Below are 144,179 nucleotides of genomic sequence, written 5' to 3'. Positions count from 1 at the left end.
TGGAGTGGAATGGCTTATATTAAGTATCAATTTAGTTTATAAAACTTGCCTCTTCTCCTTTGATAGTAATGAATGGGTTATACACTAAATGTATAAATAGAAACAAATGTAATTCTGTCTTAAATAAGACTTCAGATTACTAAATAAATCAAAATGCACCATGCTATTGAACATAAAGTATGTGTTAGTGTGAATATTTTATATTTTTCTTTGGAACTTTGTATATCATATTGGGGTACACCAATGACAATGTCATGATAGTTTTAGGTGAACAGTGCAGGGACTCAACCATGCGTATACATGTATCCGTTTTTTTCCCAAACTACCCTCCCATCCAGGCTATCATGGAAGAGTAAGCAGAGTTCCATGCGCTATACGATAGGTCCATGTTGGTTATCCATTTTAAATATACCTGTGCTCAGTTCAGTACCTCAGTCATCTCTGATTCGTTGCAACCCCATGGACTGCAGCATGCCGGGCTTCCCTGCCCATCACCAAATTCTGAAGCTTGCTCAGTCTCATGTCCATCAAGGCGGTGATGCCATGCAACCATCTCATCCTCTGTCATCCCTTTCTCCTCCCAACTTCAGTCTTTCCCAGCATCAGGGTCTTTTCTAAAGAGTCAGTTCTTTGCATCAGATGGCCAAAGTATTGGAGCTTCAGCTTCAGCATCAGTCCTTCTAATGAATATTCAGGACTGATTTCCTTTAGGATGGACTGGTTTGATATCCTTGCAGTCCTGGGACTCTCAAGAGTCTTCTCTAACACCACAGTTCAAAAGCATCAATACTTCACCTATCAGCCTTCTTTATGTTTCAACTCTCACATCCATACCTGACTACTGGAAAAAACATAGCTTTGACTAGATGGACATTTGTTGGCAAAGTAATGTCTCTGCTTATTAATATGCTGTCTTGGTCTGTCGTAGTTTTTCTAAGGAACAAGCGTCTTTTAATTTAATGGCTGCAGTCACCATCTGAAGTGATTTTGGAGCCCAGGAAAATAAAATCTGTCACTGTTTCCATTGTTTCCCCATCTGCTTACCATGAAGCAATGGGACCGTATGTCATGATCTTAGTTTTCTGAATGTTGAGCTTTAAGCCAACTATTTCACTCTCCTCTTTCACTTTCATGAAGAGGTTCTTTAGTTCCTTTTCACTTTCTGCCATAAGGATGGTGTTGTCTGCATATCTGAGGTTACTGATGTTTCCCCCAGCAATCTTGATCCAGCTTGTGCTTCATCCAGCTTGGCATTTCGCATGATCTACTCTGCATATAAGTTAAATAAGCAGGGTGATAATATACAGCCTTGATGTACTTCTTTCCCAATTTAAACCAATCCATTGTTCCATGTCCAGTCTAACTGTTGCCTCTTGACCTGCACACAGGTTTCTCAGGAGGCAGGTAAGTTGGTCTGGTATTCCCATCTCTTTAAGAAATTCTGCAGTTTATTGTGATCCACAGAGTCAAAAGTTTTGGCAAAGTCAATGAAACAAAAGTAGATGTTTTTCTGGAATTCTCTTGCTTTTTCTATGATCCAACGGATGTTGGCAATTTGATCTCTGGTTCCTCTGCCTTTTCTAAATACAGCTCGTACATCTAGAAGTTCTCAGTTCACAAACTGATGAAGCCTAACTTAGAGAATTTTGAGCACTACTCTGCTAGTGTGGGAGATGAATGCAATTTTGCAGTAGCTTGAGCATTCTTTGGCATTGCCTTTCTTTGAGATTGGAATGAAAACTGACCTTTTCCAGTCCTGTGGCCACTACCCAGTTTTCCACATTTGCTGGATATTGAGTGTAGCACTTTAACGGCTTCCTCTTTTAGGATTTGAAATAGCTCAGCTGGAATTCCGTCACCTCCACTAGCGTGGTTTGTAGTGATGCTTCCTAAGGCCCACTTGACTTTGCATTCCAAGATGTCTGGCTCTAGGTGTGTGATCACACCATTACGCTTCTTTGGGTCATTAAGACCTCTTCTGTATAGTTCTACTGTGTATTCTTGCCACCTCTTCTTAATATTTTCTGCTTCTGTTAGGTCCATACCATTCCTGTCCTTTATTGTGCCTATCTTTGCATGTAATGTTCCCTTGGTATCTCTAATTTTCTTGAAGAGATCTCTAGTCTTTCCCATTCTATTGTTTTCCTCTGTTTCCTTCCTTGATCACTTAGGAAGGCTTTATCTTTCTCCTTGCTGTTCTTTGGAACTCTGCATTCAGATGGATGTATCTTTTCTTTTCTCCTTTCCCTTTTGCTTCTCTTGTTTTCTCAGCTATTTGTAATACCTCCTCAGACAACTGTTTTGCCTTTCTGCATTTCTTTCTCTTGGGGATGGCTTTGATCACCATCTCCTATACAATGTTATGAACCCCTGTCCATAGTTCATTAGGCACTCTGTCTATCATATCTAATGCCTTAAATCTGTTGGTCACTTCCACTGTATCATCGTAAGGGATTTGATTTAGGTCTTACCTGAATGGTCTAATGGTTTTCCCTACTTTCTTCAATTTAAATCTGAATTTGGCAATAAGGAGTTCACAATCTGAGCCACAGTCAGCTCCCAGTCTTGTTTTTGCTGACTGTATAGAACTTCTCCATCTTTGGCTGCAAAGAATATAATCAGTCTGGTTTCGGTATTTACCATCTGGCGATGTCCATAAGTAGGGTCTAATGTTGTGTTGTTGACGAGGGTGTTTGCTGTGACCAGCGTGTTCTCTTGGCAAAACTCTTTAGCATATTGCCTGCTTCATTGTGCGCTCCAAGGCCAAACTTGCCTGTTACTCCATCTAGCTCTTGACCTCCTCCTTTTGCCTTCTACCCCCCTGTGATGAAAAGGGCTTTTTTCTTTCTTTCTTTCTTTCTTTTTTGGTGTTAGTTCTAGAAGGTTTTGTAGTTCTTCACAGAACTGTTCAGCTTCTTTGGCATTAGTGGTTGGGGCGTAGACTTGGATTACTGTGATATTGAATGGTTTGCCTTGGAAATGAACTGAGATCATTCTGTCGTTTCTGAGATTGCACCCAAGTACTGCATTGGACTCTTTTGTTCATTATGAGGGCTACTCCATTTCTTCTAAGGGATTCTTGCCCACAGTAGTGGATATAACGGTAATCTGAATTAAATTCACCCATTCCGTTCCATTTTAGTTCACTGATTCCTAAAATGCTGATGTTCACTCTTGCCATTTCCTTTTGACCACATCCAATTTACCTTGATTCCTGGACCTAATATTCCAGGTTCCCATGCAATATTGTTCTTTACAGCATCAGACTTTAGTTTCACCACCAAACATGTCCACAACTGGGCATTGTTTTCGCCTTGGCTCTGTCTCTTCCTTCTTTCTGGAGTTATTTCTTCCTTCTTCCTAAGTAGCATATTGGGCACCTACCAACCTGGGGAGTTCGTCTTTTAGTGTCATATCTTTTTGCCTTTTCATACTGTTCCTTGGGTTCTCAGAGCAAGAATTCTGAAGTGGCTTGCCATTCCCTCTCCAGTGGACCACATTCTGTTGGAACTCTCCACCGTGACCCACCCGTCTTGGGTGGTCTTACACAGTCATGGCTCGTAGTTTGATTGGCAGGGCTGGGATCCATGCGACCAGTTTGGTTAGCTTCCTGTGTTCATGGTGTTCATTCTGTCTGCCCTCTCATAGACAAGGATAAGAAGCTTGTGGAAGATTCCTGATAGGAGGGACTGGCTATGGGGGAATCTGGGTCTTGTTCTGATGGGTGGGGCCATGCACAGTAAATATTTAATCAAATTTTCTGTTGATGGGTGCGGCTGTACTCCCTCCCTGTTTTTTGGCCTCTGGCCAAACTGTGGTAGTTTTAATGGTAGTTACGGCGACCTCATTCAAAAGCACTTATGCCAGCACTGTTGGATTCAGTACCCCTGATCCTGTGGCAGGCCACTGTCGACTCAGGACACCGCCAGGCAAGTCTGCCTCAGTCTCTCGTGGGGTCACCGCTCCTTTCTCCTCGGTCCTGGTGTGTACAAGGTTTTGTCTGTGCCTCCAAAAGTCTGTTTCCCCAGTCCTATGGAAGTTCTGTAATCAAATCCCACTGGCCTCCAAAGTCAGATTCCATGGGGGTTCTCAGTGGCTTTGCCTGATACCCAGGTTGGGAAATCTATTGTGGGTCCTAGAACTTTCTTAACAGTGCGAGAATGTCTTTGGTATAGTTGTTCTCCAATTTGTGGGTCGTTTGCTCTGTGGCTCTATGGTGGGGCTAATGGCGACCTCCTCTACGAGGGCTAAATGCCACATGCTGCGTGTTCCAAGTCTGCTGCAGCCAGAGCCCCGCTCCCCGCGGCAGGCCACTGCTGGCCCGTGCCTCCACAGGAGACACTCAGACACTCAAAGGCAGGTCTGGCTCAGTTTCTGTGGGGTCTCTGGGTGGGTATGGAGTTAGATTCTAAATGAGATTTCACCCCTCCTTCCATCTTGTTGGGATTTCTCCTTTGTGCTTGGACATGGGGTATCTTTTTTTGGTGTGATCTAACATTCTCTTGTCGATGATTATTCAGCAGTGAGTTGCAATTTTGGAGTTCTCACAGGAGATGAGTGCATGTCCTTTTACTCCACCATATCAGTGTAGTACTCTATTTTTATATTTCAGATAGAAATATCAGATATAAAAGTGTGATTTGATTGCATTGCTGCTGTTGCTAAGTCGCTTCAGTCGTGTCCGACCCTGTGCAACCCCATAGACAGCAGCCCACCAGGCTCCCCCATCCCTGGGATTCTCCAGGCAAGAACACTGGAGTGGGTTGCCATTGCCTTCCCCAATGCATGAAAGTGAAAAGTGAAAGTGAAGACACTTAGTCGTGTCCAACTCTTCGTGACCCCATGGACTGCAGCCTAACAGTCTCCTCTCTCCATGGGATTTTCCAGGCAAGATACTAGAGGGATAATGAACCACTAGTCCACTTGAAACACATAGGACTGTATTTTAAAATACGTCTATAACATATTCAAACATTGGGTTTTTTATCGGACAATACTGAAAATGTGGGAAAAAGAAAAATACAGGAAATATTAACACATTTTGAAAGAAAAATTTTTAAAGAAAACTTAGAATTTTCAAAATTGTAAGTTATTTCTTATAATACTGAGAAAGTTCTTACTCCCAGTATTACAAAAGAGAAACCAAATTTCAGCCAATGTAATTAAGGACTTGAAAATCCTTCAATATCAGTATAACTTAGGTGATAGCTGAAAAGTCAGTATGCCATTTTAAGATTCTATAAGCTTAAAAATTGCATACACTCTCCAAAAAGACACAGTCAGCATTTGTTGCATGCCCTAAGAGTGACAGGTTACCTCAAAGTCCTAGAAATAAAGTTCAAATGGTAATGGATACAACATATAAAATGAAACCTAGATAAATTATTTCTTCCATCTTTTAAAAAAGATTCTGTTTGCTCTCTTGCATCCAGGCACTGTGGTAAACATTTGGAGGAGTGCAAAAGTGAATCAGCTACAATTCTTCCCCTCTAGGTGCTAATAATGTCTCACAGAGAAGCTAAAAAATACTAAACCGTAATCTAATAAAGGATGTGGCAAATGTCATCAGAGGGATAAAGGGTAAGTATTAAATTAATTTAGAGCAGGGAGGATTACTTCTGCTTGCAGGAAGTCTTTGTAGATCAGGACTCCTGAGCCAGACCTTTAAGTATGGGTTATGAAAAGTTATATTAGAGGAAAGAAACAACTTGAGCAAAGGAAAAGGAATAAAAGTGGGCAAGTGTGGATGTAGAGACAAAAGAGCAAACACGGCCGTTAACTTAGAGCATAGAATGATTGAAATGCAATAGTAGATAATATTTGGATTTAGAGGACCTTGAATAGCATTGTAAGTCTAGTTCTGTAATTCAGGAACAGTGACTAAAATATGAATCATATAAGAAATTTGACTGAAAGCTACCCTAATGAATGGGCTTCCCAGATGGCTCAGCGGTAAAGAATCTGCCTACAGTGCAGGAGACGTGGGTTCTATCCTGGGTCAGGAAGATCCTCTGGAGTAGGAAATGGCAACCTATTCCAGTATTCTTGCCTGGAGAATCCCATGGACAGAGGAGCCTGACGGGCTACAGTCCATGGGGTAGCAGAGTCGGCCACAACTGGGCATGCACTCAACTACCCTAAAGAGTAGATCAGTATATGGTCCAGTTCTTTTAAATACGTAGCAGTCCTCTTCAGAGGAGTGTCAAAGATGAATGCTTCTCAAGCCAGCATTAGAAAGTGTAAGGAATATTTGCACAATCCTTTATTCTCATTTCCTGTTAATCCTGCAGTACACGAGACCCTGGTTCGATTCCTGGGTCAGGAAGATCTGCTAGAGAAGGGATAAGCTACCCACTCCGGTATTCTTGGGCTTCCCTTGTGGCTCAGCTGGTAAAGAATCCACCTGCAATGTGGGAGACCTGGGTCTGATCCCTGGGTTGGGAAGATCCCCTGGAGAAGGGAAAAACTACCCTCTCCGGTATTTGTGGCCTGGAGAATTCCATGGACTATGTAGTCCATGCGGTTGCAAAGAGTTGAACATGACTGAATGACTTTGACTTCACTCACTTCCTATTTATCTTAGTTTACTAAAAGAAAAATGTATCACCTTCAATTATTTGACATTTCTTCTCTTGTAAGAGAAATTTGTTTACATGCTCATGCCAAATATCTGCTATCAAAAAAGTAATTTCAACTATTAATAATATTACAAAAAGCATGATTCATTGTCTCTAATATCTCAGACACAATTACTAGCCTATTATCATATATCATTTCATTTATTTCTTATAACAAATCTACTACAAGCATGGTATTATTGTAATAATTTTACACATAATGAAACCAAGGATCTGAGAGATAAAATCAGTGTTTCTCTGTCTTAAAACTAACATGTTAAGAAAGATAAGATTTGAACACAGGGTACGCTGACTCCAAAATAAGCATAGTCTATCCACTCTGACAGCGATTGAAAATGCAGTAAATTCAACCTCTGGTTTTTCTTTCATAAAATTTTTTTAGTCTGGAGTGCATCATCCAATCAGTTGTCATTTGAACTTCCATAATAGAGATCTTAGACAAAATTTCTTTCATCTCTACATGTAACATGGATTTTTTAGGAAGATCCATTGCTCCAGACTCAGTACCTTGTATGATATTCCTGATTCCAAGAGGAAATGTTCAAAATACATACTGATATGGCATGGCGGCAGTCAGAACAGACCACTGAGCAATCAGGCTCAGCCATAAACTAACAGAATGGCAGCTCTGATACAGACCAGCTGAAATAAATCTCTTGTCGATATTCCACTAGAATTTATAAACTGTACTGCCATCCAAATTCCCAGTTGAGTGTGTACAATTATACTGAATTGTCATAACAGGTTTTGAATCTTGAAAGATATTTTCAGTGAGTAGTGAGGGACTTTGGAGAGACCTATACTTCTTGCTCTCTGCTCAGAGCTACAAGACCTCAGGTAATCCCTCAGCGCTCATAGTTGCCTCCTGTGGAAGCAGAGATCACAACACCTGCTCCTCGGGTGTTTATAAGGATGAAATTAAAGTCTGTCTCGGGACTCAAAGCTGCTGACACAGAGGCACAGTCCTGGATGCGGTTCTTTACTCCTCATGCTCCCTGTGTTGGCGCTCTTTTCCTGTTGCTCCAGGCTCTACTTCTTTAACGGACTGATCTAGAGAGATGGTCCAAAGTGGGAAAATGTGTTTCACAATAAACAGATGAGCAGCATATTTTCTTTGTAATTCTTTTTTCTTAACTTTATTCTAAATTCTATTTTTTTTTAGTCTCAAATTTATAATCATGGCTGATTTTCATCATGCTTATATATGTAAAACCTTGAGAAAAAAATGGGTTAAAATTTCTGTAGACAATGGCTCAGGATACTGTGTCCTATAAAATTAAGCTTGCAGGGGAATTATCTTGAAGGACCTTTTCTTATAATTCCCAATCCTTAAACGATCATTCCCAAAGGATCTGTTTTTAGCCATTTTTTCTTGCTTAATGATTTTTATGAGGCTCACACTAGACAATCTTGTAAAAATTGTGCAGTACTCTGTTTTGCCTTTCATTGTAGTTTATCATGTATGTGTCTTTTCCCTCCGGATTATAAGTAAAGGAACCGTGTATCATCTCAGGAGAGTGTCTGTGACCTAGTCCATGATTAAGAAATATTTACTGAATTAAAATAGTGAGATGGAATGAATTCTGAAGTGAAAAAAAAATGACCAGATATGATAAATAATCTCCCTTGAGATACACATACACAAATTTTTCACTTCAAGCATGTAAAAGTAAATATGTTATTAATAATCCATTCTGCTGTAATTTTAAGCATCCATGAGTGGGGTAATTCAAGGGTTTAATGTTTCACAGAGCGAAAGTCGAGGAGAATGAGCTGAAATATGCCTTGAATCACCACCTGGCTTCGGAAAGACGGAAATACTTCCTCTCAGTATTCCAACACTTCCCTAACTGGGTTATTTGTAATGGGCCTTCTCCCCTGTGGTAGAAAAGTATCGTAGTCATCAAGCAGCTGAGTGCAAGGCATGACCTCTGTAGATCCCACAATAACAGCCTTCTAGACACATGGCTTCCCAGACAATGGAAAATATCTGCTTTGTCTGTGGTCACAACAGGGAAGCGCTGTTATTTGCCCAAGCATAAGGCTCATGTCTGGCTCCAGGGAAGAATAACTAATGAGATAAAAGAATCACTTCTCCATTCTTTGCACCTGACAGGATATATTATTCTTGTGTTTTAAAATATGAGATATCAGTAAGGACAAAGAGTTGAAATAATGCGGAGGGAAAAAAAAATAATAGATATGTTCTATTTCGGATCACTGCTGATCTGTAAACTCTTCTGTAACCTGCTTATTGCTTTCTGGACTGTTACAAAAATAGTCTGTTCAGTGAACTTTCCCTCCTAAGGATACTGGAGGAGCTCAGTGAGAGTGAAGGGAATAGAATGAGTGATAAAACGTTTACCATGCAAACTTCAGCTCAACAAATAATGTGATGTTTCTTCTCTTCTCTAACTCACATTTTATGGGAGCCATTTTTAAATGTGTTGCCTCCTTTATTGACTTTGCCTATGTTCAAGCGAGTTTGCCACAAACAGAAAGCATCTGTGTTGATATTTCTAACATGAACTTGCTCGTTCATTTCATAGAGTATTTCTGATTCATCCATATATGCTCCCTTGATACGTAGTAATGCTACTTTGATTAGCTATTCATCCACTACTCTTTCTTCTACTACACTTAGAAACTTTACTGCAATTGCTGATTAAGGAGATAATATGCTCATTTGTGCTTCCTCCAAAGAGAAATAGCTTAAGTAAAACTTGTTTTAAAAAACCTGCATAGTGAAATGTGTCAGACATAGCAAGACACATACTGTATGATCTCACACGTGGAATCTTAAATAAACTCAGATACAGAAAACAGGTTAGTGGTTGCCAGAGGCAGAGGCAATGGAAAGGGAGTGTGCACAATGAGTGAAGATGGGCAAAATACATAAACTTGCAGCTATAAGATAAACAAGTCCTGGGGTTGCAATGTGCAGCATGGCTTCTGTAGTCAACAACTGCCATTGCTCTTCAGTTACTTAGTCATGTCCGACTCTTTCTGACCACGTGGACTGTAGCATACCGGGCTGCTCTGTTCTCCACTATCTCCCAGAGTTTGATCAAATTCATGACCATTGAGTCGGTAATGCTATCAAACCGTCTCATCCTCTGCTCCCTGCTTCTCCTTTCACTTTCAGTCTTTCCGAGCACCAGGGTCTTTTCCAATGAGTCAGCTCTTTGCATCAGGTGGCCAGAGTATTGGAGCTTTGGCTTCAGCTTCAGTCTTTCAAATGAATATTCAGGGTTGATTTCCTTTAGGGTTGACTAAAGGAAATCTCCTTGCAGTCCAAGGGACTCTCAAGAGCCTTCTCCAACACCACAGTTCAAAAACATCAATTCTTTGGTGCTTAGCCTTCTTTATGATCCAACTCTCACATCCATACATGACTACTGGAAAAACCATAGCTTTAACAAAATGGACCTTTGTTGGCAAAGTGATGTCTCTGCTTTTTATTTTTATTTTTTTTTTTTGTGTGTGTGTGTCTCTACTTTTTAATATGCTGGTTATAAAGCATATTAAACTGCAGAAGGTTTGTCATAGGTTTCCTTTCAAGGAGCGAGGGTCTTTTAAATTTATGGCTGCAGTCACCGTCCACAGTGATTTTGGAGCCCAAGAAAAGAAAATCTGTTACTGCTTTCATTTTCCCCACTTCTATTTGCCATGAAGTGGTGGAATTAAATGCCATCATCACAGATTTTTTTAATGTTGAGTTTTAAGCCAGATTTTTCACTCTCCTCTTTCACCTTTATCAAGAGGCTCTCTAGTTCCATTTTGTTTTCTGCCATTAGAGTGGTATTTGTGTATCTGGAGTTGTTACTTCCCCCAGCAATCCTGTTCCCAGTTTGTGATTCATTCAGCCCCAGGAGTTCACTTGATGTGCTCTGCATAAAGTTAAATAAGCAGGGTGACAATAAACAGCTTTCCCAATTTTGAACCTATGCATTGTTCCATGTCTGGTTCTAACTGTTGCTTCTTGACCTGCATACAGGCTTCTCAGGAGACAGGTAAGGTGGTCTGGTATTCCCAGCTCATGAAGAATTTTCCACAGTTTGTTGTGATCCACACAGTCAGAGATTTTAATGTAGTCAATGAAGCAGATATTTTTCTGAAATTCCCTTGCTTTCCCCATTATCCCATGAATGCTGGCAATTTGATCTTTGGTTCCTCTGCCTTTTCAAAACCCTGCTTGGACATCTGGAGGTTCTTGGCTCACATACTGTTGAAGCCTTGCTTGAAGTATTTTGAGCATAACCATGCCAGGAAGAGAGTTGGAACATTCTTTGGCATTGCCCTTCTTTGGGCTTGGAATGAAAACTGACCCCTTCCAGTCCTGTGACCACTGGAAGTGGCCACTCCACTGCAGAGTTTTCCAAACCTGCAGGCATATTGAGTGCAGCACTTTAAAGCATCATATTTTAGGATTTGAAATCACTCAGTTGGGATTCCATCACTTCCACTAGCTTTATTTATAGCAGTGCTTCCTAAGGCACCTTGACTTCACACCCCAGGCTGTCTAGCTCAGTGAGTGACCATGTCATCATGGTCATCCAAGTCATTAAGACCCTTCTTGTACGGTTCTCCTGTGTGTTCTTGCCAGCTCTTCTAACCTCTTCGGCTTTTATTAAGTCCTTATTGTTTCTGTCCTTTATTGTACCCAACCTTGCATGAAATGTCCTCTTAATATCGCCAGTTTTCTTGAAGAGATCTCTAGTTTTTCCCATTCTGCTGTCTTCCTCTACTTCTTTGCATGGTTTATTTAAGAAGGACTTATTATCTCTCCTTGCTAGTCTCTAGAACTTTGCATTCATTTGGATTTATCTTTCCCTTTCTCCCTTCTTTTGCTTGTCTTCTTTCCTCAGCTATTTGTAAAGCCTCCTCAGACATTCACTTAGCCTACTTTTGTTTCTTTTTCTTTGGGGTGGTTTTGGTCACTGCCTGCTATAGAGTGTTATGAACCTCTGTCCACAGTTCTTCAGGCACCCTGTCTACTGGGTCTAATCCCTTGAATCTGTCACCTCCACTGGATAATCATGAGGGATTTGATTTAGGTCCTTCCTGAATGACTCAGTGGTTTCCCCTACTTTCTTTAATTTAATTTGCTAAGAGAGTAAACCTTAAAGGTTCTTTAAGAAAAATTAATATGCAATAATATGTAATGAGAATATTATGTAAATATTATATACTTACATGTAACATGTTTATAATTTTTAATATACAAATGATTAGCATGGTGCCTGGCTGATAATCATTACTCAGAGAATGATAGTGGTGATAATGGGAGTCATAATTGAACACATAATCAGTAACAGTAAATATTTAATAACAACAGAAGTTGGGCAGTAAAAAGCCTTTTGGCAACCTGTTGGGCAGTATCTTTCACAGGTGAATATTTGTACAAGCTATCCCTCATTAATCCCATTCCAGAAGACGTGTGTATGTGTATATATGGGTGTATCTCTGAAATGGGTACATATTTCAGCAAATGGCATATACTAAAATGTTCATAATAGTGCTATTTGTAATAGCCCATAACTAGAAATTCCCAAATACCCATCAAGAGTGGAGTGGGTAAATAAATTGTGATGTGTTTATAATTTATGGAATAGCATATAGCAATTAGATTAATGATCTAGAACTACATGTAACAGTATGGATGAATTTCATGAACATAATGTTAAGTTAAAGAAGTCACATATAAAAGAGTATAATATATTATTCCGCTGATGTAAAGTACAACAGTAGGCAAAAATGTGTGTTGCTAGAAGTCAGGGTTCTGGTTACTTTTGGAGTTTAGCAGGCTGAAGTTACTAGAAATGGGCATGGCGGAGCTTCTGATGCTCCTGGTCTGGGTGTTCAATTTGCAAAACCCTATTGGTCTGTACATTTAAGTGCACTTTTCTCTTTGTATATTACACTACAAAAAATGTTAAAAACATAAAAGATACTATGAAGTCATATAAAGGTCATTGCATATATGGAAGCTGTCAGTATCTAGCTATAAAAGCCTGAGCTACTTGACCTCTGAAAGGGAATATATCCATTTACAATACATTACAGGGTTATTATAAAGAGTAAATGAAGTATATGAAAGTATAACAAAAAAAGTATCAGTATTAACCATGGCTACCTTTGTAATAGGCTTCAGACTGCTGAACTGTCAGTATGAATGATGTGGTGGCAAAATGAGTGGTATATTGCTCATTTTCAATTACTTTCTATAGTCTTTATCCAGAGATTGATCATCTCAAGCTCAGTCATCAAGAGAGTTCTGTTTTTATGAGTTTGTGTCACTTGGCATGACTGCCAAGTGGTCATAAAATGAAATAAAATAAAATATGCTTTCTCATGGTGTCAAAGAATGCCAGTACTATTTTGGGCACTGTGTCATGGTGAGAGGATTATTATCACTTTCAACATGACTGTGTTAAGATTGCACCTGAAAACTATTTTTTTCTTTTGGTACCTCAGGAGCCTCCAGAAGTAGAGCAAGTGGTAGTAAGCCTAGGAAATATGAAGTCCCATGTCTGTAAGAAAAAGAAAAAAAGAAAGATGATGAATTAAAATGCATATAGTTTTGCTTTTTCAGTGAGAGTGAACATAGTAGTTCATAAATATGGGAAAGGTATAAATTTTGAAAGATAAAGTAAAATAACGATAAGGGCTTGCCTTGTAGCTCAGTTAGTAAAGAATCTGCCTGCAATGCAGGAGATCTGGGTTCAATTCTTGGGTCGGGAAGCTCCCCTGGAAAAGGAAATGGCAACCCACTCCAGTATTCTTGCCTGGAGAATGCCATGGACAGAGAAACCTGGCAGGCTACAGTCCATGGGGTGGCGAGAGTCGAACACAACTTAGTGACTAAACCACCACCGAGATAAGGATAAATGATTAAACTCAAGGGTAAAAAGTTCTGTCTATGAGTGCATGCTAAGTCACTTCAGTCATGTCCGATTCTTTACGACCCTATGGACTGTAGCCCCCAGGCTCCTCTGTCCATGGGATTCTCCAGGCTCCTCTGTCCATGGGATTTTCCAGGCAAGAATACTGGACTGGGTTGCCATTCCCTCCTCCAGGGGATCTTCCTGACCCAGGGATTGAACCCAAGTCTCTCATGTCATCTGCATTGGTAGGTGGGTTCTTTATTACTGACGCCACCTGGGAAGCCCCCTATCTTTGAGTAGTAGGATATAATATTTTTAAAGAACAGTTTAGGTTTAACATCAGAAAGAAAAGTCTCCTTAGAGTAACAGCAATTCAGTTATGGAACATATATATTTAAGAGAGGAATGTAAGCCCCATTTATCAAGACCGTGCAAACAAAAACATCCTAAGCAGACAGGGGATGTTATGGGAAGTAACTTACTGACAAGAACTTAGTTTGGTCTAGCATCATTTTTTTCCCTTATCAAATGATTATTTATGGAAATATTTATAGAGTGTAGATGATTTTTTAAATGTTAAACAATTATATTGGATATAGTTGATTTAAAATGTTATGTTAATTTCTGCTGGGCAGCAAAGTAAATCAGTTATACATGCACATATATCCATTCTTATTTCCCACATATGTCATTACAGAGTATTAAGACAAGTTCCCTGTGCTATACATTAGTTGTCTATTTTATATATAGTAGTATACATATGTCAATCCCAATCTCCCAATTTGCGCCCTCCCCACCAACTTGGTAACCATAAGTTTGGGTCTGGCATCTAAAATACTGAAATTGGTCTCATTTACACATATACTAAGGAGAAGGAAATGGCAACCCACTCCAGTGTTCTCGCCTGGAGAATCCCAGGGACGGGGAGCCTGGTGGGCTGCCGTCTATGGGGTCACAAAGAGTCGGACACAACTGAGGTGACTTAGCAGCAGCAGCAGCAGCAAACATATACTAAGAGATGCCTGAGTTTGGATATATTTATTTTGCCTTTAATTTGTCTTGTTTCCAGTTATTTGTCTCTGAGTGGGAAGATAAGAAAGATAAAATATCTGTGTTATGGAATATGTTAATGTGTCTCTGTTGTGGCATTAAAACTAATGACATTTTTAAAGTTTGGGGGGAAAAAAAGCATAAGTCTTTCTGTTCTATTCTCAGCTCATAAAACAGTGCCTTGTAGGCAGGCAGTAAATATTTTTTGGATAAATGATGAAAAGATTGAACATAGAAGGTAGTACATATACCTAAATTAGGTTCAGTATTTAAACAGAAAATGGACAAATTATTAGGCCACACCAAATCCAATTTTCCACACCATATTGAATCCTAGATTCTGTTAGGGTATTTAAGTGTCATGGAGTAAGTTCAATCCTTATATTTGGAAACGAATTATTTAGTCTTTTCTTTTACCTTAAATCTCTTTAAGGTCAAAGAGTAGTACAGTATTAGATTTCCTATTTAGAAATAAAAAGATAACAAGAATTTCTGTTTCTACCAAGCTCTACTTACCAAACCTTTTTGTGAATATTATTGTTTACATAAAAGAATAAACAAAACCATGCTAGGTAAAATAGATAAGTTACTATTTTTGCTGGGATACCTCATGAAGGAAACTTGTTTTTCCAGGATTTTTCTAAAGCTCCTTCTGTAAGCAAATGCTTATAATGCATTTGCATTATATATATATAATGCAAAGTATCATGGTAAGACTCTAAGACCAATTAAAACCTTATGGGACAATTAAATTCTTATAAAAGAAGCATTAGTTTACTCTTTTTCTGTCTTCTGATTTATAAATAGGTCAAAACTTGTATGTAAGAAATATCACAATGTGTTTTTATTCATATGCTTTGACTTACATCACTATTTCCAGAGTTTCTAATAACACTCATTATGATGGTGGGCTAGGGAGATATTTTTGTTTTGTCCAAAAATTGTGGTATGAGTTCAAGAGATCATACACAATTCAGAAAAATTGAAAAATCATTTTGTCCTTCATTCATCATCATCCACCCTGAGAAGGTCATTATCCAAATCAACCCTTCCCAACCAAAGGTTTCATAAAAATTATGTCCCAAGTCCTAAATATTAATATTTCATTGTATGTAATGATTTAACTTTTTTCTTTGCTCCAAGAATAGGACTACTTATAATTTATCCCTGGGAGGACGAGAAAATATTCATGTCCTGTTAAGCATAACTGTCTTGTTGAGCCTTGGCTGGGAAAAAGTGGTCTGAATCCATGTGGTCTATTTTAAGCCTATTCCTTGACTACATGTAGCATCCAGTGCTCTCTCAGCCATTGGGACTTTTCAACATTTCCAAGGCCTCTGTACCAGCAATCATATATAACAATTCCATCAGATCTCTTTCCACCTCTCAGGCCCATTAATGAGCATAAGGCCCAGCTTTCATAAGTCAGAAATCACTCCTCCTTTATTCTTCACCTTGGCAAACCCAGTCTTCCCCAGTCTTTCTTCAAGCCTTTCATGGGTTCTCCAGTTCTCCCCACTATCAAAAAAAGCCTCTGACTCTGTTGGAGCAAAGGGAGTCTTAAGATCACTTGGCTCTTTTGAGAGAAGGAATAGAAGTTGCCTCTTATTCTTTCTTGAAGTACCTAAGGAGCAATAGGGCAAGATTATTTCTCAGTTACTCTGAAGAGACATGAATATCTGAACTGGCTTCATGCTCCTAACTATTCCTTCCAGTATTCTTAAGTTTCAAGACCTTCTTCAAGTCATGGCACATAAAGAAAATTATGGAAGATGTATGGCCCGATGGAGGAAAATGAGAGAATTTGGGAACGTCTCTATAGAATTTATATAAAAACTCATTGCATTTCATTTATATGGCTTCAGTTCACTTCAGTCGCTCAGTCGTGTCTGACTCTTTGCAGCCCCATGGACTGCTTATTGTATGGCTTAATTATGATTAAAAACCATTTAAAGTGTTAAGGAAATTTTACATTTTGAATTTATATAAAATTTCTAGATATCTGACCAAAATTTTATGGAAAATAATATTGTACCTTTTTTTTCCCCATGACATGGATACATAATCCCTGATCAAAATTTTACTAAAATTCAATTTCTTGACAAGCAACTTTATTTGGATCAGTTTGGTTCAGTCTCTCAGTTGTGTCTGACTCTTCATGACCCCATGGACCACAGCATGCCAGGCCTCCCTGTCCATCATCAGGTCTCGTACTTTACTCAAACTCATGTCCAATTTTATGTTTTATTTTTATGTGCTTCTAATTTTTATTGAAGTATAGTTGATTTACAATAATACATTAGTTTCAGGTATACAATGTAGTGATTTGTATTTTTACAGATTATAGTCCATATAAAGTTATCATAAAATACTAGCTATATTCCCTATACTATATATCTTTATATCTTATATATTGAAAATATATATGCACCCCAATGTTTACAGCAGCATTATTTATAATAGTCAATATATGGAAGCAACCTAAGTGTTCATCAGTAGATGAATGAAGAAAAATGTTATATGTATGTATTTGTGTATACACACACACACATACACATATATACACACACACAATGCAATATTAGCCCCCTCCATAAAAGAATGAAATTTTGCCATTTGTAACAGGGATAATACTAAGAGGGTATTATGCTTAGTGAAATAAGTCAGAGAAAAATAAATACTGTTTGTTTTCACTTATTTGTAAAATCCAAAAAGTAGAACAAATGAATATAAAAAAATAGAATCAGATTCACAGACACAAAGAACCTACTAGCAGTTATCAGATGGGAAAGGGGTGGCAGGAGGAAAAGTAGGAGAAGGGAATTAAGAAGCATAAACTACTAGATATAAAACAAAAGATAATTTTAAATCATTACTATAAATAATCATAAATGATAACACTTTTAATGTAAAAATTTTAGCATTGATTTCTGTAATTTGCAAGTGTACTTTGGAAATTTCTTACAGTAATGTGAATGCTTCTCAAATTCAAGTAGATTTTTTTATATCAAGTATTTCCTAATAATTATCTGTAATTGTAAAACTGCTTTCAACTGGCTTACATGGCACTAAAAGGGCACAAGTGCCACCAAAGAAATTTTCCAGTAAACATGAACACACTATGACCTAAAACTGCACCTTTCAAAGCTTCCACTTGACCACCATTCCTTTTCCCTGACTGTCACCGGGTAGTATTTCATTGATCCCTAGGTACCTAGAGTAAGGGTTCCCAGGGAATGTGTTTGCACCTGGCCAATCAAATACATGTCCAAAGACAGAGCTCCTCCTTGGCAGTGCCCACTATTACATACCATGCAAGCAAGTACTGGACTTACTGAATATTCTGCTGCTGCGGTGGCTGCAGACTCACCCAGCGACGAGAAGTATCCAGCAGTGGGTATGCAGGTGATGAGTGAACGGAGGAAGGGTTTCTCCCCAGCACCCCACCCTAACAAGCACTCTGAAGACTCAGAAGACAGATATTTCCTGGCACATATGTAAGACATTTACCATACTGCAAAGTGGTAAATTGAAATACCTGGACCAACCTCTGCCTTAGGTGGTTCTGCAAGAGTCACTCTTCCTAACTGTCTCCTCGTTTATTCCTTGGCCTGGTTTCAGTTTCTCAGACCAGCATGATAAAATGACATTGTAGCTGAATGTTCTACTTTAAAAAAAAAAATTCAGATTTCTTTTTGTATTACATTGTCAAAATGTACTTCTCACAGCCTCCAACACTACCTTTCTAGTTTAAGCTTTTATTTACAATTGCATCAGATTCCAGTTGCTTCCATCTCTAGGCCATCTCTCAGTGGTTTGTATCTAGAGTTAGCAGATTAGGAAACTGATTTTATTAAAATATAAATCATATCATGTCACTTCTTGTCTCAATTCCTCAATCTATCCACTTAGAATAAAATGCAGAATATTACACAGTCAGGCAAGCTTAAATAATCTAGTCCCTGGCTATCTCTTCAACTTCGTTTCCAGCCACGTTCCCCCTAACTCACTAGGTGTTAGCCATTCTAATGCTTAATGCCCCTTTCTCCCCTTTGTCTACTGTACTTTTTCTCCAGGTTTTCCTTGAGTTCACATGCTCATTTTATATTTCTGATCATGTGTGACCTTGTGAAGACTATCTAAACTACCCATTTATCGTTTCATTCCCATAGCTTGACTTAATTTATCTGAAATTAATTTTTTACTATCTGAAATTATATAATTATATGTTGATTTTGTTGGTTAAACCCCACACAGAATATAAATAAACTGTTTTAGGGTAGATGTTTCTGTATTATTTATGGGATACCCTCAGTGGCTAAAATAGTGCCTGGTACATGGTAAGCACTCCATAAATATCAGCTATTGTTCATCTTAAGTATTAACTTATGGATCAGTAAGTACCACCCTGTCCTTTTGCTCAGAAAATGTTTCCAGAATCTGAGCCCATACATAGAACCCCAAGTCAAGATCTGATGTGTGGGTGATGGTAAACTAATTAGAAAAATTCAGAATAAAAATTAATCAAACTTTGAAAAATAATGTGTAGTATCTTTCTAACTCAAGGCCCTCAAAATAAAGTTTGACCTACTTCTTCAAACTTTCTTTTGTGATGGACAATGCCAGTGTGATTATCTCACCAGTCAGTAAACCTAAAATGTTTAGTTACTGTTGGCTATGTACAGAGTTCTGAACTAAGAACCATTCCTAAGTTAGCAAGGAAATGCAAAGGCTATTTATTTCCCGAGATTTTTTAAAATGAAGATACAGGAAATAAAATAGTAATTTTATTCAGGTCTAAATGGCCTGAAAAATGAACAGAACTTTCAGTGTTTCCTTATTTATTCCCATGATTGGCATCTTTGCTGAGAGAAGATAGTGTTGACTGATAAGAAGGAGTTTCCTTTGCAATCTCAGAAACTTTATACTTATCCAACCCCTGCAGCTATAGTCTACTACAGTTAGTCTATCACTGGAGGAATAAACACTTCCATATTATTGGATTTTCCATTTTCCCTTATAATCCCTTAAGGGTTGAGCAATACATTTTGTCAAGCTTTAAAATTTCTGATTTTAAAAAAAAAATCTTTTTAAAATTTGTAAATTCCTTCTCCTGGCTTCATAAGCTGGGAATTTTTAACATGACTTCAGTTTCCAAACATTGTCATTATTAACTTAAATTTCTAAGTGAAAGTTTCATAAAATGATGTCCTCTGGAGGTTTTGAGATTCACATTCATTTTCCTACCCATGTTAAGTGACCACAGATTCCTGTGCTTTTTAGTTCCTATTTCTTATTTGTATAGCTTTTCCTGATTAAAAATTAATGCAAGTTTTTGTTCCCAAACTGAAAAGTAAAGAAAGCATAAAGGAGAAAAGCATAACATCTAAAACATTAGAGTACTAATAAAATTCATAAAACTAATAACAAAAGCAGAGACAATACTTTTCCAACAAAGGTCTGTCTAGTCAAAGCTATGGTTTTTCCAGTAGTCATGTATGGATGTGCGAGTTGGACTATAAAGTAAGCTGAGTGCCAAAGAATTGATGCTTTTGAACTGTGGTGTTGGAGAAGACCCTTGAGGGTCCCTTGGGCTGCAAGGAGATCCAACCAGTCCATCCTAAAGGAAATCAGTCCTGAATATTCATTGGAAGGACTGATGCTGAAGCTGAAACTCCAATACTTTGGCCACCTGATGCGAAGAGGTGACTCATTTGAAAAGACCCTGATGCTGGGAAAGATTGAAGGCAGGAGGAGAAGGGGATGACAGAGGATGAGATGGTTGGATGGCATCACCGACTCAATAGACATGAGTTTGAGTAAACTCTGGGAGTTGGTGATGGACAGGGAGTCCTGACGTGCTGCAGTCCATGGGGTCGCAAAGAGTTGGACACAACTGAGCGACTGAACTGAACTAATAAAATTATTGTGTAATTCCTTATAGTGTTCTTTATATTCATATTTTTAAAGAAAATTAGGTTTACTTATATGATTTTAAAGTATACTTCAAATCATTTATAGCTATTTAGTAGGTAATATATGGTTTAATATATAATTTTAATCACTGAATTATTCTCATAACTTTATGATTCTTTATTTCGCTGTTAGTTTTTAATTGAAAGATTAAGCTAATTTTATCTTTTTTCTACAATAATACTGTTGTTAACATTCTTATATGTAAATCTTTTTGATCATCAATGAGTTTTTTCTTAAAGTAAAAATGCAGAGGTTATCACTGAATTAAAGTTTATAAGCATTTCCAATACTCAATATGTTTTATTAAATGCCTTTTCAAAATATTGTATCCATTTATATTTCCATAGTATTTATGAGACTAACCATTTAACTTTACTCCAGTAACATTAATTACTACTTTAAAAGAAATTTTTGCCAGTCTAATAGGAGAATTAATGACCAATTGCACATTTTGTTTGCTATTGAGTCTGAACATTTGTAAAGATGTTAACTAGCCATTTGTGGTATTTCATTTTGGTGTGAAAAGTGCCTGTTCATACACTGTGATCTTTTTAATCAGGTTGTTTTCTTTTTGATTTGAAATCGCTATTTATATGTGAAGACGAAGACTTTATTATAAATGTTTCACATTTTTTCCCAACTAACTATTTTTATTTTATCCTAAATGAATCAGTGAAGGAAGCAAGGAGAGACAGCAGTCACCATGATGATCAGATTATTTTTTTTTATAACTAACTATAAGTAGTTGAAGATGTTGAAGTGGATAGTCTTGGAAAAATAACATTCTATCTCAGTTCTTCATCAATTCTTTATTTTAATTCTCACATATTTGTTAAACAGGTATTTATTAAGTATTTGTTCAGTACGTTTACAAGTTAGTATCAACTCAAAATATAGCAAACAAGCATTGATATAGTAAAAATATACACCCAAATCTGTAGAATTCATAAGATGAGGCACTGGTCGGATACTCTAGTTGTAAGATAGCTGAACTGGACAGGATTCTCTTAAAACCAACATTGTGATTACAACTATAAATTCCTCATTTAGGGGAAAATAAAAAGATTAAAAACTATTAAGTCTTGTGTCTGCTCAGGAACTACTCAGAAAGGCATGTATTTTGAGGAAAATGCGTAAAACTAAAAGAAGGATCATATACATGATGATAAATCAAGTGACAGGAATCTGGAAATACAGAAGCAGAAGCAAGAGACATAAATGAGCAGAGCCTTGTTAAAAATGCCAAAGACAATAAAAATTACATCTTTAGGAATGTTCAGAACAAGAAAAATGAGGCCAGAATCGGCCCATTGCTTGGGGATATGACATACATAATACTAGAAGGAATAACTAATGCATGGGATGACAGAAAGAGGATTCAAAATGATCTCTACAGGAAAGAATAAAGGGCCAGAGCTAACAAGATGAAATTAGATAGTGACAAACAAATCAATCTGTCCTTAGGTTAAAAAAAATCCACTGTACAAGTATAAGATTAGGGAAACAGGAGAGTCTACAGGAAAAATATTCTGGGGTTTTCGTTGATTGAAAATTAAGTATGAATTGGTCATTCAGAATGCAGCCAGAAAGTGGCCACAATCATTGTAGGGCACATTTACAAAACTACAGAATCACAGAGATAATTATCCTCCAGTACTTAGCCCTTATAACATATCTGTGTTTTTTCTTTTCCTTTTTTTTCCTTACACAGATATAAGTGTTTTTACTCTAGAGAAACAGGGACAAGTTAAGACTCACTACTATACAGAGAACGGACTTGTGGACACAAGGGGGAAGGAGGCAGTGATGCACTGAGAGGGTAGGATTGCCGTATTTATTGAACACTGCCATGTTCAGAATAGCTAGCTAGTGGGACGCCGCTATGTAGCATAGGGAGCTCAGCCTGGTGCTCTGTGATGACCCAGCCGGGTGGGATAGATGGAGGAGGGGGGAGGCTGACTGGGGAGGGGATATGTGAATACTGAGAGCTAATTCATGTTGTTGTAAAGCCGACACCCAACAACATTATAAAGCAATTATCCTCCAATTAAAAATCAACTTAATAAAGGGCTCAGTATCAATGATCTGGACCACTTTGTATGATCTTTAAGGAACTTAGAAATTTCTCCTGTAAATGTTGAACAGATTTTCACAAGGCATGAAAACTGTAAACTATTTGAACAATTGTGATACCAAAATTAGATTTTTACATGTTCTCTGTTTTCCAAAAGATAGAACTGAGTGCCATGGATAGAATTCACAAAAATATAAATAAAAAAATTTTTTTTTTAAATACTTAGACTTTTTAATGCAGTGTGTTCCTAGTCACCAGAAGAATTAAGAAGAGGTCAGAAATGTGGTCAGTCAGTCAGTTCAGTCGCTCAGTCATGTCCGACTCTGTGACCCCATGAATCACAGCACGCCAGGCCTCCCTGTCCATCACCAACTCCCGGAGTCTACTCAAACTCATGTCCATCGAATCGGTGATGCCATCCAGACATCTCATCCTCTGTCGTCCCCCTCTCCTCCTGCCCCCAATCCCTCCCAGCATCAGGGTCTTTTCCAATGTGGTAGAAAGGATTTAAATATAGGATGTAATCTAACGAGAGGGATTCTTATGGTCCTATCAATTCTATCGTTCTGTGCCAGCCTATTTTTTTTTAATAACTTTATTTGTTCTTGGCTGTGTGGGGCCTTCACTGCTGCACGGGTTCTTCTCTGGCTGCGGTGAGCTGGGCTCCCTGCAGCGGCAGTGTGCAGGCCCCTCATCGCGGGTGGCTTGTGTTGTTTCAGAGCACGGGCTCCAGGGCTCGGAGGCTTCAGTGTTGAGAACATTGGCCTCAGTGGTTGCAGCGTCGTGCTCAAGTCTCCAGCCTCTCGAGCTCAGGCTCAATGGTTGTGGCCCGTCAGCTTAGCTGCTGTGTGTCCTGTTCCTGGACCAAGGAGTCTCCTGCACGGGCAGGTGGGTTCTATACCACTGGACCGCCAGGAAAGCCCTAGCCTACTTTTTGTATTTGTTAATGTAGCCCAGTAGCTGGCTCTCATCAGTTTCTCTGAAATAATTATGTAAATAGTTGCTCAGTTAATGAATGCATAACAAAATGATTATCAGATATCTGAACACTCAGAAGTTGTTTAAGAGAGTATCAAAAATCAGAAATAGGTGTGAAAACTGTTTCTGGCAGCAAAATTTGGGCAGAACTGCATTTCATTGACCTTCGATAGTGAAGCAGCTGGTTCTTTACATGGTAGAACAAATCTCAGCAGATATTATTATCCCTGGTTTATTGATTGGGACAGTCAATTGATAGTTTTGTTTATTTCTTCTATGTATTTGCTGAGTTTCTTCTCAAATTGTTCTATCAACTGGGTATTTAAAATCTCCAAATATGGTAGAATTTTCCATTTATCTTTTAAATTCCATCAGTTTGTCTTACATGTTTTGACAGTCTCTTGTTTGAATTTTTTACTTTTATGATTGTTACACCTTTGTATTAGTCTATTCCTCTGTAAAAACAAATTAATGCCAAAACTCAATGGCTTGAAGCAACCTTATTATCTCACAGTTCTGGAAATTAGAAATGTGCATGCATCTTAGGGAGTTCCTCTCTTGTAGTCATGGTGTTAGCTCGGTATGCAGTCATCTCAAGACTTCTGTGGTCAAGGATCAGCTTCCAAGATCACTCACCCTGTTGGCAGGATTCAGTCCCTCCTCCTCTTGTTGGACTGAGAGTGTTAATTCCTCACTGACCATTGCTCTGAGGCTGCCCTCAATTCCTTGTCTTGTGGGCCTCCCATCGTATCAGTATGCTTTCTAAAAATATACAATCAGAGAAGGCAATAGAGATTATCATAAGATGATAGTAAGAGTCTTTTATAACCTAGTCACAGAGGTGACATCCCATCACTTTTATCAAATTCTATTCATTAGAAGTGAGTCACTAGGTCTAGGGGAGGGGAGTATTTATTAAGGGGAGAGGAATATACAAGCATTGGAATACCAGTAGGCAGAAATCATTGTGAGACATTGTCAGAAGCTAACTACCACAATGTATTTGTTAATGTAACTCTTTTATTCTTTTATTATGTCTATTCCTGATTCTGAAACATATGACATTTTTCTCATGTTGCTTTTAAGAAATGCTCTTTATCTTTGGATTTCAGCTATTTGACTTTGTTGTGTTTTGTTGTTAACATTTTTACATTTTTTCTGCATGATATTGATTTAGCATCTCAAATATGTGATTTTTCTCCCTCTCATAACTTTGTAAAATTTTAGCCATTGTGTTTTGAAAGATTTTTCTGTCCAATCCTCTTAGCCCTTCTTCTTCTAGTCCAGTGATACCTGTTTTTGACCACTTGCTATCATTTGCTATCATTTAACAAATGATAGTTCCTGCACAACCATTTATTTTAAAAAGTTTCTATTATTTATGAAAATGAAAGTTGCTCAGTTGTGTCTGATGCTCCACGACCCCATGAACAGTAGCTTGTCAGCCTTCTTTGTCCATGGAATTCTCCAGGCAAGAATGCTGGAGTGGGTAGCCATTCCCTTCTCTAGGGGATCTTCCCAACCCAGGTCTCCCACACATTGCAGGCAGATTCTTTACTGGCTGAGTTACCAGGGAAGTCTTACTTACTGTAATGTATTATTTATATAATTATCATTATTTGCTCTAAGTATTATATTGTTTACTATAATTATTACTATAACCATTGTATTAACCACTGTAATTATTAATCACTATAATTACCATAATTATTACTCTATTATTTACTCTAATTATTAATATTTGTTTATCCTTATTCAAACTAACTTACTCTTCTCTGTCATGTTCATTGAGCTTAGTCCTTCCAGTTTTATTTATTTCAAATATTGTAGTTTTTACTTCTAGAATTTCCTTATTTAAATTTATATTACCTTTGCTAAGATTTCCCATTTCTCTACTGAAATAGTCATTGGTCGAAAATGTTCTTTTTTAGTTCATTGCAGATAACTGTAAGTACTGTCTTAAAATCCTTATCTGTTAGTTTCAACATCTAGCTTATTTTCTGGTCAGACTTGTTTTTTCCCTCTATTGAGAAGGAAATTTGGGGGTTCTTCATATTTTGGATAGTTTTTTAAATCATATCTAGGATAAGAATATTAAGTTGTAAAGATTCTAGATTCTATAATTTTTCTTCTGTAAACATTATATCCTTTGTTTCAACTGTTAATTTTTTTTTGGCTGTGCTGGAACTGCAGATTCTGTTTCTTTCATGGCAGCTCTGTTTTCAGTACATATTTCTTATTCTATTTGAGACTAAAACTGAGAATAAATGCGGTCCATGTTTACTCTTCTATGTTGCATTATGATGCTCAGCCTTTGTGTAGATCTGAATTTCCTCCTAATATATTTTAATTCTGTTTGAAGAATATTTCTTTTAATACTTCTTAAAGTGAAGATCTCATGTCTTCACTGAGTAAATTTACTAAGCAAATCGTCTGAGTTTTTGTTGGTCTGACAATCTGTTTCTCTTTCACTTTTTAATGGTATTTTTGCTGGGAATATAATTATAGATTAATAGATTTTTTACTGTTTTTAACTTTCAGTACTTTAAATTATCATTCACTTGTCATCTGGGTTGAATAACTTTAGATGAGAAGTCTGGAATCCTTGCCTCTTTTTCTATATACATAGTGCATCCTTTTTCCTCTGGCTGCTTTTAATTTTTAATTCTTACCACTATTTTCCAGAAATTTGATTGTGGTATGCCTTGTTGTGTTTATTCTATTTACAGTTTATTGAGCCTCTTGGATATATGTGTTTGTAGTTTTCGTCAAATCTAGAAAATAATTGGTCATTTTTACTTAAATTTATTTTTACATACCTATTCTACAACTTATATTATGTCCATATAACACTTTTTGAATTTTTCTACAGATCACTGAATCTGTTCATTTTTTTCAGCCTTTTTTTTTTCTTCTGTGATTTAATTTGTGTTGTGATTTTCTCTGTGTAATTTTAATTTCTATTGTTATGGCTTAATGTTAACTAACTTTCTTCTTCAGTGTCTAACCTAATAATTTCAGATGTACTAACTTTCATTTTACATATATAGCTTTTCATCTACAGGAATTATATTTTGTTCTTTGTTACAAATTCAATTTATATCTTTATTACATTAAATTTTTTCTCTTCACCTTTGAACATATTTCTAATATTTACAATAGAAATACTTAAGTGTTAACAAATCCCATTATCTCTGAAATCCTAGTTATGGGGCACATTTTCCTGGTTCTTCACATTTCAAGTATTAATTGGATAGTAGAAACTGTGAGGGTTACACTGTTGAGAGAAAGTTTTTGTCATTTTCTTTAAGCTGTGTTAGAGTCTTTACTTATAAAACAGACTGATGCTTTAGAATCTCGTTTTAAAGCACTTTTAGGTCTGAAATAGAGTTGCCTTCACTACAGGCATAGTTTAGCCCCACTTCTTATGTGTGCTCTTCCTGGTACCTCCACCAAAGGCTGAGTGTTCAACAAGCAATCTCATTGGCTATTATGAAACTGAAAAATTTCCCAGGATCATGTAAGCTTCAGATTTCAGTTCACTGGAAATGAAATTTCATTTCTAACCTTGTGCACTGCACTCTATGATTTTGTGGGTTAGATTTAACAAGGACACAAGGAAACCATATGGAGATTTATGGATCTCTTTATGAAACATCCTCCTCTGTAGTATTCTGTCCTGAAAATACCAGAAGCCTCAGCCTCCGAGAACTCTGCTGTTTGTCCCATGAATTCTGTTAAGATTACTGTGCTCTGCTTCATACTCTTCTTGTAAAACAGCTTGTTAGATACCTTTGGTCAAAAAGACCACAGGAGAAAACCTTGCCTGTCTTCTCACAGGGATTACACTTCTGCACTGTCTCTCGTGCACTGTTTATTTAAATGTGTGTGGTAGGAGAGTAAATCCATACAGGTTAGGAGTATAAATACTCACACTCTTTATTACAAAGTAGGTATCAGTATAAAATACACAATTGAGGTTTTATACATTCTTAAAAGTCATTAATAATCAAAAGATATTTCAGACAAAAATGGAAAATTGTGATAAATACAATGCTAGGTACTATAATTTCTCTAATTTTCATAAACACTGATGTTACTAGTAGATATTACCACTAGAAGACAAAAGGCAAAAGATAAATTCAGGTTTAATTACCTCTTTTTCTTGAGCTTTAAATAAGGGAAAAAAATCCTCAATGTTTTTTTTTCCCCCTTTTACAGCAGAATTACTCTATAAAACCCTAACTAAGTCTTAGGTACCATTAATTTTAGCCACACTGACAAGAGTATTGAAATATTATGTAGACTTGGAGCACTTTAAGAACTGCTAAATGGTTTGTAATAATTTTGTGATTTTTTTTTTTAATTTTTCTTAATCATCTGTACTGCTTGGTCATTCAGTACAGGTCTAAGATCACAGTAGTAGTGATCTTAGTAGGTCTAAGATCTAAAAACTAAAGTTTTTAATCTTTAGATCAAAGATCTTGTGACTTTTGTGACCTTAGATCACAAAACTAAAAAAATTAGTTTATAATAACTTGAACACTTTAAACCAATTTTCAAAATTAATCAGTTTAAATTTTGACCTTTTCATTTACTAACCTTGTATTAAGACTAAACTGATTATTTCACCAACTTACTTGACCATGTTAAGACAGGTGGAATTTGTTTCCCAGCTCCTGGATTTTCCTTTATTCATGTATTAAAATTCCTATATATGGCACAGGGAATATAGTCAATAATATTATTATAACTTTGTATGGTGAAAGATGATTACCAGACTTATTGTGGTAGTCAATTCATAATGTAGATAAATGTCAAGTCACCATATAGTCTGCCTGAATCAAATATAATGTTGTATGTTAACTATAATTTAATAAAACAATTCTATAAATCTAATTTATTTATAAACCTAGACAGCTTATTAAAAAGCAGAGATATTACTTTGCCAACAAAGGTCCATCTAGTCAAAGCTATGGTTTTTCCAGTAGTCATGTATGGATGTGAGAGTTGGACTATAACGGAAGTTGAGCACTGAAGAATTGATGCTTTTGAACTGTGGTATTGGAGAAGACACTTAAGAGTCTCTGGGACTGCAGGGAGATTCAACCAGTCCTGAATATTCATTGCAAGGACTGATGCTGAAGCTGAAACTCCAATTCTTTGGCCAACTGATGCAAAGAACTGACTCATTGGAAAAGACCCTAATGCTGGGAAAGACTGAAGGCAGGAAGAGAAGGGGACAACAGAGGACAAGATGGTTGGATGGCATCACTGACTCAATGGACATGAGTTTGAGTAAACTCTGGGAGTTGGTGATGGACAGGGAGGCTTGGCGTGCTGCAGTCCATGGGGTCACAAAGAGTCGGACACGACTGAGCAACTGAACTGACAAATAAATCTAATTTGGGTAAATGGGCATGTGAAGATCTCAGAACACTTAAATACTTATTGGCAGAGCTTAGGTCCTTAAAGAAAGCAATTATGGAGGATTTTTTCTGATTAGTAAATTTAATAAGAATTATTTTGAGATTACCTACAAATCCATATTCGTGTGTCCTATATGAGCCAGCAGGTGGCAAACTTGAGAGTTTTTGTACTGTTTCTCCTATTGAGGAAGTATAAGTATTGAATGAACTATATATGTATCTATACTATACTATATATGTAGCCTTCTCTGGTGGCTTAGATGGTAAAGCATCTGCCTACAATGCAGGAGACCTGGGTTTAATCCCTGGTTTGGGAAGATCTGGAGAAGGAAATGGCAACCCACTCCAGTATTGCCTGGAAAATCCCATGGACGGAGCAACCTGGTAGGCTACATACAGTCCATGGAGTTGCAAAGAGTCGGACACGACTGAGCGACTTCACTTTCACTTTCTTTCATGTATGTATCAATGGATCTTATGAATAGCTTTTTTGGTGTACCATAGCATAAGAAAAATTAAAACCTCTAGTTGTAGAGCCACTGGTGTTAGGATACCAGTGTATTTTTTGTCTGTCTGTTTTTCTCTAGATTAATTGTTTTATCCTGTAACTCTTTCCCTAATAAATAATTTTGAGAGAGGATGCCGACTGAACCTATTTTTTTGCTATGATTTCCACAAATAAGAGCAAAATGTAACGGTCCTGCATTTACTTAGAGGTGGGGATCTTTTCAACATTTAAAAGGGCATGCAAAATATATTTTGTCTCCCAGAATAAGTAATGTAAGATTTTTTTGAAAGTTCTAATAACATTGATCTTCATGTTTTTAAATATATAACAGTAATTTGTGGTGATGATTGTTTTTATTTTATTTCTATAAATATTTCCATTTGGGGGTGGCTTTTTGTTAGTCATATATAAGTGAGGATGGATTTAATTTATTTCTTTATTTTTATTGGAATATAGTTGATTTACAGTGTTGTGTTGGTTTCAGGTATACAACAAAGAGAATCAACTATAGATACATCCACTCTTTATTAGATTGTTTCCCCATTTTGGCCATTACAGAGTTTTGAGTAGAGTTTCCTGTGCTACAGCAGATCCTTATTAGTTAACTATTTTATATAGAGTAGTATGTATTCGTCAATCCCAATCTTCCAATTTATCCCTCTCCCCTCTTACCTACTGATAAGCATGTTTGTTTTCTACATCTGTGACTCTATTTCTGTTTTGTAGATAAGTTCATTTGTACCCCCTTATTTAAAAAAAAGATTCTATGTATAATTGATATTATATATGCATATTTGACTTTCAAAAAATGAAAATTGGCTATATTCAAACATATGATTAGGCTTTGGGGTTATAAGAAAACACATTTCTACCCATTACATTCAAAGATGAAAATTCAATCATAATACATAACACCCCTTTCTTTTTCTCTGTGAAGTTTGTCCATTGTTAACACTACCTCTAAAAATTAATTTCCCTTCCTCTAAGTTATACTTCTTTTTATATGGCTGCATTAACCAATCTATTTTAGCAGTTACTATAACTTTCTCTTTTTGATGAGAAAGAATGAAGAAAGGAAAGCAATGACTAAAGATACACAAAAAGTAAGAGAACCTAGATGTTCCATTATTTCTACATGTGAATTGGATCATTAAATGACTTTTATAAGATTTAAATAAAATAAACTATTCTTCACTAAAATAAAAAACTATATGAATGATTGTTAGTGAACTGAGTGTTTTAAGAAGTGGAAAGTAAATTCTCCAGTTATTGAAAATAAATGCTTGAGTTCTTTTCCAAATACCACAATAACTGAAGACTCTTTAAGACTTATTAAGTTTCTAATACTTTATAATTCTTCCTTCCTTGCTTTTTTTGAGGGAAGAAGATTCCATTTTTTAAAAAATATGGAATATAGATATATCATAAGGAAAGTAAATTATACTGTAAAGTTGAATTTAAACAATGAAACAAGTTCTGAAATTTAAGAAATGTAGAACTGGTACTTATGATATAGATTGTATATCACTCAACTTTAGTGTTCTCAGCACTGGGATTTTTTTTTAAAAAAAAAAAGAGGAGGAAAAAACTTCTAATCAGAAGTAACTACTGCCCTAGTCTGCATGCATTCAGAGATTCCCAGATGTTGTGCAGTGTGTTCTAAGTCCTCTTTTATCTATTTTCCTTCACTCCATTTCCAAGTTCCCCAGAAACCAGTTTTAGAGAAAGATGACCCACAACCACTTCTCACCCCCAACTCCCCACTCCTTGCATCTTTCTGATGGAACACCTTGGGATTTTTCATGAAGTCAAATCAGGAACGTGAAACTGAGCCCACATTCAGTGATTCCCAGATTTCTAGAGTCCCATGTGCATCGGATTACAAGCCCAAAATACCTGAACCATGGCTGGCCCTGTTCTAAGGATTCTGAGTGCAAACTGTCATAAAGTGTGCAATGGGGCAGATTTTTTTTTTTTTTAAACAACGTTGTTTCTATTTAGTACTTAAATGTACACATCTCTTGAATTTGAGTGAGAACACCCGGTCCCAGGCGGGTGGTCTGGTATTGCAACCCAGAACAGGTGGTTGGGGAGAGCTAGGGTCTGCCAGCTGAGGAACCACGGCCATTCCCTGCAGAAGTGTGGCCCCAGCCAACTGCATCTTCCCCACGTTCAACAGGGAGGATGACAGGTCATGGCAGCTCCTTAAAACATGCTGGAGAGTAACTCTTCTCGAGGGGGTATTTCCTCCGTGAAGGTCCTTTGGAATCGTGTTGAATTTAGGAGTCGGTACCTTCTCCATCCCCTGGGCTCTCTCTGCCTCTCTTCACCCCCTGCGCTCCCATATCACCCCGTGTACACGCACAAGAAAGTTTCACACAGAATGAGCCCCGTGTTGACGCAGGCATCACCTCCCCTCCCATCTGGACAGAAGTCCAGGAGGGAGCAAGGGGGGTGGGAGTGGTGGGGGGTGGTGGGAGACTGCGAAGGAAGGAATCGCTTGGAAATCTCTGGTAAGGGTCCCCAAGTGGGGCCGAGCAAGGGTCAGTCAAGAGTATTGGTCCTGCATTCACAAATACATCAAGCTTTTCCCTCCTCCATCAACCTCTTAAATCCCAATGAGGTCACTGCAATGAGAGAGGATCAGATCCAGAGAGGGGGAGAGGAAGAGGACGACGACGAGGGAGAAGAAACCCAGACGGAAAAAGGCCATCAGACAAGGTCGCTTTTTCTGGCGACACAGCAACTGTGAGAAGCGTGGTGCTGAATATCATCCGCCCGCTCAGCCTGGGGACCGAGGGACTCGCAGAAGCACTTCGTGTTACCACGAAAACAAAGGAAGGGAGACCAGGCGAGAGGGCGAGAGATGCTCTGAGCAGTCCCGCTTAGGATCTGGGGAAGCGAAGCTCGTCTACTTGGCGGGGAAAGAAAAGGGAGCCTGAAAGGGTCCCGGAAGCAGAGAGGACGGGATTTCCCTGCGGAGACGGGACGCGGCAGAACTCTGGACAGCGCCTGACTCCGGAGCGGGGCTCCGAGCTCCCTGGCTCCCCCGGGCTTCCGGCCCCTTCTTGAAAGCCCTTTCTACCAGTGAGCTCTCTCCTGGACTCCGACCACCGACCGGGAAAATCCTTCTGTGACCCCCGTCTGAACGTGCCGGGGGTGGAGCAGCTCTGCTTCTGACCCGGTCAGGGAAGAGGGTCTCCGGTCCGGGAAATCCAGTCCTTGTGGATAATGCGTCTCTGGTGAAGAAAGAAAAGTTTGGGGTCTGGTAGCGGGCAGAGGGGGTAAGGAGGCGAGTGGAAGGAAGAAGGTGGATGGTCGGCTTCCCTCTCTGACCTGGAAGGAACGATGACCGAAGAAGGATGTGCACCAGCGGCCAGATTATTGGGAGCCTCCTGCTGCTCTCCGTGCTGGAGATAGGGCTGGGGGCGTCCAGCGTGGCCGTGGGGGCGGTCAGCTTCAGCCTGGCCCTCCGAGAGCACAAGCCGCAGCTTGGAGACTCGTCCCCGGTATGGAGCGGGGTGTGTGTACGTTGAGGCATTTCGCTCTCTCTTTACGGTGACGGTCAGTGTGCGCGCGTTAGTCACTCCCTCCCTGGGGTTGGAAATCATGAATCTCCTCTGGCTTGTATGTAGGTTCATGTCGGCAGGCTGTGCCTCTGTACGTTGTCCTTTAATTATTAATATTTCTTTTTCTTACCTTGACTTGATACCAAATTAAATGGCTTTGTTTAAAGTTGGGGGAGGGCAGTTTCCACTGGCTGAATCTGCAAAAGGTTGCCCAGTGGGGCTGATTGGGGGGGCCGAGGGAGGGGGGGTGACACCTGTCAAGGGCAGGCTCAGCCTCCATACTTTTACAAGGAAAATCAAAATGAAAGTGTTACATCATTTTCTTACACCAGCAACAAGCAAGGGTAGAGTTATGCATTTATTTCTCGGCAATAGTGCCCAAAGTGCACTAAAGACAACACAGATATCAAAGAGAAATACGATGTGAGAATGAAAGGAGGATTTCATCCCAGAAAACACTGCTCTTAATTTTCTCTTTATAAAACTCTTTTGTAAGTTCTAGGGAATAAGGTAAACAACAAATGATATGTAGCAACATTGTAATTCAAGAGTAACTCAGCTTAAAGAGTACCTAATGCTCAGAGAAAATGTCATAATTTTCTTTAGGTCAGAGGGCAGACCCAGCGAGCTTCTAGTTTATTTACTGTGGGTGAATCTCCAGGAAAACCTTAGAGACCCATTTCTTCCACCCAGGATCAATAAAATAACTCAGCACTATTCCTAGTCTGAACCTACTTGTGAAAATCAGTTTTTCTTCTCCTTTAAGTTATATAGCTATTCTATCCATATCCTTCTGAATCTTTAACTTGATTCTATTTTCTAAGATATTTTAATAAGATGTTATTCTGTCACTGATAATTAGTCAGTATAATTAACAATCATGGCTTAGTTATTTGTGCTTTAGGTGTCTGAGGAAAAAAAACGATAATTTATGAGTTCAAGAGTAATTCTGAAGCAATTCATTTTTAAGTGAAGTTCTAGCATTCTTAAAACTGGCATAATTATGCTTTAGAAAACTAGTTTTTATACTTTAACTTTTCTAAGTGAGGAGAATGTTTTTAAATTGCAGAAATTAAAAGAAAAATGGTATTCAGTTCTAACGTTGGATTCTACTAAGAATCCTTATTCTAAATTCAGTAAGTCCCAGCAACCATAAATAATTACCTTTTGCTATATTATTTTAAATATAAGTATGAAAGACTAAATAAAAGGCAGATCTTAAAGCTAGTTATTTTACATCTTATATGTAGTCGTGATTATTTTGAGAGTTGTAGTTAGCATTATTATTTGATTATTTGATTAAACGTAAACTTGAAAACTTTTACCAGTTTTCAAAATGAAATGTAATGTCAACATTTAAATCAAGCGGAAGAAAATGTGATCTTTTAGTGGCTTATGAGGAAGAAAGCTTAAATATTCTTCAAATTAATTTCCCTCTCAAGTTCAGAAAATTGAGTAAGTGAATGTAGGTTGTCTCAAAATAGCATTTAAGTATCCAGTTTACCTTCATGAATAAAATGATGGTTGCATTTGCTTGGTGTCATGTAAGAAAATTTTTTTTTATTTTTTTTTTTCTCTCTTTCTTAGCTATTTATTAATTATCTAGGTGAGTTGACATGTGTATGTACAAAAAAAAGAAAATTTTGAAGCAGCTTAGTGAAAAGCAAAATAGTAAAGCACAGTTATTATCATAATTATTTCCTTTTTAAACATTTTGCTTTTTAGAGTAACCAAATTCACCTATGATTCTGAAATAACAGGTTCAAAGTCTGTTGTCTGATTCAGTAAAAGAAATTAAAAAATAAATCCATGTGATTGAATGAACCGATTTGAAATTTGAGTGCCCAAAGGGTTGCTAACTTTTATAAACTCAATAAATCAAATTTGCAAAGAAACAAATGTCTAAATTTGACCATTGTTTATCAAATTATAGTCTTGCTGACTTGATTTTTAAAATAATTTTTCAGAGGTCATTTGTAATACAGTCTGGATTATCGCAATTCTGGCAATGATGAATTCATGTAACCAATATTTATAGAGGGCTTACCACATGCAAAGCATTTTACTATTTAACACAAAGACTATTAAGATGAATCAGAATGCCAAGCTGAGGAAGTAAGATGGATATGTCACTTCCTTTACCAGTGGTGAGAAATTAGAGTTTGACTTCAGGGAGTTACAGACACAGGGGAGAGAAGAAATATCCTTGGAAGAAGTATTATTTTTCTCTTGATCTTTAAAGTTTATTGAAACTTAGAAGGAACGTATCATAGTATGAAATCTGGAGTCTGCCTGGGTGTAGATTCCAGGTCAGCCTTTAGCCATTTACTATTTGGTTGACTAGCCAAAGTTTCCTCATACTTTGTCAAGTAGGGTTGTTAGAAGGCACAAATAAAATCATGTTCTTAGTAAAATGTATGATATGTAGTAAGCACTGAATAAATGCACATAGCTAGTATTGGGTGCACAGAATGGCAGTGAGAGAGAAAACCTTCTAGGCAGCAAGGCTGAAAACAAAAATCGGACAGGATGGGTTGTGTTTCAGGAAGAATAAGCTCTTATATTTTTCTGAGGCTTAGGTGTGCGAGGGAGAGATAAGGATGGAAAGAATGGTAGGGACCAGACCATGAGAGGCTGTGTGCCAGTCTCAGATTTATTTCCTCATAGTTTTAATAAAATAATAATAATAACAATTCTTCATTTCCGAAGAGACCCCAGGAACATGCAGCAGAAAACTAGACTGAGAACTACTCATCTCTTTGGTATTACGTGAATTAAAAATCTTATAAACACTAGATGGAATTGTATAATTAACTTTTCAGGCCATAATCCATAATCAGAGTGTATTTTGATTGGTGTCATGAAGTTTTTTTCAATACATAAATATCATTATTACCAGATTTTGCTTTCAATTTTAGAAGCCAATGGAAATAAAAACTGTACTATGAAGGGATTGCTTATTATATATGAACCTCAACATCATAAGCTTTTTATCTAAGTCAAATGCACCAAGAATTTAGGCAACTATTTTGATTATTTGGACTTAAATTATTGTTGGGTATTTTTGGATTATTGGAAAAATTACTGGACCAAAATTTTAAGTGGCTTAAAAATAAAACAGTACAAAGCAAAGGGGCTTAAAAATCCATAAGACGGATGGTTATACAGATTATTTCCAGTCACTATTTCATAGTAAGGTAAATGGTTGTTATGGGACCTGGGACCAGTCTAAAAGATGTGGGCAGTTAGAAGGAAAAAAAAATTTAACTATAATTTCATAGCAAAAGAAAGCTGTAAGTGCCTTATAGGATTTTGGCCTCTTCCTGAGTCTTTGTTGTAGTTTATATAGATACCTCATTGAAAACATGAAATAACACATTACTACTAGATAACAATAAATGAACCGTTGAGTAAACTGCTTTGGAAAAAACATAGGCATGTGAAATGTAATCGATGTGTAACACGCTGACAGGGAGTTAGACAGGACTGTGTCTCCAAGCGGCTGTAGGACTGCCATTCTTCTCAATCTCCAGTACATCATCTATAATGTGAATGGATTGTATTCAGTGGTACACAGATCCAAGGAAATTTTATTTTGTTGCTCTAAGTTGGCACTTTGAAATCTAAGGATTCAAATGGTGGTGTCCAGAAAAACATCTGATAGAGTTCTATTTTATACATACCATGCTAAATTCCATCCATCTATATCTGATATTCATCCTGTAGATGTATTAAAAGAATTTTCCTTCGGCTCCTTTACCCCACATGTAAAATAATCTTTTAAGATATTCACAATTTTCTTAACAAAGTCATGACATTTGAGTGATTTTTATTGCTTCTGGAGCATTCTTAATTTGTACACCATAACTTTATCTGCTTCAAAAATCTGATACTTTAATGAAATTTATAGCCTAGTCAAGTCACATACTTAGTCTGTGGATTCCTGACTGTGGATTCCTGACTCACCATGGCAACAACTCAGTCAACTGTAAGACTGTGTTGAAATTCACCTACTGTACATCCTGATCCATACCAGAGCAAAAGAAACGAAGTGCTGTATATCAATGATAGTTGCTCCAAAATGTTATTTCTAATATTTAAGTCTATTCAGTTCATTTAAGGAAAAACAAGACAAAGTGAAAAAAACCCTCAAACAGTTACTTCAAATGTACAAAATTTGAAGCTAGTGTGTCTCTGGCCAGGCGTCATTTTTTCCAGAGTTAAAATATATAACATAAAGGATTCATATTATTTATTATGAGATGAAAACAGTGCCCTATCTTTAGAAAAAACTGCAACTATACATTTATATCCAATTTTTAAATTAATTTTAATTATATAAGTAATTTATAATTCCTGTTGCAAAGGGTTAAGAAAGATCAAAACTGAAGTTCTCTTCCCTACCACATCATCAAAATTAGCCAATATTATAAATTTAGTGTATAACCTCACAGATATGTCTCCATGTATACATATTATTGTTTGAACATATAGACTAATTTTTATATCAAGTTTCTGGATATAATGAAGTCCCTTCATGGCTATCTAGAGCCCAGGTAAAGAATATTTTCTTTATCTGAGTCATATTCTTATTCTCAAGTGCTACTTGTTATCTACTGGAATCAGGGCAATTAAATTAGCGGCAATTAGATAAGTTAGACAAGCTAAACAGTTGGAATATGTAGTTATTATTCAAGGAACCATACTTTGTCAAAAAAAAAAAGTAAATACCTATTTCTGGTGTTGATTGATAATGACATGATGGGAGGAAAACAGTGAATTTTGTCATTATCTGACAATAGTTTTTCTGTTTTAGTCAATATATCACCCATATGTAAGTGACATGCATTGAAATTTCTATCTAGAACACATGACAAATTCTGTTTCAGGATTTTGGCCCTTATTCAAGGGTAAAAGTGGTCTTGAAGAATTTGCCATAGACATATTAGGGAAAAAATGATAATAATGGCATCAGTCACCTATTTGTTGACAGTTTGCTTCATACAAACATGATCTAGACAAAGTCATATCTTTTAATTTGGATGTTTTTGCATAAAATGTTCAAGTTAGATCTCTATGTTGACTTAATTGTTAGCCAGGTCATACATTATGTGTTTTGAATATAGCTAAGCAATTTAACCTCCCTGTATATTCACTCAGCCCTCAGATCATACTTAATTATATTAGTAGATGGGAGATAAAACCCAGCCATCCAAACTGAAATGCCTGTCATTAAAATTCAGTAAAAACTAGAATAGATTTTGGCATGTGTGTGTGTACACACCAAAGGGGGAAAACTCCAACAATTCTCTGTTCAAATGATGATGGGTCATTCATTTATGAAGTGAACAAAAATTCAACCTATTGTACTATATATATATATATAATTCTGTTCATTCAGATGGCATTTATATACCGAAATAACCAATCCCAGAGTTCTTCAAAATATTTAACTTTATTTTCCTAATGTAATTTAGTCAAATTACATACAAGGTGCTTACACTGAAGATGCTTCCCGAGTGGCTCAGTGGTAAAGAACCTGTCTGCCAAGGCAGGAGACATAGGAGAGGCGTGTTCAATCCCTGAGTTGGGAAGACCCCCTGGAGAAGGAAATGGCAACCCACTCCAGTATTCTTGCCTGGGAAGTTCCATGGACAGAGGAGCCGGGTGGGCTACAGTCCATGGGGTCGCAAAGAGCTGGACATGACGGAGCCCTGAGACCACTTTGCAGATAGAGGTCCAGTTGAAGTACATGGACAATGGAAGAATAATTAGGTAATAGTATAGGAAGATTCACTGAGCATCTTTCTAGCAGAAAAAGAAAAAGAAGGAAAAAAAGCTATGCTACTGCTTTGTTCTGTGATGTATAAAGCCTTGCAGTCCTTCTCATGAATGTAGATCTAATCTATATGTATACTGTACGCATAGTAAGTGGTAGATGGGATTCATACATCTCACTCTATATTTTACTGTGGCTCTGGATAACTTATGCTTCTTCACTAAGTCAGAGAAATAACAGTTCCTACTATATGGGTTACTGTGAAGTTGCTGTGAAGCTAAGGCAATGCTTATAAAGCTGCCAGTACTGAGCCTGGCCAGAAGTAAGTGCACAGTGAACATTAGCCACTCCTTACTTCTACTGCCCTGTTCAGCTCCATGACAACCAGGACCTATAACCTGCTAGTGATACACTGGTTCTCAACATGTCTCCAGCATCCTTAATCAACTCTAGTTTGACTCATCATTTTTGCTTTTGTTTTTCTTTTCAGGTATTGTTGGTTGATTGGTTTAGTCACTAAGTTGTGTCTGACTCTTGTGACCCCATGGACTGTAGCCCGCTAGGCTCCTCTTGTCCATAGGACTTTCCAGGCAAGAATACTGGAGTGGGTTGCCATTTCCTTCTCCAGGGGATCTTCCTGACTCAGGGATTGAACCTGCGTCTCCTACATTACAGGCAGATTCTTTACCAACTGAGCTACAGACCCCACATTTTCATGTATAGGTTCTAGTTAGTTTTTGACTTACATTATATAATGTATGTACATTAGCAACTACAAAAATATGCCAAAATATTTACATTGGAAAAATCATGTAGATATTCAGCTTAAAATTGATTGGGGGAACAGTTGCCATTGTAAGACACTTGTCTCTCTCTCTTTTTCTTTTGGAGGTGGAGAGGGTAGTGGAAGCTCTATGATAAAAATATTTGATAATCAGATAAATTAGACAGTTACCTAAATTAGGCATGTCAAACAGGGAGGATATGATAACTACTTTTGTACCATGAAGTCCTCAAAACACATATGTATAACAATGTTATTGTCGTAAAGTCAGAATAAAAGTGCAAATTAACACTTCTGACAAAGATACTCAATAACTTGGAAATTTGTATGGTTTTGCCTGAACTACCCAAATAGCTTTTGAAGCATAACTAACTCTCATGTTAATTAGTGACCAGGATTTTTAGCAGTAATGCAACTCAAGAAGCAATTGAAAGTTCCATTAGTTCATGATCTGTTATTAAATACTGGGAAAAGTTAAGGCAGAAATAAAATTAGTGGTTAAGTATGTTACCGTGGAGGACAGGGTGCCTTGAGCTACTTGTCCTGTAGAAATAATACTAGACATGATTTATTAATAGTTAACTATGGACCATATGCTTTCATATACATTTTATTTCTAATATTAACAACTTCATGAACAATGTTTTGTTTTATAAAACTTATGTAGGAAAAAGAACTTAACTAGGGTCCACCATTATTTTATCAGCTGAGTTAGTATTTAAAGCCAGGGCAGTCTTATTTCATAATCAATAGAGAACATTTCTTTGTGTGAAACATGGGAAATTTTCATGAAATGAAAAAGTCATTCACTGAGGTCTGCCCTCATTATTTGCTCCCAACTCTCAATCTATGAGCCAGGCAGGATGGCATAAAGGCCAAGTCCTGATCACTGTTTATTTTCCAGAAGAGACTGATAAAGTCAACTTATCAACCACACAACCTCCATATTCTCAAAAGACTGTGAGATACTAGATTAAATTGTTCCTACTCATAAATCTTAAGATTTAGCCTTGAAAAATAAAGCTAAATAATGCATCTCGAATAATCATTAAATATTATAAGGCCAATCAGGAAGACACAAAATTACATATTTGTTTAAATGCGTTCAAAGTGAAAGGTATCAATAAAGAATCAAGGATATCCATCCTCATGGAGGAAGAACTTTACCCAGGCCTTGTAGATCAGGCAGATTTCCAGGGGGCAGACAGAAAAAGAAGATGTGCTAAGCAAAGTTATTAACATGTGTCAAGTCAGGGAAGGGACAGTAAAATAGAGAGTTTGTGGGGAATTGAAGAGACCAAACTTGTCAGAGCAAAGACATGTTCAGAGAAAAACTGGTAAGTGAAGATCTACCTCACCTAAATAGGATGTGGCCAGCTTCAAAAGGGTCCTGAAAGAATCACAAGACTAGTCGGCCCTTGATTCCAAGCTAAACTTTGTAAGTTCCGCTTTTTAGAATTTGATGGGTTTGAGGCCAATGTATTGCTGCTCAATTTCAAGGCAAAATACCAGGCCTTGGTTCCCCGATGTGTTCAGTTCAGTCACTCAGTCATGTCCAACTCTTTGCGACCCCATGAATCGCAGAACGCCAGACCTCCCTGTCCATCACCAACTCCCAGAGTTTACTCAGACTCATGCCCATCGAGTCGGTGATGCCATCCAGCCAACTCATCCTCTGTCGTCCCCTTCTTCTCCTGCCCCCAAGCCCTCCCAGCATCAGGGTCTTTTCCAACGAGTCAGTTCTTCACATGAGGTGGCCAAAGTATTGGAGTTTCAGCCTTAGCATCAGTCCTTCCAAGAACACCCAAGACTGATCTCCTTTAGGATGGATTTGTTGGATCTCCTTGCAGTCCAAGGGACTCTCAAGAGACTTCTCCAACACCACAGTTTAAAAGCATCAATTTTTCGGCGCTCAGCTTTCTTCACAGTCCACCTCTCACATCCATACTTGACCACTGGAAAAACCATAGCCTTGAGCAGACGGACCTTTGTTGGCAAAATAATGTCTCTGCTTTTTAATATGCTTTCTAGGTTGGTCAAAACTTTCCTTCCAAGGAGTAAGCGTCTTTTAATTTCATGGCTGCAGTCACCATCTGCAGTGATTTTGGAGCCCGAAAAAATAAGGTCTGCCACTGTTTCCACTGTCTCCCCATCTATTTCTCATGAGGTGATGGGACCAGATGCCATGATCTTAGTTTTCTGAATGTTAAGCTTTAAGCCAACTTTTTCACTCTTCTTTTTCACTTTCATCAAGAGGCTTTTTAGTTCCTCTTCACTTTCTGCCATAAGGGTGATGTCATCTGCATATCTGAGGTTATTGATACTTCCCCCGGCAATCTTGACTCCAGCTTGTGATTCATCTAGCCCAGCATTTCTCATGATGAACTCTGCATATAAGTTAAATAAGCAGGGTGACAATATGCAGCCTTGACGTACTCCTTTTCCTATTTGGAACCAGTCTGTTGTTCCATGTCCAATTCTAACTGTTGCTTTCTGACCTGCATACGGGTTTCTCAAGAAGCAGGTTAGGAGGTCTGGTATTCCCATCTCTTTCAGAATTTTCCACACTTTATCATGATCCACATAGTCAAAGGCTTTGGCATAGTCAATAAAGCAGAAATAGATGTTTTTCTGGAACTCTCTTGCTTTTTTGATGATCCAGTGGATGTTGGCAATTTGACATTTGGTTCCTCTGCCTTTTCTAAAACCAGCTTGAACATCTGGAAGTTCTCGGTTCACATATTGCTGAAGCCTGACTTGGAGAATTTTGAGCATTACTTTATTAGCGTGTGAGATGAGTGCAATTGTGCCGTAGTTTGAGCATTCTTTGGGATTGCCTTTCTTAGGGATTGGAATGAAAACTGACCTTTTCCAGTCCCGTGGCCACTGCTGAGTTTTCCAGATTTGCTCTCATATTAAGTGCAACACTTTCACAGCATCATCTTTCAGGATTTGAAATAGCTCAACTGGAATTCCATCACCTCCACTAGCTTTGTTTGTAGTGATACTTCCTAAGGTCCACTTGACTTCACATTCCAGGATGTCTGGCTGTAGGTGAGTGATCACACCATTGTGGTTATCTGGGTCATGAAGATCTTTTTTATACAGTTCTTCTGTGTATTCTTGCCACCTCTTCTTAATATCTTCTGCTTCTGTTAGGTCCATACCATTTCTGTCCTTTATTGAGCCCATTTTTGCATGAAATATTCTCTTGGTATCTCTAATTTTCTTGAAGAGATCTCTAGTCTTTTCCATTCTGTTGTTTTCCTCTATTTCTTTGCATTGATCACTGAGGAAGGCTTTCTTATCTCTCCTGGCTATTCTTTGGAACTCTGCATTCAAATGGGAATATATTTCCTTTTCTCCTTTGCTTTTCACTTCTCTTCTTCTCACAGCTATTTGTAAGTCCTCCTCAGACAACCATTTTGCCTTTTTGCATTTCTTTTCCATGGGGATGGTCTTGATCCCTGTCTCCTGTACAATGTCACGAACCTTCGTCCATAGTTCATCAGGCACTCTGTCTATCAGATCTAGCCCCTTAAATCTATTTCTCACTTCCACTGTATAGTCATAAAGGATTTGATTTAGGTCATATTTGAATGATCTAGTGGTTATCCCTACTTTCTTCAGTTAAGTCTGAATCTGGCAATAAGGAATTCATGATCCGAGCCACAGTCAGCTCCTGGTCTTGTTTTTGCTGACTGTATAGAACTTCCCAGATGTGTATGTGGGATCAAAAGAAAGACTTGAGAGAAATTTTGATATGTGTGTGTGTGTGTGTGTGTGTTTGTTAGTCACTCAGTGTGTCTGACTCTGCAGCCCCATGGACTGTTGCTCACCAGGCTCCTCTGTCCATGGAATTTTCCAGGCAAGAATACTGGAGTGGATTGCCATTTCCTTCTCTAGGGAATCTTCCAGACCCAGGGATCAAATCCACATCTCTTACCTACCTGCATTGGCAGGCTGGTTCTTTAACACTAGCACCACCTGGAAAGCCCCTTTGAGACTTGAGGCAAGTGAAAATCTTACATCACACACCTAACCCCAACTTCAAATGACTTTCCTATTATTGATGGTAGATTTGTAAGATCATAAGTTCCTTATGCTCAATTATTCTTACAGCTACCTGACATAAGAGTTCATTTGTATAATTGGTAGTATTGGCATGATACACATAAATGAAAACAGGTTTTGGAAGTATTGAGACTTGGGGTCAAATTCTAGCTCTAGCAGTTTCTAGTTGTTTAAGTTTGAATGAGTTAAATTATCTCACTGAGCAGTCAGCTAACCCATCCATAAAATAGCAATCCTACTACCTATTTCATGGAGTTTTCTAAAAATTAAATGTAGTATTTATATAAAAGGCTTGATAAATGTTAGGTATTCAGTAACTGTGACTGTCCCACAATAATAACCACAGGCTTTTGCTATATTTCTGGAAAAATTCATTTTCTGTCTGTGGCTTCTGTTGTGTATTACAGACATTTTATTTTTACACATTTCTGAAGGGGAGGTTGATTGTAAGACTGTTGATGAAATTGACCTTCGACTCAAAGCTAAGTAACATTTAGGCCATACACCTTGTCTTAGAAAACATGTACTTGTCATACCCAGTTTTAGGCATAGTAATAGTTGTAATAGTTGTGATTTAGTGTGCTTATTCCAGGATCACAGGAATATTATGTAGGTCAATATGGGGATAAAGAGGTGTGTATTTTGTTTGTTCTACCAAATACAGATGTGTTCTTCATTTTTTCATTATTTTTGCTGGGTTATTGGAATTTTTTAGTTCTTTCATGACATTTTTCTGCCAGTTAATTTCCTACATGGATAACTCTGAAGAATTAAAATAATTAATGATCATAATGATGACATAAATAATGGCAGTGGCAGCTTATATTTACAATATTCTATGTTGCCTAAGAATTCCACCTGCTTTTGTTATCCACTTATATTAGCAGGTGAGTTTCTTCACCTAAGATATAAGCCTAAAGGATTTAGGATTTAGTGACTTAAGATCAGAAAGTGAAATCAGTTACAGGAGCAAGATAGAAATCTAAATCACTTGAAGAAAGAAAGAGTGTGTGTGTGTGTGTGCGCGCGTGCGTGCGTGTGCATGTGTGCACACCCATGCAGGTGCTCATACATGTGCAGGGGAGATGAAAAAATAAGTAATTCCTAGAAGGAAGTTGATAACTGTTGCTGATATGCACTATAAGCTACATTCAGGCTTCTCTTGCCCTGATTTGGGGGCAATTCAAAATGTTGCGAGCCCTCTGTCAGCTGCCTCTTATTTCCATAACTGGGTGGCTTTCGGAAACTGCCAGGCACATTGGATGGACATTTGTGCATGGTGTTGACAATTCTTAGGAAGAGCATAACTTCTACTCTTTAGTCCTCTGGAGTTCCTGTACCTAAGATTTAGTTGGACAATTGCCACTTAAATATACTGCAGATTCAGAGTTCTTCTTGATGAAAATTTACAAGTTTAGTTAAAATTTTCCTTGGTACTTAGGGAGCAGAAATAGCTCAAACATCAAAAAGCCTTATTTACTTAGCACACTCAAAATATTCAACAGATTATTTTTCAAAAAGAAAAACTATCACAAAGCATAATTGTAACAGAATACAGTGCATAATTCATTAAATCCCAGAGGGATTGCATCACAGGAACTGAGTTGGGGAGTGAAGGGATGAATGGCATTCTGAGAATCCAGGCTGATTCTTTCTGAAGAAAGATTCCACACTGAGGATCTGGGTCCCAGGCCATTGGAAAGTTTCTGAGATTTTTGGACTTTGGTTCGTTTAGAAGAGCCTGACCTGCCGATCAGTGACATGCTATATTTAATGCTTTCTTCTGAAATTCAATCTTGTGTGTTGTTGGTCTCATTAAGTTACTTTACAGTCTCTGCAAAGGCTTCTTCCACTACTTGTTGTGCATCTGCTTTTGCCACTGTGGGGTTTTTCTTCCCATTTCTCCCTTGAGTGCTTTGGTTTAATTTCTTATCTGTTAAGCTACCAAGAGGGCCTGTGCTAGTGGAGGACTGCTTGCTCATCACATCAACATATCTCTTGTACATTTATCCTCTAGGTATTTCCTATAAAGTTGATTATATTTGTGACAGCTCATGGTTCTATTGAAAAAAATATGTACATTTATCCTTTCTCAGTTAAACTTTAAGTGTTTGTTTAGGTTTCAAATTTTCCTGGAGTGGAAGAAACATAGTATATGGATCAATATATATGAAATGCCTTGCTTTATTTCAGTGTTCTGTTTGGGGATGGAAAATAAGAAATTAGATCTAGCTTAAGGGGAAAAAAGAACACTGCATAATTAGCAGGGTTTTCCATTGACTAAGGAAAAAAAAAGAAATATAAATAGGAAAGTATAAAAGTGATTTATTTTTAACATGAACACTTTGCTAAAAATGCAAAAGAACTGGGAGAGGGGAAAGAGAGGCCCCTGACGAGATCTATAAATCTAAGAAAGGCTGAAAAAGTCCAGGAAACCAAGTTGTCAGATAGCACAGTCAGGTCCTAGGACCCCCAGGCGTTAGGCTTATGAAAATGGGGCCAGATCGGTGTTGAGGTAAATTACAGAGAGCTGCATGGTCTGCACTGGGTTAGGATGAGTCAAGACTAGAAATGAGCTGTGGACAATCAGGGGAGTGGAGTTCCTGTTCCTGTTCTTATAAGCCAGATGCTTATTTTCCTCAGTTAGCTTTCCTATTAGATTTAGTTAATAACTATTGATTCCACAGTTACAACATTCCATGCCCTGAGTTAGGTTCTGCGGACTTAGCAGTTAATAAAACTATAATGGTCCCTGATCTTCTGAAGCTTAGTTTAAAAAGGACTATGAGGAAGGAGATGGTGGGATGAATGGAGAAAGTAGCATGAAAACATATACACTACCCAACATAAAATAGATAGCCAGTGGGAATTTACTCTATGACTCGGGGAACTCAGACTGGGGCTCTGTAACAACCTAGGGAGCTGGGAAACGGTGGGAGGTAGGAGGGAGCTTCAGACAGAGAGGACTTATGTATACAAGTAGCTGATTCATGTTGATGTATGAAGAAACCAACACAGTAACGTAAAGCAATTATCCTTCAATTAAAAATAATTTTTTAAATGAAAATGAATATAGAAAATGAACAAATAATGCACAAATTAAGAGTTAAAGTTTGTACCTGGTAAATAGGAGAAAAATAGGCTTATGCAGACTATAACAGTTATCAATAATGGGAGAATCAGAAAATGCATCTCTAAGGAAGCAACATTTCTGAAGGATGATGAGGTATTTCCCAGATGAAGAGGGAAAAAAGCATTGTCCCAGCCAGGGGGAACATCTAGTGTAAAGACTCCGAGATAGAAAATGTTTCATATGCTTGAGCAACTGAAAGGCGGCCGGGTGACTGGAGGATGAATGACCAGTGGGCAGGAGGAGATAGAAAGCTCTGGGTGAGGTGAAGAGACAAGCAGGGGGTAAAAATCACTTAAGGCTTTATAGACATGATATAATGGTTTTATTTTCTCCTAATAGGAGCCACCAAAAGATTTTAAGTGGGACAATGACAAGATTATATCTGCATTTAAAGAAGCTCATTTGGGGCTGCAGTTTAAAAAGTATTTTAGAGTCAGACAAATTCTTGTCACAAATTAAGTCACAGGTCTATTTAGGAGGCTGCTGGGCTGTATGATACAGTGGTTACATGGATGAGAGTTAAGGAATAAAATAAAAACAGAAGAAGAACAGATACTTGAGATACAGAGTTAACAAGATTTTGTTTCCTAAGGTGCCACTTTAAAATGTTAAGAATGAGTTTCAGATTTCAGAATTGAGCATCTAAGGGGATCCTATTTATTCTTTGAGACCAGAGGATTAGAGGAGGAAAACCTGTGTGTGTGTGTGGGGGGGGGGGGGGGGAGGGTGTAGGGAGCAACTGGTGTAGCATGGGAAGATATCAAGGATTTATTTGTGATGTTATGTTGGAGGGGCCTGTGAGTTATCTAAATGGAGATGCTGTGGGCTATTAGACGGGTCTGGAGATCAATGCTGGAAATCTTAAAAATGTATTAAATACATTTAAAGGTATTTAAAGCCACCTGACTTGTTGAAGCATCCAAAACAATGCTTTTAATTACTATTATATTCAGAAGCTGGCCATTCAGAATTAACCATAATACTCAGGAGTAGAAAAAAGAGACTGAGAAGCTGTGATGGGAAGAAATCTGTGGAAGTCCAGGAGGGTGTGCTATCAGAGAAGCCCAGAGGAGAGGGGTTCCTTGTAGGATGAGGACTGAAATGTGGAAGCCGTTACTTATTTTAGCAAGAGTTGTTGAAGGAAAAACAGAGGGTATAGAAGCCAGTCTGGAGTCCGAGAGAGAACAGGAAGTAAGAATGTGGAAACAGTTAAGTGTAGAAGCTTGGCAGGAAAGGGAAGAGGGAGTAGAGAGACAGCAATCAACGTAAAAAGATTTGGAATCAAGGAGGTTTTCATTTTTTAAGGAGGATTTTGGAACACTTTGGCAAGCTGAGGTGAATAATGGAGTAGAATGAGAGAGATAAAAGGGAGAGAGAAAGACTTTGAGTAAATGAAGGGTGATAGAACTTAGAGCTAAAATGCAGGCTTTGTGTTGGTAAGTTTTAAATGTGTTTCTTGTAACAAGGCAAGATAACGTGAGTGAAGATGCAGAATCTCACACCTAATGGCAAATGGAGAAAGGATTCTCTGATGGCGTCTGTGTTTTCTAGTTTGAGATCTGTCAATAGCTAAAGGTAAAGAGTAAACAAAAGTCTGGTTGACTCTCAGAACATAATTAAAATGCCTTTCTCTTGGTTGAGAATTATAATTAAGTCACAATATGAGCAGAAAAGAGACATAAAAATAATTCACCCCTAACATGATTTTACAGGTAACTAAACTGAAGCCCACAGAGTTAGCAATGGTGGCTAACTGTAGATCCAGGACAAGAGTCAGGTCATCTAATTCTTGGTCTAACACTATTTCCACAGACACCTCAAGACATTAAGTATCCTTAAAATACGTGTTCAGCCAAAAGGATAATAAAGTTATCTGGCTACTGCCCCAAACTGAACAGGAATGATCTCAAATCATTGGCACTGCTAACTATCATGGAGATGTAAGAATTACTTTAACAGATTTCAGGAGTTCCCTCCCAGTTTGGAGTTTCAAGGAAACAGTTTTCCATAGAAATCGTAATGTGTTCTCCCTGGTGCTTTTCCAAAGTAACTGGGAAATTACTCGAAGCTAATTTTTAGAAGTTACTAGCATTTCCAAACCCACAAAAACCAGTGATCAATTTAGGTAAGTAAGCAGAGTGCCTTTAAGAAGACTTCGAAAACAAATTCCAAAGCTCATTTGTTCATTTTGCAAGCTTTACACATTTGAAGAGCTTGGAAAGGGAATGCCAAAGTCCTATAGTTCTAATATTTTCTGTCTGAGGCTTTTCTTTTTAATTCAAACATCTAGAAATTGAAATTAAGTAAGATTTAGTACACAGTTTGCCTGAAGTGGCTAGAAACAAATATGTGTGTGTGCACACACACATATAATGTCTTGATCTAACACTGTTGTAAGAATTGTCAAAGTATTTTGTAATGATAAATTCATTTAAAGGGCCACACACACACAAGAAAAGGAGCTCTTTTTTGTAAATGTATCTTTGGCTGTGAATATAGTACAGTGTACTTGACTAGTGATAGGATGAGCTGTGTTTTCTAGTGTGACATTAAGAAATTAAAATATTATGAAATATTATCAATTTTTGCCACCTATACCCCCATTACTAGTAGTTGAAGAATGAGATTTTCTCAAAGGAGCAGTTCTTTTGAAGAAAGAGATGTAACTTTAATTGGTGATTTTTTGCTGATGTCTTTTCAGCTCTAGCCAAAGGGGTACCTTTGACCTCTCAGACTTTCAAAATAGTGTCTTAGAGGGCTACTGGAGGAGTTTATGAAATATTAAGTTGAAAGTATCTACTGCATTGAAGATTCAAGTTTGGCAGACATCATGCAATGGGTTACCAGAAAAAGTGGCCCAATAGAGAGCAAGTAGTCTCTAGGGCCCTCACATATGGAAATGAACTAATTTAGGAAATCATTGTATCTCCTGGGTGATATTTGGGGCGGGGCGGGAGTGGGGGGTGGGGGGGGAGGAGTTGTTTTTCTTTGACTTGTGACCATAGCAAGAATTAGGTGTGCTCTAGATTTAGAGAGTAGCCACTAGCCACATGTTGCTACTGAGAACTTTAAATGTAGCTAGTCTGAGTTTAGATATATTAATATGTATAAAGTACACACTGGATTTCAAGGACTGAATATGAAAGAAGAACATGAAGTATCTCAAGTTTCTTAAAAGTTTGATTTCATGGAGAAATAATAGCATGCATATACTGAGTTAAGTCATTAAAATTTTCACCTTTTTAATGTGACTATTGTGCTCAGTCATGTCTGACTCTTTGTGACCCCATGGCCTGTAGCCCACCAGGCTTCTCTGTCCTTGGAATTCTCCAGGCAAGAATACAGGAGTGGGTTGCCATTTCATACTCCAGGGAATGTTACTATTAGAAAATGCAATTATGTATCGACGACCCACATCTGTGGCTTACATTAGATTTCTATTAGACAGCTTGCATCTAGATACAGTTTTCTTATTTTAAAAAAAAGTCATTAGCTAGTCAAGAGAAGCCTCATGCTTTGTCTGTCTAAGACATGAACTGTAGATGAGGAAAGTCTTTAAGACAATTTGAATTATTAGTGAATTGGGAAGGCTGAGTTGGCGTAGTTGTCTGGTAGAGATGCTAGAAACAGTTAAGTGTTATAACACAGCATTTTCCAAAATGGACACTTAAATTGCCTGCTACCATGACACAAGCCTTTTGGCCTCGAGTTTTTAAATGGTGAAATCAAAGACTCTCTGTGACTTTTTTTAAAGGGATTTTAAATATGTTTTTGGAGAGGAGAGGCTTTTCCCACTTCCTTTAATAACCCGAAATCCATTTCTTCATTTATCTATTCATCAACAAATATTCAGTGAATTTTTTGTATGTGTGAGGTCCTGTTTTAGTGCTAAAGTTTTAAAGATTAAAACATAACATCTAAACTCAAGAAGGAGTTCAAGAACTTTTAGAATGACATAGTGAATAATTACCATAAAATATGATCAGTGCATCAGTGTTATAATAGACATGAATATAATAATATTTTTGTTAGATCCTAGCTAGGAGTACATAGATGGGTTGAAAAGACTTCACAAATAATGGATCTTGATATTTAAAAAAATAATTTTCCAAATGGAGAAAGTATTTATTGGCACTTACCACGTGCCACAGTCAAAACTAAGCAATCTCATGTGGGTTGTCTCTTAATTCCACAATCATGTTATATTAGTCTCCTCATTCTTATACAAGGAATGCAGAATGTCTTTTTATTATAAATGATATTTTTAGTGTCAGAGAGCTGTGATGTATGTCATGGTAGATGCTGGAGAAACAGCTGGTACATATGGTCAGTCCTGGAGAAGTGTCTGCTTACAATGAGTGGAGGAAAAACAAGGTTGCTGAGATTACGATCAGAGGATGTCAAGAGCAGGGAGAACAACCCAAAGCCCATTCAATTCAACTCTTTGCTTTTAAAGATGAAGCCCAGAGAATTCAATTGACTCACCTAATATAATTAAATGACAAAGGAAGACTGAATGAGAGCCTAGGGCTTCTCTCCTGAAGTGCACACCTTTTTCCCAATAGCACATGGCTGCAGCTTCCCTGCTGGCTCAGTGATAAAGAACCCTCATGCAATGCAGGAGACCTGGGTTTGATCCCGGGATCAGGAAGATCCCCTGGAGAAAGGAATGGCTACTCACTCCAGTATTCTTGCCTGGAGAATTCCGTGGACAGAGGAATCTGGCAGGCTACAGTCCATGGGGTCACAAAGAGTAGAACAACTGAGTGACTAACATTTTCACAGCTTGTTAAACCCATGACTACAGAAAACAATTCTCTCGGAGCAAGCTTTGATAACGATGCATCCCTTACTGCTCACTGTTTACTGCGATTTTTCAGCTAGTTTGTACACAACTCCTTTCTGTATTCTACTGTTTAGAGTCGCAGTTACAATATTACTGATAATTTTTCACTAATTTCTCCAGTTTTGAAATCCTGATGATTTTCTCTCCTCTTTCCTTGCTTTCCCGAATACTTGTTCCTTTAACAGAACAACAGAACTGGTCTTATTGAGATAGTTATGCTAATACTAACATAGGGCTTTAAGATATACACAAGACTCTAGAGCTTCCCAGGAAATCAGCTTGACACATAATTACTGGTCTTACTTTAAATGAAGTGCTTTGCTGAGACTCTGAAGATAGATAATTATCTGGACTCTGGGTTCAGGGGCTTTATAGCTGGTGGGGAAATGTATGTAAATATTAATAATAACAGATATTGAACACATATTCGTCTAAGTGTTTTACCCCTATTATCTAATATTTATAGCAATCCTATGAAGTATATTCTCCTATGTATCTAATTAAAGGGAAAACTGTGGCAAATTATGTAAATAACTTTCTCAAAGCCTCGCTGCTGGAAAATGATGGAGCCATGATGCAAACCCAGCCAATCTGACTCTAAAGCAGTCATTCTTAATCTATAAACTAACTGACTCCTACTAATCTGAATAAATACAGAATGCAGGGTATGAATATTCTGTGAATGCAAAAGTAAACTGGGAGACAGATGACCTCACGGAGGATGTGTTTTGGTGGCCAAGACTGGGAAAAAATAAAGTAGGGAGAGCTTGATGGGAGGTGAGGAAAGAAAAGCATTTCAGGTTGGTGGAGACATGATCTGTTAAGAGCTTGAGAGTGGTAGAGGATGTTGGTTTCAGAACACAGAATGTGCAGAAAGAAGAGAGTGTGAAGAGGTTGGCTTGAGCTGTTAGAAACCTCAGTATTATACTCTAGGATGTGAACTTACAGTTATAAAGAAATGGACAGGTACTAAAAACATTTTAAAGGTTTTGAGGAAGGAAAAAACAAGAATTGATGTATTTTAGGAATAATCACCTTAGAAGCAGTTTGAAGAATTAAAGCCTGGGGATTATGACAATCTTTCATGTTAAAATTTGGAATCAAAATGAAGATAACAACAGTAGGAATGGAAATTAGAAGGGCATATGTGAGCTTTATGGAGTTAGATGATAACAAAACTTGGTGGGAAGCAGGTTATAAAAAAATGAGAGTGGACGAGATTGGAAATTAAGGCCTCTTTTCTGCCTGAGTTGAAGAGAATGAGAGCATTTCCCTGAGATCTGGAAAACAAAAATGGAGGCATGTGTGGAAGGCAAGAAAACAAAATTAAGCTTAGACAAGCTGTGCTTTCTTGTTTATTCATGAAATATGCATGCATCAGTTTACAATAGACTGTGTTATATTCTCAAAATACAATAAAGAACAAGAAGATAAGGTCCCTGTCTTCAGGACACTTACAGTCTATGGTAGGGAGACAGACAGTAAACAAATAAATATAGAAATTAAAGTATTTAATTACAGTGCTACAAAGGAAGGATGCCATCAGACCTTCGTGGGAACTGAATCCAGAAAATTCAGGAATCCTCCCATGAAATAGTCATTTAGGCAGTCATATTTAGGTAATATTTAAATCAGGAATAGTCTTCAGCCAGCCTGAGAAGAATAACATGATTTCAGGCTAAGGAAACAGCATATTTCAAGCCATTTCCTTTAGTGGGAAGGGATTTGATGAATTCCAAGAAGTTAAGAGAGATATCAGTGAAGGTTGACACTTAGAAGAAGGCAGATCATGAAACACTTTGTAAACTATGTAAAGAGGGTTTTTTTTTTTCTTTTTTTTTTTACTTTTTCTTAAAAAGGCAATGTGATAGCATTAAACGATGTGAAGTGTGAAAGAAACAAGTTCAGACAAGAGTGGATTTATGAAGGCAAGGTCAGAAAGAGAATTTAAAAGTTTTTGCTATCATACTGACGAGAGATGATAGTGGTTTGAAAGAGAGTGGAAGCATATTCTGAAGACAAAAAAAAAGTGTGTCTCACTGACTCGTGGTACATGAAGGTAGGAAGGAGGTGTCAATAAAGCTGTCCCAGATGTCAAGGATGAGAACTGAGTGCATGACTGTGCTATTTCCAGAAGTGAGAAATATTGGAAGAGAAAAATATTTTCAGGGGGAAGGTGACAGTGCTTTCAGGAGAATACGCTCACAGTATTTTCAGGGGAAGATGATTAGGACATTCTGAGTGTCAAGCATTTTCATGAGACACCTTAGCACCTAATTCTTCTAGTTGTCATCATTCTTAGTTTTCACATTGTGGCCCCCAGCAGTTCTCGGGTCATATCATCATCGGATGTAGGCCAGTAGAAAAGATGGTCTGCTTCCTGGCTGATGAAACAAAATGTCTAAACTCCATTCTCTTTTTCTCAGTTGACCTTACTTGTATCTTGTGGTCACATCTGAAGCAATCACTGTGACAAGAGGACAGAACCTGCTAATGTATTAAACCTGGATCACAGCTCTGGAGGGGGATGAGAAGCACATGCCTAACAGTGAGGGATGGATGGTTTTCTAGCAGAAAAATGAAGTGTAATTGCCAGAAGATGGATAAATACATTCTGAAGAGCAAAATAGCAACGTTCTACCACCACACATAATAAGCAATGCCATAGTAGTGAAAAAAGATAAGAACGTATAGTTTGGAATTCAGAGAGGACATCGTGAGCAAGATGGGGGGAGCTCTTATTTCTGAGTTCAGATACAGATCTGTGCTTGATATACAGTTGAGACACACTGTTGGCAGAGAAGTAATAGTTCTTCTACAAAGCTCACAGAGTGAGATGAGAACTGAAACTTTGGGAACAGCAGTTGATAGCATGCCTTGGAAAAAGAGCCCTGGCATAGAGGTTGAGGAGGGGTGGATAGAAAAGTAAGAGGATGACTGGTGAATTCAATGTGATAGAACCCAGTGAGGAGAGACCATTCTAAAAATAAAGGAATGATCAGTTAAGTGACACTGACAATCTGAATGGGCTATTTTAGTGACATGTGGGAGTAAAAACTATTCATATTACTTTATTTATACAACAAATAATTAATAAGAACTTACTGATTGTTGGGCTTCCCCCGTGGCTCCATGGTAAAGAATCCACCTGCAATGCAGGGGACACAGTTTCTATCCCTGTGTCAGGGAAATCCCCTGGAGGAGGACATGGCAACCCACTCCAGTATTTTTGCCTGGAGAATCCCATGGACAGAGGGGTCTTTCAGGCTGTGGTCTATGGGGTCTTAAAAAGAGTCAGACATGGCTGAAATGACTGAGCACACACTGAGTTAAGTACAGTGACCAAGGACCTTACTCTTCCATTCCAAAAATTTAGTAGTGTGCAATATAAGCCAGGTCCCATGCCGGGTTTCTGGTGGGAGTAAGGTACTTTGTTGTTGTTCAGTTGTGACCCCATAGACTGCAGCACGCTAGGCTTCCCTGGCCTTCCCTACACCCCAGAGTTTGTTCAAACTCATATCCATTGAGTTGATGACTTCATCCAATCATCTCATCCTCTGTCGCCCCTTCTCCTCCTTCCTTCAATCTTTCCCAGCATCAGGGTCTTTTCTAGTAAGATGCTGGTGGTAGTTATAAACCAGAATAAAAAATAGTCTCTTCCTTAAAGAGCCTACTGTCTAGTGATATAGATAACAAACATATATCAAGAGAAATATAATAAAGGACCATAAAAAGAGGCACACAAAGTAACTATGAGACTTCAGGGGAAAGAAGATGGGAGTCACAACTGCTGTGATTTGAGATGGGCCCTGGAGAATAGGTAAGAATGAGAAAATTTTGTTAGCAGAGAAGTAAATACAGGCAAAGATGATAGACTGAGAGTTTCCAGGGATTATTAAGTCTGCTTTGGTTGTTAGGATATCAGTAGGAGATCTGTTCACAGATTAGGTTGGAACTATCCATCTGGGTCCTCATGACAGGCCTAGAAGTTTGAGCCACTGGAAGCAAAAAAAAAAAAAAAAGTAGGAGGTCCTAAAATCATGATCAGAAAGAACTTCAGATGACACTGGAGAAACAGAAGGCAGAGGGACTCTCCAGAAAGCTCTTAGATAATCCAGGAGAGGATGGTGAGGGTGTGAACAAAATCAGAGGTTCATTGTGAATGTAGAATTAATAGCACATGGCCATTGATTTGATAAAAGTGATATGCAAAGGAGGAAAAATCAGAAGGGCCTCTGAGTTTTAAAGAATAGTATTAAGAGTGATAGAAATAGTAAAGTGATGAGTGAAAGCAGACTGAAGACTCGTTTTGTGAGTATCTCTGCTGAATCTCTTTCCTTGACGTCAGTGTATCTGTTTGTGAGTATACTGAGTTGCACAATGATTGCAAGCTGAGCAAAAAGCAGATGAAGCTTTCATGATGACCAACATCACATGTTATTCTCTGGTCTCTTGGAACATGAACCCACTTTACACATGACATTTTATTTCAAAACATCATGTTCAGAAGGGAGTATTGTTGGCAACACTTAGAATACTGCCCTTGCATCAAGTAGAAATGAGTACTTTTGATAATTACTTACTAGAATGTAGTCCACTGACAAACTCTCCAGTCTTGTTCATTGCAGCTCAGCATATCAGGACTAGAACTCGGAGAGAATAATAGTGCCCTGAGTACATACTGATTTGATGTGTGTTTTCATTCCAATCCCAAAGAAAGGCAACACCAAAATGCTCAAATTACCACACAGTTGCACTCATCTCGCACGCTAGCAAAGTAATGCTGAAAATTCTCCAAGCCAGGCTTCAAGAGTACATGAACCATGAACTTGCACCTGTTCAAGCTGGATTTATAAAAGGCAGAGGAACCAGAAATCAAATGGCCAACATCCTTTGGATCATCAAAAAAGCAAGAAAGTTCCAGAAAAACATCTACTTCTGTTTTATTGACTATGCCAAAGCCTTCAACTGTGTGGATCACAACCAACTGTGGAAAATTCTTAAAGATATGGGAATACCAGACCACCTGATCTGCCTCTTGAGAATCCTATATGCAGGTCAGGAAGCAACAGTTAGAATTGGACATGGAACAACAGACTGGTTCCAAATAGGAAAAGGAGTACGTCAAGGCTGCATATTGTCACCCTGCTTATTTAACTTATATGCAGAGTACATCATGAGAAACACAGGACTGGAGGGAGCACAAGCTGGAGTCAAGATTGCCGGGGGAAGTATCAATAACCTCAGATATGCAGATGACACCACCCTTATGGCAGAAAGTGAAGAAGAACTAAAGAGCCTCTTGATGAAAGTGAAAGAGGAGAGTGAAATAGTTGGCTTAAAGCTCAACATTCAGAAAACTAAGATCATGGCATCCGGTTCCATCACTTCATGGCAAATAGATGGGGAAACAATGGAAACAGTTACAAACTATTTTTTTGAGCTCCAAAATCACTGCAGATGGTGACTGCAACCATGAAAATAAAAGATGCTTGCTCCCTGGAAGAAAAGTTATGACCAACCTAGACAACATATTAAAAAGCAGAGATATTACTTTGCCAACAAAGGTCCATCTAGTTAAAGCTATGGTTTTTCCAGTAGTCATGTATGGATGTGAGAGGTGGACCATAAGAAAGCAGAGTACCGAAGAATTGATGCTTTTGAACCGTGGTGTTGGAGAAGATTCTTGGGAGTCCCTTGGACAGCAAGGAGATACAACCAGTCCATCCTAAAGGAGATCAGTCTTGGGTGTTCTTGGAAGGCTGAAACTCCAACTTTGGCCACCTGATGCGAAGAACTGACTCATTGGAAAAGATCCAGATGCTGGGAAAGATTGAAGGCGGGAGGAGAAGGGGACGACAGAGGATGAGATGGTTGAATGGCATCACCGACTCCATGGACATGAGTTTGAGTAAACTCCAGGAGTTGGTGATGGACAGGGAGGCCTGGCATGCTGCAGTCCATGGAATCTCAAGGAGTCAGACACAACTGAGCAACTGAACTGGACCGAACTGAACCCACATCCATAAAGGGGCAAATATACATACAGTTTTGGCATAAGAGAAGATTTTACGATAAGAAAATAATATAAAAAATGGATGTATAAAAAAAATGGATGTGTAAATTTTTAAAAAATAATTCCTGTCAGGAATTCACTGGTCTATACTCATCAATTATAATATTCAGAAGTATTATAATTTTAAGTTATGAATAGCTCCAATTGCTTACGGTTTATTGGATATTAGAAATTACACTAAGCGCCAAGCACACCATTAGCATTATCTCATTAATCATCTTAATATCACTGTAAGATAAGTACGACGATATCTGCAGTCGTGTATCCATTTTATTAATAAGTGTGTGCATACTCGGTCCTGTCCAACTCTTTGTGACCATATGGATTGCAGCCCATTAGGTTCCTCTGTCCATGGGATTCTCCAGGCAAGAATACTGGAGTGACTTGCCAATTCTTCCTACAGGGGAGTCTTCCCAACCCAGGGATTGAACCCAGATCTCCCGTATCTCTGACATTGTAGGTGGATTCTTTACTGCTGTGCCACCTGGGAAGCCCATCAATTTTATAGATGGAGAAATTGAGAGTTAAGAGTTAAGGTAGCTGCTTAAGTCCCACTAATATGTGGCATAACCAGATTTAAAACCCATGTGTTCCTGACTCCAAAGTCTATACCCTTAACACTCTACTCCGTCCATTTTCTCAAGCTCTGGCTATTTAAAGCAACACTGGTTCTACACCCCAGACCTTAGTGAACAGCACCCATTGGTTAATCATTTCCCAGAATGAGAAATGTCCTGAAACATAAATACAGCTCCAACAATCCTTCAGGGTACCCAGCAACTCAGCTTGAAGAGGCATTGCAGATTCCTTTTTCCACCTGTAATTCTATTCTGTGAGCTGGCACACAGCCATCATGCTGTCTTGTCAAGAGGGCTAGATTATTTTTTCTTCCAATATTTGTGTTTCTTCTTCATGTCATTTAACAGAGAAACCATGAAACCTACATTTTCCTAGTTCTTCACATTAAAAATAATAATAATAATAATAACCATATCTTTTCCCTTAATTTAGATGTTCTTATTTTTTCCCTCCAGAAATCAAACTTAAAATTGCATTCCATTTTTCACAATTCCCCTCAATTTCTCCCAAGTATTACAGTTAGTTCTCATAGACACTTTTGGAAACAAAACACTATTCAAGGAAATGAGCATTGGGAAATTATAACCTCTAAAACAAATATTTAAAAAGAGCACAAAACACATTTCTCCCTCAGAGCTTCTGAAGCTGTATCTTGGTGATAAATTGTGGAAGCCCCACTTTATTTCTGAGAGATTAATGTTACTTTTATTGAGCTGTGTAAAGTATAAAACTTTAAAATTACTGGATTATGGATAGTGTTTGTTTAAAAACTTCAAAACACTGTAGGAATTCCCAGGTAGCTCAGGGTTTGATCCCTGGGTCAAGAGTATTCCCAGGAGAAGGAAATGGCAACCCACTCCAGTATTCTTGCCAGGAAAATTCCATGGACAGAGGAGCCTGGTGAACTACATTCCATGGGGTCGCAAAGAGGCAGACAGACTGAACACACACAAGCATTGAAGACCCCGTATATTTTCATCTGTTATCCTGTTTGAGTACAGAATGGCCTGGAATAGACAAAAGAAGGCCAAAAGGCCACTGTTTGAAAGTATCTATCACCCAACAGCAAATTTCCATCCATTTAAGATTGAGAAGTGTTAATTACTCTGCAGTACAAATAACAATAGATAGGGTAAACTTATGGACCAGACAGAAGCCTGCCAGGCTCCTCTGTCTGTAGGGATCTTCCAGGCAAAACTACTGGAATGGGTTGCCATGCCCTCCTCCAGAGGATCTCTCCAACCCAGGGATCAAACCCTCATCTCGTGCATCTCCTACACTGGCAGGCAGGTTCCTTACTACTAGCGATGCCTTTGTTGTTGTTCAGCCACTCAGTCCTGTCCGACTCTTTGTGACCCCATGGAGTGCAGCACTCCAGGCTTCCCCATCCTTCACCATCTCCAGGAGTTTGCTTAAATTCATGTCCATTGAGTCAGTGATGCCATACAACCATCTTGTCCTCTGTCGTCCCCTTCTCCTCCCACCTTCAATCTTTCCCAGCATCAGGGTCTTTTCTAATGAGTCGACACTTTGCATCAGGTGGCTGAAGTATCGGAGCTTCAGCTTCAGCATCAGTCCTTCCAATGAATGTTCAGGACTGATTTCTTTTAGGATTGACTGGTTTGATCTCCTTACAGTTCAAGGGACTCTAAAGAATCTTCTCCAACACCATGGTTCAAAAGCATCAATTCTTCGGTGCTCAGTTTTCTTCATAGTCCAACTCTCACATCCATACATGACCACTGGAAAAGCTGTAGCTTTGACTCAGTGAATCTTCGTTGGCAGAATAATGTCTCTGCTTTTCAATATGCTGTCTAGGTTTGTCAGAGATTTCCTTCCAAGAGCAGCCTTTAATTTCATGGCTGCAGTCATAATCTGCAGTGATTTTGAAGCACAAGAAAATAAAGTTTGTCACTGTTTCCATTGTTTTCCCATCTGTTTGCCATGAAGTACTGGGACTGGATGTCATGATCTTAGTTTTTTTGAATACAGAGTTTTAAGCCAGCTTTTCACTCTCCTCTTTCATCTTCATCAAGAGGTCTTAGTTTCTCTTCCGTTTCTGCCATAAAGCTGGTGTTATTTGCATATTGGAAGCTCTTGATATTTCTCCCAGCAAACTTGATTCCAGCTTGTACTTCATACAGCCTGGCATATTGCATGATGTACTCTGCATGTAAATTAAATAAGGCTGAGAATTTATAGCCTTGATGTACTCCTTTCCCAGTTTGGAACCAGTCTGTTGTTCCATGTCCAGTTCTAACTGTTGATCTGCGTACAGGTTTCTTAGGAGGCAGGTGAATTAGTATGGTATTCCCATCTCTTTAAGAATTTTCCAATGTGTGATATGATCCACACTGTCAAAGGCTTTTGTTTAGTCAATGAAGCAGAAGTAGATGCCTTTTTCTGAAATTCTCTTCCTTTCTCTATGATCCAGTGGATGTTGGCAATTTGATATCTAGGTTCCTCTGCCTTTTCTAAATCCAGCTTGAACATCTGGAAGTTCTCCGTTCATGTACTGTTGAAGCCTGGCTTGGAGAATTGTTGAGCATTACTTTGCTAGCATGTGAAATGCATGGAACTGTGCAGTAGTTTGAGCATTCTTTGGCATTGCTCTTCTTTAAGACTGGAATGAAAACTGACCTTTTCCAATCCTGTGGCCACTGCCCAGTTTTCCAATTTGCTGGCATACTGAGTGCAGCATTTTCACAGCATCATCTTTTAAGATTTAAAATAGCTCAACTAGAATTCCATCACCTCCAATAGCTTTGTTCGTAGCAATGCTTCCTAAGGCCCACTTGATTTTGTACTCAAAGATGTCTGGCTTTAGGTGAGTGAGCACACCATCTTGGTTATCTGAGTCATTAAGATCTTCTTCGTATAGTCCTTCTATGTATTCTTGCCACCTCTTCTCAATATCTTCTGCTTCTGTTAGGTCCATACTGTTTCTGTCCTTCACTGTGCCCATCCTTATATGAAATTTTCCCTTGGTATCTCTAATTTTCTTGAAGAGATCTCTAGTCCTTCACATTCTGTTGTTTCCTTCTATTTCTTTGCATTGTTCACTGAGGAAGGCTTTCTTATCTCTCCTTGATATTCTTTGGAAATCTGCATTCAAATGGGTTTATCTTTCCTTTTTTCCTTTGCCTTTCACTTCTCTTCTTTTCTCAGCTATTTGTAAAGCCTCCTCAGACAACCATTTTGCCTTTTAGCATTTCTTTTTCTTAGGGATGGTTTTGATCACTGCCAACTGTACAGTGATACAAACCTGCATCCATAGTTCTTCAGGTAATCTATCACATCTGATTCCTTGAATCTATTTTCCGCTTCCACTGTATAATCGTAATGGAATTGATTTAGGTCATACCTGAATGACCTAGTGATTTTCCCTACTTTCCTCAATTTAAGTCTGAATTTGCCAATAAGGAGTTCATGATCTGAGCCACAGCCAGTTTCCCATCTTGTTTTTGCTGACTGTATAGAGCCTCTCCATCTTTGGCTGCAGCTTATATAATCAGTCTGATTTCGGTATTGACCATCTGGTGATGTCCATATATAGAGTTGTCTCTTGTGTTGTTGTAAAATGCTGTTTGCTATGACCATTGCATTCTCTTGGAAAAACTCTTGTTAGCCTTTGCCCTGCTTCATGTTTTACTCCAAGGCCAAACCTGCCTGTTACTCCAGGTAGCTCTTGACTTGCTATTTTTGCATTCCAGTCCCTTATGATGAAAGGACATCTTTCTTTGCTCTTAGTTCTAGAAGGTCTTGTAGGTCTTCATAGAACCATTCAACTTCAGCTTCTTTGACATTAGGGGTTGGGGCATAGACTTGGATTACTGTGATATTGAATGGTTTGCCTTGGAAACAAACAGATCATTCTATCGTTTTTGAGATTGCACCCAAGTACTGCATTTCAGATGCTTTTGTTGACTATGAGGGTTACTCCACTTCTTGTAAGGGATTTTTGCCCACAATAGTAGATATAGTTGTCATCTGACATAAATTCGCCCATTCTACTCCATTTTAGTTCACTGATTCCTAAAATGTCGATGTTTACTTTTGCCATCTCCTGTTTGATCACATCCAATTTGTCTTGATTCATGCACCTAACATTCCAGGTTCCTAAGCAATATTGTTCTTTACAGCAGTGGACTTTACAGACACATCCACAACTGGGTGTTGTTTTTGCTTTGGCTCAGCTTCTTCATTCCTTCTGTAGCTGTTTCTCCATCTTCTTCAGTAGCATATTGGGCACCTACCGACCTGGGAAGTTCATCTTTCCGTGTCATATCTTTTGCCTTTTCATACTTTTCACGGGGTTCTCAAGGCAAGAGTACTGAAGTGGTTTGCCATTCCCTTCCCCAGTGGACCATGTTTTGTCAGAACTCTCCGCCATGACCTGTCCATCTTGGGTGGCCCTATGCAGCGTGGCTCATAGTTTCATTGAGTTAGACAGGCTGTGATCCATGTGATCAGTTTGATTAGTTTTCTGTCATCGTGGTTTTCATTCTGTCTGCCCTCTGATGGATGAGGAGAAGAGGCTTGTGGAAGCTTCCTGATGGGAGGAACTGGCTTAGGGGAAAACAGGGTCTTCTCTCTGGCCGGCATGGCCATGCTCAATAAATCTTTAATCCAACTTTCTGTTGATGGGTGGGACTGTGTCCCCCCCCCTGTACTTTGGCCTCAGGCCGAACTATGATAGGGGTAATGGTGGTAATGGCAACCTCCTTAAAAAGCACTTATGCCAGCATGTACCACCTGGGATCCCTAATAATGATGAGAGACATCAGTGATCTGAAAATCTGCTAGAAAGAAATCCTCTCCTGGACAAGATAAGATCTGCCAATTTATTGATTGATTTTTAGGCAGTTCCATTGCTATCAGAGAAGGAACATTCTGGAGAGAGTGTTCAGAACAGAGAGTGACCATGAACAGGGCTGAGGAGCCAGGGCTTGTTTGCCCCTAGAGAAAACAGAGTTAATGGTGTCTTTTGTCTTAAAATGTGGATAGTGGGAAGATACCACAGAGATAAAGCCCTCAGGCTTACTGAAAGAAAGAACTCTCTGACAATTTGAGTCACCTAATGATGAAAAAGGCTGATTCTTGATGGAGCAGATTGATCCCAAACTGTAAACACTTTTGTCAAGCAAGGAATGCAAGTACTAGAATGATGTTGGTTATGACCGTATGATTCACTAACATCCTAGGTTTCAGAGCAACAGATTGAGTTTAGCCCCAGTAAATAGGAGGACTGTTTGTGAGCATTGTTTACTTGGAAGCAGAAGGATAAACAAGAGAAGATCTGGAGGAGCTGTTCAGTAACACAAGGCTCACAAAACGCCTTGACCTCCTTTTTCACCGGAAACAGAGCTCTCCAGGACACTGAGTACTATTCTGGATTATCACCAAAGGTTCTAACATAAATATAAAACAAGGAAATGCTGTTTTCCTATATGGATTCTAATTTTTTTTTCTTTTGCATGTAAAACCCACCCAAGTTGTAACTGGGAATTTAAATTGATGCCCTTCAGGATTTTGTAACCCAGTTCAAATATATCATTCACTTGGTGGGGACTTAAAGTCAAGGAGGGAAATGCTTGGATTAGTTTCTTCCGTAACCAGTCCATCCTAAAGGAAATCAGTCCTGAATATTCATTGGAAGGACTGATGCTGAAGCTGAAGCTCTGATACTTTGGCCACCTGATGCAAAGAACTGACTCATTGGAAAAGACCCTGATGCTGGGAAAGATTGAAGTCGGGAGGAGAAAGGGACAAGAGAGGATGAGACTGTTGGATGGCATCACCGACTCAATAGACATGAGTTTGAGTAAACTCTGGGAGTTGGTGATGGACAGGGAGGCCTGGCATGCTGCAGTCCATGGGGTCACAGAGTTGGACACGACTGAGCGACTGAACTGAACTGTATTACACTTGATCAGTAGATCTTTCTCTGTCTTTAAGAAGCTCCCCCATCTTATCTTCCATCTTTCTCCTATTCATTCATTCCTCTAAATACTGAAGTATTATATTATTTTGTATGACTTTTCTGTACAGAGGGGCTTCCCGGGTGGTGCAGTGATAAAGAATCTGCCAACCAATGCAAGAGATGCAGGAGACACAAGTTCAATTTCTGGGTCAGGAAGATCCCCTGGAGAAGGAAATGGCAACCCATTCCAGTATCCTTGTCTGGGAAATCCCAGGGACAGAGGAGCCTGGCAGGCTACAGTCCAGGGGGTTGCAGAATCAGCCACGACTGAGCACACACACACTGTAGAGAATCAGGAAAATGCAGAAGAGGAAAACTAACATTGAAATCACCAAAGATTCCACCACTCAGAGATTCGTGGTAGTGGTTTAGTCACTGAGTCTTGTCCGACTCTTGCAACCCCATGGACAGAAGAGCCTGGCAGGCTAAAGTCCATAGGATTCTCCAGGCAAGAATACTGGAGTGGGTTGCCATTTCCTTCTCCAGGGGATCTTCCCAACCCCAGAATTGAACCCGGGTATCCTGCATTGTAGGCGGATTCTTTACCAACGGAGCGACAAGGGAAGCCCACTCAGAGATTATTCACTGTTTATATTGTGACATATTGCCTTACCTTTGTATGAAAATAATAATTTTTGCAATATAAGCAATGTGCATAAATTTTTTGCTTTCCACTGTTTGTTAAACTTAAAATATTATGTTATAACCACTTCATAATGACCTAACCTATTCAAAGTAAACACATTTTTAAAGACTAAAGTTTAGTTCTTTGGTCCAGTGTTCTGCTTCCACATGGTTTCATACATTTGCTTAAGACTACTATTATCTATACCTCCTAAAATATATTTGCCTTTAGTTCAGTTCAGTTCAGTCCCTTAGTCGTGCCCGACTCTTTGTGACCCCATAGACTGCAGCACACCATCACTAACTCCCAGAGTTTACTCAAACTCATGTCCGTTGAGTCGGTGATGCCATCCAACCATCTCATCCTCTCTTGTCCCCTTCTCCTGCCGCCTTCAATCTTTCCCAGCATCTGGGTCTTTTCAGATGAGTCAGTTCTTCACATCAGGTGACCAAAGCATTAGAGTTTCAGCTTCAGCATCAGTCCTTCCAACAAACACCCAGGACTGATCTCCTTTAGGGTGGACTGGCTGGATCTCCTTGCAGTCCAAGGGACTCTCAAGAGTCTTCTCCAACACCACAGTTCAAAAGCATTAATTCTTGGCACTCAGCTTTCATTATAGTCCACCTCGCACATGCATACATGACTACTGGAAAGACCATAGCCTTGACTAGATGGAACTTTGTTGGCAAAGTAATGTCTCTGCTTTTTTTAATGTACTGTCTAGGTTGGTCATAACTTTTCTCCCAGGGAGTAAACGTCTTTTAATTTCATGGTTGTAGTCACCATCTGCAGTGATTTTGGAGCCCCCCAAAATAACGTCTGTCAGTATTTCTATTTCAACTGTTTCCCTATTTATTTGCCATGAAATGATGGGACCAGATGCCATGATCTTAGTTTTCTGAATGCTGAGCTTTAAGCCAACTATTTCACTCTCCTCTTTCACTTTCATCAAGAGGCTTTTTAGTTCCTCTTCACTTTCTGCCATAAGGGTTGTGTCATCTGCATATCTGAGGTTATTGATATTTCTCCCAGCAATCTTGATTCCAGCTTGTGCTCATCCAGCCCAGCATTTCTCATGATGTACTCTGCATATAAATTAAATAAGCAAGGTGACAATATACAGCCTTGACATACTCCTTTTCCTATTTGGATCCAGTCTGTTGTTCCATATCCAGTTCTAACTGTTGCTTCCTGACCTGCATACAGGTTTCTCAAGAGGCAGGTCAAGTGGTCTGGTATTCCCATCTCTTTCAGAATTTTCCACAGTTGGTTGTGATCCACACAGTCAGAGGCTTTGACATAGTCAATAAAGCAGAAATAGATGTTTTTTTCTGGAACTCTCTTGCTTTTTCAATTATCCAATGGATGTTGGCAATTTGATCTCTGGTGCCTCTGCCTTTTCTAAATCCAGCTTGAACATCTGCAGTTTCACGGTTCAGGTACTGTTGAAGCTTACCTTGGAGATCTTAGTAGAGCATTCCAACTTTCTGCCTGACTTCAAAATGTCTTCTTTAACTGATAAACTTATTTCTTCTTGTCTCTTCATCAGAGAAATAAGCATCCTTAGAATTTTGACTTTCCTTTTTAAGCTTGAAAATTAAAAGTCTTTTCATAACTGCTTCTTTCCTTAGACATGCCAATACTGGTACCAGAGTCAGCATGAGACAGTGGAGGGTGTGCGTAACGTAGTGGTTGCCAGTTCTGTATTTGAATCCTGATCCGGCAATGCGGGAGACCTGGGTTCAATCTTAGGTCAGAAAGATACCCTGGAGGAGGGCATGGCAACCCATTCCAGTGTTCTTGCCTGGAGAATTCCATGGCCAGAGGAGCCTGGTGGGCTGCAGTCCAGGGGGTCACAGAGAGTCAGACACGATTGAGTGATTAAGCATAGCATATACATTTTGTACATTTCTGCCATTCGTTAACTTTACATACCATCCAAACATATCTTGGAAAAGATCACATATTTTTCTCAACTTCAGGTTCTTCTTAGGTAAAATAGACTGGTTTTCTGAACTGAAACATGTTTAAATTTTCTTTTTTACTTTAAACCAATGTGAATAAGTTAATAAGTCAATGTTTATATTAATAAGTTTCCTTCCACTGTTTTGATAAAACTTCCTATCTATTCTTACCTAGCTCTGTCATCATCCTGTTTTGGTCAGCTACACAGTAAGTACCTTGAAAACTATAAGGTTGAACAGAGGAAATTTCTCTATAGTAATTATGCATAGTCTTTATCCTAAAGGGAAATTAAAGGACTTTTAGGAAGGCAGAAAGACATCCAAATAATGTAATGTCCAAGTCATGATAATTACCATAAAGCTACATGGGAGAATAACTGATAGAATTAAATCCATCCCATGAGAAGGTTAATTAGTTGAAGGGAGAAAGTTTAAAAAAAAAAAAAAAAGTCACTCCCAGCTAAAGACCAGTATTTCCGTTGTAAGCAGAAAAACAATCCTGTAAATTAATTGGTAGCTGCTGCCATCAAGTGGTAGGAAAATATTTCTTCAAAGATAAGGATCCAATAGCCTTTTTGGGGAAAAGCTTCCTTATCACAATTTAGTAATTACCCATGGTTCCGAATTTATTTCATCCCTTCCTATTGCATAATAACCACCCAAAACCTGACCTTCATTAGATGCTCATCTGTCTTTGATTTATATTACCACACTATCAAAGTATCTTTCTGTTCAAAGAGAAAACTTAAGGCTTATTTTGATGTCTGTCCCAGGAGCTTTCTCCAATACAGAAAGAAAAAAAGAAATATAAATACAATGAATGTTGAGACAGTTGGGATAAAATCATGATGGGAAAACCCTAATGTAGTTCAGAAAGATGGATGTTTGAGCTTTGCCACTTACCAGATATATGATGTGAAAAAAAATTGGTCATAGGATCTGTTTTCTTAATTGCCTATGAGGATTCGATTCCATGATATATATATATATAAAATGTTTAGCCCAGAGCCTGGTATCCTCCAGTGCTCGACAAATGATAGCCAGTTCTTTTTATTACTATGACTGTTACACTACATTATAATTGTATGACTATATACGACATTTATGGGCTTACCTTGACGGTTCAGATGGTAAAGAATTTTCCTGCAATGCAGGAGTCCTGACTTTGACCCCTTGGTCGGGAAGATCCCCTGGAGAAGGGAATGGTAACTCACTCCAGTTATTGTTTCCTGGAGAATTCCATGGACAGAAAAGGCTGGGGGGCTACAGTCCATGGGATCCCAAAGAGTTGGACACAACTGAACAACTAACACTACACTATAGTGCATTATAATATAGTATTAGCCCATACTATTACCTCCCCTAATCCTAAATAAATATGCATTGTCTTTACAGTTAGTAACAATATAACTCAATCCAGCCCTAAAAAGTTTTAGGTTAAGAAGATAAAGGGTTTCCCAAGTGGTACTAGTAGTAAAGAACTCACCTGCCAATGCCGGAGACATAAGGGATGTGGGTTCTATCCCTGGGTCAGTTTGGAAGATCCCCTGGAGAAGCAAATGACAACCCACTCTAGTATTCTTACCTGGAAGATCCCATGGATGGAGGTGCCTAGCGGGCTACAGTCCATGGGATCGCAGAGTTGGACTTGACTGACTAACACTTTCAAAGAGAACAAGGGTGAAAATACAGGAATGAAGAAATATTCATTCAGTCCATATCTGATGGTTTGTCCTTCCTGCTGAGGTTCTCTTAAATTTTTGGATAGATATTAATGGATAGGAGGTTTTATTAATTTTTAAGAAAGTGGCCTGAGATACAAAGTCCCTATATGATGCCAATTATAATTTTATACACTAGAAACCATAGTCATCTATTATTAAGCTTAAATAAAATGGTAAAAATAGCATGGCTGTTTTGCCAGTTATAGTAAATGGTTGTCTGGCATTCTATATTCAGTAACCTCAAATAATCAGTCAGTTTATACATTTATACGTTGTCTTCAGTAACTTATGGTTATGACAATAAATAGGTCAAGGCGCTGAGGGGCCTAAAATGTCTTCTCTTTCCCTAAAGAGACAGCGACGTGTCACATGTTTGTCACTGAACTCCAGTTCTTTCAGAGTTGGTCATCTAGTCATGCAGTATATTTCTCTCAACTAAAATGTCACTATACTTCTTAGAATCTGTACCCACCAGTTCTCTGCAACCCAAGAGGTGGTCATACAGTCACTCCACCAAACATTTCTAGAGGGACCTCATTAGTGTTATGAGGAAGCCTAAGCTTACTCTGTGGACAGGTCTGTTCATTAGAAAACATTTCCTGGTAACGCATGGAAATCTCCATCCATATAACTCATATCCATTATTCTTGGTTCTAGAATTGAAATCTAAAAATAATAGGCAACATTTTAGGCTATGGTCATCTCCCAGAGAGGCTAAAGATCAGAATTTTGGATAGTCCTAGCTTCACCGTATAAATATGCATATCCTACTGTAAGAAGGTACCCGTTCTGTGTAACTTACCTTTCAACAACCATGCTGTGTCATGGATGGGGATTTTAATGGTCTCAGCACTTTAAAAGAAATAAAAATTAAGATCCTCTGAGTTATCTGATTTTTAAAAACTCTGGCTAGAATCAAATGTAATGCAGAACAGTCATCATTTTTTATTAAATCAATTCACAGAATAATCCAAAGGATGATTTCAATTGGGAGCAGATGACCACAGAAGTGGCCTCTGGCCCTTTGTCTCCTAAGACTGGATCTGCTTTTGGAATCATCAGTATGGGGTCCTTCAAACAGGATGTGGGATGGAACCCAGCCTACATATTAAATGAGTTATGTACAAACAAGGGGGCCGTTTCTATGCATCTTATCATTTCTTTGCTAATTTTGCTCTTGTATCCCTTTGTTTTTTTTTAAATCAAGTTTCTTTGAAAACATCAGCTTATTTTAGTTGTGTTGAGGGGATAAAATACAAAGGAATTTATTTTCTGCTAGGGTTTGTTTACAACTGGGCTGCAGATACAGCTGGAAACCTCAAGCTAAGGTTGATAGTGCCTTTGAGGGAAAGAGAAGACATTTCAAGGGGAAGGGTAAAGCTGAAGTGATAGTCATATTTGTATGGCTGTCCTTCCTATCATGGAGATTTCTCTTAAAAAACTTTCCCCTGGGAACATTTTATGACTTGTCTTATGAAAAAGAATCTTTTTTTTTTGACAAGATGTTTCTAATATACTCGAAGTGAATGTGAAATAGGGTGGAGTGTATAAGAAGAGAAGATTTGGGTACCCCAATTTTCAGTTTTCATTGAACTTCTGCCACTGACTTCCTGTATGATTTTCTTTCCTTTTTTTTTTTTTTTTTGGCATCTTATTCCTCTATCCACAAAATGGAAATATTAAGGAGTTTTTTCAGCCTTCCCAGAAATACTGGGAGAGAGAACCCAAATAGTAAGTGTTGCAAACTTCTGAAAAAGTAAACTGTGGAAATTTGAGGATTTATACCGACAGAATACTTAAGAAACTGTTTCCATTTGGGGTTCTCTAACAGGAATCAAAATAAAGAGACCAGATGATGAGGGTAAGGGTTCATCTGCTTGGAAACTCTCTTCCAGTAAGGCTTGGTCTTTGAGCTGAAGGCTATTGATGGGCAGTGCAGCATTTAGTATCTTCTCCAAAGCCTATAACCCATTTTTTTAGTGCTCCAAAATTATTTCTTTTGCCGCATTATTATTTCTTCCTGTAATCTTTGTGGGGTTTTCAGTAAAAGTGCACCTTAACTCCAGGAAATAGCAAATCTATCAGGCTTAACTTTTCTGCTACTTGAAGAGCCATCACCTGGTTGGCTGGCTGTATTGAGAGTTTGGGTTATATTTTTATTCACAATGGTATCATAATACTGCAAAGACATGTAAGTGTCCCTGCCACTGCTGGCATAATAAACTTGCTGAGTAATAAAGAAATGAATCAGTGGATGACTTGAATTAAAATAATTCAAAATTATTTTATGATGGTCTTCTTTATCCAGAGAAAGCTGAAAGGCATCCCATTTATAGCATAAATCAATGAAGCTCAGAAACCACAATTCAGAGCTATTCTGAAACCATTCAGAAACTCGGCATCTTCCCTGGGTTTTCTATTAGCTTAAGTTAATAAATCTTCTCTACCATATTACACTTCAATTACAGTGATTCCTTCCAAAATTTAGTCTTCAAAAACATCACTCTCCAGATTCATTTCCCAGAATCCCTGAACAACCTGATTCATGTTCTTATATGATCTTGTACTTAAAAAATTTTAGGCAATGAAAAATGCATAATTTTATCAATTTTTTAAGTTTCCTAATGACCTTTTTTGAGAATTGTTGTACAATTGATGTACACGTCTCCCTATTTACCTTGTCAAGCTTTTAGGGCTCTCTGGGAATCAAACTGAAGCTGGTACAGGAAAGATGTGATGCATGATTGCCATCATTTAAAACCTGTTTGAAGTTAACTAAATAGGTGTCTGGAGAGAAGGGACACTTCACCTTCTGAACTTATTAATAGCAACTTATTGATAGTGCTCTGCAAATCACTGGTTACCTATGGTTTATGGAAACATCTTATTCTAGTTCACTCTTTCCAGGCTTGCAAAGTTCAGAGTTCTTTTATGTATACTGAAACATTCTGGCATAAATATATTCAGGAAGAAAATTGTAATTTCCTACTTGATCCAAAATATTCATTATGAGAACTGTGGCAAACAGAACGCCTGGCTAAGTAATATAAACTATAATACTGAACCACAGAGTGGAATAACATTCTCTGTGTTTATTGCACAAGATTAATCAACTGCTTCAGACTCTCTTAAACGAGAGAGGGAGACAGACAAAGAGGTGAACAGAGGAAGTTGGGCAAGAAAACTTCCCTTTTGTTAATGCCCTGTAGAGAAGCAATTCCTTCATTTCTTTGAGGCTCTTTGTGGAATACTGATAGCCCCACCTTCGCTTCAGTCGAAGTGTTCTGATCACCAGAAATGATTCATCTTTATAGGCAACACGGCGGGGGGCGGGGGGGCGGATTTTAAAAGACCTTACAAGCTCAAATATACCACCATTTCTTGATGGGAAAAATGAATCTTACAAAGATAAACCACTTCAAGCATTTCATGCAAAGGCATAAAGTATCTACAGTAGGCTCTAGAGAAAGCAGCATCACCTTCCTCTCCCAGTGGCTGATGACATGTATGGACAAGACACTCTTACCTCTGCTAGAATTATTCTGTCAAGTGGCCTGACACCTGGGAATGGAGAGAAAAGTGTTCTTTGTGAGGGTTTAAACCCTTCAGGAAAGAGAAGCAGCTTGCTCTAGCATGTAAGCCTAGGGAGTCTTCAGAGTCTGCCACTAGACATCCATTCCTGCTCCCTTTAGGGCTGTTACTCCTATGCTAGGCTCCATGGCCGGCCAGTGCCTGGTAGGGTCCGCTCATCTAAGCCAAACTAGAGAGTTAAACCATTCCTTTGATTTTACAGCTAAGGTTCTCAACTTATAGGAAGGGTTAACAGTTACCTTGGAATGTATCCAAGATACAGATTTTTTTAATCCTATACCACCAAAATTTGATTCAAGAGAGGCTCCTGACTGCATTTATAACAAGTATATCCATGTCATTATGATAAAAATGGTTTATGGTTCTCATTCTTGGGAAAATTCTTGCCATTGCTTTGTAACTCAGGTCATTTGGGCTAAAGGGGGTCCAGTTGTTAAGACGGCCAAAAGCATGTTCGCAAAGACTGTCCTTGGAGAAGAAAAAGGGTGTGGTGTGAGCAGCTTTATATAGTGCCTAAATCCAAAGAGTGTTCGGGGGAAATCTTGTTACTTGAAGCTGCTGCTGCTGCTAAGTCACTTCAGTCGTGTCCGACTCTGTGTGATCCCATAGACGGCAGCCCACCAGGCTCCCCGTCCCTGGATTCTCCAGGCAAGAACACTGGAGTGGCTTGCTATTACTTGAAGCTAGATAGATACATTTTCAGATGGGACTTTTATGTGAAACACATGTCCTTAACTGGGGAGTGTGCCTTTACTTTCAGTGAGATATTAACAAAGAATTTTAAGTAGAGTACATAAAGTCAAGATTATTTTAAATATGATAAGCCCTAAGGTCTGATGAAGATGATTTTAGGGATCCTACTCTGCCTGCCATTGTATTCACTTTTCCCCCAAAGGAAACACAAAAAGATAGTCTTGATAATTATATACCTTTAGTCATAGGCATTTCAGGACAGCCTATTGCTTATAATTGGAAAGTGAGAAACTCTTCTTGCTTTAGAATCTCTGCTTTTAGACATGCTTGGCTTGCCTGGTAACCACAGAATAACAGAGCAATTGACCTGATGATGGTTTAAAAAACTGTGTTCTCATTATTTGATGTTCTGAAGCTTTCTGTGATGTCCTTTGATTGTTTTTCATTATTTGATCTTGACTGACTGAAAAGTGTCTGGATTTCTTCTAGGAGCAAATTTCTGAATGGGATTGAGATAGAGTGTATTAAGATTAAAGGATAATTAAAGGGGAGATTAGACCATCATCACTCAGAATAGTTTACTATTGATCAGATCAGCAGATATCGATAATAGCATTCACAGGAAAGTACTGAGACACTGTCCAACTTCTAAATTCACCAAAGGGGAAAAAACTATCCTGGGTCTATACTGAAGCCAAGCTTGGTGTTCCGAGAGAAAATGAATCAACAGCTAGAATATACACCCATTGGTAACTTTCCTAAATCTATTTCTCTCTCACAGAACCAAGAGCACAAATTCATGTAATGTTATACATAAATTATCGTGCAATTAATAATTAATCAAACATTTTTAAAGAACACAACCTTTTTAATTCCAGAAGTACCTTATCATCTTTAAAAAGAATCTTCTTATAATTATCACTCAGTTCCAAGGTATTTTCTTTTTTCTTTTTTTATTTTTATTTTTCTAGGAAGGTCTACTTACACTGACATCTCCAAACCATCTGAGCTTGAGAAGGAAATTTTTGAAACCCACAAAGCTGTGACATTGAAAAGGTCCACACATCTAAATTATTTTTTAAAGAATTAATCTAATCTGATTAAACATGAGTATTTGATAACAAAAGTTAATTGGAATTTGTTCAGTAAAAAACTAACTGCACCCAGTTATACATCTTGCAGTTGTTGACGTTGTTCAGTCGCTCAGTTGTGTCTGACTCTTTGCGACCCCATGGACTGCAGCACGCCAGGCCTCCCTGTCTTTCACCATCTCCTGGAGCTTCTTCAAACTCATGTCCATTGAGTCGGTGATGCCATTCAACCATCTCATCCTCTGTCGTCCCCTTCTCCTCCTGCCTTCAATCTTTCCCAGAATCAGGGTTTTTTCTAATCAGTCGACTCTTCGCATCAGATGGCCAAAGTATTGGAGCTTCAGCTTCAGCATCAGTCCTTCCAAAGAATATTCAGAATTGATTTCCTTTAATATTGACTGATTTAATCTCCTTGCAGTCAAAGGAACTCTCAAGAATCTTCTCCAACACCACAGTTAAAAAGCATCAATTCTTCAATGCTCAGTTTTCTTCATGGTCCAACTTTTACATCCATACATGACTACTGGAAAAACCATAACTGACTAGACAGACGATTGTCACCAAAGTAATCTCTGCATTTTAGTACACTATCTAGGTTTGTCATAACTTTTCTTCCAAGGAGCAAGCATGTTTTAATTTCATGGCTGCAGTAGCCATCTGCAGTGGTTTTTCAGCCCAAGAAAATAAAGTTTATCACTGTTTCCATTTTATCCCCATCTATATGCCATGAAGTGATGGGACCAGATGCCACAATCTTCGTATTTTGAATGTTGAGTTTTAAACCAGCTTTTTCACTCTCCTCTTTCACCTTCATCAAGAGGTCTTAGTTTCTCTTCACTTTCTGCCATAAGGCTGGTATCATCTGCATATCTGAGGTTATTGATATTTCTCCCAGAAATCTTGATTTCAGCTTGTGCTTCATCCAGCCTGGCATTTTGCATGATGTACTCTGCATATAAGTTAAATAAGTAGGGTGACAGTATACAGCTTGGCACACTCCTTTTGCAATCTGGAACCAGTCTGTTGTTCCATGCCCAGTTCTGACTGTTGCTTCTTGACCTGCATACAGATTTCTCAGGAGGCAGGTAAGGTAATCTGGTATTCCCATCTCTGTAAGAATTTTCCACAGTTTGTTGTCATCCACACAGTCAAAGGCTTTTGCATAGTCAATGAAACAGAAGTACATGTTTTTCTGGAATTCTCTTGCTTTTTCGATGATCCAAAGGATGTTGGCAATTTGATCTCTAGTGCCTCTGCCTTTTCTAAATCCAGCTTGAGCATCTGGAAATTCTTGCTTCATGTACTGCTGAAGCCTGGCCTGGAGATATTGAGCATTACTTTGCTAGCATGTGAAATGAGTGCAACTGTGTGGTAGTTTGAGCATTCTTTGGCATTGCCCTTCTTTGGGATTGGAATGAAAACTGACCTTTTCCAGTCTTGTGGCCACTGCCTAGTTTTCCACACTGACTGGCATATTGCATGCAGCACTTTAGCAGCATCAGCTTTTAGGATTTAAAATAGCTCAACTAGAATTCCATCACCTCCACTTTGTTCATAGTGATGTTTCCTAAGGCTCATTTGACTTCACACTCCAAGATGTCAGGATCTTGATGAGTAATCATACTATCATGGTTATCTGGGTTATTAAGATCTTTTTTGTATAGTTCTTCTGTGTATTCTTGCCACCTCTTCTCAATATCTTCTGCTTCTGTTAGGTCCTTACCATTTCTGTCCTTTACTGTGCCCATCCTTGCATGAAATGTTCCATTGGTATCTCTAAAATTCTTGAAGAAATCTCTAGCCTTTCCCATTCTATTATTTTCCTATATTTCTATGCATTGTTCACTTAAGAAGGCTTTCTTATCTCTCCTAGCTCTTCTTTGGAACTCTGCATTCAAATGGGTATATCTTTCCTTTTCTTCTTTGCCCATAGTTTCTCTCCTTTTCTCAGCTATTTTAAGGCCTCTCAGACAACCATTTTGCCTTTTTGCTTTTATTTTTCCTAGGGATGGTTTTGATCACTGCCTCCTATACAATGTCAAGAACCTCCATCCATAGTTCTTCAGGCACTCTATCAGATCTAATCCCTTGAATCTATTTTTCACTTCCACTGTATAATCATAAGGGTTTTGATTAAGATTATACGAGAAAAGCCTAGTGGTTTTCCCTACTTACTTCAGTTTAAGTCTGAATTTTGCAATAAAGAGTTCATGATCTGAGCCACAGTCAGCTCCTGGTCTTGTTTTTGCTGACTGTATAGAGTTTCTCCATCTTCAGCTGCAAATATAATCAACCTGATTTTAGTATTGACCATCTGGTGATGTCCATGTATAGAGTTGTCTCTTGTGTTATCAGAAGAGGATGTTTGCTGTGACCAGTGCGTACTATTGGCAAAACTCTGTTAGCCATTGCCCTTCTTCATTTTGTACACTAAAGCCAAACTTGCCTGTTATTCCAGATATCTTTTGATTTGCTACTTTTGCATTCCAGTCCCCTGTGATGAAAAGGACACCTTTTTTGGTGCTAGTTCTAGAAGGTATTATAGGTCTTCATAAGCTAAGTCACTTTAGTCGTGTCTGACTCTGTGAGACCCCATAGACGGCAGCCCACCAGGCTCCCCCGTCCCTGGGATTCTCCAGGCAAGAACACTGGAGTGGGTTGCCATTTCCTCCTCTGATGCATGAGAGAGAAAAGTGAAAGTGAATTCCCTCAGTTGTATCTGACTCTTAGAGACCCCATGGACCGCAGCCTACCAGGCTCCTCCATCCATGGGATTTTCCAGGCAAGAGTACTGGAGTGGGGTGCCATTGCCTTCTCCACTAGGTCTTCATAGAACCGTTCAAATTCTTAGGCATTAGTGGTTGGGGCATTGACTTGGATTACTGTGATACCAAATGGTTAGTCTTGGAAATGAACTGAGATGATTGGCATTTTTGAGATTGTACCCAAGTACTGCATTTTGGACTCTTTTCTTGACTATGCCAGCTAATCCATTTCTCCCAAGGGATTCCTACCCACAGTAGTAGATATATAGGTCATCTGAATTAAATTTGCCCATTCCAGTCCATTTTAGTTCACTGATTCCTAAAATGTGATGCTCACTCTTGCCATCTCCTGTTTGACGACTTCCAGTTTATCCTGATTCATGGAACTAACATTCCAAGTTCCTATGCAGTATTGTTCCTTACAGCATCAGACTTTACTTTCACCACCAGACACATCCACAACTGGGTGGTGTTTTCACTTTGGCTCAGCCTCTTCATTCCTTCTGGAGTTATTTCTCTGCTTTTCTCCAGTAGCATATTGGACACCTACTGACGTGGGGAGTTCATCTTTCAGTTTCATATCTTTTTGCTTCTTCATACTTTTTATAGGGTTCTATATCTCGGAATTGGCTAAATGTTTGCCCCTCCTCAGCATCCTGTAAATACATTCATGCATCCATACTAATTCATTCATTCAGTTTGAAATTCCATCATGTCATCTAGAAACTTTATTTCAATAGCCCAGTTTTGTCTGAGGAGCTGGCAAATTCAAATATAAAAATAGATGATCCTGGATTGAGAAGATTCCCTGCAGGGAGGGGGTGGCAACCCATTCTAGTATTTTTTTTGCTTCCCTGGTGGCTCAGCTGGTAAAGAATCCACCTGCAATGTGGGAGACCTGGGTTCAATGTCTGGGTTGGGAAGATCCCCTGGAGAAGGGAAAGGCTATCCACTTCAGTATTGTGGCTTGGAGGAGTCCATGGACTGCATAGCCCATTGGGTCGCAGAGAGTTGGGTACAACTGAGAGACTTTCACTCACTCACTCACTCACCCTAAGAGTACCCATAATGGCAAATGGAATAATACATCCAGTTCCATTTTTGTAGTAATATGAGGTTCAAAGCTGTCTTTCTGCTATTTCTTTCCTTCATTGACTTGCCCATTACAGAGCAAAATTCCCTTTTGCAACCCACTATTTTTCTAGAGGATTAAGAGATATAAAAATGCTTTTCAAAATACAAATCTTATTTCAGCTACTATTATGATTGAGTGGAACTACAAAACTTTTTCCTAAGTAAAGATGAGATATGGTGATCATTGAAGGTGAAGCTGCATTTACTTTAATACGCAGTGGTTTGATTCATCATATTTAACTGAGAATAAAACCACATCCAGCCTTCAATCACAATTCTCCATGATAGGTTTCATTTATTTCAAAAGAACTGAACTCAATTCTTGTAAACTGCTCTGTGGCATTTCTGGATCTGTGCCTGAAAGCTCTGAATGTAGCAGGTTCCAAACTCAATTCAACATGCAAAAGCACCCTTGTGTAAAAGCAGACAAGATGATGGCCTTAGTGTTGTGACTGAAGAGATATTAGCACAGCTCCTTGACATCAGAATATATACTGTCATCCTCCTTTCCAATATACATTCTGAAAACACATAGACTGGGGAGATTGTTTTTTTTAATACCCATAAGGAGCCTGGAACTTTGAGTCATTCACTAATCTATGTTTATCTTGCCTGCTTATACACAAGACTGAAAGTCATTCAGCGATTAAGACGAGCCCTGATGGGATATTATTTCCTAATAATAGTAATAATGTTGCCTTGATCTAACAGTAGTCTACCATTAAACTTTTTGAATAGGCAACACCTGCACATAATTTAAAAATAAATAACCAAAAGTATTCAATAAAAAGTCTAGTTCCCTTTGCCCAGCTGACCACCACTCTTCCAACCCACATAATCACAGCTATTTGTTTCTAACATGTTTTTCCAGAATTATCTTACGTGTGAGGTTAAATGTATACATAGGTTATTAATACTTATTTTTTACAAAAGAGTAACTTACTATATACACCATGCTGCACCTTGCTGTTTTTGCTTCAGTATATGTTGAGAACATTCCATCAGTGTATAGAGAACATTCTCACATGTTTTTAATAATGTAGAGAAGTCAACTGAATTTAATCAATTCTCTACTAACAGTTGCAATTGCTCCTCTTGTATTGTTACTAACACTGCTAGAATAAATAATTTGACACATAGATCATTTTGCACACTTGCAGCTATAACAGTTGGATAAATTCTTAAATGCAGGATTATGGGGCAAATGATATATGTATGTATATATATATGTGTGTGTGTGTGTGTATACTACATGCAAGTATATATATGTGTGTATATGTGTATTATATTGGAGAAAGGCATGTCAACCCACTCCAGTAACACTTGCCTAGAGAACCGCATGGACAGAAGAGCCCGGCAGGCTACAGTCCATAGGGTTCGCACAGAGTCGGACATGACAGAGGCAACTTAACATGCCCTAATGCATGTGTATCATATGCATGTCTATATGTGTGCTTAATCGCTCAGTCATGTCTGACTCTGTGACTCCATGGACTATAACCCGCCAGGCTCCTCTGTCCAGGCAGACTACTGGAGTGGGTGGCCATGCCCTCCTCCAGGGGATCTTCCCAACCCAGGTTTCAAACCCTGGTCTCCCACATTGCAGGTGGATTCTTTACCATCTGAGCCACCACGGAAGCCCAAGAATACTGGAGTGGGTAGCCTATCCCTTCTGCATGGGACCTTCCCAACCCAGGAATTGAACCAGGGGTCTCCTGTATTGCAGGTGGATTTCTTACCACCTGCACTACCAGGGAAGCCCTGGCATATATATATATACATACATATATATGTGTGTGTGTGTGTGTGTGTGTGTGTGTGTATATGTGTGTGTGTGTATATGTGTGTGTGTGTATATGTGTGTGTGTGTGTGTGAATATGTGCATGCATATATATGTAATTTTAATAATCTTTGCTAAATTCCTCTTAGTGGAGACGATATCAATTTATCTTTCCACAAGCAACATATGACAATCTGGTTCCCCATATCCTTGCCATAGTTATCAAGTTTTAGGATTCCTGCCAATCTGATAGATGAAAAAAATGTATCTGATTTAATTTGAAATTAACATTTGTCTCACTATCGATGAAGTTGAGCATTTTTAAGTTTAGCAGTCATTTGTATTTCAGGGAAGTATCTGTTCATATCCTTTGCCTATTTTTCTGTCAGATTCCTAGTCTTTTCCTTACCGATTTCTGGGAGTGCATTTTATTTTAGGGAGATTAGTCTTTTGTTTATAAATTGCAAATATTTTCCCCAGTTTGTCATTTTGAGCTTGTTCATGATAATTTTCTGCCATGCAGCAATTTTTTTGCTTATTTTCTTGCTTTAGTTTTTGAACAAATCAGTCTTTCATTTCATGGACTTTAATCATAATTTAAAAGATCTTTGTAACTTCAAAATAATAAAAGAATTATACTTCCCTCTACTTTTTCATGATTTAGTTTTAAGTTTAAGCACATTAGGCTGTTAGTTTAAGTACATTAGGCATGCTGCAGTCCCTGGGATCGCAAAGAGTCAAACATGACTGAGCGACTGAACTGACATTAGGCTACTACCCTGTTATGTGACATAAAGTATATAAGGTTTCATTTATTTTTCCAGATGGTTACACAGATGTCTGTTTTCATAAATGTTTAGAGATACCATTTTATTATATACTATATTTCATGTACATTCTGTTTCTTAGCTTTATATTTCTACTGTCCAATTTTTCTACTCATGTGTCAGCGTCATTATGTTTTAATTATTGAGGCTTTATGATGTTTTGATATTTGATGTTAACATTTGACCTCATTTCTTATCTTTGCCAGAGTTTTACTGACAAAATTTAGGTATTTATTCTTTTACATTAATTTTAACATCATGTTTCCAATTAAAAACTGATATTTTTGTTGTTTTTATTGAAATATGTTAAATTTACAAATTATATTATGAAGTATAAGCATAGTTTTTAGGCTAAAACTTTTTATCCAAGATCATGTATTTTTCCATTTATAAAAATATTCTATTATCTTATTTATTAATGTTTTTAGGGTTTATCTTTATCAGTTAACACTTGATTATAAATATATTTCTAATTTTACTGTTTCTTATTGAAAATGGTATTTCTTCCCTTACAGATTCCAGTAGGATGTTATTTGGATACATGAAATAACATGTGTATAATTTCAATATATTGATTTGTGCCTTACTACTTTACTAAATCATCTTATTTTTTGTAATTAATGTTAGAGTTAATTCTCTTGAAAATTTCATGTGTTAATCATACTGTCTGCAAACAATGATAGTTTTATCTCCTCTTTTCCAATTGTAATACCTTAAATTCCTTTTTGTTATCTAATTATGTTGTATAGTAGCTCCATTCCAATATTCAAGAAAAGTGATACTAGGTGTTCTTGCTGTTTTCATCACATCATATGACACATACTCTCTACATGATTTATTGCTTCTGGCGTCGACCATGATCACCTGGCTGAGATCGGTCAGTCAGTCGGTTCAGTCGCTCAGTCGTGTCCGACTCTTTGTGACCCCATGAACCGCAGCACGCTAGGCCTCCCTGTCCATCACCAACTGCTGGAGTCCACCCAAACCCATGTCCGTTGAGTCAGTGATGCCATCCAACCATCTCATCCTCTGTCGTCCCCTTCTCCTCCTGCCCTCAATCTTTCCCAGCATCAGGGTCTTTTCCAATGAGTCAACTCTTTGCATCAGGTGGCCAAAGTATTTGTAAAATCTCTCCTCTAAGTGGCTCTTCTAACCTCTTTTTCATATGACCCTCTTTGGAAGGAAGTCTTTATGTGTAGACCACACCTCTCTGAGAGTTAAGTATCTACCTAAAATATTTGGAATTTTTCTGCATAGATTTGTCTCTTCTCCATAGTTATTTATGTATTTACTTATTTATCCAATCATTTATGTCCATCAATATGGCCCTATGAATATTTATTCCACTCATTGTTCACATTTCAGTATTACCTTATTGCATAGCTCAGATTGTTCCAGCTTTAATCATTGGGTGCTCTTTTCAGTTGGCTTCTGCATCCCTCTGACAAACCTCAATTAATTTTGTTTGTTTTTTGAGCACTTCCATGCTTTCTGACACAATAGTATGCTCCTGGCCCATATCATATTTTCCCTGTCACATTCCAAGGACAGACATATCTCTAAGGATTTATGGTTCCTTTTACTGGAGAACAGTTTTAGAAACCAAGAGCTGAGTGATTGCATTTCTTGCTCCTAGTATAATTGCATCTAGGCCCTCTCAGTTGACAGAGTAATAAAACCATACTAATGTGTATATGCACAGACCTATAGTTATTTTATGTAACTATATTTATAGATATTAAGCTAAATACCTACAACTCTAATCCATTTACCATATAGATCATTCTAGGCTGTTCCCCGTGGTTATAAGTAAACTTTTACTCCAATACTAAGAAACCTACTTCCCACCATCCATCATCCATTTAATCCACTGTTCCATTTTAGTAGGATCAGAATTGTTAACCATTAACCCTATAGGAAGCCACTTTGTCAAACAGAGCATGATGCTTACATACAGTTTATTTTGCCTATAGGTTATAGACTCCATTCATTTCCCAAAGTTACTTGTGTCAGTATCTTTTCCCTCACCTCCTTCAGTGAAACTGTTTCCTAAATGTGTTACATAGTAGATTGCTGTCATATTCTGCATTCCATCTTGTGATTTCATGAGCCTCTAAGTGATTTTTTAATTGCATACATTAAGGTTTATTCTTTGTACTCTGAAGTTCTATGTGTTTTGACAAATGTGTAGTGTCTTATAACCATAATCACAATGTAATACAGAATAGTTTCACTGCCTTAAAATATCGCCTAATCACCAATTCAACTTCCTCTACCTTCTCCCAGACTCTGGAAACTACTAAACCTTTCACAATCTCTTTTGTTTACTTTTTTAAGAATTTCATATAATTGGAATCATACAGTATGCAGTCTTTTTAGATTGGTTTTTTTCATTTAGCAATATACATGTAAATTTCATACATGTGTTTGAGTATGTTGATACCTCATTTATTTTTATCACTGAATAGTATTTCATTGCATGGATATATCTGGCTTATCCATTCACCTATTGAAGGACATCTTGGGTGCTTCCAGTTTTGTCATTGATGAACAACTGCTATAATGTTGCAAATTAGATGAGTAAATACCTAAAAGTACAATTGCTGGATCATGTGTGAAGTCTATCTTTAGCTTGTAAGAGCTGCCATTAGATCTTTCAAAGTAGCTGCATCATTTTCCACACCTATTAAGCAACGAATGAAAGTTTCTGTTTTTCCACACTACCAATTGGTATTTCCAGTTTTTTGTTTGTTTGCTTAGCTATTCTAATAGCTGCATGGTGGTATTTCATTGTTGTTTAAATTCACGATTTTTTTTAATGATAAATGACACTGAACATCTTTCATCCGTGCCATCCTTAGATCTTCTTTGGACAGATGTCTGTTCAGATGTTCTGCCCAAGTGTTAATTCAGTTGTTTGCTTGTTTTTTTTGTTGGTCATATTCTTATTTCAATATATTTCCTCCCAATATTTTTTACAACGATCATTAAAAATGATCATTATTTGTACCAAAGTCTTTATTATGCCTATTTTCTTAGTTCCTGACACAAAATTAGACTCTTCCAGATAATAGTGTTTTCAGGCCCAATTCTAGATTTAGTTAACTAAAAACACAGAAAATTTAGGGAAGATTAGGAGCCTAAGAGAAAAATCTTTTAGCAATGATGGAAGGCACTGAGTAGAATAAGCTTAAAAATTATGAAATAATGTCTCTGTTTCTAAGAGCCACTAGAGACCAAACAGCTCTGACACTGAACTTATGTTATCAATGAGGACTTTGCCTTTCTCCCTTGAAGGGCACTTTTTTGGGCTCATATTTGCTGGTATTTCACTGCGAGTGATTAAGAAGAATATCAGTGCTCCACTGAAGAGCTCTAAGATGAGTAGGCCTGCTGGCAAAGCACAGGTGCACACCTCACGTGCAATTCCAGACCATGAAGGCACTTTAGAGTCATCTGGGAAGATGTGAAATACTGATGCCCAAGTCCCAGCCCAGAGATTCTGATTCTTACTTAGCCAAGGTAGCAGGAATTGTAAAAGTTAATACGCAGCCAGGTTTGGGAGTCACTGCTTTCAGACAGGCTTTCCAACCTGATAAACTTTCTTCATTCAACACATAATTGGTACTGGACTCACTAGAGGAATGGGATGATCCCAAAGGAAAAGAAGCTCATGACAGAGAGGACATCCTTAGGAGTCTAGCCAGGTGTCATATAAGAAAGTCAAAATCATACTGGCACAGTATCAAGAAGAATATGAACTACCGTGGCATTTTAGCGTTTCATGAGCTAAACTACAAAATAATCCTTTTAGAAACTTCAGTTATTCTTTAACAGATGATTGAAGTAGAGTGAAAATATTCAAGAACTGGAGGTAACAAATCATCAAACTTTTAATCAAGGTACAGGGAGAAATAGACCCATTTTATTAGAGATAGATTTCTTTGAATCAATTTCTCAACATTTTTGTGTGTGTTCTGTTTTTCTGCATGTTTTAAAGAACCTAATTTTGATGAAACTGTATAAATCATTGAATGTTACCAAACCATTAAGTTCAATTTGTGGTTCATCTCACTGTCTTGAAGCAGGAAAAAAGTACAATTTCTATTTTTGAACGTATCTTCCTTAATGGCTAGTGAATTTCAGTGAAAATTAATTCACTTGATGTGGTTAAATGTTATGTGAGAAAAATTTTAACAAACTGTCTTAAAATATGATCGACTCACTGTCTTTCATAATCCCATCTGCCCAGAACTTGCTTCTTCTCCTAACTAGCCAATAGAACCACTGCTTTATGTGCTTCCATGACAACTATGGTTCCCAAATTTTCTATTACATAATTTAAACAGAAATTCTACAGTAGCCTTTTTAACTCTTAGTCCTTTATCAAAATAAGCTTTCTTGGATGAAAAGAAATAGTAATAAGGAAGTTATTAACTAGTATCTAGGTCAAGGCTGAGAGAGACAGAGAAAACCAGTAAGGAAACAGGTTTTCATTCATTTTAGTAGAGTTTTAACATATCTCTTCTTTACCTAGCAGAGTGTTTCCCTCTCTCTATTTTCCCTATTATTAAAGAAATTGAATACATTCATATATGTTCTCATTGCTTACATTACTAAAATTATTTACATCAACTTATTTTATTGTTTTACTCTCACTCTATTTCCTTATATTTTTCAAACTTCCCTGACGTCTGTTGGATCAATCTTGATTGCTGTTGCTGTATTTTTTCTGTTTAGTTTTATTTTCTAGTCTTTGATATTTTAATGCACACATTTAAACTTCTACTTTTAAATTAATATCTAGCACATTAGCTCCTCTATTATTCTGCTAAATGATACAAGAATCTTATAATATTTTACTTACATCTTCTTTATCTCCAACCTGCCATCTCTCATGCCAGCATCATCTGGCATTCTAAAGAGATATTCATTTTTCTAATCAATCAGTTCAGTTCAGTCACTCAGTCATATCCAAATCTTTATGACCTGAAGGACTGCAACATGCCAGGCTTCCCTGTCCATCACCAATTCCCAGAGCTTACTCAAACTCATATCCATTGAGTCAGTGATGCCATCCAACCATCTTATCCTCTGTCGTCCCCTTCTCCTCCTGCCCCCAATCCCCCCCAGCATCAGGGTCTTTTCCAGTGAATCTTTTCTTTGCATCAGGTGGCCAAAGTATTAGAGGTTCAGCTTCAGCATCAGTCCTTCCAATGAATACTCAAGACTGATCTCCTTTAGGACTGACTGGTTTAATCTCCTTGCAGTCCAAGGGACTCTCAAGAGTCTTCTCCAACACCACAGTTCAAAAGCATCAATTTTTTGGTGCTCAGCTTTCTTTATGGTCCAATTCTCACATCCATACATGACTACTGGAAAAACCATAGCTTGACTAGCTGGACCTTTGTCAACAAAGTAATGTCTCTGCTTTTTAATATGCTGTCTAGGTTGGTCACAGCTTTTCTTCCAAGGAGCAAGCATCTTTTAATCTCATGGCTGCAGTCACCATCTGCAGTGATTTTAGAGCCCCCCAAAAAGAAGTCTCTCACTGTTCCCATTTCTCATCAATAGTTTCTGTTTTAAAAATTTACTGTTTTCCTTTATTTTGTGCTCTTGCTACTGTATTTCTCTCTTAACTCATGTCTTTCTCTGCTTGTTTTCCCTAAGAACAGCTTCTAGTTCTTTCACAGTGTCTAATTCTTTTGAGACTGTCAGATGAAATAATGCTTTGGAGCCTATAATAGTTTCCTGTTGCTGCTAGAACAAATTACCATAAACTTAGTTACTTAAAATAACAGAACTTTATTACCTCACAGTGCTGGAGGGTAGAAGTCTAAAATGGGCCTACAGGCCTACACTCCTTCTGTAGGTTCCAGGAGAGAATCCCATGTCCTTACCCTTTCCATCACAGAGTCCATCCACATCCTTTGCCTCAAGGCTCTCTTCCATCACCTTCAAAGGCAGCAGTGTAGCCTCTTCAAGTATCTGTGTCTCTGCATCTTCAGATAATTTTCTTTTGACCTTCTTGTGTTCCTCTTAAGGGACCTTGTGATTATATTTAACACCTACACAATAATCCCCTCATCTTCAGATTTTTTTTAATTTAATCATATCTGCATAAGGCTTTTGTGCCTGTGAGGAAACATTCATGGATTCTGGGGATTAGGATGTATGTATCATGGTGGCCATTATTCAGCCTACCACAGTTCTTTTGCCCTAATGAGCATATCTTTTTTTGTAATCTCTTTTGTACATGAGAGATTGGCTGAATGTTCAGCACAATTTCAAAAGATACTTTTTCAAAATCTTGTATTTTATCTTAATATCTTCTTTTAGGATGTTAAGTGAACAGTGGAGCCATTCTGATGAGGAATTGATTTCCCTGTTACAATGACTGTCTTTGGTGCATGTTTTCAGATTCCATTAATGGAGGGGTGTGGGTCACCTGAACTTTTCCCTGTCCGTGCCTCACCCTCAGCTTTCTATCGTTCCTGGTCACTTCTGGAAAAGTTACCAGTCTGCAGTTTATTCACTTTTTCTTACTGTTAAACCAGTATTTCTTTAGCATTTCTTCATCCTAAGCAATAGCAGAAGGCTCCAAGGACCTTCATTAAGAAAATCACTCAAAATATAGAATGCTATTGCATAACAGCTCCATTTCATCCTACAATGATTCACAGCCTTAGTTATCTACTGGATTTAATCTTAATTGAAATCAAACAAATTTCACTTGGAGGACAAACTAGTTTTATTACATAGTTGCCCTTGATGTCCTAACATTAGGTTGCTTCATTTACATTACTTCCTAGTAAGAGCAAAGCAAATAATTCTCCCTGGTTTAAATAGTCTAACTTCTCAGAAATAAAATTATACACTCTCATGTAAAATTATATATCTAATTCAGGATGTAGATATGATGTAGATATAAATATCCAGCCATCAGTTTTACTTTTTAAAAAAACTAATCTGTTTTTCACTTGTTTCATAATTTCTACAATATGGGTCAATGTTTTGCACCCTGGATAAAGTTATGTGGAATAAAAATAGTATCTTTAAATATTATAACAGACTGTTTATATAGTAAGGTACACTTAGTTTCAGACTGTGGTACAATCAACTAGTCTTGTAATTATTTTTATTACAATAAAAATTTGAAAATGGCAAGGATAAAGAGTGCAATTATAGATGATGAGGTGTCATTGAATGCTTCTGCTTGGATCTTCTAGTATAATGTAGTCTGCACTAACAGTGAAAAGTCCTTTTGAAAAGCATTCCCTTTACATTACATGGCTTCCCTGGTGGCTCAGATGCAAAGAATCCGTCTGCAATGCAGGAGACCCGGGTTAGCTCCTGGATCAAGAAGATCCCCTGGAGAAGGGAATGACTACCCACTCCGGTATTCTTGCCTGGAGAATTCCAGGGACAGAGAAGCCTGGTGGGGTACAGTCCATGGGGTCGCAAGGAGTCAGACATGACTGAGCGGCTCACTTTCACTTTCCTTTACATTATTAGAAATAAGTTAACTTAGACACTTAATCAAGCCTTTCATTTTATGTGTGATTTGTGACCCTGATGTGTGACCCTGAGTAAATGACTAAACCTGTCTGGACCTCTCATTTGACATATGCGGACTGCAAGGGCTCAATTAAGTCATCTTTTAAGATCCTTTCTGGTGCTATGACTTGGGGTGAAGCTAGCCAATAGAAGAAAAGATTATTTACTGCTTTTTGGGCTTCTCCTACTTTTTTCTATGACCTGTGATGGCTAAACCTAAGCCAGGGTCCCTTAAACCCGCCTCAGAATTGCATGATCTAGTTTCCTTCCCATTACACGGGTCTGTTTTTCCTCAGGTTACAGTTTCCTCTAAGGAGAGTGGGTTTTGGATACTCTACCAGCAGTATTTACACTGCAGGCCTGCATGAGAGTGGAGAAACGTTGTTGGATTCCCTTCCTTCTCTACCTTCTCCCTCCCAAATTTGACCTTCCGTTTCTTAGAGGTACACTAGGAAGAAGCAATTTTATTGCCACTTGAATTGTCCCAACCAAGTGAATGGAGAGTTAGGTTGAGCTCTGCTTAGGGTCCTGAGGTTCCCTTGGGCTTTGCTGTGGCTAAATCATGGCAATGTTTATAGATTTCAAAAAGATCAAAGGAACACAAAACTGCACTGCTTTCAAATTATTTCAAGAATGAGTTCTCCATGATGGACTTTCAGGGTAATAATGGGTTAGTAAGGGGAGCAGACATAAGACATTTGAAGCTCTGACTTGAAGCTTGGAAGCACTTGAGAGGAACAGAATTGGTCCAAACTGGAATGACCTGAAGATAACCTGGAAAGGCCAGAGATGAGATCAGCAAGACAGAGTCCATTTGAGGACAAGATCAAGACCTAGAACACAGAGGAGGTTAGAAATGGTTACTCAGGAGTTGCTTTATAAGGCTTCTGAAAATTCTGCAAGTATGCACCTTTTATAAAGTTGTGAGTTTCTTTCAGTTCATGGTTTAATGGAATTAAAATTACTTTATTAGATTTATTTATATAGTATGGCAACCCTTTGCCTATTATATGCTTTCTGAATATAATCCCAGTTTATTCCGTGCCTTTGAGAGCAAAGGCACGGAATAAACTGTCTTTTACTATCAAAATTATAATTTTATGTATTAGCATTTGTATTTTCTATTTCAGTCTGTGACTTTGCTGCTGTGTTTAGTTATATACCAAATTCTTATATATCCTGTGTTCCCTGATCTAACTATCTTGCTGCATCTTTGCCTGGTTTATAATCATTTTGTTCTCTTACATGGAAATTTCTCTGCAAAGGTAAATTTTTCTTACCGATTATTTTTCATCAAATTTTGTTGGTGTTTCCCTTAAACATATTACATATTTCAGGTAATGCTTAGAGTATTTTGATGTATATATTTTAAAATACGTTCAGAGTTTAACTCAGTTTAAACTCAGTTAAAACCACTTATTAGTTTCAACTTGAAATAATAACATTTAAAAGAAAAATCAAATGAAGACAAGCATAACCATATTCAGTGTTTCCTTTGCTAATCTGAAAGCCCTTATTATTTATTAATGAATGTATTGTTTTACTTCTATGGTTTACTTCCAGCAGAAGTATGCACAAATGGCCCTAAACGTTTCTCTACAACTAAAAACAGTTTACCACTTTCTGATAACCCAAATGTATACTAGTGTCTCACTGGTAGACTGTTTGATGCAGCTGCTTTTGCAAAGCAATTATGTCATCATTGTGCTTATTTACAAGAAATTACATCCCACTGACAGCTTCATGCCCTGTGTTCTTCTGACATATCCACAGGACAGTATTTCTGTTAGAATGAGGAGACAGCTGTTTTACCTGACATAGTTTGAGATGTACAAAGAATATTTCTATAGAAAAATATCTCCTGTCTGGGGCCTTGTTCTTTTATGTGTGAAACATTCCCTTCCTATAGCAGAGCCCATTGATTTCTCATAACTTAGTATGAATGAATGTACCATCTCACTTTTTCCCTGAGAAAACAAAGGATAAGAAGACAGTGAAAGCAGACAGGAGGAACAAAACTCTAAACTCATCTACTTCATCATTTTGCCTGGTGGCAAAGCAAATTCAAGTTTTTCTTAAATTCCACAATCACCTATATCAACTTTGCACAAAACTTCCTTTAGAGTTTGCATTTTTATCCATTACTATTTTAGAATGAGGTATTTTTCTTTTCCGCTTTTGATGGGAATGTAAAATTTTTCAAGCTTCCTTGAAACAAGTGTATGAGTGAACTATAAGCTGAAAACTAGAAGTCCTCTTGTATTTGGATATGAAATAATTGTTCTTCTTTTCCTTTTCAGTTTCTTCTTTGTGGCATATGTGGAATATTGTGCGCCAAAAAAAAATCTGGACTTGTCGTAAGTTTTTGCCATGTTTGTATTGTGCACTAAACTGTTTGAAATGTAAGATCTCAAAAAGGGAAATAATGACTAGCCAACTTTCATATCCTGAATGTTACTCATTTAGGATAAAAAGAAGACTGACAAATAAATTCCGACTTTTTTTCTTTTCAAAGAAAACAATCAAGATTATTACAGACTGTGACAAAAGAAAAAGAAAAGCTTTGATATACTCTTTAAATACATGAATCTGCAACCCTTAATGACTGCTGTGGATGGAAGTCTCCACTTTTCATTTATAGACTTCCAGACACAGGAATCCTTCACTGAGCTAAAAAAGACAGAGGTTGAATTCATGGGAAATTTAACTGTTTAGATATGGAAGTGAGCCTAAAGATCGCTGGCTTTGAATGTGAAGTTCATTGTGCAAAGCAGCAAAACAGCTGTGTTGTTATAGTTGCAGTTAATTCCCAAAGATTTTTAAAATTTAATTTTATCTTATGACTGTGAATGCAAATGTAAGCATTATCAGAAGTTTTATGGTACTGTTTTGTGTTTTGGGGGGTGCTCCCAGTTAACTCTGATATAGACTAGAGAAGGATTCTAGCATGCTGAAGTATGGATTCCCCCTGTCTTTCATGACATTTTTTTGAGAATTAGAAAGTAGAAAAAAATCATGTTTATTTTATTGAGGACAATAGGAAATAACACAGACCTTTATTAGTTGGCAAAATTAATATTGTACATGGACCCTAGAAAGTGGTCTTTGAGACTAAAAAAAGGGGAAGGCAAGGGAAGGGGGAATATGCAGTCCTTTATTTAACTCCTTTTTCTAATCATAGTTCTCTTAGTGAGGGTACCTATTGCAACAGAAAGGATGACGCCCCATTGCTTCAGAAATGTGAGGTGTGATTTTTAAAAATTATCTTAAGGAAATGTTCAGATAGACATTGTTTGGAGGCTTGTAATTTGCATTTGTGATTCCCCCATCACTCTTTCCCATGGTTTTCTTACTTTCTACACTTTTTCTCTAACAAGACTCTCCATGGCTATACACTAACACTTTCTTGGAACATGGATAAAAGAAAATGAAAGAAAGAAAGGAAGGAGAGAAGGAACAACAGAAAGGGGGAGGGAAGAAAGGGAAGCCCTTTAAAGCGGTTGGGGGGCGTGTGGGGAGAGACATGTAAGTCAGCCTGGGCATGGATTGGGAGGCTCACGAAGAACAGAAATTTATTTCTCACAGTTCTGGAGGCTGGAAGTCTCAGAGAAAGGTGCCAGCACAGTTGGGTTCTAATAAGACTCTCTTCTGGGCTATAAATTTCTGGCTGTGTTCTCCTGGAGTAGAGCTCTCTAGACTCTCTTAGAAAAGCATGGACCTGATTCCTGAAGCTCCAGTGTCTTGAACCTAATTATCTCCCAAAGGTCCTGCCTCCAAACACTGTAATACCAGGGCTTGGGCTTCAGCATAGTAAGCTTTGAAGGGACACAAGTGCTCAGTTCATAGAAGAAAAAGGAAGTTGTTTTGTTTGTTTGTTTTTTGAAAAACGGGTGTTTTTTTTTTTTTTTTAACAGATCTTCTGTTTTTCTAATTCTTTTATAAGTGATAAAAAAAAATTATAAGATCTGAGTTTTTTTAGAAACTACCATCTACTTTATCTTCCTGTACCATCTGGGGTTCCCATAGAAGACATTAACTGTCAAAGATTCTCTACCCTTTAATCAAATTGGGTGAGAATTCCTCCACTCCACCTATCTCTAGTCTGGTAAGATTGAAAATAGTATATGGTTAAAACTTGGTACAGATTTTAACGTTTTAATTCTTGAGTAAGAATGTTTTATCTGTACTTGTTAATGAAGTGTCACACCCCTAAGGAATTACTGGCAATAACATAGGAGAGAGAGTGTTTTCCTGTAATAGTCCTTTAAGTTTGTTGTTTATTTTATTAATTAACAGTAATTATTAAAAGGCTAGAATGTAATATCTTTCCATATTTTCTGAGAATGGGTAAACACCAAAATATATTCCCAGGAAACAGCATGCCATTTGAATATACTTTAAAAGGAAATAGAACTGATTGATTCTATTTGAAGTTGGGAGCTACAATTTCCCACTTGCAAGGATTCATTTATTTGGTAATTGACATTTAGTGTTATATTTAATCAATTATTAAAAGATTATACTCATCCATCACTAGGTTTTCAGTTTTGGTGATAAGTACTGTAAGACTGACACAATCAGAAATGCTGAATTAAGTTAGAAAAACAGAACAAACTAGTAATTCTTTCTGCCCATCATGCTATATCACACACCCACGGTCTTACCCTTTGCTGGGAACTGCATGCACTTAGTCTAGATTTTATGTTGTCAAGGAAGCCTTGTCTGAAACCCCCGACTGGGCTGAATTCCCCTCCTCTCTGCTCCAAGGGCAGCCTTTCATCCTTATTTCTTAATATTTGTCATACCATGTTGTGATGTTGGATCTTCTCTTAGACTGGACAGCAGTGTACTCAAGAGGAACAACTTATGAGCAGTTCTTTCTTGTAATGACAACTGCTGCCTCATTCATGGCCTAATAGATGCTAGGTGCTCAGGAAGTGTCTGCTAAATTCAACTATCAACAGAAAATAATATCTAATGATCTAAAATTAAATACTAAAGTTATATAGCTGTTTGCCCTGTGGACTTAGGCCAGAGGACATGTCCAGGAATATTTTCTGAGGAAGTAAGAGTTAGTCTTCCACTTAAGGAGCCAAGCAAGAAGCAAAATAGTTTCCAGGAAATGAAAATACCACTGAGGCAGGAATGAACAAGCTCTACTGAGGGACCAGGGAGGTGACTGGAATAGAGACTGTATTCCAGAGAAAAATGGAAATAAGGTTGGTTGTTAAATTAGCATCACACTGAGAAGTACCATGAAAGCCCATAGGAGAACTGAAGCTAGATCAAAATTACATAATAAAGCCATTAAAGCTATTAAAATATTCAACTGAATTCATTAAATATTCACAGAACATTTACTACACAGAAGGTATTATGCTTGGTTCTGCCAGGGATCCTGCGATATTTAAGTTGAATAAAACCCCCCAAGCTCTATTAATAGAGACCCAGAGCAAACCAAGAGTAGGATCAAAAGCGAAGCCACATCCTGCACTTCTCCATAGCTACCCACCAAACAGTATTTTGTTATATCTAGTGGGTGGTGTCACAGAGTAACAAGATTTGAAAAATAAAGAGACAGTTCAGAGTGGAGGGGGTCCTTAATTTGCCTGTTGAGAAAACAGATACTAAACCAATCAAATGAAAAAAAAGAAGTTAACTAAATTCCTAAGCTCACGCAGTTATAGGAGTCCAAAGTTTTGAAGCTCAGTGGAACTAATAGCAATTCAGTGAGCAGATTTTGGGATTTTGACTCTGAAAATCTGGATTTTCACTCCCTGAAGTACAGTGTTAATTGCTTACCATTCATTTTCCAAACGTACGTTACTTCTCAGAGGATTAGTGGGTAGGTTAATTGAGATTCTACATATTCACATCCCTGGCATAGCGGCACACTATAGATCTCAAATATTATTTAAATCTGAATCTACTGTGAGATAAATTTTACTTACTTCAGAATTTTCATAAGCTGTGTCCCTGGCCTTTATATAGTCAGCTCTGAATCCCTGAGCCACTGCGGTGCAGGCCCTCCCCACGGAGTCCGACTGCAGAGAAGCAAGGTGAAAAGACGGCCTCTGCGCTCCAAGAAGCGCCCACAGCATCTTCTCTCTGTCGTGGCTCAGCCACCCCTGACGTGCAGCGGGACAGTGCGGTGCGCGCGTCAACATCACCTCCTCCACTCTAACCCCCAGCCCCTCTTTTTCTCACCAGATGATCCTCTTTTCCGCCTGCTGCATCTGCGGGCTCATTGGGGGCATCCTGAATTTTCAGTTCCTCCGGGCAGTGACGAAGAAGACCTCTTCCCTCTACCCCCTGCATCTCGCCTCCATGTCTCTCGCATGCATTGGGATTGGAGGCTGCACCCTCTCTTCGTGGCTCACTTGTCGACTAGCCAGCTATGAACAGAGGAGGATGTTCTCAGAAAGGGAGCATTCTCTGCATCACTCTCATGAAATGGCTGAGAAAGTGAGTTTTGTACTTTTTCCTCTCACTACTAGCACGTGATGAAGACTTCAGTCACATCTAGGTGATCAACTTGCAGCTTTAGATAACTTGAGGTATTGGATTTTGTAAAAGTTTGGCCCTGTTGGATTAAGAATAGGAGTTTATTATTTTTCCCTTGTAATTCTGGGTACACCTGTTTTCAACATAATTTTGTAGCCTCTAGGTAAAAACAAGCTCCTAAAATAGAACTCATAAAATACTGAATGTCTTATAAATATGGATTTTTATGTATTGTACTGAGGAAAAACATAAACTAAAAACACTCTGATAATGCCAGATTTAGAAATCCAATGAGTTTTCCTTTTCTAACTCACCCCTTGTGCCTGTAAGTAGATGCATTTGATTATGTAAATTAGCTTTGCAAGCATAAAGGGATCTTGTAATAAGGCAACAAAAAGCCCTGCCTATCAGTGCAGGTATTATAACACACATAAAGCTTCATTTAATTCTCGTCTAAATTTCATGCATATTTGGGTAGCTTTGCCTGTATATGAACATTTAAGTAACTGTTTCATAACTGTTGTATCCCCTGCATAAGTGTTTCACGAAACTCATTCAAACAAGGAGTTATAATTACTGCATCAAAGAACAGATGATACAGTGAGCTGTCTATGTTTCTTCTGAGGCTTCTCAGGGGGCTCAGTGGTTAAAGAACCCACCTGCCAATGCAGGAGACACAGGTTTGATCCCTGGGGCGGGGAGATCCCCTGGAGCAGGAAATGACAACCCACTCCAATATTCTTGCCTGGGAAATCCCATGGAAAAAGGAGCCTGGTGGTCTACAGTCCCTGAGGTCACGAAGAGTCCAACACGACTGAGTATGCACACACGCTGTGTTTCTTCTCCATTTTGCCCATATTTCTTAATTCAGTTCCTGTTTACAGATCTGTTAAGGAAAGGATCGAACAACTGTAAAATAAACTCACTAAGCTAATGGCCACATCATATTTTACTTGATATCATGGAAATAAAAGTGCATAATAACAGAATAGAAGGAAGAGTAGCAAGAGTTACAAGTAGTATACAACTGCTTGTACATGACTACTGCTTGTATACTACACACTGTACGATTATAGTGTGATTTTAGAGAAAAAAATACTCTGTAGTTATGTGTTTCCCTTTCATATACAATCTATACACTCAGATAAGGAGGATAGATGCTCTTGAATTGTTCCAAGACGGCAGTTTTCAACAGATCTACACGTGTCCATCAAAAAGAGTTAATAGTACAAATAGCAGGACTGGTAATTTAAGAAATGGATTGTTAAAAACAGGTTATCATTATATATTTGGATACTGGTTCTTTTGTTCTGTTTTTATGCTAGTGTGATTTAGGTTTCTGTATGCATGTCTGTGCAATATTTATTGTATGATTGTTATATTTACATTAGAGATTGAGGGCTATTGAAATAACCGACTTGCCCAGCGGCCCGGTGGCGCCCCCGACACCAGAGTTACCTACAAGGTACGCTGATTTCTAGGGAGTTACCATGTTGTGATGTCACTGCAGGAGGCACTGCCTCTTCAAGGAAGCCATGATGCCAGCAGATCAGTCTGAACTGATGCTGTGATACTGCTCCTCAAAGTATTGCTTCTGGGAGAACTACTTTGAGGACCTGACATAAACCAACGTGGCAGAGTCTTGCAACATGCAAGTTGGCTGAGTATTTAAAATATTCAGCCTGCCTGTAAGCATCCAAACACATTTATGCTTGGATGATTCATGACTCCTTTATTCTCTGCCACGTTATGACTGACTGTATCATCGTTCACAGACTAGAGTTTTGCTTTTAATAATAGATGTGTCTGATAAAGGCAAACTTTGTATCGTTCTCATGCCAACGCTGCATGGGTAGATAACCTAAGTTTGACACTAATGCAGTTAACATTATGTGTAGAAGCTTTCTTCCTGTGAACTTACTTGATATGAGACATTTCATATTTATTTCATATATTTCAGATTTCTTAAAATAGTTACCACTCTTGCTTTGTTTAAATACTGTAATAAGAAATATAAGAAGTTACACAGATAGTGTGGCCCAACTGCAGAAAGTATATCCACCTGCCAACAATCATTTAATCCTGCCAGATTTAAAGTATAATCTTGCCAAATTGGACATGCCTATTTGCAAATAAACTGAAGATACTCATCCATTTTAAAACCAATTTTAACTGGTTTTTCCTATTAGTGATTTCACTGTGTCCGTATTAGGGTGAATTTAGTTAAGAAAATTGTTTCTGTAAGATTTTTAAAAACTGATTTTTTTCTTAATCCTGCAATAAAAAATTATACTTTAGATTAAGTTTTTATTATTTTTAAGACACCTTTTGAATGCAAACCTATTTTAGGAGAGGAAAAGGTATCTAAGAATCCTACTTCTATAAATTCCTTAAAAAATGGTTTTTGTCCTACTAGAAGGAAGAGCTACAGGTGGATGAGTAGATTTTGTTAAAGATCGTTTTGGAGAGACAGTTCCATTTTTCTGGCCACCAATAGTGAGTTCTAAAGTGAACTTCACATCAGGAATATCATCAATAAACTTAACCTCATCCCAGAAACCCCAGTGTTTCTGTAGACCTTCTGTGGGCATATCTCTAGCAAAAGCCAGCCTTTCAGTGAGACTGAACCACCGCCAGACAATAAAGGCAGACTGTTGGCATCAAAAGAACTTCACTTTCTGTCAGAGACTTAACCCTAAACTGGTTTAAGTTTTTAGGCTTCAGGCAATTCCTCAGCACTTAATCAGGGTATGTATAATGGATACCCACATATAAGATGACCCCTATGGCCTTTAAGAGGCCAGGCACTTTGCACGGGAATGAGTCTTGATGTGAGAAGAGGGAGGGTCTTCTTTGCATATTGTCTTCTTTCTCAGAATTTTTTTGGATGACACTCTACCTCATTTTGAAAACACCAAAGTGTTTTGAAAACACCAAAGTTTTCAAAAGCATAGTTCCAAAACCAAACTAATTCCTGCCTTCTAGTCTCTCTGACTCTCCTAAGCAACTTCCAGAACCACCAAAGACAAGAAGTAAACATCTTTATTTTATCTCTCCTGTACTGAATTTTCAAAAAGAGAGTAAAAATGAGGCATAGATATTGTTTCATTTTTGAAATAAAGATTTGGAAGAATTTCTAAAGTTTACAAAAGCAAACACATTGCTTTTTTAAATTTTTATTTCACCCAGACAGAGACATTAGACATACCTGATAGGCTTGAGATCATTGAGAAAACCTCTTTCCACTGGAGTCTTTGTTACAGCACTTTTGCAAATAGGCTTGTGTTCAAGTGTGGAATGATGTTTTCATCTATTTTTAGATAGTTTTGCCTAAATACTATTTATAATATCATCCACTAACCATCATAAGTGTGAATGGGCCTCACATCTCCTCATTACCTTTCATTGTATATGGAAGAGTTTAATGTTCAACAAAACATATGAATTCAAGGCATCTGAATGTCTCTTAAATTAACCTATTTTCTAAAATTACAAGTGAAACTTAAGTAAGTTCATCCTTTTTACTGAAATTTCTGTTGCCTTCTCATGTAGCTTTCCAACTATCGAGTAATTGATCTCTTAAAAAACATGTTTCGAGCTTTTTACAGTTTGTTTTTTACTGTATGAGTGGCCATGCCATGAAAAGCAGTGTGTCCCACTGTGAGTTACTAGCGAGGCTCAGGTACAGATAGGCAGTCCCTCTGTTGCCTTTTTCAGTTCTGCAGAAAAGGCCACGGGGTTCTCGACACAGTAAAGGCAACCCCTAGCATCTGTTGGCAATTTGTTGATGTGCTCAACAGACAAACCTATACACTGGAAAAACTTGGGTATTTAACCATCTTTTTTCTAGGTGAGGTCTTTCCAAAACAGAGATGAGGAATGATAGGGGAGACTGAGGGGGCTGGGGAGAGATTAAGCTTTTGTTGTGGGTGGAAGACTTTGGTCTAAGAGACTGTCACTTCAGCATTTTCATGGGTTTCAAGATGGTTTGAAATTTCATTTTCTCAAAATCAGTAATATTAATCCTTGTCCTCCCCCCAAACTCAGCAAGTTTTTCAATGGCTGGAGATTTCTGTTTTGTACAGAAAAAGAGACACATATGTACAGAACAGACGTTTAGACTCTGTGGGAGAAGGCGAGGGTGGGATGTTCTGAGAGAACAGCATTGAAACAAGTATACTATCAAGGGTGAAACAGACCACCAGCCCAGGCTGGATGCATGAGACAAGTGCGCAGGGCTGGTGCACTGGGAAGACCCAGGGGGATGGGATGGGGAGGAAGGCGGGAGGGGGGATCAGGATGGGGAATACATGTACATCCATGGCTGATTCATGTCAATGTAGGGCAAAAACCACTACAGTATAAAAAAAAAAAGAAATTTCTGTTTTGTAAACCAATAAACCAAATTAATGTCTTATTCTGAAAGTGAATTTTAATTAATTTTATTTTCCTAACAGGAAATGACAGACACCATGAGCAATGGAGGACCACAGCTGATATTTAATGGAAGAGTATAATCAATGTTTTAAAGAACTGAACACTTTTCATGAGGCAAAGAAATACCAAAGGACTAGGAGATAAGTTAAAATAGTTCTTGCATTTGCTGTTATCTCTCCTGAGTACTTGCTGAAATTATTCTTCTTCAATTTTGCCTCACTTTATTCCTTCAGCTTTTTTTTTTTTTAAACTGGGGAAAAACTTTCCAGAAATATTCTAATACAGTAATTTCAATCAACTTTCAAAATAGAAAGATTCATATTCTACACAAACACTACTTGACTAGCATGAATGTTAGATTTGTAATGACATATTTCATATAAGCAATTAAAAAGTGCAAATATCAAGAAATAACAGTAATTTACCAATGTCTTTGTTCTGAAAGACGATGGCTTCAAAGAATGCCACAATTTAAAACCTCAGCAATGCCTTGTTGTAAAAACATTGTAATTATTTTCAATTTGTGAATGAACTATGTTTCATAATTTTCTTGTAAATTAAAAAAACATAAAGCATAAAAAAGAGGTTTTTTTTAGAGAGAGAGAATATTAATCTGTATGATATTTTTGCACAAAAGAGCAAAGAGTTATAAATGAATATCACTTAAGGAAAAGAAGTATCTTTTGATTATGCTGTGCAGATTGACATGCATGTTTGTGAATGAGCCTAAGAATAAAGTATGTTTGTGTGTATGTGTATCTTTGTAAATATAGAAAATATATATAGCACATATTTATAACATTCATGGATGTAAATATGTAGTAGAAAAGAAATTGTGATGCTGGGGGAGTATTATCAAGATTCTGTTCCCATAGAAATGGGAAAGTGGTTTTTCAAGGCTTTTCTCTGCCCACAGAGTCACATTTAATTTCTACTAAATTTTCTTAGTTTTATTTCTTTTATTATGTCTGTTATGTGTAAATATCACTGTGGCTGAAATTTATGGGGTTAAGTGGTTTGAATAGTATCAAGACAAACTGCTTAATTATTTGGCAATCTATTATTTTGGTATTTATGTAAGAACAATTATTATTGATTTATAAACATAACTTTAATTCAGATACTTCCATGTTTATAAATATAGATAGAATTACTTGCAATTATTCACCACACTTATATTTCAAATACATTATAGCCCAATTAAAATTACATAAAAGAACAGATGATGTATGCCCAAAAGATGAAGTTACAATTAGCTTTGTTAGAGTTTAACTTAGGATTTTTGTTTTACAATTCACATGGAAAAATGCAGACAGATCATTCTAAAGAATGCCTGTACCAAAAGAACCTGAAAGAGATCTTTGTAGAAGGAAGCTAAAAGATAGGCTTATGTTTAAATAGCTAGATTCAGTCCTTCACTTCCATAACGGAATGTTAAAATATTAACCTATGATACTATATATTGGAGAGAAAACAACATGGTCTTTGAAAATATTTATGAGAATATAACTTGTGGCAATTCATTTCTGTTTATTTGATGCCAGAATTAGGAATGATTTTTAATCACTGAAAATCTAAATTATATAATACAGGTATTTTGTGTATATACAGTTATACTGAATTTATGCAAGGATGTAGTTTTGTACTGAAAGAATAACTACTAACTCTCATTTTAGGTGGCATTTCTTTGTAGACATGTTTGTACAATACAGAGTTGTAATATATCAATAAGGTGTTTTAATGCCTTTTGAAATAATAAAGAAATTACGCATAAAGGACAAAAGCAGGCACATGACTGCTTTGACATAGAGTTAAGAAGAGATGCCATCATCACAGTTATCCAAGTAGTCTACAATGTATTTAACCAAATATAGATAGATCTTTAATTATTTTAATATTTAGCCCAACATTTTCAGGATTCAGTTATTTAGAATGATTTATTTGGGATGTGCAGTGATTCTTTTTGAGGTAAGTAGGGGAAGTTAGGAAGACATGTGTCAAGTATTTGAAAATTAAACTTTCAAAAAACTTTGAACTTTGAACTTTGAACTAGAATATTTTAAGTGACTACATTACAGTTTTAGTATGAGCCTACCCTTGGGAAAAAGTAATGTGATACTAAATTAGAAAAAAAAAAAGTGACACTAATATGGTGGTGTGCCATAGAGACTAGCTACTAAAAGGTCCAGTAATGATAAGCATAAAAGAAGTGAACTCTGTTTAAAAAATTTTCAACATATGTGTGTGTGTCTCTACACATACATATATACAGTTGTTTAGAGGTGGAACACGGTATGATAACTCTGTTGATTTGTCTGTGTAATAAATGGTGTGTTTTGAAACTTACCTATGGTGTGAACGTTCTTTCCATCACAGTACAGGAAATAGTCCCTTCTCCCTATAGCTAGATGAATAATTGTACAGTTCTGAGACGGGCAGGGGACAGGATGCTGTGAATGAGGCAGAGAGAGTCCCAGCTAGAGGATATGAAATTAAGAAATGGTATTTAGTTTTTCCTAGTTGACATAATTTGGAAAGATTAAAGTATGTTCAAATATAGACAGGAAGTGGTTAAGGGTACAGAACAAAATGAGCATGATAAAAGAAGGTGAGATCCTTGAGGAGGCAGGAGGAAATAAGATACAGATCATAGGAGATAGAATTAACTATAGATAGCATTGAGATTGCATATCTCACAAATGAATCCTTCGGCTGAAATATTTAGAGAACTTGGCTGACCTATTTGGATTTGTCACATTGGTTCCTACTGGCATTTGGGCTGGACAGTAATTCATTGTAGACTGTATTATGCATTTCAAGCCATTAAGCATCTCAGGCCACCACCCACTAAATGCCAGGAGGACACTTCAGTTGTAATAATAAAAAATATCCTAACAAATTTACACCTCTCTAAATTAGGGAAGTGAAAGTGAAGTTGCTCGGTCATGTCCAACTTTTTGCTACCCCATGGACTGTAGCCTACCAGGCTCCTCCATCCATGGGATTTTCCAGGCAAGAATACTGGAGTGGGTTGCCATTTCCTTCTCCAGGGGATCTTCCCAACCCAGGGATCGAACCCGGGTCTCCTGCATTGCAGGCAGATGCTTTACCCTCTGAGCCACCAGGGAAGCCCCAAATTAGGGAAGTATTACCCCCTAATTTAGAACCACCGAGGAGCACCCATGAGTATGATCCCAAGCAACCAATGTCAGTGCTACCCACAAGTGTAGACTTGAATTGCCCAGGGTCATAAACGCACTGTTCTAAGGTTTACCGTAATATCTGATACAGTAGCCACAATCCCATCCACATTTACATTTAAATATAAATTAATTAAAACAAAATCAAATAGGTTCTCAGTTGAGCTAGTCATGGTGCAAGTGCTGAAGAGCTACATATGGACTACAGTTACGGAATGTTTCCATCATCTCAGAAATTCCTATTGGACTGAGTTAGTCAAAAGCACTCAGAGAACTGGTCCTCACCCTCAGTACTTAAAAATTTCTTCCATGTTCAGCCAATTATCATTATAATAGAACCTGAAAAGGGTAAACACTCTTTGAAAGTTGGTAAACACTCCATGAAATCTGAAGTTGGTGAACTGGTTAAATCCAAAGACTGAACGAAACTAGCCAAAATACAGTGTAAGTCAAACACATAGTGAAGTTGAGAAGTTGTGGTAGAGATGTAACGTTTTAAAAAAATCTGTTCACACAATGATTCTACTAATTCATTCAATATTTTATATTTGACAGATAAGATATTGTGTGACTCCTGTTCTTGAAGAAATTGACTCAGCTCCTCACCATGCATCACGGACAAATTCTACATTTCTTGGGCTTGAGAAGGTGAGAACAATAAATTGCTCTCCACTGTTTTCATTGACTTAGCTGGAAAGCAGCATGATTAGAACTGCATTTTCAAACATTATTTAGCGAACACATTTCAGAAACTTAGAGAGAGCATCTTAAGTACCATTTGGTTAGAACACAGTTTCCAAATACAGCTTCAGAACTTGGCATCACTTCACTCTTTTTCTCCCTTAAATCATTTTTCTGGAAACATATGTAATATTTCTTACTCAAAGTATCTGACAGCCAAGAAATTCAATTATTCCAAGTCCATAAATCACAGGCTGTCAGTTACTCATAGCAGAGGAAACTAATTCAGAAATTGCTGGAAATGTGGATGCCTAGTAAAGTATTTTTTAAAACTCTTTTTCCCAGGAAAATTATCTACTGAATACATAATCTCTTATTAGGGATGTATTTCCCAAGAAATATATTGTGAAAAGTCAAATTCTAGATCTAAAAAAAAATGTATTGCACTATTTTAATAGTTTAGAATTATCTGCATCAACTAATTACAGGTAGGTCACAGTCATTTAATTAGGAATTTTTAAAACTAGGAATATTTTTCACTTTCCTTTTCATGAACTGAAGACTTAGTGATTTCAAAGGTTTTCCTACCTTAACATCCAAAGACTCTGCTTCTCTTGCCACACAGGATGCTGCAGACTCTGCCCCCCCCAAGCCAAAATGTATTGTGTTACTAAAAATTGCTAGAGAGACTCTGGGAGCTTCACAGAAAACCCCCAAATCTTGTCAAACTTGCATTGTCTCTTGTTGACTATTTTATTAATCCATCAGGATATTGGTCCCCACCTACTCACTAAGACAGAGGACCTCAGTCGTCCTTCAACAACGCCTGGAGCTGGGGCTGGAAGAAATCCCTCGGGCCCTCTAAGCTTACTGCCCAGGAAAGAAGAGCCTCAGTTTCCTCTGTGGGGGCTGGATGAGCCAGCGCTGCCCCTCACTCTGTCCCTAATGGTCAGTCAGCCAAGGAAAGAGGTAACGCTGACTCCAGGTGCTCCAGGCTGCTAGAGGTCCACTGCCCCCATCACCATCCCACAAGTTTTTTATGATTGGGACATATCTTTTTTCTGTCCTAAGTATATTAATACTTTCACGTAAATATCTGAGAAAAATAGAAAAGAATGAAAGAAAGGTGCTGTGTCCTTTATAGTACAACAAATTGCAGGAAAGCATATCAGGTTTTCGAGTCCTCATAGGCGATGTTAGCATATTGCTATCTGCGAGTGGTGCAGCATTTCTGAAGTGTTATTATACTGTCCATTGTCTATAAATGTGAATATTCCTCTATCGTACTAATGGTATTTATTCTATTTAAAATAAGGAGAAGGTGGGAAGACATCAATATTGCACCTGAAAGGTGAGGTCATTTCTGGCTGTACCCATGAATCTTAGTCATTCAACCAAATCATGCAGCTTATATACACTTCGGTCCAAAATCCAAACCACGAGTCCACCCCATATGAACCACTCCCCTTGACTTGTTCTGCTGCTTCTGATTTCGATCCAAGTATCTGCTCTGTGGTGCTGCGGTGATTTCAGTTTCTGGCTCCTGCACTGGGCCCTGAGACTTTATCTCTCTGGTTGTCAAGCCTTGACTTCACTCTCAGCAAACAGGACTTCAACAACACTAGGTTCCTGGCAAACAAGCATGTGCTCAAACTGAAAACAGGAATTCAGAGGAAGGCTCTCAGGTAAATAAAGGGAAAGCTTGAGTTCTCTATACCTTGAATGTAAAAAAGGTTGAAAAAATCTAGGTGGTTGTCGGAGACAGGCAGGGAGCTAGCTGTCAGTGAGAAACCAAGGTAAGATCATTTCTGCTCCACCCCACCATCCCCAAGCTCCACAAGGGGATTGGACCAGTAGTCTATAAAGAAAACTAATTTGAAAATGAACAGAAGTCTGCTTTTACATGTTAGTTCTGTTCATTTCTTGTACTTTCTCTTTCAGTCACTAGTTTGGCCTACTCATCTGCACCAGAAAATATCAAAGAAGTTTTATTCAAGCCGAGCTAACGCTATCAGTAAGTATCATTCTAAAGCCAATATGGTGCATGACAATAGGAATCACAGGGAGCAATGTCAAGGGAAAGTGAGACAGAGGGGAGAGGGTTGCTTTCCATGGGTCCTTTATCCTCCTCACCTGAAAATACCCATTTCTGTGTGAATTTTGGAGTTCCAGAGTTTTATTTTACTGACAAATGTGGCTTTTATGTACTGTCTTCCCTTGTAAATTCTGCACTCTGTTGCATTTTTTCACAAGTGGGAAAGTCCACTTTGTCACCGGATAAAGATAAATTCACTACTTTAATAATTTGCAAAGAGCACAAAAGTATCAAGAGCATCTTGTAGTCATAAGAGGAAGTGAAGAATATGATCCGTTAGTATACATTTTGTGTAATGACTTGAGAGTATATTCTATATTAAAATGCACCGTGTTTAAATTTCATTTTATCTACAGTCCACTCTCAAGTTTCCACACCTGGTTCTTTGGAATATATTTAATGTCTAAGATCTGCAAGTTCTCACCTACACAAACTCTGCAGCCAGCAAGTGGTTTATTAAACTACAGTTTTAAGGTACCACTCAAACAGAAAGGGAAACTGTTTTCTTTATGTTCTGCAGGGAGCTAAAGACAGATGGAAGTGGATAACTTCCATGGACACCCTTGCAATCACCATGATTAATTTTATTGGCCAGATTCCTCAGATTTGAAAGCCTTGAAAGAGGGGTGTTGAAACTGTCACAGTAACATATAATTAAGAAGGAAATAGAGCCTTAAGAGAAATACTGACTCTCCTTCTCATAAAAGGATACTTAGTAAGTTATTTAAAGAAGGCACCAAATCCTCAGAAGGTAACCCAGCCTTTCTGATACCTTCTTAACCTCGTCCCAATGGTCACCAGTGCACACAGCTACGCATGCACACCCACATGCACAAACGCATGCCCAAAATTAATTATTTAAGTCAGTCCTTTTTAACTAGAATGTTTCATCTAGCCTTCCTGGTAATGACTGATGGATACCTAGATAGATACTTGCAACCTCAGGTAGGTGAAGCTAAAAGATTTGTATGATTTTATAATTTTATCTAAGTCCATATTTTAAAATTCACATTTAAACAAATACACACATACATATTACACATATGTATACAGAGAGGAAATTCTAACACACATGTCCCTAGATAATAGTCAGAATATCTGAACTATGGCCAGGAGATTAAGCATAAAGATGAGGATGTTTCGACACTATTATATTTGTTACCACAAAAGTCAGACACAAATAATTACATTTTCTAGAGAGTGAAAATACAATAAATACTTATGAGTTTTGTTCTTGTTCTTACCCTCATAAGCACCTAATATGTTTTACAAATAGTCTATTTATTAAAACTGTATTTATATATTACAGATGAGAAAAAAGCTGTCTCTATACTGAAGAAGTTGAGTAAATGCTGATTCTTCATGGAAACTGGTAGTTTATGTATTCTTTGAGAAATTTTGAGTTAATAAAAATTCAAATAGTAAAAGAATTGAAACATAGTAGTGATAGTAGTGTTTAGGATAAAATTATCACATCAATAAACAATTTTGTATGTCTTCTCTTTTAAAAAAATCTGTGCCTGGGTATATTTGTTGTTAATTTAAAATGGCTTTAATCTCAGGGACAAAACTGCAGGAGAATTTGGCTTCACCTTAGAGAAAACAGAACATACACATGTATTGATACAAATAAGAATACTACATGTTTTGTAGAAAATTATTTTCCTTCATGAAGATTGTTCTCTACCCCTTGGAAATAATCCTGTCTTGACTTAGTTTATATTTGTTTCATTAGGTTGTAATGCAAAATGCACCCTAATGTTATCCCTTTCAGTGTAACGCCAAGGGGAACATAAACCTAAATTCTTTTGGTATAAGAAATGCTTGGAAATTAAGTCATGGCTTCTAACCTTCTGAGTCATGTTCTTTATTTGACAGACTATACTGTGTGTGAGCACTAAATAAAAGAAAGAAATAATCTGCATTGTTGATTATTACTGTATTTACATCAATTATACCTGAACAAAAGTCATAAATTGAGAGCCTCTCCTCTGTATTTCAAGCTGCCTTAGAGGCTTTGGTTCTCATACTTCAGCAGGTATTATGATCACGAGGGCTTCATCCCAGAACTGTGATTTTACTCAGGCCTGGGTGTGGCCTCAGAACCTGCACGTCTACCTCTCAGGGGGTGTAGCTGTTGCTGGGCCAGGGACCTGACTTTGCGGGCCACCAATAAAATGCAACCTCATTGAAGCAGTCAGGACTTACCTTTTAGGCAGATGTATTTGCGTCATTGCATTGCTACGTATTTCAGTAATAGCTATAGCTTGCAAAATATAAAATCTATTATATTCAATAAAAAGTAATGAAATGTGCTTTATTTCTTTCTCTTCCCTGCAAGCACAGTGTACATTTGTTAGTTCAACAATCTGAGAAGCCAGAAGGAAGGGCTTTCAGAGTCAAAACTTGACCCTCCATCCTTTATTGAAGGATTACAGGTAAAAACCTGCTGTCAATAAATAGTTGCCTTTGTTTTTGCCATTCCTACAGTACTTTGGGCTAAAGCAAAACTTTATAAAGTTAAAGCTCATGATTGCCATCTGCTGACACATGTGTGAATTACAAGTAGTCTGCATAGTTGTTATATACTGTGTTCAGATTTGGGAGTTTTGTGTCTTCCTTTCCAAACCCATTAGGTAGAATTTATATCTGATTTTATACATGTATTTTCCATAAAAGTAATGTATTTCACAATTTGCTGAACATCTAAAATAAAACTGTTTACCAAACTGAACACATTCATTTCAAACAGCTAGTCTGTACTGAAACTATTTTAATTTTTCCTATTAACAAAGTGAAATTATAAATTTGTCATCTCAGTATACATACTTCATATCTAGAGTTAATTTTATCAATAGATTTTTTAAAGAGGATATATGTAAATCTTTAATTGCTTTACCCTAAATCAAATGTTTATGTAAATAGATTGCTTATCATGGCAGTATATTGAAGAGGAGCTGAAATTAATCATGCTAACACCAAAAAAAAAAAAAAAAAAACCCAAACACAGACACATATATATATATATTCCTAGCAATAGAACCAAGGCATTTTCCAGTTTTTAGTCATAATCTTTTCCAAATTTTCCTCTTTAGTGCTGGGCTTTGGATTGCTATTCATTCAAAAAGATCATAAGCTTCCGCTCCTACGTTCAACTTTACAATCTTAATGAAACTGAATCAAGTGTATTAAACTGAAGTGTCAGTCAAGGACTCAAAAAAGAATCACTTAGTATAAACACTCTTTGTGCTTGGTACTGCACTGTCATTATCTCCTTTAATCAGCACAACTTTCCATACCTTTACAGTACAAGTTAGGAAGCTGATGTTTACAAAGGCTAGACAAGTGGTCAAAGGTCACAGAGAAAAAATCTGATACCTAAAACAGCCCGACTGTGGCATCTGGCTCCTGCAAGCCAGGCCATTTTGCCTGAATTATTTTCTGCCAGACTACCAGTCCCAGTACTTTGGCCAAGACCAGTGCTCCTTTGACATCTTCCCAAGTCTGTTAAAATGGTGGTATTTACCACTTTGATGGTTTTTAGGCAGAGGATAAGTAAAATAAGCAACCCATTTTACTGACTCACGATTTCTTCCTTTATCAGCATTGGTCATGTGGCTAGGAAAAGTGAGGATTTTTAGTAATTCAAAGCATAAGTAGTGAACTAAGTCATGCCTGGATTAGAGTCCTTAACGGATTGACATCTCTGCCTCCTTAGGAAAGTGAATCGTTCACTCAAGAAATACATTCTAGGCAGTCAGTTTGACTTCCTTTAAAAAAGAAAGAAAGAAACATGACATTTAGCGCCCAGGCTTTTCACCTTGCACTATATTAAATCATCTAAAAATAAAGGGTTTCTTGTAATAACCAAAATCTTCAACCACAGGAGGGATCTCATGGTACTTGTTTTTCCTCTTCCCTGGGGTGGTGGGTAGAACAGGTTAATTTGGGAAAGTCACTCCATGATGGTGAACATTTACATGCAGGCTGAATCACTCTTTTATCCTTTGAAATCATGACGCTTGTAGATGGTGGCTAACAGTCAAAGCAGATTTAAAGGACTAAAAACTAAAAAAGTTTTCAAAGTCAAACAAGAAAATTGCCTTTAAATATCCAAAGAGTTACAAAATTACTTCATATTTTACATTTGTATAAAATCATTACCAGAGTAGCTGATTTCGGTGTTTTGTTTTGACTTAATTGTTCTGATGTCCAACTGGTTTTTTGTTTTGTTTTTTCGTTGTTGTTGTTATTGCTGATTCACTAAATTGTGTTTGGAAAAATTGTTTTTATTCATGTTTTTTCATCTGCAGACAATCTAGATAAATCTTCACTTCAAAGAGAGGTTTTGACCAAATTGCTCCGGAATGCCCCCTAGGCATCAGGGGATTTTAAGGTTCTGCCAGGTTGAGAATACTGAACTACAGAGTCTAACACAGGGAGGCTGCAGGGCTTTGCAACAAAATCAAGGTAAGGCAAGGTAATCATTTGCAAACTTAACATATTCACCACTAGGCTTTGGGAGCAGTTTTATCCCATTCTCATCTCATGCTAAATTTGGAGTCAGTTAAAAAGTACTAAAGGAAATGCTTTTTATTTACCTTATTTAAACCTTCTATAATGTCTATAGTATACTGATTTTACTAGTGGAAAACAGGTATCGAGAGATTAGACATTTTCACAGTACCTAGGGCACATGGGAGGGTGTTCTACTCATACCACTAATTGATATACATTTTTCTTGGCACTTATGCATCTAATACATAAGTGCCTAGATCCTATTTATGCCTAGATCCTATTTCATCACTTAAGACTGTAAGCTTTTCATCACCTGTTATTTTATTCATTCGTTTATGCATTTATACATTCATTCATGCATCATGTCAACCAGAAATTAACAGTTGATCTAAGGAAGAAATGGAAACTTTTTTTCAGGCCAATTTGAGGTTTATAAACCTGGGAGACACCTTTCAGAAAGCTCTGAGTGTTGGGGCCAGTGGAGGAAAGCAGGAGAGACTCCATCTTGAAGCCTGTCATCCATCTTACAGACAGGATGTGAACTGGGCCTGAACCCTGCCCAAGAGTGAGGAAACCATTGCTAGTGAAAACCAGGTCTCCTGGAGACTTTTCCCTACAGATGGCAAAGGGAGATTGTAGTTGAGGTCAGGCTGCCCCTGTTAGATTAACCATGGAGACATCCCCCCTTGAGGTATAATCATTGTTCCCCCCTTTAACCTTAATTGTTTGTTCTCCTAGCACCTACTTGTTGTAAAACTCAGTCATACACAACAAAGAGGTTGCTAACAAGTAACCAGTCACGTGGGCAGGGTGGGAGGGTGTATGAAACTGGGCTCCTCAGAAACATCAGGGTCCTTGTTGAGAACTGATTCCCCTTGGACTCACTGGCCTGATAAACTGCACTCCATTGTGTTTTGCGACTCTGGATTCCACAACATGAGGACTGGGCTACCTGTTGAGGGCAAAGCACAGTTATATACTATATGTTTTTGAGACAAAGGGTTATACATCAGATGATGCACTGACAGTTTATACAGTCCAGATATGCACTTTCAAAGTGCGTAGGGAGTCATCGTGGCCCCTTAAAGGACTGGGGTGGAAGGTTATCTCCTAAGGAGGTCTGGTTACTGTGCCCGCACAGTACACGCTTAAAGGGGAGGGAGGAGCCCAAACCAGCAGAGAAAATTCTTACGTTTAAATTTTTCTTGTCTTGTCATAAAGTATGAATTTTCTTTCTTTTTTTTCTGAGTCAAAAGGGGGCTGCAGTGGTGAACTAGACTGATATCAGGGTCCCAATCTTAGTGAGTTGGGGTCTAAGGAAGGCACAGGAGGAAGACCAGGCAATTAACATAAATTAACATAAAATAAGAGCTTGAAGGTGGTAATTTACAAAGATGGAAAGCTACCTTGTCTTTAGGTGGGGAAGAGAAGCAGGCTGGTAGTAAACTCTGCAGGGGGTGGGAGTGGAGTGGGGTGGGGTGGGGTGGGGTGGTGCTGTTTTCCTGCAGGCTCAGTGGTAAAGGATCTCCTGCCAGTGCTGGAGACTCCAGTTGGATCCCTGGGTCCAGAAGTTGGAAAGATTCCCTGGAGAAGGGAATGGCAACCCACTCCAGTATTCTTGCCTGGGAAGTCCCATGGAGAGAGGAGCCTGAAGGGCTGCAGTCCATGTGGTTAGCAACACAACAACAACACAACAACAACAACAAACTATGCAGAGGAAATGGATGTAAAATCTAAGCTGAAATTCGACACAGGAGTAGAATTTTCCCATATGAGAGAAGCTACCCGATTCTCAGATAGAAGGAACAGCGTCAGACTGAAGAGCAGGAGAGGAAGAGGGGGAGGAGGGTAAAAGGATGAGAGAGATAGAGGGGAGAGGTAGAGGTGGGTTGAAAGTGGCTCAGTGAGCATGGGTGTGGCTAACTGAGTGTGTAAAGCGAGGAGTGGGTAATGAAAATGCTGGGTGCAAATCATAAAATGGGTTGGCAATTTAATAGCCAGATTAAGGAGTTTGGGTTATCCTCTGGAAAGCGAGGCGCCTGTGTGGGGCTTTAAACAAGGCAAGTCATGGTCATATTTGTGTTTCAGAGATCTGTTGCACTTCTTGGCCATGAAACTTAAGTTTTCACACACAATTCTGTAGTTTTGGAAGCACCAACTGAGAGAAATGTCTGAATAGAGGGATATTTCAGCTTTGGGTCCCACAAGTGTTCGGGCTGGTGTGATGTTTGGAGGTACCAGAGAGGCCCCGCAGATGACAGCTGGACAGAGCCCTTTGGAAAGAGGGGTATGTGTTATTTCCTGAATTAGTGATTACAGAATGAGGAGAGAAACTGATCTGGAGAGAGACGGTGGGTTCGTTTTCAGAAGGGTTGCATTTGAGACATCTGGACTGTTCTTTAGGATTGGATTCTCTGCAGGAAATGCATTCCAAAAATATTTTAAAATTTATTATTGTACAGTCTAACCTTGTATATCTACCAAACCACCTCACTACTGGATATGATCAAAGTATGAACCCCTATTAAATCTACATTCTAAATCTATTGAGGGAGTTAGCTAAAACATAGGCTTGTGCTCCCTGAAGGGATGGATGAGATGCTGGTTGGCTTTAGAGAATGCTCAATCCTTAACCACAGGTTCCTAGCTTCACACTGGTTCAAGTAGGGGGGAGGTGAACGGTTGCCCCCTGCTGGTAAGAACTGATTACTGCAACCACAGGATAGGAAACTTCCTAGGGGCGTGGTAGCTGGTAGATGACGTAAAAGGCCGCGTCCGGAGATAGGCGGTTATTGACTGCGTCATTAGTGCGCGCCGTGGGAAACATAGCTAGCCGCATGGCTGCGGGTTGCTCAGTGGCTCCGCGGCCGAAGGCGGCCTCAGAAGGGCCGGCCGGCGTCTTGCCTTGCCTAGAATTGCCTACCTACGCGGCCGCTTGTGCGCTTGTGAATAGCCGCTACTCCTGCCTGGTGGCGGGGCCGCACCGAAGACACATCGCCCTATCGCCGCGCTATCTTAACAGGAAACGCACCGGTATTCGAGAACAGCTCAATGCAGAGCTCCTGCGCTATTCCGAGAGGTACTGGTCTCTTACATTTTTTGTTCCCAGAGGGGACATAATCATAACGTTAATAATCTTAACGTTGCCTGCCGCTCCCTTGGGGCACGGGATGGGGCAGCAGGTGGACGTTTAGTGGCAACAGAAGAGGGTCGCACCAGTTTCCGCGAGTTTAGCTCCGGGGCATTCTGGATTCGCAGTCCACCTCGGGAGACTAGTGCCTCCCTGGTCAAGATCTCTGCTGAGTCCATTTCGTAGGCAGGAAAGAAAACGTTACGGTGACAGGAATTATGTAAGCGGAAGGGGTAAAGAAGCTCGTTGCAAGACAGGTAGAGATAAAAATAGACCAGGGTTCTGGAGACCGGCTAGTTCTGTATGTTTTCTCATTTGATGATGGAAGTTTGGAATGCAGTAGTTAAAAACATTCTCACTATATAGAAAATTATACGCGAAGCGTTAATACTTCGTTTAATTATTTATAAACCACGAAGGTTGGTTTTGTTTTGACCCTGGTTCTTTCCCAGAGTTTTTTTCCTCTTGGACCTGATCAGGGATGAATGAAATACTATTCACCTTGTTTGCTTTTTAAGAATAGGAAAGCCTGTTGCTTTTGAAGTTGAAAAAAACCTTCTAGTGCATTTAAAGTAAGATATTGGAAAATCACTTGGGCAGAGTTTCTCAAGGGATCCTGAACCCTACACAGATTAAGGATCTAGAATTTACAGCTTCCTCCAAGCACGGGCACACACTTTCACTTGTGGGTCTATCTTGTATACTAGAGAATTGGGGAATAAAACCAAAGAAACAAGACCCTTATTTCAGGAGCTATAAGCGCTAGTAAAAGAGATATAGGCCAGATAAATCCAATGAAATGTTAAAATCTGACAAATCTAAGTTATAGTAAAGAGTGGTGAATTGGATCTTAGGACCTTTGAGAACAACTTGATAGGAGGAGGGAACTTCTGAGTAGCATTCTGGGCAAAAAGAGTGGCATAAATGAATGGATACTAGTTGTGAAATAGTATACTTTGACCAGATAATTGTGAGCACTTTATAACTAAAGTTGATATATCAGGAGAAAGACATTGGGTACAGCTGAAAAGCTGGGCCGTTAGGGGTGGGTGGATCAGAGACGGGGTGGAGGATAATTCAGAGGATGGCCATTTTGCCCCTTTCCTGCCTTTGCCAGGTGTTTTAGGTTTTTGATTTTCTGTTGGCTTAAGCTGGAAACTGGGTTACCACTTCATCCTCTAGGTAGCCTCCAACTCAGAAAACACTTGACACACTCTTGAGACAGTGGTATCTCTGGGATATAATCAGATTTGTAGTTTAAGAAACCACTTGATAGTGTTAGGTGGTGGTTTAAGGAGGGTGAGACAGTAAGCATGGAGGATATGTTTATAATTAAGAAACTGTTACAAAGTGTAGAGAAAATTGATTAGAGAGTTTGCATTGGGAGAGTTAAGGATATGTAAGGTAGTCATAAAATCTGGAAACATAATTAAATCTTTGATCTATAACCTATTAATGGCTCCACTTGACAGAATTGGGATAGTGTGACCCTGTGGCCTCAATTGCACTCTGAACAGATCTGAACTCCCCACCTGACCCTGATATTTTTGGAGTGTGCTGAAAACTCCAGTTTATTCTGTGCAAATGGGGTGCCATAGATTAATAATGAGGGACAAAACATTGAACATATCAATAATTGTAATAGTGATCAACCATTTATCATATATAGTTTGTTTCCAGACTTTGGGGCCATCCTGTACCATCAGAGAGGACCTGCTTCTCTGTTTAAGAAACGAGGAAAGGAAAGAGTTGAGAATAGCTCTTACATTAGTCATCTCAGCAGCAGCCCTATTTGACAGATTGTCCACCTTTTTTCCCCCAGTGACAATTTTTTTTAAAATGATCGAAAAATCTGCTTAGAGAAAGTAGTTTTCTAAAAATCACATTAAAACTTCTGTCTTTGAGAGGTCATTAATGACAGCTCTTGAGTTATTTGAAAATGGCAAATATGTTCCCTCCCGGTAGTTCCAGTTTGTTAATTCAGAATGTCTCAAAGCACAAGTGAGCTACCAGTTTCCATGAAGAGTCCGTGTTTACTCAACTTCTTCAGGATAGGTGGTGGTTTAGTCGCTAAATCCTGACTGACTCTTGCGACCCCATGGACTGTAGCCTGCCAGGTTCCTCTGTCCATGGGATTCTCCAGGCAAGAATACTGGAGTGGGTTGCCATTCCCTTCCCCATCTTCAGTGTAGAGGCGGCCTTTATCCTCATGTATAATATATAAAAGTCTTAAGTGTGCTTGCAGTCTATTGATCACTTAAATTTGATATGATTGTTCTCTCAATATCTCAAGTGAGGCTACCACTCTGCCTGGAAACATACTTAGGATGGTTTCAGAAAAGCAAGAGCGGAAAAGATATAATGTTCAGGTGTCTGTCTTCTGATGATTTTTAGTATATTTTATGCAATGAGTTGTTTCCCAAAATTGACACAAGCCGTAGGTAGCAGTTCTGAACCCTGCAGAACTCCGTTCGCTCTCTTGAAACATACTTTACTGAACTTAAAGATAATATTAGATTAGCCACATGATTCATTTGGGTTTTTTAAAAACCCAAACGAACCTTCTGGTCAACCCAATATGATATACCAACACAATTAGGGGGAAAAAAATCATTTAGAGCTCTAATACAATAAAATGTATTTCAGTGTGATAACACTCAAGCATGGCTACCTGGAAAGAATGAAGTAGTTAGACGCCTCCTGAAGCTGCATCTTGAATCATTGTGAAATTATTAGTTGCAAATGTAGAGTGATGCGGGGCTTTTGAGTTGACAGCTCACGTCACCTACAGTGTCTATAGTGGTAAAATGCTCTCACAAAACAGTCTACTCTTGAATTCATATACTAGTTATATTCCTGAACATTTTAATTGATACTGAAACCATGCAAAGATGATTTTATGTTCATAATTACACACATTAAGTTAGGTACTATAGTCGACTGTTTATAAATACTTAGAAAATGAGGCTTGTCCTCTCATTTAAGTCATGCGGACCCAGGGACAATTTTCATTGTGTCAGGCTGTTTTTACATGGCAGGATGTCTCCCATCCCTGGCCTTCACAGGTGTGACAACTATGATTTATCCCACAAACTCCCAAATGCCACTTACGGGACAGCAGCATCCCCCCACTGGAAACTGATGTGGGGAAACAAAGTCTTGTTTTTGTTTTTTGTCTGATATGGCAGTTATTTTTACCCCCTCCTTGCTCTTCTGTTTTCTGGGTCTCTAATATTGTCTGGCCTGGCGTGCTGTGATTCATGGGGTCGCAAAGAGTCGGACACGACTGAGTGACTGAACTGAACTGAACTGAATATTGTCTTAGTGATGGTATGGCTCCTGTTTAGGAAAGCTACATGCAGAAATTAGTAATTCAAAGAAAGGCTTTCTGGAGTAAATCTCAGTGTGTATGGATTTCCTAATTGGGTAATTAAGTTGTATTCCAGTGACTCCTGGCTGTTTTAAAAACAACTTGCTCCTAGGTATACATTCTTTCTTTTATTCTGTGTGAACCATTCTAGAAGTTTGAGTTCACCAAAAATGTTCTCTGCTCTCAGAGACCTTAGAGTCCTCTCTGGAATCGAAACATATAAGCAAAGATAAACAAGAACAGTGATAAGCTTTCTCAGGCTTCCCAGGTGGCTAGTGGTAAAGAACCCACCTGCCAATGCAGTAGACCCCTGGGTCAGGAGAAATGCCCTGGAGGAGTGTGTGGCAACCCCCTCCAGTACTCTTGCCTGGAGAATCCCACGGACAGACTGCTGTAGGCCTGGTAGAAACAGTCCGTGGGGTCGCAGAGTCCATGCGCGCTGTCCTCAGAGTCCTCGAGGAGTGGAGCTTTGCCGGGGAGTCGGGGAAGCTTGCTGAAACAGGTCATGGCTGTGGCAGTGAAGCCACCAGCTCCGCCTCCTTAACTACTTACAGTTTTTTAATAACTTGGAAATAGTTGTTGTTCAGTCCCTCAGTCGTGTCAGACTCTCTGCGGCCCCGTGGACTGCAGCGCATCAGGCCTCCCTGTCTTTGGAAATAGTAGTTGCCCCTACTCCTGACTGTCAAGCTACAGATGACAGTGTCGGAGTCAGTTCTCAAAAGCTAATATAATTGTATTTCTTACTTCCTTACACTAGCAACAGTTGCAATTTGGGGATTTTTCTCCATCAAGTTATTGGCTTTAATATTCAGGGCTTCAACTTTTATCCTAATACTTCTCTTGCTACATGCCGTCTAGTACAGATATTCAGAAATGGTGGGTAATACCAAAATTGCCTTGATTCAGTAATAGTCACAGAATGACCTTTTTCTTACTAAGTCTCATTTTTTACTTCTCATTCTAGCATAACTAAATTCAAATGGACAGCAAATGGGGAAGAAGGATCAACTTACTGCTCTTGGATAATGGACGTTTTGTTTCTGGGTATTGAATAATTATTTTTAAGTTAGCCATTATTTTGGAACCTTTGGGTGAAATTGAACCACTAAAGTTGTTACAGGCTAATCATATGTTATTGTATATGTGTATATTTTCGCCATGGGTGTGACTGTATTAGGAGATACATACTTTCTGGACTCGGAATCCATACAATGGCTTAGTGTAACAGAGGGTAAATGACATCTCCTCTCCTTTTTTACAGCCTTTTAGGTGTGCCCGTTGCTTACGATAACATCAGAGTGGTGGGTGAGTTAGGGGATATTTATGATGACCAAGGACACATTCATCTTAACATTGAAGCAGATTTTGTTATTTTCTGCCCTGAACCAGGGCAAAAACTTATGGTATGTATGTATCTTTTTTCCTATTGTTCTTTGTACAGTTATTAAATTATGTAATTTGGAAAAATTTAAGAGATTGTACACTTTGGGATTTTACAAGGATTGTTATTTCAGGTAACTAAAAATCATTTTTAAAGAAAGTTTTTCAGTTTAGGTTTTTAATTTTTACTGAAGTGTAGTTGATTTGCATTGTTCTGTTTCAAGTGGAAAGTGATTCAGTTTAGATACATGTATATATATATTTTTCAGATTCTTTTCTGTTATAGATCATTACAGGATACTGCATATAGTTCCCTGTGCTACACAGTAGGTCCTTGTTGTTAACCCTAACCTCCTAATTTAGCCCCTCTCCCCTTCCCCTTTGGTGACCCTAAGTTTGTCCTTCGTGGATCTGTTTCTGTTAAATAAGTTTATTTGTATCCTGTTTTTAAATTCCACATGTAAGTGATATCATATGTTTATCTGTTCTTCTCTGCCTCACTTAACTTCACTTAGTATGGTAATCTCTAGGTCCAGTCATGTGGCTATCAGTGGCATTTCATGGCTGAGTAGTATTTCAGCAGGTATAACACATCTTTATCCGTTCATCTGTGGATGGGCACTTGAGTTGTTCCATGTCTTGGGTGTTATGCTACTGTGAACATTGGAAGCATGTATCTTTTTCAAGTAGAGTTTTTGTCTTTTCTAGATATATGCCCAGGAGTGGAATTGCTGGATCATATGGGACTCTGCTTTTAATTTTTTAAGGGACCTCCATTACTGTTCTCCATACTGGTTGCATCAGTTTATATTCCCAGCGACAGTGTAGGCGGGTTCCCTTTTCTCCATGCCCTCTCCAGCGTTTATTGTTCGTGGACTTCTGTTCTGATACCTGTGCAGTGACAGTCACATTGCATCTGCGCACTTTTCTAGTAATAAGCCATGTTGAGCTTCTTTTCATGGGCCTTTAGACATCTGTATGTCTGTATATGTGCAATACTGTTTTAAGTTACTGGTCTTTTCATTTCAAAAGCATTGCTACTATCGTGTATTGGTACTTTTTTCTAATTTATCATATTATACTCTCATACTTACTGCTTTCTAGATCCCACCAGAGAAACTTGGCTACCTCCTTTGTTGTGAAGATATTATTCTATACAATTCTAAAATTTTGATAGTTTTTCCTTTCCTCATTGAGTACTTAATTGAGAAAAATTGAATGCAAAGTATAGTGTTCTCATATACATCTCACTCTACCCACCCCCAAAAAACCACACATAACGTTTCTCTTATTATTGATAAGATGTGGTGCATTATAATTGTTGAGCCAATATTGATACATTAAGTAAAGTCTATGGTTTATAGTAGAGTTCACTGTTTCTGTTGTACCTTCTGTGGGTTTTGACAAAGGTATAATGAGATGAATCCAACATTCCTATGGAATAATTGGTCACTGCTCTAAAAATCCTGTGTGTTCTGCCTATCCATTGCTCCCTCTCCCCCTGGAAACCATGGCAACTACTTTTTTTTTTTTTTAATTGTCTCCATAGATTTGCCTTTTCCAGAATATCATATAGTGGAATCATAGAGTATGTAACCTTTTCAGATTGGTTTCTTTCACTTGGCACTATATGTTTAAGGTTCCTCCATGTCTTTCTCTTGATAGCTTACTTTTGTTTCAGAATAACATTCCATTGTATAGATGTACCAGTTTGTACAGACCACCTAGAAGGTACCATTCTGGACTCCAGACTCCTTATGGTGATAGACAGGTTTTACTCTTGTCACATGTGGAAGGAGGTGCTGACATTAAACCACATTGTATATATATATGTTATTTATAGTTCTGTAATTCAAAAGGTGATTTTTAAAAAAGCTTCAGGTTTTCATTCATCTAGTTTATATTCGTTGATTCTTAAGGAAATAGGAAACTTGGAAATTTTAATTTTAACCTTAAAATCATATAGCATGTATTGTTATTTTACTTTTAAAGTTTCTAATAATGTTATGATTTCATTAAAATAGCCATGCTCAAGGTGAGCTTTCTAAAAAAATTCTAGTGTTCCTAAACATATTTTAGTGTAACATGTGGTAAGCTTTAAATGAAGATCAGCTTTTTTGCTATTACGTCATGCCATTATTTTGGTATTTTCTCTTTGACGATCAGTTTAAAGATTGTAAGGTTCGTTTCATCCTTTTGGCACTCTTCTTGCTGTAATACTCATTTTTTCCCTCTTCTCAGGGCACAGTTAATAAAGTGTCCTCTAGCCACATCGGCTGCTTGGTCCATAAGTGCTTCAATGCCTCCATCCCTAAACCTGAGCAGATGCCAGCTGACCAGTGGCAGACGCTGCAGATAAACGTGGGTGATGAACTAGAATTTGAAGTATTTCGTTTAGACTCAGATGCTGCTGGAGTATTCTGCATTCGGGGAAAGCTAAATATCACTAGGTCAGTTCCTAAGTACATTATTACCATTTTGATACTTAATCATTTCTACTTAATTCTGAATTTAGGAAACATAAGTCCCTCTTTTAAAAGTTAATTTATTAGACTATTTGTACTTCTAAACCACAGAGTCAATGTAAATATGAATCTTAAGTGTTATGACAGTGCATTGAATATTCTAAAGCTCTGCATCTAAGTGGTCTACATTGTAATGATTCAATTTTTCAAAGTATTGTCATGTTAATGTTAACATTAACAACTAGTATGTTGTTAATCTTTTTTTTAAAAAAGTTAATCCTTGAACTTGAGACTACTAGAAGCTTAATTATATTAACATAACTGTTAGTGTTTTGTTTTTACACAGTCAAAACAAAAATTATTTGATTATTGTCATTATATCAGGTAGATCATTTTAATTTCTGTATTCTTCTTGTTTGGAATTCTTCTAGGAAATACTCTGATCCTGACCCTGGTTTTATGGCAGGGCCTAGTTGAGGGGTCATACTTCCTCTGTTATCAAGGCAGAATCTAGAAAAAGTTGCTAAGAAATGAGAATATGGGTTAAAGTTTTAGAGCAGCTGTCCAACAGAACTTTCTGTAATGATAGAAGTGTGCTGTATGTGTGCAATATAGTAGCCTCACTCTTGAGGAATTGAAATGTGTGACTAGTATGTCACTGAGGAAGTGGGTTTTTAACATTACCTTATTGAAATTAAATAGTTCTGTGTGGCTATTGCTAATTCAAGGGACAGCAGTTCTATAGAGAGCTACTTCACTGATCTTTGTTTTTTTTTTACTTATATAAAATACTCAGAGCTTTGCAGCATAATACTGCTTCATGAGTGCTCACTCAGTCGTGTCAACTCTTCACAACCCCATAGACTGTGGCCCGTGAAATTCCTCTGTCCGTGGGGTTCTCCAGGCAAGAATCCTGGAGTGGGTTACCATGCCCTCCTCCAGGGGATCTTCCCAACCCAGAGATCAAACCTATGTCTTACGGTCTCCTGCATTGGCAGGCAGATTCTTTAAAACTAGTGCCACCTGGGAATCCAGTACTGCTTCAGCACAGTTTAAGAAGAACAAGGAAACGAGGATTGGGATAGTAGATGGGGAACGCCAACATTTTGATAAATACCAGAAGTGTGTTTTCTCCCTATCAGATGTTACTGGTTTGACTAATAAGGCTGGGTGGTGATTTTTAGGGTTCAGCATTTTCTGAACCATATTAAAATTCAGAAACCCTGTTTTGACAAAACTTTTATGTCATTTTTATGTGTGAAACAGTCTGGGAAAAATACTTGGGAAACAAAAAATTTAACACGTCTAAGAGTATCAGTGTGCTGGGAGATGATGGAATATTTGAAATCTGTGTCACAGTCATTTATTTTGTACTACGGTCACAATTTAGAAAGACTTTACCATGTTGGAATATTCTTGGTCTTACTTTGTTCTTTTATTTTTGCTTAATGCCCTGTAAATGTTTTTAATTCTTATAGTTTACAAACCAAGTGCTCTGCAGTTCCTGAAAAAGCACCAGAAACTGGCGCTGATGAACCTGTCGAAAAACCTCCAAAGAAGAAAAAGAAAAAGAAGAAAGACCGAGAGTCATGTGAAGCGGAAGGCGGTGCCACAGAGCCAGCAGAATTTGCAGATGTCACCGTGAAGGACGAGACAGACCTGCAGGTTAGTAACAGTGTGAATGGCCTCTGGGAGGGAGAGCCGAAGAAGAAGAAGAAGAAGAAGAAAAAGCACCAGGAAGATCGGGACCAAGAGCCTGTTTTCCAAGGCAGTGACTCCAGTGGTTATCAAAGTGACCATACAAAGAAGAAGAAGAAAAGAAAGAGTGAGGAGGCTGAACTTACACCACTCGTGGAACATGCACCTAAAAAGAAAAGGGAAAAGTAATTTTCTTTTGTGTGATTTAAATATGATTTGGTTTTTTAAAGAAGATTTATACACAGTAGATGACTAACGTTTAATTAAGAAATGTTTTGTATTGCAGTATTTTGCCTAACAGGGAACATTTTGATTAGTTTAGTTTGGGGTACTAAAATTAATTTGGGAAATATCAGTATTATTAAAGTGCCATTTATTGTATACAGAATAGAAAGGTAAGACCTACCTTCATTCTTCCAGTGGATACATTCTAAATAAAATGGTTTCTACAGTCCCAAGACTAACAAAAGGACTTTTGTAATACAGTGATATAATATATATCATAAAGAATGAGTTTTGAGCTTGGGTGGTGGTGGTTACAGGTTTTGAATTTAGTCATACTGTTACATGCCATGTCATTAGGCTTTGTTTAAAATTTAAATCATTTACCAGTTTAGGGTTTTTGTTTGTTTAATCATGGCTACTGCGTACTTTTGTTGTTTACCTTGGGATGGTTTGTCAGAGGTATTTCTGAAGTTTTCAGAGCTCGTTATAAACTGCCCTCTTTAGAACCATAGCCCTGCCCATGGATCATGAGTTAGGAGACAGTGCTATTCTTTCCTTCTCTGTGCATGTGTGGTGTGTTCTTTTCTCTCTCAGAGGAAGAGTCTGATGAAGACAGGATAAAGGTGATTCTGACTAGTAGGGAATTTCCCTATTTTTAATAACTGAGTTAAGCTACTAGAAATTATTACAAAAACAGTTATTCACTGCTTTCACTGAGAAAATGTGGAATATGTCTTAACTATTGGAAAACATTGAAGAATGAATGGATAAGTGAGTTCGGCCTGATAATCAATGCAAGGTTGTGTTCATTCATTCAACAAAATTCAATGTATTTGTGTTACACATAGTAGACCATTATTCTAAGGTCGGGGGTATAATGGCAAACAAGGCAGAAATGATTCCTTCCCTCATGGAATGTCATAGGAGAGAGAGATGCACCCATACAATATAAGTAAGAAAAGATCGAGAATTACTAATGCTGGTAAGTTCTAAAAGAAGATTCTCTCTTCCCCCTTCTGTGATCCACGGCAGCCCCTTTCAGCTGCCATTTATCTAGTATCAGACGTAGTACTGCTCTTACTCTGTTTAATGTCTGTACCAATAGAAGATAGAGTTGGGAGAGTCATTCATGATGTTTGTCTATAAACAGATGTGCCAGACAGTGGAAAGGGGTGAGCCAGTGTCTTTTCTTACCATTAAGTTCATGTGGCTATTTAGCCCTCACAATGAAGCTAGTCCGGTTTGAGATGAGGTGTCAGTATAAAACATATCAGACTTTGAAGATGTACAAAGAAAGAATGCAAAATACCTCAGTTTTGTATATTGATGAGATTGTAATATTTTGGTATAGTGGAGTAAATAAAATATTGGCTTTTTCGGTTTTTGTTTTTGCTTTTTAATTTAAAAATTGTATCTGAGGCCTGTATTATCTTTGTTTCGTAGAGCACTGCTTTGAAGGATGAGTTGAAAAAGATTTAGAATAACCCAGTCATGTCCACAGGGTTTAACGTAGTGCCGTACCTAGAAAATGTTTTATGAATGCTTCCTTAAAATTTTTAAATTTGAATACATAATTGTAATGTCTGACTTAATATTAAAAGTTAATGGTTTAGTGAAACAATTCTAAATTCCTGATGGTAATGGCCTATCAAGCTGTTAAATTAATGCTGTTCATAGCAAAATACATCCTCACATGTTATGTTTACATTTTTTTTAAGAAAAAAGTATGCTGAACTTGAAACTAAATTTATCCATGGTTTTTCACAATGACAGTAGCAGAACTGGTCATTTGCCTTGCCTATAACAGTGACAGATTTTATCTGATACAGAAACCTCTGATTATGGTATCATCCATATATCCTTCAAAACATTTCTTACATGCTACACTAATCTAGGTTTTTCCTTTTCTATCTTGGAATTTGCTCATTAAAATCCACTAGCGTAGCCTAAACCTCGTACCTTGTCTTCAGTTCCTATTAATCACTGGAAATATAAGTTTGAAATGTATTTAGGGCTATGCTTCCCACAACCCCAGTCATACGCCCCATCATAGTAAACACTTCATACAACTTAGTATGAAAAAAGGCAAACACAATCAAAATATGGGCAGAAGACCTAATTGACATTTCTCCGTTTCTTAAAAAACTGGAAATAGAACTACCATATGACCCAGCAATACCACTTCTGGGCATTCACACTGAGGAATCCAGATCTGAAAGAGACACGTGCACCCCAATGTTCATCGCAGCACTGTTTATAATAGCCAGGACATGGAAGCAACCTAGATGCCCATCAGCAGATGAATGGATAAGGAAGCTGTGGTACATATACACCATGGAATATTACTCAGCCGTTAAAAAGAATTCCTTTGAAGCAGTTCTAATGAGATGGATGAAACTGGAGCCCATTATACAGAGTGAAGTAAGCCAGAAAGATAAAGAACATTACAGTATACTAACACATATATATGGAATTTAGAAAGATGGCCCTATATGCAAAACAAAAAAAGACGCAGAAGTACAGAACAGACTTTTGAACTCTGTGGGAGAAGGTGAGGGTGGGATGTTTTGAAAGAACAGCATGTATATTATCTGTGGTGAAACAGACCACCAGCCCAGGTGGGAGGCATGAGTCAAGTGCTCGAGCCTGGTGGGCTGGGAAGACCCAGAGGAATCAGGTGGAGAGGGAGGTGGGATGGGGGACCAGGATGGGGAATACATGTAACTCTATGGCTGATTCATGTCAATGTATGACAATACCCACTGAAAAATTAAAAAAAAAAAAAAAAAGACATTTCTCCAAACAAGGCATACAGATGAAGTACAAATCAAAACGACAGTGGGTGTCACTTCACAGAGGTCATCATTAAGAAGTCTAGAAATGATAAATGCTGAGAAAGTGTGGAGAAAAGAGAAGACCCCTGCACTGTTAGTAAGGATTTAAATTAGTGCAGCTGCTGTGGAGAACAGCATGGAGGTTCCTTAAAAAACCAAAACCGTATGACCCAGGAATCCCAGTACTGGGCATATACCCATAGAAAACCATAAATAAAGGTGACATGTTCACTCTAGTATTATACACAATACCCAGGATAGAGAACCATCCTAGATGTCCATCCACATCTGAATGGATAAAGGAGCTGCTGTACCTATATACAAGGGGATGTTACCGAGTGATCGATAGATCAGGTTGAAATAATAGCATTTGCAGCAACAGGGAATGAACCAGTGACAACTAAGTGAAGTAAGGCAGAGGAAGACAAAGACCACACGGGATCACTGATAGGTGGACTCCAGCGTTTGAATGCAGGGGCCAAAGGAAGAACAGACTCGCTTCGAAAACCCACTGAGTGTTACAGAAGGGACAGCGTCAGGGGAGGGAATGTGTCAGGAGACTGGCCTGACGTAGACACGCTCACATGTATAAACTAGGTCACCAGCAAGGGGGAGCTCTGCTGGGCAACACACTGTAATGACCGGTAGGCCAAAGCATCGGGATCACAGAGGATATGCACCTCTATATATACCTAAGTCAAGATGTGCACCTCCAGCAAACACTGTACATCAACTATACCCCAACACGAAGTACACATAAACTTGACAACTAGAGGAAATGCCTACCGTCCCCTCAGGCCTCAGTGACCCGGGATGGTGACACATTCCTGGAGTTTGAACAGCCTTCCAACCAGGGCCGGACCCTCCTGGGGCTGAGGGAGCTGAGGAGGATGACCAAGAAATGAGGCCCCTAAGGACCTCTAGCGTTTATCCGTTCTAGAAGAAACAACCCTCTCCAGAGCAGGGCTGCCTGTCCATGACTAAAACAATCCCAGCACACAGACACGGGAGACCAACTGTGCTGAGTAGCTTGGAAAAGGCGTCTGATGGCCATGCCTCCGATGCTGGCCTTCTTACCTCCAGCGTCTTAAGAGTCACCCCGCTCGTAGATGATCGCACTCTAGGCAGAACACGTGTGGGAGGCTTGGGATTTGCCTCGGGTGAGGAAGTGAAGAATGATGAAGTAGTGAGCACAAGCCTGGGTGTGTGTCCTGACACAGGCCCATGTGCAATGCAGGGACAGGACCTGCACTTAGCTTTGCTGCACCAAGGAGCAGAGTGGAGAAATGCTGCCGCTTTGTGGCCATTTTGTGTAACAACTAAAACTAGGGCTCCGAGGAGCTTTGCACTCACAAGGCCCTAGGGGCTGTGAATGACTCTTGTCCTTAAGAAACAGCCTTGGGATGGGTAATTGAGTAAGAATCGGAAAATGGACAGCCTTTCAAGAAGCCAACTGCAGCAGGTAAATTTACTCACAACACTAACAAGTACAAAGATCCCCTTGTCACACATTATTAGAGAAAGGAAAAGGAAACCTACAGGAGATATATCCCCCTCCACCCATCAGATGGTGGTCAAAAAGTCTACAAAAACAATCAGTGCTGCAAAGGGCCTGCAGAGAAGGGAATCTTATGCCAGAATGTGAATGAAAATTGCCAACAGCCATATGGAATTGAGCATGGGGGTTCCCTAAAAACGTGAAGATGCAGATATTGTGTGATGCAGAAATCTTACTCTTGGGCATACATCCGGATCAAACTATAGTTGGAAAAAGACATCCACCCCAACCTACACTACAACACTGTTTTCAAGAGCCAAGACATGGAAGCAATCAGAATGTCCATGGAGAGATGAAAAAGAAGATATGGTACATATATTCAAAGGAATGGTACTCAGCCATCCAAAAAAAAGAATACCATTTGCAGCAACACAGAAGGAACGAGCCGTGATGATATGAGGGGAAGTAACTCGGAGAGGAAGAGAGATATCGTATGGGATCACTGTTAGGTGGAATCTAAAATGTGACACAAAGGAACTCATTTCCAAAGCAACAGAATCTCAGACTTTAAAAAGCCACTTTGTGGTACAAAAGAGGTCACATCAGGAGGAAGGGGTCAACGAGGACACAGATTAATATATGTATTCTTTAGAATATGAACCTAGAGCATCAAAAAGTACATAGTGTATAGCACCAGGAACCCTATTCAACAGTGCATAAAACCTTATAAGGGCAAAGCTCCTAATACAGACTGGATATTCACCTACATAGACCTGAATCAAGTTGCTGGACACTTGTAACAAACTCAATACTGGATATCAACTATATCCCAATAGAAAATAAAAGTTAATTTTCAAGTAAGTGAAAATAACAGCTCTATTCCCCTCTGCCCTCTGTGATCCAGGCTCCTGTCGCAAACCCAGACACATTCCCACTGGTGCACAACCACGTTCCACATCCATTTATAACCCAGGAACAGAACTTGTACTCAGCTTTGTTGCCCCAAAACCTGAGTGGGGCATACAGAAATGCTGCCTCCTTGTTGCCATTTTGTGTAACAACAACTAAAACTGGGTGTGAGAAGAACTTCATGCTCACAAGATGCGAGGGCCTAGAAGTGACTCCTGCCCTCAAGAAATAGCCTTGGAGTGGGTAATCGAATAAGAATTCCAAAAGGGACAAGTATATTTTATACACACTCTTTAAAAACAATAATACCTACAAAGATCCTGGTATCAAACATTAGGGAATGGAACATGAAATCTATAAGAGAGAAGTATCACCTCCACCCATCTTAATGGCCATCATCAAAAAGTCTACAGTCAATGCTGCCGAGGGCCTGCAGAAAAGGGAATCCTCCTACGCTGATGCTGGGAGTGGAAATTGCTGACAGCCAACTGGACTTGAGTATGGAGGTTCCTTAAAAACTTCAAGATGCAGATTCGTGATCTGAAATGCCACACTTGGGCGTACATACGGATTAAACTGTAGTTGGGAAAGACATATGCAGCCCAGCCTTCACTGCAGTATTGTTTCCAAGAGCCAAAATATGGGGGAAAAACAGAATATTCATTGAGAGATGAAAAAGATATGGTACACATATTGAAGGGAAGGTTACTCAGCCATCAAAAAGTAGGAAATAATGCCATTTACAGCAACATAGAAGGGACTAACCATGATTATATTAGGGAAAGTAAATCAGAGAGAAGAAGACAAATACATGAGATAACTGATAAGTTAGTTCTAAAAAGTGACACGAATTCATTTCTAAAACAGACACAGAATCTCAGACTTTGAAAAGGCACTTGGTTTTACAAAAGGGGTCACACTGTAAAGAAGGATTAAATCAGTATACTAGGATTAGCATGGGCATCCCTGGAGGGCAGACAGTAAAGAATCCAACTGCAATGCAGGAGACCTGGGTTCAATCCCTGGGTTGGGAGGAATTCCTGGAGGAGGAAATGGCAACCCACTCCTGTATGCTTACCTGAAGAATTCCATGGGCAGAGCAGCCTCATGGGCTATCTTCCTTGGAGTTGCAGAAAATGGGACATGACTGAGCAACTGACACTTTCACACGCTTTTCTCAAGATTGACATCGGCGCACTTACCTAGTATATGTGCTGCTGAAGTGAGTACTGTGCAGTCTTGAATATACGAACCTATAGCATCAACAAGGACCTAGTATATAGCACAGGAAAGTCTACTCAACACTGTAAAATCCTATAGCTGCAAAGCTCCCTGAAAGACTGGATATTCACCTAAATATGCCTGAAACAAGTTGCTGGACCCCTGCAACAAACTCAGCATTGGAAATCAACTATTCACCAATAGAAAATAAACATTAATTCTTCAAATAAAATGAAATAACTGCTGTATTCCCCTTTGCACTTGGTGACCTGGGCTACTGTCGCAAATCCTGAGCCTAAGCAGCCTTGGAGCCCACAGCTGGATTGTCCTGAGTCTGAGCAAATTGAGAAGCATGTGCCAGCGGATGGGCCCCCATAGGACCTGAAGTGTTCGTCCTCTCTGGATCAAATCACATTCTTGAGACCCTGGCCATTCCCACACTGCTACAGCAAGTCTAGTGCACACAAGGACGGTGGACACTATGGGCTGGGAGACGTTTGAAAAGTCCTGGGATCCTGCAGGTCTCCCAGTGCTGCAGCGCTTTCCTCCAGCCTCCTGCCTTAGAGTCGACCCACTTGCAGATGACAGCACCCAAGGAGGCCTGATTTGGAGGACTTGGGATTTGTTTGGGGTGGGGAAATGAAGAATAAGGAAGAAATAATGAGACACAAGCCCTGGGTATCTGTTCTGGCAGATTCCATACCCATTTACAATCCAGGCACAGGACTTGCACTCAGCTTTGTTGCCCCAAGAGCCAGAGTGGGGCATACAGAAATGTCGCTGCTTTGTGGTCATTCTGTGTAACAACAACTCTTAAACTGGGCTTCAGAGGAACTGGGCTTCCCTGATAGCTCAGGGAATCAAGAATCTGCCTGCAGGGATAGATTGCCCACTCCAATATTCTTAGGCTTCCCTTGTGGCTCAGCTGGTAAATAATCCTCCTTCAATGCGGGAGACCTGGGTTTGATCCCTGAGTTGGGAAGATCCCCTGGAGAAGGAAAAGGCTACCCACTCTAGTATTCTGGCCTGGAGAATTCCATGGACTGTATAGTCCATGGGGTCACAAAGAGTTGAACACGGCTGAGAGGACTGGAAAAGGTCAATTTTCATTCCAATCCCAAAGAAAGGCAATGCCAAAGAATGCTCAAACTACCGCACAATTGCACTCATCTCACATGCTAGTAAAGATTCTCCAAGCCAGGCTTTAGCAATACGTGAACCGTGAACTTCCAGATGTTCAAGCTAGTTTCCGAAAAGGCAGAGGAACCAGAGATCAAATTGTCAACATCTGCTGGATCATAGAAAAAAACAAGAGAGTTCCAGAAAAACATCTTCTGCTTTATTGACTATGCCAAAGCCTTTGACTGTGTAGGTCACAATAAACTGTGGAAAATTCTGAAAGAGATGGGAATACCAGACCACCTGACTTGCCTCTTGAGAAACCTGTATGCAGGTCAAGAAGCAACAGATAGAACTGCACATGGAACAACGGACTGGTTCCAAATAGGAAAAGGAGTACATCAAGGCTGTATATTGTCACCCTGCTTATTTAATTTATATGCAGAGTACATCATGAGAAATGCTGGACTGGAGGAAGCACAAGCTGGAATCAAGATTGCTGGGAGAAATATCAATAACCTCAGATATGCAGATGGCACCACCCTTACGGCAGAAAGTGAAGAAGAACTAAGCCTCTTGATGAAAGTGAAAGAGGAGAGTGAAAAAGTTGGCTTAAACCTCAACATTCAGAAAATGAAGATCATGACATCCAGTCCCGTCACTTCATGGCAAATAGATAGGGAAAGAGTAGCTGACTTTGGGTTCCAAAATCACTGCAGATGGTGATTGCAGCCATGAAATTAAAAGACGCTTACTCCTTGGAGTGAAAGTTATGACCAACCTAGATAGCATATTAAAAAACAGAGACATTACTTTGTCAACAAAGGTCCATTTAGTCAAGGCTATGGTTTTTCCAGTAGTCATGTATGGATGTGAGAGTTGGACTATAAAGAAAGCTGAGCGCCAAAGAATTTATGCTTTTGAACTGTGGTGTTGGAGAAGATTCTTGAGAGTCCCTGGGACTGCAAGGAGATCCAATCAGTTCATCCTAAAGGAAGTCAGTCCAGAATATTCATTGGAAGGACTGATACTGAAGTTGAAACTCTAATACTTTGGCCACCTGATGGGAAGAGCTGACTCATCTGAAAAGACCCTGATGCTGGGAAAGATTGAGGGCAGGAGGAGAAGGGGACCACAGAGGATGAGATGGTTGGATGGCATCACTGACTCAATGGACATGAGTTTGGGTAAACTCCGGGAGTTAGTGATGGACAGGGAGGCCTGGCCTCTTGCAGTTCACAGGGTCGCAAAGAGTCAGACATGACTGAGCAACTGAACTGAACTGAGAGACTTTCACTTTCAGAGGAACTTTACACACACAAGGCCCTAAAGAATGTAAACCACTCCTGCCCTCAAGAAATAGCTTTGGGGTGAGTAATTGAAAAAGAATTTGAAAACAGGCCTACCAGAAGCCATTTCAGCAGATACATTTACACACACTAAAAACACTCTAAAACAAATAGTTTTAGACTATTTTCAGCAGATACATTTTACACACTCCAAAAACAAATAGTGCAGATACACATTTCCTCAATCGCACATTATTAGAGAAAGGAAAATGAAATCTACAATGAGATACATCCCCTTCCATCCACCACAGTGATCATCATCAAAAAGTCTAAACAGTCAATGCTGGAGAGGACCTGCAGAAAAGGGAACTGTCCTCTGCCAGTTCTGGGGATGGAAATTGCTCCAGACACTGAGAAGCACAGAATGGAGGTTCCTTAAAATCCTGAAGATGCAGATATCCTGTGACCCGACAATCCCACACTCGGGCTACATCCGGATCAACTGTAGTTGGAGAAGGCACATGGACCCCAATCTTCACTGCAGCACTATTTCCAAGCCAAGACATGGAAGCAACCAGAAAGTTCTTGGAGAGACGAAAGGGAAAAGTAGATGAGGTGCACATAAGCAAGGGAATGTTACTTAGCCACCAAACAGATGGAAACTGCCATTTGCGGCAACATAGAAGGACCTCGCCATGATCACAGTAGGTGAATTAAGTCAGACGGAGGAAGACAAATATCGTATAGCATCACTGATAGGTGGAATCTAAAAAGTGCCAGGAAGGAGCTCATTTCCAAAAAGGAAATAGATTCACAGACTTTGAAAAGTCACTTCATGCTACAGATGGGGTCACATCAAGAGAAGTTAGACCAGGATGCTGGGATTAACATATACATCCTTTAATACACAAACCCAGAGCACCATTAAGGACCTACCGTATAGCACAGGGAACCCTACTCAACACTCTATAGAAGCTTATGGGGCAAAGCTCTCGAAAAGACTGGATATTCATCTACATATACCTGAGTCAAATTGCTGAACACCTGCAACAGTCTCAACATTGAAATTCAACTAGATATCAATAGAAAATAAACATTAATTTTCCAAGTAAACTGAAATAACTGCTATATTCCCTATGCCCTTGGTGACCTGGGCTCCTATTGCAAACCAGGAGCCTGAGAAGCCTTGGGGACCACGGCTGGATTGTCTGGGAGATGAGGAACTGAGAAGGATGTGCCAGCAGATGAGAGCCACTGGACCTGAAGTGTTTGTCCCCTCTGGACCAAACCGCAGTCTTGAGACCCTGGCTGCCCCGGCACAGCTACTGCAGGCAGAATGCACATGAGGAGGGGGCTCCCGTTCAGCTGGAAGGTCTTTGAGAAGTCACGGGGCCCTGCAGGTCTCCCGATGCTGGGGTGCTTACTTCCAGTCTCCGTTCTTAGAGTCGCCCTACCTGCAGATGACAGCAACCCAGGCACAGCATATTTGGAGGGCTGCCTGGGATTTGTCTGGGGTGGAGAAGTGAAGAAAGATGGGGAAGAAATATTGAGACAAGCCTACAGGTGTGCTGGCACATTCTGTGCCCATTTACACCGCAAGAAAACGGCTTCCACTCAGCTTTTTGCCTCGAAACCGGAGTGGGTCACACAGAAACGCTGCTGCCTTGTACCGTTCATGTAACAACAGCTGTAAGACCGGTGTTCAGGTGAGCTTAGAACTCACAAGGCCCTGGCCAGTCCTGGTGTCTGAGTGATTCCCTGGGCCCAGCAAAGGGACCAAGTTTCCAGAGCCTTGAAGACAAGGGGTAACACCCCAAAATATGGACTCATTTTCCACTCTACCTTCATTGGCCGAGCAGCTGCCAAGAACAAAGGTCACATCTCCCAATACGCGGCAAACAAATGCAGTATTGCCTCACGAATCGATTGCTTCTCTGGTATGGGTGGGGGAGTGGGCAGTTGGGAGGGTGGGGAGGCAAAAAAAAGAAAAAAAAAAAAAAAAAAAGAACTCACAAGGCCCATCAGGCTGTAAAAGACCCCTGCCTTCAAGAAATAACGTTGGGGTGGGTAATTTAATATGAATTTGAAATCAGGCAAGCTTTCCAGTCATCAGCTTCAGCAGGTACATTTTATACACACTTTAAAAAACAAAAAAAAAAACACATATACAAAGATCCTCATATCACATGTTATTAGAGAAATGAAAATGAAATTTACAGCGTGTCACCCTCACACATCACGATGGCCATCATCAAAAGGTCAACAAACAGTCGATGAAATTCAGAAAAGGGAATCCTCCCCCACAGTACTGAGAATAGAGGTTACTGCAGACACTGTGGAGCACAGTGTGGACGTTCCTGAAAACCCTGAAGATGCAGATATCCTATGACCCAGCAATCCCACACTAGGGCTGCATCCAGGTCAGACTATTGTTGCAGAAGACACGTGTGCACCACCTGTAGCACAGTTTCCAAGAGCCAAGACATGGAAGAAACCAGAATGTCCAGGGAAAGATGAGAGGAAAAAGTAGATGAGGTTCACTTTTTCAAGGGGATGTTGAGCGGAATGTTGCTCAGCCATCAAAAAGAAGCAAATGATTCCATTTGCAGAAACACAGAAGGACCCAGCCATGATTGTATTAGGTGAAGTAAGTCAGATAGAAGAAGACAAATATGTAATATCACTGATAAGTAGAATCTAAAAAGTAACACAGATTTTAGGTGGAAAATAAAAGGGCCACAAAGGAACTCATCTCCAGAAGGGTAATAGACTCACGGATTTAGAAGAGCCACTTAGTGTTACAGAAGGGGTAACATCAGGAGAAATGGTTAACTCAGGATGCTGCAATTTAAGTATACATTCTTCAATACAGAAAACTAGAGCATCAAAATGGACCTTCTGTATAGCATAGGAAACCTACTAAACACTCTGTAAAACCTTACAGAGGTAAAGCTTCCATAAAGACTGGATATTCATCTACACATACCTGAATCAAGTAGCTGGACACCTGTAACAAACTCAGTATTGGAAGTCTGCTGTACACGAACAGAAAACACACATGAATTTTCCAAATGAAATGAAATAACTGCTATAATCCCTTCTGTGCTCAGTGACCGGCACTCCTCTTGCAAACTGGAGCCTTGAGCCCCACAGCTGGATTGTCTTGGGGATGAGGGAGCTAAGAAGATGTGCCAGCAGGTGGGCCCCCACGGGACCTGGAGTGTTTGTCCCCTGTGGATCAACCATATTCTCAAGACCCTGGCCATCCCTGGAGAGCTACAGCAAGCCTAGTGCTCACAAGAAGGGGTTCCCTTTGGCTGAAGGGCCTGTGAAAAGTCGTCATGTCTGCATGTCTCCCAGTGCTGGGGAGACTACTAGACGTGATTTTTAGAGTCACCCCACCTGACAAAATGTCCACTGGAGAAGGGAATGACAAACCACTTCAGTATTCTTGCCTCAAAAACCCCATGCACAGTATTAAAGATATGACACTGAAATATGAACCCCCAAGTCAGTACGTGTCCAAATGCTACTGGGGAAGAGCAGAGAAATAGCTCTAGAAGAAATGAAGAGGTTGAACCAAAATGAAAATGAAGCCAAGTTGTGGATGTATCTGGTGGTAAAAGGAAAATCCAATGCTATAAAGGACAATACTCCTTAGGAACCTGGAATGTTAGGTCCACGAATCAAGGTAAATTGGAGTGGTCAAGCAAGAGATGGCAAGAGGGAACACTGACATTTTAGGAATCAGTGAACTTAAACGTATGGCAGTGGGTGAATTTAACTCAGATGACCATTATATCTACTACTGTGGGCAAGAATCCCTTAGAAGACATGGAGTAGCCCTCATAGTCAACAAAAGACTCTAAAATGCAGTGGTAGTTTACTCTCTAAGTTGTGTCCAACTCTTGCAACCCCATGGACTGTAGCCTGCCAGGTGCCTCTGTCCAAGGAATTCTCTAGGCAAGAATACTGGAGTGGGTTGCCATGCAGTACTTGGGTTCAATCTCATAAAGAAGAGAATGATCTCCATTGGTTTCCAAGGCAAATCATTCAATATCAGAGTAATCCAAATCAATGCCCCAGCCAGTAACGCTGAAGAAGCTGAAGTTGAATGATTCTATGAAGACCTACAAGACCTTCTAGAACTGACACCAAAAAAAGAGATGTCCTTTTCATCATAGTGGACTGGAATGCAAAAGTAGGAAGTCAAGAAATATCTAGAGTAATAGGCAAGTTTGGCCTTGGAGTACAAAATGAAGCAGGGCAAAGGTAACAAAGTGTTGCCAAGAGTACGCCCTGGTCATAGCAGTCAAACCTCTTCTAACAACACAAGAGATGACTCTACACATGGATATCACCAGATGGCCAACACCGAAATCAGATTGATTATATTCTTTGCAGCCAAAGATGGAGAAGCTCTATACAGTCACAAAAAAAGACTTGGAGCTGACTGTAGCTCAAAGATGATCTTCTTATTGCAAAATTCAGGCTTAAATTGAAGAAAGTAGGGAAAACCATGAGACCATTCAGATATGACCTAAATCAAATCCCTTATGATTATATAGTGGAGGTGATGAAGAGATTCAAGGGATTAGATCTGGTAGACAGAGTGCTTGAAGAACAATGGACAGACATTCATAACATTGTACAAGAGGTGATGACGAAGACCATCCTCAAGAAAAATAAATGCAAGGCAAAGTGGTTGTCTGAGGAGGGCCTTACAAATAGTTGAGAAAAGAGGAGAAGTGAAAGGCAAAAGGAGAGAGGGAAAGATATACCCAACTAATGCAGAGTTTCTGAGAATAGCAAGGAGAGATAAGAAAGCCTTCTTAAGTGAACAATGCAGAGAAACGGGAAAACAATAGACTTGGAAAGACTACAGATCTCTTCAAGAAAGTTAGAGATACAAAGTGCACATTCCATATAAAGATGTGTACAATAAAAGATAAACAGGGTTCAAGAACCTAACAGAAGCAGAAGAGATTAAGAAGAGGTGGCAAGAATACACAAAAGAGCAGTACAAAAAAGGTCTTAATGACCCAGATAACCACAATGGTGTGGTCATTCACCTAGAGTCAGACATCCTGGAGTGCGAAGTCAACTGGGCCTTGGGAAGCATCACTATGAACAAAGCTAGTGGAGGTGATGGAATTCCAGCTGATCTATTTAAAATCCTAAAAGATGATGCTGTGAAAGTGCTGCACTCAATATGTCAGCAAATTTGGAAAACTCAGCAGTGGCACAAGACTGGAAAAGGTAAGTTTTCATTACAATCCCAAAGAAAGGCGATGTCAAAGAATGTTCAAACTACTGTACAATTGCACTCATTTCACATGCCAACAAGGTAATGCTCAAAATATTTCAGGCTAGCCTCAAGACTGAACCCAGAACTTGAAAATATATAAGCTAAGCTGGAAAAGGCAGAGGAACCAGAGATCAAAGTGCCAACATCTGCTGGATCATAGAAAACAGAATTCCAAAATTATATCTATTTCTGCTTCATTGACTATGCTAAAGTCTCTGTTTGAATCACAACAAACTATGGGAAATTCTTAAAGAGATTGGAACACCAGACCACCTTACCTGGTCTCCTGAGAAACCTGAATGCAGGATAAGAAGAAACAGTTAGAACCGGACATAGAACAATGGACTGGTTCAAAATTCGGAAAGTAGTATATAAAGGTTGTATATTGTCACTCTGCTAATTTAACTTATATGCAGAGAACATCATGCAAAATGACAGGCTGGATGACTCACCAGCTATAATCAAGATTGCTGGGAGAAATATCAACAACCTCAGATGTGCAGCTGATGCAACTCTAATGGCAGAAAGCAAAGAGCCTCTTTATGAGGGTGAAAGAGGAGAGTGAAATAGCTGGTCGAAAACTCAACTTTAAAAAAACTAAGATCACTGCATCCATCCCATCACTTCATGGCAAATAGAAGGGGAAAAAGTGGAAGCAATAACAGATTTTACTTCCCTTTGCTCCAAAATCACTAAAGTGACTGCAGTCATCAAATTAAAAGATGCTTGTTCCTTGGAAGGAAAGCTATGGCAAACCTAGGTGGCATATTAAAAAGCAGAGACATCACATTGCAGACAAAGGTCCATATAGTCAAATCTATGGTTTTACCAGTAGTCATGTACAGTTGTGAGATTTGGACCATAAAGAAGATTGAGTGAGGAAGAATTGATGGTTCCAAACTGTGGTGCTGGAGAAGACTCTTGAGAGTCCCCTGAACTGCGAGGAGATCCAACAAGTCCATCCTAAAGAAAATCAACCATGGATATTCACTGGAAGGACTGATGCTGAAGCTGAAACTCCAGTACTTTGGCCACCTGATGGGAAGAGCTGATTCACTGGAAAAGACCCTGATGCTGGGAAAGATTGAAGGCAGGGGAAAAGCAGGTAACAGAGGATGAGATGGCTGGATGGCAACACTGACTCAATGGACATGAGCCTGAGTGAACTCTGGGAGAGAAATGAAGGACAGGGAAGCCTGGCATGCTGTAGTTCATGAGGTCACAATGAGTTGGATATGACTTAGAGGCTGAACTATACTTGCAGATGAAAGTACCCTAGTTAGGGCAGATATGGGGGGCTTGTGATTTTTTTTCTGGTGGGAAAGGGAAGGATAATGGGGAAGAAGTATTGAGACACAAGTCCATGGGCCTATTCTGGCACATACCGTGCCCATTTACAACCCAGGAACAGGAATTGCACCTAGCTTTGTTGCCCAAAAAACCAGAGTGGGGCATACAGAAATGTTGCTACTTTCCAGCTGTTTCATGTAACAACAACTGTAAGACAGGCTCAGAAGAAATTAACACTCACAAGGCCGGGGGGCTGTAAATGATCTCTGCCCTCAGGAAATAGCCTTGGGCTGGGAAGTGGAATAAGAAATTGAAAACAGACAGACTTTCACAAAGCCATTTCAGAAGGTACCTTTTACTCACACTCTTTAAAAACAAGACCCTTCCTACAAAGATACTCTTCTCGTACATTTTATAGAATGGAAAATGAAATCTACGAGATGTAGCACCCTCCACCCATCACAGTGGTCATAATCAAAAAGTATAGAAACAGTCAATGCTACAGAGAAGGAAACCGTCCCATGCAGGTGCTGGTCAAGGAATTGCTAGCAGCCAGCTGGAGTTGAGCATGGAGGTTCCTTAAAAACCTGAAGATTCTTTACCCTGCGATCCAGAAATCCCACGCGTGGGCACACATCCAGATCAAATAACAATGGAAAAGACATATGCACCCCAAGCTTCACTGAAACACTGTTTGTAAGAGCCAAGATATGGCAACAATCAGAATGTCCATGGAGAGATGAAAGGAAAACAGGTACATATATTGAAGGGAGTGTTACTCAGCCGTCAAAAAGCATAAAATGATGTTATCTGCAGCAAGGTAAAAGGACCTAGCCATGATCATACTAAGGGAAGTAAGTCAGACAGAAGAAGAGAAATGTAGGATCACTGATAACTTGAATCCAGGTTCTCATTTCCAAAACAAAACCAATCTCAGACAATGAAAAGTCACTTAGTGTTACAAAAGAGGTCATATCAGGAGGAAGGCTTCAGTGAGGACACTGGGATTAACATATGCACTGTTCAGTATATGAACCTACACCATCAACCAGGACCTACTGTATAGCACAGGGAACCCTACTCAACACTCTGTAAAATCCTACAGGGGCAAAGCTCCCAATGAAGATTGGATATTCATCTATATATACCTAAACCAAGTTGCTGGATCCCTGCAACAAACTCAACATTGGAAATCAGCTATATGTGAATAGAAAATAAACATTAATTTTTTTAAATAAAATGAAATAACTGCTATATTACCCTCTGCTCTCAGTGACCCAAGCTCCTGTTGCAAACTGGAGCCTGAGCAGCCTTGAAGCCCACGGCTGAAATCTCCTGGGATGAGTGAGCTGTGAAGGATGTGCCAGCAGATGGTCCCCTACTGGACCTGAAGTTTGTCCCCTCTGGATCAAACCACATTCTCGAGAACCTGGCTGTCCCTGGACGGCTACTGCAGGCCGAGTGCACAAAGGAGAGTGGACATTATGGGCTGGGACATTTTTGAATGGTCATGGGCTTGCATATCTCCTGGTGCTAGGGTGGTTACCTTCACCCTCCTTCCTTAGAGTCGCCCCACTTGCAGATAACAGCACCCTAGGAAGGCCTGATTTGGAGGGCTTGGGACTTGTTTGAGGTGGGGAAGTGAAGAATGATGAAGAAGTAATGAGGCATAAGCCCCAGGAGTCTGTTCTGGCACATTCCACGACCATTTACAATCCAGGAACAGGACTTGCACGCAGCTGTGGTTCCCCAAGAAATAGTGAGGCACGAGGAAATGCTGCCGCCTTGTGGCCATGTTGCAGAACAACTATAAAACAAGGCGAGTTCAGGGAAGCTTGGAACTCACAAGGCCGGTGGACTGTAAAGTCTCCTGCCCTCTGGACATGTCCTGGGGGAGCGGGCAGTAACTGCATAAGAATTGGAAAAGGTCAGGCTTTCAACACGACAATTTTAGCAGGTACATTTTACTCACACTCTTGAAAAACAAAAACCGCACATACATGTTTCCTCATATCGTACATTATTACAGACAGGAAAATGAAATCTACGAGATATATTCACCCACCACAGTGACTGTCATCAAAAAGTCTACAAACAGTCAGTGCTGGAGAGGACCTGCAGAAAAGGGAACCCTCCTCTGCCAGTGCTGGGAATGGAAATTGCTACAGTCATTGAGGAGCACAGAATCGATGTTCCTTAAAATCCTGAAGATGCAGATATCCTGTGACCCAGCAATCCCACACTCGGGCTACATCCAGATCAATCTGTAATTGGAGAAGGCACATGGACCCCACCCTTCACTGAGGCACTATTTTAAAGCCAACCTTGGAGGCAACCAGAAAGTTCTTGGAGAGATGAAAGGGAAAAGTAGATGTGGTACACATAAGCAAGGAATGTTACTCAGCCACCAAACAGAAGGGAACAATGCCATTTGCAGCAACAAAGATGGACCTCGCCATGATCACAGTAGGTGAATTAAGTGAGACAGAGGAAGACAAATATCGTATAGTATCACCGATAGGCGGAATCCAAAAAGTGCCGGAAAGGAACTCATTTCCAAAAAGGAAATAGATTCACAGACTTTGAAAAGTCATTTAAGGCTACAGAAGGGGTCACATCATGAGGAAGAGTTAGATGAGGAAGCTGGGATTAACATACACACTCTTTATCAGAAACCTAGAGCATCAATAAGGAGCTATTGTATAGCAGAGGAACCCAACTCAACACAATGCTGCTCAGGTGCTGTCGTGTCCAATTCTTTGTGACCCCATGGACTGTAGCCCACCAGGATCCTCTGTTAATGGCATTTCCCAGGCAAGAATACTGGAGTGGGTTGCCATTTCCTACTCCAGGGGATCTTCCTGACCCAGGGATTGAGCCCACATCTCCTGTGTCTCCTGCATTGGCAGGCGGATTATTTTCCACTGATCCACTGGGAAAGCTGTGTTGTAAAATGTAATGTAAAATGCTATAGAGGCAAAGCCCCCAATAAAGAATGGATATTCATCTATTTACACCTGAATCAAGTGTCTGGACACCTGTAACAAACTCAATCTTGGAACACAATCATACTCAAAAAGAAAATAAAAAATATTTTGACAAATGAAATAACTGGTGTATTCACCTCAGACCTTGGTGACCTGGGCTGCTGTCCCAAACCTGGAGCCTGAGTGGCCTTGGAGCCCAAGGCTGGATCATCCTGCATCTGAGGGAGCTGAGAAGGAAGTGCCAGCAAATGAGCCCCCTTTGGCCCTGAAGTGTGTCCCTTCTGGATCAAACCTCATTCTCCAGATCTGGGCTGGCCCTGCACAACTACAGCAAGCCTACTGAACACAAAGGAGGGTGTCCCCTTGGTCTACCTGAACACCTTAAAAAGGCATTGAATCTGCACATCTCCTATTGTTGGGGTTCATAGCACCAGCCTCCTTCCCAGAGTCACCCCACTTGCAGATGGCAGCACCCTAGCAGGGCAGTTTTGGAGGGCTTGGGATTTGTCTGGGGTGGGGAAGTGAAGAATGATCAGGAAGAAGCATTGAAATACAAGCCAATGGGTGTCTGTTCTGGCACAATCCATGCCCATTTACAACTCAGGAACAGGACTTGCACTCAGCTTCCTTACCCCCAAAACCAGTGTGTGGCATACAGAAATGCTACCGCCTTGTGGCTGCTTCTTGTAACAAGTATAAAACCAGAGTTCATGAGTATATATATAAAGTTCCCAGGGCCTCCAGTGTTGTAAATGACTCTTGCCATCTAGAAACAGCCTGGGGTGAGTAATCAAATAAGAATTTGAAACTGGGCAGGCTTTTAGGAAGCCAATTTCAGAAGGTAAATTTTATTCACACTGTTTAAAAAGAAAAAAATGAACATATAAAAATGCTCATGTTGCACATTATTAGTAAAAGAAAATGAAATCTATGAGGTATATCACCTTCCATCCACCAGAATGGCCATCATCAAAAAGTCTACAGTCAGTGCTGGAGAAGGCCTGCAAAACAGGAGCCCCCTCCTGCAGTGCTGGCAATGCAGACAGCCAACAGTCACTGTGGGGCACAGCATGGAGGTTTCTTGAAAACCTAAAGATGCAGATATGCTATGATCCAGCATTCCCACACTGGGCTGTACATCCAGATCAAACAGTAGTTGGAAAAGATACGTGCACCCAGCTTTCTTTGCAGCTCTGTTTCCAGGAGCCAAGACTCAGAAGCAACCAAAGTGTCCCTGGAGTTATGAAAGGAAAAAAAGGATGTGGTACACATATTCAAGGGAATGTTCCTCAGCCATCCAAAAGTATGAAATTATGCCATTTTCAGCAGCAAAGAAGGACCTAGCCATGATGATAGTACGTGAAATAATTTAGACAGAGGAATCAAATATCATATAATATTGGTAATAAAAAGTGATATAAAAGGTCTTATGTCCAAGACAGACACAGACTAAGAAAAGTCACTTAGTATTATGGAAGGGGTTGCATTGGGAAGAAGGGTTAAATAAGGACCTTGGGATGAACAGGTGGTGCTAATGGTAAAGAACCTGCCTGCCAGTACAGGAGATGTAAGAGATGCAGGTTAAATCCTGGGTGGGGAAGATGCCTTGGAGGAAGGCATGGTGACCCACTCCAGTACTCTTGCCTAGAGAATCCCACTGACAGAAGAGCCTGGCAGGCTACAGTCCAAAGAGTTGCACAGAGTTAGGGAGGACTGAAGCAATTTAGCACGCAGCATGCATGGGATTAACACATGCAGTCTTCAATATATGAACCTAGATCATCAATAAGGACCTACCATCTAGCACAGGGAACCCTAGTCAATACCTGTAAAACTCTATTGGGGCAAAGTTCCCAGTAAAGACTTGATATTTATCTATACATACCTGAATCAAATTGCTAGACACCTATGACAAACTCAACATTGGAAATCAAGTATTCTCCAATAGAATTAAACATTAATTTGCCAATTAAATTTAAATAACTGTCATATTCCCTTCAGACCTTGGTGACCCAGGCTCCTATCACATCCCTGGAGCCTGAGGAACCTTGGGGCCTAAGTCTGGATTGTCCTGGGTTTGAGGGAGTTGAGAAGGTTGTATAACAAATGAGACACCGCTGTTGTGTTCAGTCACTCAGTTATGTCTGACTGTTTACGAACCCTTGGACTGCAGCACACCAGGCTTCCCTGTCCTTTGCCATCTCCCAGAGCTTGCTCAAACTCATGTCCATTGAGTTGGTGATGCCATCCAACCATCTCATCCTCTGTCACCCCCTTATTCTCCTGCCTTCAATCTTTTCCAGCATCAGGGTCTTTTCTAACCAGTTGGTTTTTCACATCAGGTGGCCAAAGCATTGGAGTTTCAGCATCAGTCCTTCCAATGAATATTGAGGGTTGATTTCCTAGGGTCTCTAAAGAGTCTTCTCCAACACCACAGTTCGAAAGCATCAATTTTTCAGTGCTCAGCCTTCTTTATGGTCCAACTCTCACATCCGTACATGACTGCTGGAAAAACCATAGATTTGACTATACAGACCTTTGTTGGGAAAGGAATGTCTCTGCTTTTTAATATGCTGTCTAGGTTTGTCACAGATTTCCTTACAAGGAGCATCTTTCAATTTCATGGCTGCAGTCGCCATCTGCAGTAATTTTGGAGCCCAAGAAAATTAAATCTGTCAGTGTTTCCATTGTTTCCCCATATACTTGCCATGAAGTAATGGGACCAGATGCCATGATCTTAGTTTTTTGAATGTTGAATTTTAAGCCAGCTTTTTCACTCTGCACTTTTACATTCATCAAGAGACTCTTTAAGTTCCTCTTTGCTTTTTTGGCATAAGGGTGGTGTCATCTGCATATTTTAGGTTATTTATATTTCTTCTGGCAATTTCCAGCTTATGCTTCATCCAGCCTGGCATTTTTCAAGATGTACTCTGCATGTAAGTTAAATAAGCAGGCCGACAATAAACAGCCTTGACGCACTCCTTTCCCAATTTTGAACCAGCCTGTTGACCCCCTGCTGAACTGTAGTGTTTTTCCCCTTGGGATGAAACCACAATCTTCAAACCCACTTCAACTGTCCAGGTCTATACCTACCATCTTGCAACCAAACAATGCAGGACCTTTGGGATGGAAGAGGTGAAAAGTCACTCGGTCTTCACCTGTCCAGGTGATGTGGTTCCTAGCTCCTGCCTGTTTCCTGAGAGTCCTGCACGTGTGGAAGACAGCACCCTCAGCGTTGCAGATTTTCAGGGCTTGGGTTTTGTTGTGTGGGGAGATTGCTTTGGGGTATGTGATAGTAATGGGGAGGAGGAAATGGTACACAGCCCTTGGATGTTATGCATATTCCGCTCTCACTGACAATTTAGGAACCAGTCTTTCAGGAAGGTTGTGGTGCTGGAATCAGAGTTGGAAATGAAAAAGTCTACTCCCTGTGGCCATTTCCCACAACAACTTAATGCTGATAAGGCCTGAGGGGCTGTAAATGACACCTGCCTTTAAGAAAAGCCCTGGGGTAGGTAATTGGATAGAACCTGGAACAGGGCAGGCTTTCAAGAAGCAAATTTCAACAGGTACATTGTATTCAGATTGTTTGGGGAAAACACACATACAAAGTTCCTCACCATAGCACATTATTAGATGAATGCAAATCAAAACTAAATGAGGGATCACCTCCCACCACTCAGAGTGAGCCTCATCAGAAAGGCTACAAACAGTCATTGGTGGAGAGAGTCTGGAGAAAAGGGAGCCCTCCTAGGCCACTTGGGGGAATAAAAACTGGTAACAGCCACTGTGGAGGTTCCTCAACCTAAAAACGCAATACCATATGATGCAGAAATCCTACTCGTGAATGTACATCTGGAGAAAGCTATAACTGTAAATGACACCTGCACCCCAACATTCTCTGCT

General features: G+C 38.9%; 2 protein-coding genes across 3 annotated transcripts; both read left to right on the top strand.

Moving 5' to 3' along the window:
* Positions 1 to 32,902: 32,902 nt before the first annotated feature.
* On the top strand, positions 32,903 to 99,163 carry TMEM196 (transmembrane protein 196). Of its 2 annotated transcripts, none has more exons than XM_065939909.1 (4): positions 32,903 to 33,049; positions 90,416 to 90,472; positions 94,326 to 94,580; positions 99,077 to 99,163. In XM_065939909.1, exons 1-4 carry the CDS (start codon positions 32,903 to 32,905, stop codon positions 99,134 to 99,136), a joined length of 519 nt encoding a protein of 172 aa, XP_065795981.1. In that variant the 3' UTR covers positions 99,137 to 99,163. The 2 variants fall into 2 exon arrangements, with proteins under 2 accessions (XP_065795981.1, XP_065795980.1); XM_065939908.1 differs by having other exon boundaries at positions 32,903 to 33,067.
* A 13,209-nt stretch (positions 99,164 to 112,372) lies between these two features.
* On the top strand, positions 112,373 to 123,200 carry POLR1F (RNA polymerase I subunit F). Its single transcript, XM_065939225.1, is given in 5 exon segments — positions 112,373 to 112,629; positions 117,312 to 117,453; positions 119,672 to 119,880; positions 121,374 to 121,761; positions 121,763 to 123,200. Coding segments are annotated over 5 exon segments (1,068 nt in total). The 5' UTR covers positions 112,373 to 112,387; the 3' UTR covers positions 121,850 to 123,200.
* The last annotated feature ends 20,979 nt before the right edge of the window (positions 123,201 to 144,179 follow it).

The sequence above is a fragment of the Muntiacus reevesi genome, chromosome 6 (genome assembly GCF_963930625.1).
Source record: "Muntiacus reevesi chromosome 6, mMunRee1.1, whole genome shotgun sequence".
Taxonomy (NCBI): Eukaryota; Metazoa; Chordata; class Mammalia; order Artiodactyla; family Cervidae; genus Muntiacus; species Muntiacus reevesi.
This window is presented reverse-complemented; position numbering and strand designations above follow the sequence as displayed.

What these genes read in the sequence shown, in the direction of transcription:
- TMEM196 (XM_065939908.1), top strand. Translation starts at nt 32,903, where the DNA reads ATGTGCACCAGCGGCCAGATTATTGGGAGCCTCCTGCTGCTCTCCGTG. An exon ending in CGGTATGGAGCGGGGTGTGT is followed by an intron (nt 33,068 to 90,415) that starts GTACGTTGAGGC and finishes TTTCCTTTTCAG; the next exon opens with TTTCTTCTTTGTGGCATATG. An exon ending in AAAAAAAATCTGGACTTGTC is followed by an intron (nt 90,473 to 94,325) that starts GTAAGTTTTTGC and finishes TTTTCTCACCAG; the next exon opens with ATGATCCTCTTTTCCGCCTG.